Here is a 142665-nt window from a genome sequence, read left to right on the forward strand (position 1 = left end):
CTTGCTGGGAATTCCTTCAGGGAAACCTGACTTTTTGGCTCCAGATCTGGCTCTTCGGTGCATTGTCCTGGCTGGATCTGTTGGATGCTTGACTTTGCCTCCTTACTCCGGCCCACTCTGCCCCTGTGTCCTGGTCCTGGGACATGGGAGGGGCCGGGAACTGAAGGACCAGGAGAACAAGAGGATTCCTTTTCCTGAACCTGAGCCTAGGGTGAGGACTTTGTGTGTGACCAGGAGCAAGTTGCTTAAACCTCCTGTGCCTCGATTTCCCCCTTCTGCAAAGTGGGGCCAATAATTCTCATTTGTCAGCACTCTTCCTAACAAGTGCTGAATAAGGGCAAAACAGTACCCTTTCTCTGTGTATCTCTGTATGCGTATGCACTATACACGGTCATGTAATCGCCACTTCTCAATGTCTATTGGAAAGGAAGATTTGAGAGTCGGATAGAGAGGTGAGGGCCAGTCAAGCCAGCCTGGGAATTCCGGGGCCCACACGTGGGTCTTTGCTCAGCCACGTGCACCTGGGCCACGGGGGAACCCAGGGCCACCTGGGTGGTCTGCATGGACTTCTGCCTGGGGGCTGGGCACTGTCCCCTGCCCCCTTCTCAAACAACTGGCTCAGCAGTCCTGCCCTTGCTCCCACCCTTCTGGGTGGGCCAGGCTGGCTCCTGGCTGTGTGATAATCTGGGTCCCAGAAGGTCCTGGGGCCTGGGTATGTGAAGATGGAGGTCTTTCAGGCTGGGGCTGGAGGTTGGGTGGGGAGAGCAGCTGCTCTGCTTGCTTGGTGCACCCTGCAGCTCCCGGGGGCCTCAAGTCCCCATTTGAAGATGGGTGGGGCCCCTGCTCTGTGCCACCCTGACTTGGGTGCCACCTGGGTGACTTCCGTGCCACCCTGACTCACCCCTCAGGGCCGAGCTCAGGGTCAGGTGAGTGGAGACCTGTTCTGTTCTCAGAATAAATGTTACCACAATTCCAGAGAGGCCTGCCTGTGTCTTTGTTCCTGGAATGACAGTGAAGGGGACGTTGCCTGGGCCTGGGGGACTGTCCTCTGGGCTGAGAGTCGCATGAGGTAGTTGCAGCTGAGGCTGGGCCCTGCTCTCCCTCGCTACCCAGGGGGGACTTGGGGTTGCTGTCATAGGAATCACTCAGTTGTCCCTTCCCCTGGCCTTCTTCCACGTCTGTTTTGGGCACTGGGGGTGCAGGGAGACAGCCACAGTGCCTTCTGTGGGGCAGCCTACAGACTGAGGAGGGGCACAGAATGAGTGGCGAGGTGGTGTGGGAGCCTGCTGGGGGCAGTTGCGTGAAGGAGGCCAAAAAGATGGGCTTGTGGGGGCACAGATGGGGGGTGGACCAGAGTGGAGGCTGTTGGGGGGAAGATGCTGGCAGCTCAAGCCAGAAAGCCAGGGCTGGCAGTGAGGAGAAACCGGGTACGTTATGGAGATAGAATGGACAGAACTTTGTGACTGGGTTGAGGGAGGGGAACAAGAGAGAAATAACTGAATTAAGACCAATATTTCCCCCTAAGACGGAGAGAAGTATATGGTGAATGAGGTGCCCACCTTAGCTTAGTGCCTGGACCCTAGTGGGTTCTGAGGTGTAGCTACACCGCGTCTGGAGAGAAACACATGCCCGACCCCTCATCCCCTTCCTTACTGCTTCCCTCCATCCCTGCACTCTGCCTGGAGCACCATTTCCTCTCCAGGACTCAATTTTTCCATCGGTGTGAGGCTGACACCCATTGCCCGCCCACTCTGGGACGCTTGGCAAGAGATGATTAGGGGGGTGCTACGTACCAAGAGGAACCTCCCCAGATGGCAGGTGGGAGTCCAGCAGCGGGGATCGGGTCCGGGAGCAGCTCCTATCATGGGCTCCTGGTCAAATACACTCCTGCAGCCAGGGGTCTTCGGGGGTCAGGGTCGGCAGGTTGAGGGGGCCCAGCCCCCACAGAGGCTGGGTTCCAGTGTTGCCACCCACTTGCTCCAGGCACAGGCTGGATGCTCAACCCTGCTCTCCAGGGGGCGCCATTGGGCCACTGGTTTCCCCCTCCACACCGCGTGCCCTACACCATCCTGTGGGTGGCAGCCAGGTGGCGCCTTCCCTCAGGCACATCCCAGTTAACAGAGAAATCAAAAGAGCTCCTCCCTCCATCCCGGCCAAAGCGGCCCTGGAGAGGCCTGCTTGTCTGGGGTGGTTGCCAGGGTCGCTGCAGGCTAAGGGCCCTGAAGTGCAAGGGCCAGGTCCCAGCGGGGAGTCCTGGGTGTCACTGTCTTTCCTGACGCTAATAGCGAACACTCTTTATTTTTTCCTTTTTCACTCTCCTCCCCTACTGTAAAATCACATTTTCCACTTCAATTTGCCTGAGTCGCACAGTCAGCTGGTTTGAGAAAGTTTCCTGGATGGTGAGTGACCACAGGCACCCCCGTCCCTACCCGCCAAGAACAAGCTGTGGGTCAGTGGTGAAGTGATGAGCTTCAGGGGGACAGCTCTGAGGGGAGTCCTCGGGAAGTGGCCTGAGGCAATCAATGGCAGTGTGTTGGGGGCAGGGAGGAAGGGCCAGGAGGCAGGGCTCGCTACCTCCCTCCCTGCTTGCTGGTCCTTTGCTCTCACAGCCATTTTGCAGAGAAGGAACCAGGCGTAGCAGAGAGCAGGCAAGGGCCCCGACCCAGCAAATCAGTGGCCGAGTCAGGATCAGAACGAGGTTTCCTGAGAGCAGGTGGCGGTGTTACTGCAAATGATAGGAGGCAGTTGAGGTTGAGGTGAGGGGCCCCGGGCCTGGCCCCACACTGGTCAGCCACACAGCTGAGAAAGGCCTCGGTGACCCTGCCTCCCAGCGGGGTGGCTGGTCCTCCCTGCCAGGGCCCTGGGCGGCACAGCCCGCCTCCCAGGCTGATGTCACGACACCCAGACCTTCGAGGGCCCTCCGACTCCGCCTCCCGGGGGAAGGCTCCAGAGTGGGAAGGAGAGGGCAGCTGGGCTGGCCAGAGAGCTGTCCTGGGCGGGAGAGAAAGGGAGAGGCTGGGAGAGAGAGAGTCATGCTGTGAAAAACCCAGAGCGACCCCAGAGCAAGGCCCAGAGTGAGGCCGAAGAGGAGGGGGCGTGTGTCTGCAGGCTGGCCCAGGCCCCCCGCCCCAGCCTCCTGAGCCCTCCTCACAGGGGGCAGCTGCAGTGCGGGTGCCGGGCAGCTGGAAGCCAGGTAAGGACGGGCTGCTCACTCTCCTGGGCACTGGGAGAAAGGTTTGCTCAATTTCGGGGGGAGTCAGGGGCTTGGGCCACCTGGAGCTACTGCCCCCACTTGCTCCTGGTCTGGGCCCCCTGCCATCTCTCTGACAAGAGCTGGGATGGGAAGGGAGGCTGGGAATGACATGCAGGGGGTGGGGGGAAGGAGTGGCAGAGAGAGTCCTCTGCCCCTGACTCTTTGTCTCTTTAGGCCTCTCTCAGCCACTATCTCTTTCTCTCTCTCCTTGGGTAAGTCACTTAGTCTGTGCCTTAAATTTCCCATCTGTGAAATGGGAGATGAAGCCCCACCAGGCAGGGGTGTTATGGGGACCAGGTAGAATTGAGCACCAGGTATGGACAGGTAAGGGCTTCCCAGGTGGTGCTAATTATAAAGAGCTTGCTTGCCAGTACCAGAGACATAAGAGATGCGGGTTTGATCCCTGGGTCAGGAAGATCCCTGGAGGCGGGCATGGCAACCCACTCCAGTATTCTTGCTCCTCCATGGACATGTACAATCAGTTCTCTGTTCCCTGTTGTCAATTAAAAAGCAATTAGGGAGGGGGGTTCAGGATGGGGAACACGTGTACACCCGTGGCGGATTCATGTTGATGTGTGGCAAAACCAATACAGTATTGTAATTAGCCTCCAATTGAAACAAATTTATATTTTAAAAAAAGCAATTAACTTGAACAGGGATTAGTTTTTATTTTTAGGAAAAAAAAGTCTATTTTGTAGCTTTTTCCTTACATGTGGCCCTTAAATTCTACCCCCTTTCAACAACCCCTTTCCACCCCCTTAAAGCCATGAAGGCCCAGCACCACAGCTGGGCAGTCCTTGTTGAATTCTCTTCCCAGCCAAGCACCCAGGCCGAGTGCAGTCTCCAGAAAGACAGTGTGCCTGCTGTATCCTGGAGCCCCAGGGCAGGGGTCAGGGCTCAGGTGTCAGACAGTGTCATGGGCAGAGGATCAAATGCCCCAGTGCCTCTGAATGGACCTTATGAAAAATTGATGCTCATCCTCTCATCCTGGGAGGCAGGTGGGGGACCAGAGGGGCCTCATGCCAGAGCCTATGGGCTGGGGTTGACATTGATCACCACAAGTTCAGCCCCACAAGTTCTTCCTGAGCTGGCCATGGATCTGGCCCTGGGCTGTATGAGGTAATAGCTGAGCCCCACACCCTGCCCTGGATCACTCCCCTACTTTGGAAGCAGAGGTGGGTTAGACCCTGACCAGACAGCAAATGCATTTAGTCAGGGCTGTACGGAGGGAAACATCAGAGCTCTTGGCAGCCTGGGGATGGTCAGGAAAGTTTTCCTGGAGGAGGTGCCCTGAAACCTAGGTAGGAATTTGAGTTCCAGGCAGAGGGGCCAGAGTATGCAAAGGCCAAGAGGTATGAAAAGGGCTGGCATATTTCAGGAAGAGTGAGTGCTGAGGATGGCCTAAGGGCAAGGGTAGGGCAGGAAGAAAGCAGAGAGGCAAGCTTGAGAGGCACAGTCTGGGCCTTAAACGCCAAATGGAAGAGATCAGGCTCACTATCCTGAAGGCAGGGGCTGTCATGAGCAGGTCATGCCCAGTCTGACCTTCCTCTTGGGCCGGTCTCCTGCACTCCTGGGGCAGCCCTGAGCTGGGTGGTTAGAGACCAAGTCTTAGTCCTGAATTTGCCCTGCCCTGCTGTGTGACCTTTGGCAAGTCTTGGTCCTCCTCTGGGCCCCTTTGCGCATATGTCTGGGTGAACAGGGCTGCACTTGCTACTTCTCAGGAGCCCTTTGGGAATCTTTGAATAACAGCAGTGAGAGACCAGCTCAGCTGCTCTGGGCAGGGGAGCTGGTGACGGTGGCAGAGGCTCAGGTCACACAGGCTGGGCTGTGGCCAGAGGGAGAGAAGCCAGGGAGAGTTCCCCAGAGGGAGGAGGGGCTGGGGCTTTGGGAAGAGCCCAGGTGACCCCAGGCAGGCCCAGTGCTTCCACGGCTGGTCTGCTCAGAGGCTTGCTCTGGTCTCTTCCTCTGCAGAATCGTGTCTGGCCAGGCGGGCAGCAGGAGCATTTGACCAAGGACAATGGTGATTCTTCAACAGGTGAGTGCTTCCCCTCACCCCACGGGCCTTCATCCTTCTATGCCAGGAACAGCCCTAGAAAAACTCCTATCTATGCTTCAAAGTCCAGGTGTGAAACTTTTCCTGACTCTCTCAGGCCCAGTCTAGAGCTTCTCCCTCTGAGATGTCTGTTGGGGCCTCCCTTTCTCGTTGACTCACCGCACTGGTCAGAAATTATTTATATTTATCTCCAAATCCCTGGGTATTCCAGGCAGTGGAACAGCATGAGTAAAGGCCCAAATGTAGGAAAACTCTTGGGGAAAGAGAAGAGGAGGTTGGCAAGTCTCCTGAAGCCAGGCCCGGAAGGGCCTTGAGCCTGCCTGGGGAGCAGTGAGGCGGGGGCGACATGGCTGGTGCTGCAGCCCCTGGGTGACTTGCGGAAGAAGCAGAGGTGCTGCCTCTAGCTGAGTCCTCCAGCCCCTCTTCTTTCCCAGGGTCACAGTGGCCTCTGACCTTCAGCCCTTCCCCGTGACCAGCCCAAAGCTCTAATGAGCTCCTGGTCTCCAGAGCCAGGAATGTGGGCCCTGAGCCAGGTTGGCCTGGCACCAGGCCCCCGGGCTGGGGGAGGGTGTGCCCTTGGGGGCTTGGCCAGTGGCCTCATGTCCTCCAGGACCATCTGGGACCAATGGGCAGCCTCATCTGGCAGCTGCGTGTTTGAGTGTGAGTATGTGGATTTGTGTGTGAGAAGGTAGGATTGGGAGAGACAGACTTCTGTCCTGGGGCTGGAGGAGACCCCCTCTAGAGCCCCTGGGCCTGAGAATCTGTTCAAAGGACTGTCAGAGATGGCCAAGACCACCGAAAGAAGGGAAGGTCACTATCACTGAGTGTTGGCTGGGTGCCAGGAACTGAGCTGCAGGCGGAGATGGGTGAATGGGGACATTTGCAGACTCCAGAGGAAAGGCTTGGGTCACCCATAGCCCCCAAGGGCGTTTTCCCTCAGGAGATCTCTGTCTCGCTGGCCACCCTCCCCCAACCTGCCCTCAAACCCTGGCCCACCTCACCTGAACCTGGCTCTGCCCACCCCTCACACAGAAAGCACATTCCTGTTACTTCTCTGGTCCTGAGTGAGGTCCCAGCTCTGGGAGACAGCCAGCACATAGCCTTGAGCTCATCTTGGGCTTCGCTATTGATAAGTCAGTGGACTTTGAGTGCATCCTTCAGCCTTCTTGAGCCTCAGTTTCCTTATCTGTCAAAACAAGGATAAAAACCTCCTTTGCCAGCCTGACTGCTGAGAAAATGGAATGCCCCGAGGGGTTCAGTCAAAGTGCTTCTTCTTTCACCTGCCTCCCAGGTCCCCCTCCCTCCTCCTGCCACCCCTTGCCCGTCCGGAGCACTTGTCTCCTATCTCCTGGCTGACTTCTAAGGCCTCACTGTGACCACTGCCTTTGGGACCCTGCCCTGTCCTGCCCACAGTAGAGTCTGGTCACACTCCACCTTCTTCCCCTACCTTATTGGGGCCTCCTGGTGAGCCCAGAAATGGGGGACAGCCTTCATCCTGCCCCGCACTGCCTCTCAGCCCTGGTACCAGCCCTCTCAAAGATGGAGCTCTGTGCTGAATGAATGAATGATTGTGGTTACACCCTCATTTGGTTTGAAGGGCTAGGGCATAATGATAGGTAGGCCTCAAAGGGATATTTAAGAATGAAATATGATAACACTAGACAATGCTTGCTCAGTGATGGACTCAGCTCAAAAAAGATTAACTGCCACAATGACTACTACTAAAATCATATTAATAGCATTCCTGTGTATGAGGGTTTTCCATTCTTTTCTCTCTTCCACTTTATTTGGGATAAATTTTTGAGGAGACCACAGAGACTATGATGATTCTTGACCCATATGTAGAGTGTCCCATCCCAGCCTTTGTGTAGAGCCCCCATAAGTACCAGGCACCGAAAACATCTTCATAAAGATGTGTTAAGAATCCAAATCTCTTCACTAAGGAAAAAATTTTATTCATTTGCTAAGGATTCTAATTCTTTAAGTAGCATCCACATTGGTCCTACTATATGCTGGGTACTCTCCATTCTTGATTTCATTTTATTGTCATAAGGCAGTGACATAAGGATCTTTGTGCCAATATCACAGGTGAAGAAATTGAAGCCCAGACAGAGTAATTTAGACATGAGCTGGGGCAGGTCCAGATAGGATGGGGAGCCACGCTGGTGAGGGGGGCAGCACGCAGCAAGCGGGCTGCTGTGCAGGGTACAGGGGTGTGGCACAAGGAGCGGGCACAGGGCTCAGGGGAGGAGCTCAGACTTGCCCTGCTGGGTGGAGTGACATTTGTTGAGCATGAGCTCCTTCTTAGGGACCCTGTGGTAGTCTGAGCAGACCCATCATGCTGATGGCTTTGGGAGTGGTAGCGGTGGTGGGCGGGGGGAGTGTCTGGAGGTTCCTAGTGTGCCAGGAGCCACTTCCTCCAGCCACAGTCTCACTCACCCACCCAGCAAAGTGGCACTCAGCCCCTTCTCTATACCAGGCTGGGCACAAAGGATGCAGAGATAAACTGACTGCTCCCTGTCCTGGAGGAGTTTCCAGACCAAAGGGGGAGACAGCTCTGAAACACAGCAAGGGTGCCTCGTAAGCAGAACTGTGATAGCAGGAGTCCTGGGGGAGGCGGGGGTAGAGTGGGGTGGAAGGGATCTTGGGGATGGGGAGGCTTCTGTGATACGGGGTGGGTGGGGGGTGGTGGCATCAGGGAAGGCTTTGAGGCATTGTGGTAGCCCCTCACTTACAGATGGGAGACTGTGGTCTCAGGGAGAGGGAATTGCCCCAGGTTGCAAGGCTAGCTAGTGCTTGTGAGAACCCTGAGATCCGTGGTACATGTAACCTGCTTCTTTGAGGACCTCGGGGAAGGCTGCTCTGCTTAAGTAAGATATGATTTCTGGCTTGATGGTGAGGCCAGTGGAGGGACTAGATGTACTTAGCCTAGATTCATAGATCAGAGTGAAGTTTGAAGATAAATTTGTGGACTGTTGGTAACAGTTGGAGTAAGTCTTTTATTAAAATATAATGTTTTTCTTTGTTGTAACAGTTTCTGATTTAAAGTCCATCTTGTCAGATATTAGTATAGCCACCCCAGCTCTTTTTTGGTTACTATTGCTTGGATATATTTTTCTATCCTTTCGCTTTCAACCTATTTGTGTCTTTGGATCAAAAGTGAGTCTCTTATAGATATGATAGCATATCGTTGGATTATGTTTTATTTTTTTAGCCTATTATGCCAACTGCTACCTTTTAATTACAGAGTTAAATTCATTTCCATTTAGATTTACTTCTGCCATTTTGCTATTTTTCTGTATGTCATATCTTCCCCCCAACTCCTCTATGATGACTTAAAAATTTTTATTTTATTTTATTTTTTATTGAAGTATAGTTGACTTACAATATTGCATTAGTTTCAGGTGCACAGAAAAGTGCTTCAGTTACACATAGATACAGACATACACATATATTTTTTCAGGTTCTTTTCCCTTATAAGTTATTATAAAGTATTGAATACAATTCCCTGGGCTATACAGTAGGTCCTTGTTGGGTTATCTGTTTTATATATAGTAGTACATATCTACTGTATCTAATCTCAAGCTCCTATTTTGTGTTTGTCTTTTTTTCCCTACTCTACTGTTTTGGTTCCCTTCTCATTCATTTCTCTCTCTCTCTAGCAGTTACTCTGGAGTACACAGATTTTTTTCTACTGGGGTTTATAATTAACACCTTACATTTAATAACAAGCTAGTGGGGGTTAACACCAAAGTAGCTTCAGTAGTATACAAAAGCTCTGCTCCTATACAGTTTCAGCCCTCTCTCTTTATAGTGTTACTGTCAGAAATTACGTCTTTATACGCTATGAGCCCATTAACATAGATTTGTTATTTTATGCGTTTGTCTTTTAAATCACATAGGAAAAAAGCAGAGTTACAAAACAAAAATAACAATAAGGCAGGCCTTTATATTTACCTTTGTAGTTACCTTACTGGATTCTTTATTGCTTTGTATGGCTCAAGTTGCTGTCTAGTGCCATTTAATTTTAGCCTGAACGATTACTTTTGGCATTTCTTATAGAGCAGGTTTACTAGCTATAAACTCCCTCAATTTTTGTTTATCTGGGAATGTCTTAGTTTCACTTTCACTTTCTAAACAATGATTTATTTATTTATTCAGCTTGGCTGTGCTGGGTCTTCACTGCAGCGTGAGGGCTTTCTCTAGCTGCGGCAGTGGGGGGCCACTCCTCGCTGTGCTACCTGAACTCGTTGTGGGGGCTTCTCTTGCTGCAGAGCACAGGTTCCAGGCTCTTGGGCTTCAGTAGTTGCAGCACAGGAGCTCCGCAGTTGCGTCTCTAAGGCTCTGGAGTGCAGGCTCAGAACGGTGGCTCGTGGGCTTAGTTGTTCCACAGCATGTGGTATCATCCCAGACCGGGGACTGGACCAGTGTCCCCTGCACTGGCAGGTGCATTCTTATCCCCTGTAGCACCAGGAAGTTCAAGTTCTCTTTCACTTTTGAAGGATATTTTTGCCACACACAGAACTGTTGTTTGAAATGTGTGGTTTTTTTTTTTCCCTTTTTGCACTTTAAGTATATCATCCTACTGTCTTCTGGTCTCCACGGTTTCTGATGAGAAATTAGCAGCTAATCATATTGAAGATCCTTTGTATATGACGAGTCATTTCTCTCTCATTGTTTTTAAGATGCTCTTTTCGTCCTTGTCTTTTGACAGTTTGATTACAGTGTGTCTCAGTGAGGATTTTTTTGAGTTTATACTACCTGGAATTTATTGACCTTTATAGATGTGTAGATTTTCATATCTTTCATCGAGTTTGGGGAGTTTGGGGTCATTATATCCTCAAATATTCTTTCTGCCTCTCTCTCCTGTCCTTCTGGGATTCCCATTGTGCATATGTTGATCCACTTGATGGTATCTTGTAGGTTTCTTAGTATCTCCTCATTTTTCTTAATCCTTTTTTATTTTTCTGCTGCTCAGACGGGATAATCTCCAAGTATCTTCAGTTTTGCTGATTTTTCTTTTTCCCTTTTCAAATCTGCTGATGACATCTCTACTGAATTTTTCATATTAGTTACTTTTGAACTCCAGAATTCTATTTGATCCCTTTTTATAATTCCTGTTTCTTTACTGATATTCTCTACTTGGTGAGATGTTGTTCTGGTTTCCTTCAGTCCTTTGTGCATATTTAAAACTGTTGATTAAAGTCTTTGTCTATTAAGTCCAATGTCTGGGCTTCCTCAGGGAAATTTTCTATCAACTTCTTTTTTTTTTCCTGTGAATGGGCCATATTTTATTATTTCTTTGGAACTCTCATTTTTTTGTTGTTGTTGAGAACTGGACATTTTGATTATTACAATGTGATAACTCTGGAATTCAGATTCTCCGCCTCCTCAGGGTTTGCTGTTGCTGTTTGTTTGTGAACTGTTGTTTTGTTTAATGACTTTTCTGAACTATTTTTATGATGACTACGTTCTCTATTGTGTGTGGTCACTGAAGTCTCTAAACCACCAGAAGTCAAAAAAAACCAAAACTAGAAAATCTTGATCTTTACAGCTGGGCTGTGCATGTGTGTTTGGGTGTGACTTTAACACCCTGTCAGGTCATTTACAACTCGGCCTTAGCCTTTATTCCCTGTCTGCATGGAGCCTGAAGTCAATCAGAGGTGAGAGCTTATGGTCATCTCATGCTTTCTCTGAACATTTGTCCAATCCTGGGTGTGTACATGGTCTTCTAGACTCCCTAGTATATGTTTTTCAAAGCCCTTTTGCTCTGAAGCATCTCATTCTGTCTTTCTTCCTGGCATTTTGAGCTTTTTTTTGGAGCTATTGTTTGCTCCAATTGGTTTCTTTTTTCCCCTAGAAGGCAGTGGATAGTTCATTTGCCTTTGGATGTTTTTGACCCCTGCTGCACCCCTGCCCTCCGTAGCTACTTCTCCACCCTGGGGGTGTTCCTACTTGGGGAATAAAGACAAGCTTTTAGCACTGTTCCTTCAGGGAGTCCCCAGACAGTTTAAAACCACCATAATTCTTTGATGTGAAGGTCTGTTCTGCTCCCTCTGATCCCAGTAACCCCCAGCAGGGATACAGGCTGCCATCCTCAAGGTGGAGGTGGGAGAAGGATGAGTCGGTTGAAGTACCACAAAGTTCTCCTGCTGGGTTTCAGTCACCTTTCTCTTCCTCAAGTGTTCCTGTGGTGACTGTCAACTTGGCATATTTTCTAGAGTTCTAGTAAAGTTGACTGACAATTTTTGCTGGTTTTTGGTGTTTCTGAAGAGTTCTTGGCAGAGTTCTCTACTCTTTGCTGACATCGCTCGCTGATGACAATTGGCATAAGTATTTCCTGAAAGGTTTTTTCTTTTTTTGTTCTAGCTTGCTATGCATCTTTGGTTAGTTCCCTTTTACCCCTTCTGAACCAAAGTCTCCCCATATTTAAAATTGGGAGGAGGGGGGTCAGAACTGGACCATACGGTGGTATGGTGGAGGTGACAGCGGCACTGTGGGTATGTGTGAGGTGCAAAAGGAGTAAAGAAAAGAAGGTAGGGAAGGGTGGGGACCAGGGGGCACGTGGCTAAGTGGAGCCTTGGTGGCTGGGGTGGGGTGGGAAGAGGGAGGTGGAGGTGAAGCTTTCCTGGTGGAGCACTCCGCACTCCTGGGAGGCCCCGTCCTGTGTGACCAGGCAGCCAGAGACAAGGCTCGGGGAGCCAGGAACCCTGGCTCTGGGAGGGAAGCTGGTGTGACACCAGAGAGGGCCCCAGCGGCGTGAGACCTGCCTCCCAGGCCTGGAGTGCATGCAACTTGCAGGGAAGGGGCCTCCTCCCAGGCTTCAGCTCAGGAGCGGCCTGGGTACTCCGGGGTCGAGCAGCGGGTCTGGGTCAGGGAGGGCCAGCCTCTCAGTCCTCTACTGGCTCTCTTTCAGGGGGCCTCTCTCCATCAACCAGACCTATTTTACCATCTCTTCCTTCTTACCTCTGCTTCTCTGTGCTTTGCTGTCCCCTCTTCGGGAACACTCTTCCCCTTCATGTCTGCCTGAAAAATCACAACACCACAACAACATGACTTGCCTAGTTAATAATAACTAATACTCATAGAGCGTTTGCTCTAACAGGCACTGAGTTACACAGCCTGTTTCATCCTTGCAAGCACCTCCTGAGGTATTGTTAAACTGTCATTGAACTAATGAGAAAACAAAGGCGCAGAAAGGTTGAGGACCTTGCCCAAGGTCCTACAGCATTTGAATGGCCTTGCCGGCATTAAACTGGTGTTGGTTCTAGAGTCCAGCCTCTTGGTAGCCATGCTATCCTGTCTCTCCAGGGTTAAACTGTCCCTTATCTGGTGGTACCATCCTTATCTGTGTCTGGGTCTGTCCATCCCCCAGGCTGGAAGCTTTGAGGACGGTATCCCCTAAGCCTTAGTCTGAGCCTGTGAAGGTTGGTTAAATGGACAGATGGAAGGATAGAAGTCCATTCCCCAGCCCTCCCTTTGTGTCTTAGGGTCTGGTTCCTGTTTCCATGAACTCCCCTGAGTGGGCGGGCAGGGAAGGTTAGGTGTGCTTGTTCTGGGCTTAAGTTGGGGAAGGACCCCTGAGAGCAGGGTCCCTGAGGGGGCCCAGGAAGTAGCTGGGACTCACTGCAGTCAGTCAGCCATGTGCTGGATGGCAGAGCGCTGGGTCTTCAAGGCTGGAAAGGAGGTGGGGGTAGAAGGAAGGTCAGGTTCGGAGGGGCAGCTCCAGGTTCTGTGTGAGGCATCGCCGCCTCTTTCCTTGCCATCCCCCTGCTCCCCACCCTCGTTTGCTTGTCTAAAGCAGAAGCTTGGGTCTTCCAGAATTCCAGACAACGCTGAGGGCCAAAAATGAGACCTTGAAGAGTGTGTAGGAGAAAAGAGGGGGAAGATCAAGCTAAGCAGGGAGAGCGGAGAAGGCAGGTGTAGGAGAGTCGCAGGGCCTGGGCATCCCACGCCTTCTCAGTGGACGGTGGCCACTGTGGCTTGCAGTCCAGCATGGAGCGGAGCCTGTGTGCTGGCCGGGACACAGGAGCCGGACTTGATGCCCATTGCTGGGTGAGTCTGAGCCCTTAGAGGTGTCTAGCTGTCCTGGGGACCAGGGGTTGCCCTCCTGTAGGCCTCAGTGCCTCCTCTTTGAGCTGGAGGTCGCCCATTGGGTGGCCTGGGAGGGTTGGGGAGGACCAGGGACAGACTCTTCCAGGCTTTCCTCGCAGAGGCCCCTCCCCCTCCAACCTCAATACTTCTTTCCACCCTCACTCCCCAGAGGCAGTTATGGGGCCAGAAAGATCTTTGATGCCGCTCACCTTTAGTCTTAAAAAATTCACTAATTGTATTGTGTTCTATTCCAAAACATCCCCACGTTTCTTTCTGTAGAAAATACACTGATTTTCTTCAAAGCTGCAGTCAAGGTGAGGTTCCAGGGGCCTCTTTTATGCCCAGCCCTGCAGCCTGGTTCCTGGGTGCCACAGGCTGAGGTCCCAGTGAGGCCAGCCCGGAATCCCCAGTGATGGCAGGTGGTCGGGGTCCAGCCAGGGTGGGAGGGGGCAAAGCGGCCCGAGGCCCCCCTCCCATTTCCCTCCCGCAGCCGTCACCTAAGCCGCCGTTGCCATGGGCCCACGGCAGATGGCTGGGTTTAGGGTTCCCCGGCGCGCATGGGATTAGGTGAATTAGGGAGCCCGAGACGTGCTGCCACTGTAGCCGGCCGCCACCAGGTCCTCGGCGCCATGGAGCCCCCCGCCCACCCCGCCGACCCCGCAGACCCCAGCGACCCTGCAGAGGCGCGGGACAAGCAGTCGGGCAAGGGCAAGTGGGCGCTGGTGCGCAGCCTGAACCAGACGCTGAAGACATACGCGGTCCTGCCGGTGAGCTCCGGGCCGGAGTGGGGAGGACGCGCCTTTTAGAAGCCGGGCGGGCAGCAGGGTCGCAAAACCCCAGGGTGCACACAGACTTCTAGCGTGCACTTGGCCCCCTCGCTTCCCCTCTGAGCCGGGAGCTTCTGCAGCTGGAAAACGGGAGGTGCCCAGAAGGGGATTCCCTGCCTTTGCCCCGGTCCAGAGCAGGGAGCGCCTCCAGGTGCCCTGAGGCAGCTCGGTGGACATTTGTGGACTGGCTGACTGGCTGGTAGAAGGAAAGCGTGGCCTGCGAGTCCCCTCCTTCCCTGAAGGTTAGCAACAGAACACTTCCTTACTCACCCACCCCGCTGGCAAGTCAGTTGGACCATCTTTCCTGCCTGTGAAAACAGGGCTAAGACCACCAGTGTCCCAGAGTGATTTTGAGGATAAAGGAGGGGATGCCTGCGTGCTCTGGAGAAGGCAATGGCAACCCACTCCAGTACTCTTGCCTGGGAAATCCCAGGGACGGAGGAGCCTGGTGGGCTACAGTCCATGGGGTTGAGAAGAGTCGGACAGGACTGAGCGACTTCACTTTCACTTTCACTTTTCACTTTCATGCACTGCAGAAGGAAATGGCAACCCACTCCAGTGCTCTTGCCTGGAGAATCCCAGGGACGGGGGAGCCTGGTGGGCTGCCGTCTATGTGGTCACACAGAGTCGGACACGACTGAAGCGACTTAGTAGCAGCAGCAGCAGTCTGTGTGCTCTGTGTCTTCAGTCATGTCTGACTGTGTGACTCCTTGGACTGTAGCCTGCGAGGCTCCTCTGTCCATGGGATTCTTCAGGCAAGAACACTGGAGTGGGTTGCCATGCCCTTCTCCAGGGGATCTTCCCCACCCAGGGATCGAACCCTCTTCTCGGTCTCCGGCATTGCACCAGGGAATTCTTTACCTGCTGAGGCACCAGGGAAGCTCCTAAGTGGGGGGAGTAGGGGGGACATGTCCTAAAACAGACTCGTTTTCATTTCACAAACAGCGACTGAACCTCAAACCCTTCCGCAGGGGAGGGAGGAGACACAAGAGACTAAGGCCTTGCGGGGGAGTCAGCATTGATCTGATCCTGGGTTCATGCCTAGGGGAAAGGCAAGTGGACATCAAGGACAACTCCTCTTTGCATGGGTCTCTTATCTTTCCAAGCACTGACTCCTTCCATTTTAAGGCTGGGGAACACTGAGGCCCAGAGAGACAGAAAGACTTAGCCAAAGTCACACAGCATTGATGGCAGAACTGGGACCTGAATCCTGAACTCTTTACCATGTGTTTGTGGTGGATGTGGGCTAGGGTGTGAAGTGCCCTTGAGGACATTTGGGCAAATCCATCTAGGAAGCTGCTGTGTAGGGGCTGGGAGCCACTCATCCGATGGTAGAGAAGCTGTTACTTTCTCCAGTTTACACAGTTTACCCTGTTACACAGTTTACACTGTTACTTTCTCCAGTTTACACAGCCAGGCAGGGGCAAGAGTCTCACAAATGGAACTTTTGATTTGGGGAAAGCTCCCCAGTGGGGTTCTCCAGACAATGGGGTGGTAGGGTTGTAGGAATGGGGCCAGATGCAGTCACGGGCTGCCTGGAGTCCGGTTGTGGGGAGAAGCCAGTGGGGTTAGACCTGAGTCCAGTGCTCCTTTCCTCTCCTCCCGCCCCTCAAAAAAGTGTCGTGTTCTTTTATATCTTCCCTCCTCCCCTCCTTCCTTCACCCATCAGCATTTCCTGACCCACCTTGTTGTGGGATCGGGCTCTGCCCTGCAGTTGTTTGCAGTGTCATGAGTAACTGATCTGATGAGTGGCGGTGGCCAAATCACTTTCTCTCTCTGTGCCTCAGTTTCCTCATCTGTAAAATGGGGACCCTTACAATCCAGCTGCATTCTCATGTCCCAGGTACTTTCCATGGGACAGTGGGAACTGTCTTCTCAGAGGTTCTCAGGCCCCCGAGTCTTCTTGGAAGCCTCTTAGCTGCCGTTTTTGCTTCTTTCCTCAAGTTCAGGTCAAGAGAAGAGAAAATCAAGTCATTGCCCTCCTGATGACAGTCCTTGGCAAGGAGGGTTCTAAAGTCACTTCTGTTTGCTTTGGTGCCCCTAGCTGGAGCTTCCAGTTTGCATTTTGGGTCCACTAAGTGTCTCTTCCAGACCCGGGTTCAGTCCCTGGGTCGGGACGATCCCCTGGAGAAGGAAATGGCAATCCACTCCAGTACTATTGCCTGGAAAATCCCATGAACAGAGGAGCCTGGTGGGCTACAGTCCATGGGGTCGCAAAGAGTCGGACATGACTGAGCGACTTCACTATCTTATCCTATGAGTGTCTCTAGGCAGGATCCCTATTAGTGCTTCCTGTTCTGCTTACAGAACTGGGCTCAGGGCGGGGCCCTAGGGTGGGGTGTTGGGAGACAGGACTGGATTTGGAATTTGCCAGTCTTGGGCTTCATTCCTGGTTCTACCACAGAACACCTGTGTGACCTTGGGCATGGGTCTTGACCTCTTTGAGGAGGTGAAGTAGAGGTGGAATCCTCTGTCGAAGCATTGTCATGAGGTTCAATGAGTTGGTTAATTCCAGGGAAGCGTGTCAGTCACTACCTGGCCTGCTGCAGGGGTACCGAGTGTGCAGGGGTATTGGCACTGGTGCCACTGCCCACCACTGCCAGCCTCCGGGAATCAGGTAGTCTCTCCTTTTCTCTCTCTCACACACGAACTCTGTCATGTGCTCCCTCTTACACACTCACACCCATGCTCACACACACACTCTCTCACATTCTGGTTTGGTTCTGGGGAATCACAGATGGAAGACTCAGATCAGCCCCACCTTCAGGGGGCTGCAGGCTAATGAGGAGTGGGCACACACAGTGATGACCCAGCCTGGTGCAGGCTGTAAGGGGCAAGCCCAGGGGCCCTGGAGTCTGGAGGAATGCCTGGGTTCTCTTCTCAGGATGAAGTTTTCAAAAACGTAAATGCATCGTGCCAACCTCTCCTGCTTCAAAATCTTCCAATAGCTTCTTGTCCTACTTAAAGTCCAACTTCCGTCCATGGCTCACGGGGCCCTATGTGCCCGCCGCCCACATCCTCCGAGTGCCCCCTCATCTAGCATCAACCTGGGGCTCCCCTTACTAGACCCTCTGCTTTCCCTTTACTGCTCTGTCCCCAGAGTCTGGAGTGAAACTGGCCCACAGCAGGCTCTCCACAAATGTGCTCCAAATGACTGAACTACCTCTTCAGGGGGTGAGGAGGAGGAGCAAAGAGGTGGGGCAGTGAGGAGGGGTTGGGAAGAGTTGCTATTTGCTCTTGGATAAATGTCCACTCAGTGGAAAGATGAGGGTGGGGAGGTGGAACATAACAGCCTGAGCAGGGGTGTGTCCGGTGGTCCTGGGTCAGCACTTAGAGAGGGCAAGGAGTGTGGCAGGAAACATAGCTTGGATTTGGGATTAAAGCAGTCGTGAGCCTTAAACAGGGCAGTTTATGGGAAGCAACCATACAGCCTGGGCAACAGTAGACACTCAGCAAACACGAGTTCTCCTCTCCTCCCTAAGGCTCTCCAAAATCTCTTAGTTTTTCTGGGAGAAAGCTTGGGCTTGCAGCTAGCATGTTTCTAACTGTGCTGACCTCCCACGAAGGGAAGTTCATAGTGTCAGCTGGGGCTGAAAAGTAGCTGGTTCTGATGGGAACAGGAAGCTGAAACAGTGACCAAACAGTACCAAAGTTGGCTTTGGTACTCAACGAGCCCACCCCTCACTGCAGCATGTGGAAACTGAGGTTCAAAGAGGTCAGGGACTTGTCTGAGGTCCCAAGCAGGTCCCCAAACCCAGTCTCATAGCCCAGAGCTATTTCCACGGGGCCATTCCCATGGGCTGATTTCTAACTGCCGCTTGATATTTTTATTAGAATGTCCAGGTTCTTTTACCCTCTAGGGAATTTGGGAACCACCCAAAAAGAAGACTCTTATTAAGGTTAGAATAAAATTCAAACTTTTACCTCCAGGTGAATAAGAGTCTATGAGTCCTGGTTCTTGCCCACCTCTCTTATCAGGCCTTCCTTCCTGCCTCAGGGCCTTTGCCCTTGTCATTTCCTCTGCCCAGATTTCCACCCTTGCTCTTTCCTAGCCTGTCTGCTTCTCGCCCTCAGGTCTCAGGTCAGAGGTTTCCTCCACAGAGTGGCTTCCCCAGCCACTGAATCTCTGCTTGGCTGGCCTGGTCATTCTCCAGCACTGGGATCACCGTCATCACCACATTACAGCCATCCCAAGTGACCATTACTTGCTCAGTTGTTTGTTTTCTGCCTCCTTCCAACCCGAACGTACTTCCTCAGTGTTTTTCTGGCTCCTCCCAACTAGAATGTGGACTCCATGCTCACTGCTTGGTCTCCAGCATTTAGATCCATCGGTGCCTTGTACCTAGTAGGTGCTCAGTACATGCGTATTTGATGCCAGTGCTGAAAGGTGGTTCTTCTAAATCCGTTCGCTGACTCTGGGCTGTAGATGTGGCTTCCGTGCATGCTCACTGAGCATGTAGTGAGAACCAGGCCCTGTGACGGATGCTGCAAGGGATACAGATGTGACGCTCTGCCCGCCCCCAAGAGACACTATCAGGCTGTCCCCACAAGCCAGGAGACAGTGTGGCTGAGTGATGTCCGTGTGTGGTATGGGGCCCAGCAGTGTCACTGCAGGGAAGTCACAGCTGTGACTGTGAGCGTTGACCTTGGAGGTGATGGAGGCTGTTTGAATGTCTAGGGGAACACCTCCTTTAGGATGGAGGGGAAGTGGTTTGGGTGCTTCGGTGTTTCTGCCTAAACCTCAATGAGTCTACAGTACCTGTATGTGATGTAGAGCCTTGGGGAGAGGCGGGCTTTGGACAGGCCTGGGTTTGAAGCTGCTCTGCTGCGTGGTCTCAGCTGTTCTCCGCTCTGAGCCTCTGCTTATTCATCTGTACACTGGGGACAGGCACGACACTGTGTAAGTGCCCAGCCGAGGACCAGGCACCAAGCCTTCACAAGCGCTGCTTCTCTTCCCTCCTGTGGTCGACACAAGAGCCGCTGGTGGTGGGGGTGGGCACGGCACCGCTTGGAAGGCGTTCCTGATGCCCCCTCTCCACTCACCTGGGACTCTCGCACCCACAGGGCGACTACGTCTGGATGGACCTGAGATCCGGGCAGGAGTTTGATGTGCCCATCGGCGCGGTGGTGAAGCTCTGTGATTCTGGGCAGATCCAGGTGGTGGACGATGAAGGCAATGTGAGTAGCCTGTTACCATTCCGCCCCCATGCCTTGACAGGGGCACAGGCTGGCGGTGACCTGATGCAGGGACCTAGCAGGGACCGGCCTCAGGGGGGTGGAGACAGTTCCTGGGCCCCACTTCTGCCTCTCAGAGCTCCCTTCCTCCATGGAGCTTTCCCAATAGCCCCCACGAGAAGGAACCTCCCTTTTGCCCCATGATACTTGTTCTAATTTCCGTAAGTACTTTGGTCCATTCTGCCTGGTATTAGAGATGTGTGTCTGTGTGGATGTGCGAGTGTATATGGTGGGGGCAGGGAGGTGGCACTAGGCTGGGTGCTCCTCAGGTTCAGGGATGCTTTGGGGTCAGAGAGACTGGATTCAAATCCCATCCTGCCCACTTGATGCCCAAGCTATGCAACCTTGGCCAAATCTCTTTCCCTTCTGAACCTCAGTTTCCCTTTCTGTAAAATGGAGATAACAACAACTATCTCACAGGGTTATTGACTCAGAAAACGGGGAGGTACTCTGAAAACAGCCAGTCTGGTTCTGTGGGGCTACAGCATCAGATGAATTCACTGTCCACCCCAGTGCTGCCCTGGAATCAGTCTAACAGTTGAACCCTTTATCTCTTGTGACTCTGAAGGAAAGGGATACTGGAAGTGTAAATTTCAGAGGCAGTGAGAGTGGGGCCTTGGGGATGGAAGGAAAGGTCTAAAGTCAGGGTCCCGTCTTAGAGAAGATGGGTGGGTGGCTCGGAAGAAGGGATGTGTGTTCATGGGCAGGGCACGTGTGTATGTGGCGGGGGCATGTGTAAATGTGGTGTGGAGTATAAGGCTGTGGTTTGGTAGAGATGTGAGGGACCAGGGAGATTCAGTTCACCATAATTTGGGTTGTACCCAATGCTTTGGGTGGCACTGGGGACATAGAGAGAGTCCCGTCTTAGCCTCCAAGTCTGATGGAAGTGAAAGGGTGCTGTGACTTGGAGAAGAAAGCTCTGTTGGGGGTTGGGATGGGCTCTGGATCCTGGAGGCCCAGTACTGGCCATGGAAAAGTTGGGGCATCACTATTACTTATCCCTGCAGCCTCCAGAGGTACCAGCCTTGGGGTCTGCAAAGCCCTTTGACCCAAGTTCTGTCTTTAAGTCCTCACAGTGTGTGTGAAAGGCAGGGAGGACAGCCTCTGTGACCTCAGTGGGAAACTGGAGTCCAGGGAGTGACCCCAGGACCTCTCACACTAGCGAGCTAGTTAGGGATGCTGCCGCGAGGGGCCGGATCCAGGGCCTCCGGCCCTGTGTGTGTGTTTCCTCTCCTGACATCTCAGTGGCGGCTTGGGAGCTCTGGTTCTGTTAACCACACTTTTGTCCCCTGGGCTTTAGAAGCAGAGTGCCTGCAGTGTCATCCCAGAGGCTCCAGTTCCAGGGCCCTCTAGGAAGCCCCTGTGAGGCAGCAGGTGCGGAAGGGGGGCCCGGGTTTGGCTGGCAGCACAGATAGGTCCAGGAACCAGCCTGGAACCCCAGGGGTGGGGCCCAGGGACTCTGCCTGCAGGCTTGAGTTTCACCTGGGTCATGTTGCATGTCAGATGGTGTCCCGTATCTGTGTCATCAGATCCCAGGGACCCACTCCCACTCGCCCCCACAGAGGCCCTGAGAATGGGGGCTGCAGAGTGGGGAGGAATGAGACTGACCGGCTGGGAACAGGATGGGGCCTGCGTTTGCTTCAGTGGCGCTGGGCCCCGGGGGTGGGGCTGCGGTTTCTGGCCTCTTCTTTCACCACCTTTTCCCACTCCCATTCCCTCCCTGATCCACCTCCAAGCTATCATCTTTGACCTGTCTGTCTGCCACAGAATCCCCCAACCTGAGGCCAGGTGAGTCACATCTGGTTCCCTGGAGCACAGCGAAGCTCTCCCCAGAGAATTTTCTCTATGAAGATGTGCTGAATGAATGAGAGGCCATGGTTCCCATCTTCACGGAAGTGCTAATACTCTGCTTTTGTCCCGGCCATTCTTATTGCCGGACATACCCCTTCTTCCCCTCCTCTGCAGAGCACACGGTCCCTGTCTCTCTGAATTCATTGCCAGGTCAGCTCTTTCCCAAATGTGTCCCCAGGCCTTTCTGTTTCTCACTGGTATGCCTTCAGGGCCAGGCCTCAGTTTCTGTCCTGGTTACACTTTGGTCTGTGTGGTAGGTGTCTGTGGACATTGACCTGAGTGGTGCTGACATCGGCTGGGAGACTCTCCATGCAGGAAAGGAGTGGGGAGAGGCTCAGCTCTGCCATTTAACTGAGCAGAGCACTTTACCTCTCTAGTGTACAGCCTCACTGTAAAACAGGGCCAGTAATTCCATGATTCAATGTTAAGAGGAACAAATGAGAATATACATCTCTTTTGCAACAAAAACTAGAAGGCGTTAGAGTGATAATACCCAGGACTGCTTGATCAGTTACCAGGTACTAGGGCTTTTTAGACCTGGCAGGAGTGAAACAAAAGTTGACCATTGTCGTATCTATTAACCCTCCCAACATCTCTAAGAAAAGGGGATTGTTATTCTCATCCCCATTTCATAGATGAGGTCACAGAGGTTCAGGGAGCCAACTGACATGCACAGGGCTACGGGTCTTGAGGAGGCTGAGCTACCCCTTAACTCTGGGCTGAAGTGTCCTGCGGAGGAATTATGGAAACAGAGGCTGGGGTCGAGTGGGGAAGGCAGACAGCCTGCCTGGCAGCCTCTCCCCTCTGGCCCATGCTAGGGCCTAGGACCAAGTAGGGAAAGGGAATTTTCCAACTGGATCAACTTTTATCAAGAAATGGGGTGGAAGAGAGGAATGTTCCACCCGGGATTGGAAAGTCTAGGAGGGTTCTCTGATCTCACCATCCAGCCCATTCACGTCAGGGCTGTGTGAGGGCCTGACCTGGAATGCAATGCCCCTGGCCCAGCAAGTGCCTTGAAATGCCAGGGAAACTGGAGTCATTGGCAGTGGCTAGCCTGTCCCTGAGCTCTTTGAGGGCCTTGGTCTTCTGATCCTGTTTTCTCATGTGAAGTAAGGGAGCTGGAATAGGGGACTTGTGGGGTCTCTCCATGACTAGGACTTGGCTTTTAATTCAGAATTGGTTCCTAGGAGTCAGAAGTCAGCCATCTGTTCATCAGGGATTCTCTGCCCTGTCTTTGTGCCTGGCCCCTTTTTGAAGCACTGTGAACCAGGCTATAGCAAACATGGAACCTAACCACCCAGGCTTGGGGAAAATTGAGGGGTCAGGGCCAGAACTGTGTTCACACAATGGTAACCCAGCGTGACCACTGCCTTGCAGTGGGAGACCCGGGGTGCGTGGGGGCCTAGAGGAGGCCCTGACCCAGCCGTGGGAACCCTGACTCCTGCCTGGTCCTCAGGCTCCTATGGTTCTGGCATTTGGGAATAGGGAGAGGGAGCCAGAGGTCTTTGGAGGTTTGACTCGGGTTGTAGCCATACCACAGAGACAGGAGCGATTCCCATTTCTCTGAGAGGTGAGGACTGTGAGTAGAGGGTGCTGGAGGCCTCCGAGGGGAGGTGAGGATTCCAACAGTCAGAGGAAACCAGGGCTTTGCAAGCTCTGTGAACAAGCCGAGACGATTGCCCAGATGTGCAACCATCTGCCACTCCGTGGCAGCAGGCAGTGCAGTAGTATTGCACTATCTGAGTAACTTTTTGTACTACTGTTTACTGGAGTTTGGATTTGAAGTCAAGTCTAACTCCAGTTATTACACTTTTCACTCCATCCTATAAACTGACTGGAGAGACTAATCCCTTTTATGACGGCCACAAGGTAGGGCCAAAGTCCCAGCCATACCCACCCACCTCTAAGGTCTGCAAAGAGAATTCCCTAAGAGGAGGAAGAGCACTTCATGGAGGTTAACGGTGGGTGGTATCACTTTTACTCGTGGGAGTCAACCTGTTAGAACCGATAGTGTTTGGCCGTAGGAGAGGACGAGGCCCTTACGGGGTCGCAGAGATCCGGGGTTCCCGTCCCTCCTGGGACCCTTCCCTGGCAGAGTGCAGCCTGTGTCCCAGGAGAACGAGCTGACGTTAGCTACCGTGCATCTCTGCAGGAACACTGGATCTCCCCGCAGAACGCCACGCACATCAAGCCCATGCACCCCACGTCGGTCCACGGCGTGGAGGACATGATCCGCTTGGGGGACCTCAATGAAGCCGGCATCCTGCGCAACCTGCTCATTAGATACCGAGACCATCTCATCTACGTGAGTCTTGCCACACCAGCCAGCCGCCCCGCCCACCTTCCGTCCCTCCACTTGTAGCCCCGCCCCACCCCGCCTCCGCAGCTGGCCTGCGGGGATCAGGGAGTCAGCCCTTGCCCACAGCCGCTCTGTCTGTGGCTTATCTTCTCTTTTGGTCTGGATGGCACCCTCCTCCAGTGTTCTCGCCTGGGGAATCCCATGGACAGAGGAGCCTGGCAGGCTACAGTCCATGGGGTCACAAAGAATCTGACACGACTGAGCGACTAACACTTTCTTGGGTGGTCTGTGATTGCAGAATGGGAATTTTTTCCCACAGGTTCTTGTGCCTCTGTAGGGAGACTGCTGAAACTGCTAGGAGACCAGACCAGTCAGGGGAGGGCAACAGGCGTGGTGCTTTGCCCAAGGATGGGGGATCTGTGGCTTTCCCTGGGTTTACGGTGGGATCAGGACCTGCCATGGGTCTTCCAAGGTCAAGAGGAGGATGGGTTGGAGGTCTGTATCCTCAGGAAGGGGGTGGAGGATGAAACATGCTTCTGAATCCCCCAAAACCTTGATACTAGAACCTGTCATACACACATGCCACGCTTTCTCACCTTGAAACTCATGAGGACAAATAAAGAGCATCTCACTCAGCCAGGACTGAGTTGATCCCAAGAGGTGAGCTTAGAGACCATCAGGACAGGATGGTCCCCTTGAGACCATTAGTCTAGAGAGCCTCACACTTTTTGGCCTCAGGAGCCCCTTATGCTCTTAAATATTATTGAGGGCCTCAGAGAGCTTTTGTTTATGTATGTTGTATCTATTGATATTTACTATATTACAAATTATAACCAGGACATTTAATATTATTAATTCATTAAAAAATAACCACAAAAATCCATTACAGAATATCATAGCACATTTTAAAGAAAATACATTTGTCAGTATAAAAAAAATAATGAGAAGAGTGGCACTGATTTACAGTTTTTCAAATTCAAATATCTTTAGTATCTGACTTAATATTATGGTGGGCCAAAAAGTTTGTTTGCTTCTGTAACATCTTACATATAACCCAAGTGAATTTTTTTGCCAGTTCAATTAGAAGACAACCTGATTTTCTTCCACACCTCCACACTGATTTGATATTGTTTTGGCTGAAGTGTATGAAGAAAATCTGGCCTCACAGATATGCTGGCAGAAAAGACAAGGCTTTATGGACTTCCTGAAAGGATCCTGGGGATCCTCCAGGATCTCAGCCTTCTCTGAGAACGGCTGATCTAGCCCCATAGTCCCATTTTACAGAGAGGGAAACTGAGGCTTCACAAGGCTGAGTTGTAGAGCTGTGCGCTGGGGTCACTGCCTGTCTCTGGCCTGAGCAGCTCAGGGGCAAAGGAAGCCGTGGATGTACAACAAAGAAAGAGCTGGAGGGAACTCGCTGAGGCAGGTCCCCAGGCTGGTCATGCTCAGGGGAGGTGGGGTGATAAGTGCAGAGCTGGTCACACAGGGTCTGTGAAAGTGAGGCCTCACTCCCAGTTCCCTTCCTGAATGCCAGGAGAGATGGCATTCAGGAAGGAGCACTGCATGATCAGAAGACCCGAGGCAGGACCGTGCCAGGCGAGTGAGTTGTCAGGACTGTGAATGGGAGACAGGGCCGGGAGAGTCTGAGGGAGCCTGAGGAAGCACAACAAGGAGTTCTCAGGGCCCCCCAAAGCCCTGGCATTGTGGCACCTCAGCAGCTGGGGAGGCCCCCTCCCCACTCTGGGTCCTTCTGCAGCCTTGGGCTCTCAAGCTGTGCTCTGGCCCTGGACGTGTGTCGATTGTGTAGGCAGAGACAGCAGCTTTCTCAGGGAGCCCTTTAGTAGTGACAAAGCCCCTTTTACTCCTTCCCTCATCCAGAGGGCAGGACATGATGACACCTCCAGACATGAGCAGCGTCACCTAGACAGTGGGGTGGGGCTAGGACTTGAGCCCAGGCCAGAGAAACCCCACGGGACTACTGGTGTCAACACCCCAATTCTTGGCAGTTCCCTGCCCCCTCCTCTCCTTGGATAGCAGGTGGACACAGGAGAGGCCTGGGGCTGTCTGTGGCCACTAGCCCAGGCCTGGGTGGAGGGTGATGCTTGGGTCTGGAGGTGAGCAGGAGCCTGTCCCCCTGCCTGCCCAGGGAGGCCGCTGCAGAGCTCGCATCCTGACGCAGTCTCCTGTCGAGGGGAACTTCACAGGAAGGAGCTGAGTGGGGGCTGTCTCCACCAGGGACCCTGCAGACCATGTCTGAGGATAACTCTGAGGCATGTAGTTGGTTATTGTGCACACAGTTTAGTGGTTGATTCAAAGAACAAAGGCAAAAACAGGATTCAAAAGGGAGAAGAGAGAAAAAAATTTTAGACAGTCTGGCATAAGTAAATCTTTTTTTTGGATGTGCCATCCAGCCTGTGAGATCTTAATTCCCCCACTGGGGGTTGAACCTGCACTCCCTGCATTGGAAGCACAGAGTCTTAACCACTGGAGTGCCCAAAAGTTCAGGAAGTTCAGTTTCCCCAGATCAGTGGCTGGTTTGTTAAGTTCTAAGAGTAGACTAATTAGCTGGCTTCCCTGGTGGCTCAGATGGTAAAGAGTCTGCCTGCAATGCAGGAGCCCCAGGTTGGATCCCTGGGTTGGGAAGATCCCTTGGAGAAGGGAATGGCAACCCACTCCAGTGTTCTTGCGTGGAGAATTGCATGGACAGAGGAACCTGGTGGGCTACAGTTCATGGGGTCACAGAGAGTTGGACATGACTGAGCGACTAATATTCTTCTGTGTGTGATTAGCAGGCAGTCAGGAGAGAAATCAGCCTGGACGTTATGGCCTTACCTAGGTTGACTATGGGATCAAATAAAAGAATTCCAGAGATTTATGGATTCTCCAGAAAACCGTGAGGTCTGTGCCATTTGCCTCATTAGAAGTTTTGCTAGTAACCATTCTGACTGATTTTAGGGTGAGGGATAGGAAGTGGTGGGGAGGGCATGAGGATGGAGCCCAGAAGAGGTGTCTAAGCTCTTTTTCCCATTCAGAGACTCACAGTCAGAAATCCAGCCACAGCACCTGGAAGGTGCCCAGCTTGCATAGTCTGTGGACCTAAGATTCAGGATGTCTGCTGGTGCAGGGTCCTGCGCTCCAGAGCTGCAGGGCTCAAGGAGGTTTCCTTGACTTGCTGACTCTATGCTTCTGTGACTGAGTGGATGAAGTAGGATTAGACCAGGGCTTTGAAGAAGCAGCTGGGCTATTGTCCCACCCAGAAACCATACCTGTCCCTAACCATGGCAACCCTGGTCACTTCATGGCTTAGGTTACCCTGGGTACAGCCCTACGCACCCGGGATTTCCTCAGATTACCACGGCCACTCATAGCCTTGGGCCTGGAGGATGCTTTGTCCCTGACTGTCTGCTTAGGGCTTGCCTGCTCCAGCTGGTCTGCCCCCCAGGAGCCTGAGGGACAGCACCCCAGGGCCGTAAGTTAGCCCCAGGCACCCTAAGTGAGGCAGAGCCCTCAGAGGACCCCTAGCAACCTCTCAACTGAAGGAGAAAATTTTGAGCAGACACCACTGAGACAAACATTCAAGTCTAAGGTCCTTTCACGATATCCTGAGAATGTGAACTGGAATCCCTTTGACCAAGATGCAGTGGAAATGGTTAGTATTGTTAATTTCAAGTGTGAGACAATTTGCAGAGTAATTTACAGTAGGATTGTGAGTTCAGACTATGGCAGCATTGGTTCCATCAAGAATCAGTAACTTCTGAAGAAGGGGTTATATGCATGTTTTTCATGATTCTGCATTTGATCACTATACCAAATACTCAGAATACATCAGATATACCAAAAGACTCAGTGTGCTTCTGTTGAGTCAGACAAGTACTTAGTATTGGGTTAGTAAACTTTTTTGTGAGATTGAGATGTTGGTTGCTTATAGCATTGATACTATATGATGAGTGAGGTTTAGAGCAGTTTTCTCTTAATCTCTACTGTGTATGTCTGAGAAATATGGCAGAAATGAATCTTTTTGTTTCAGTGTAATTTTAGCGCCCAGGTGGTGGTAGTGGTAAAGAACCCGCCTGCCAATGCAGGAGACCTAAGAGATATGGGTTCGATATCTTAGCACACAGATAGGGCAGCATTTTTAATCTCTAGAAGAATGCTACCATGAATAATGTTTATTGAGTCTTCAACTTACGCTGCTGCTGCTGCTAAGTCACTTCAGTCATGTCCAACTCTGTGCAACCCCATAGACGTCAGCCCACCAGGCTCCCCCGTCCCTGGGATTCTCCAGGCAAGAACATTGGAATGGGTTGCCATTTCCTTCTCCAATGCATGAAAGTGAAAAGTGAAAGCAAAGTTGCTCAGTCGTGTCCAACTCTTAGCGACCCCATGGACTGCAGCCTACCAGGCTCCTCCATCCATGGGATTTTCCAGGCAAGAGTACTGGAGTGGGGTGCCATTGCCTTCTTCGTCAATTTATGCTAGGCACTGTTATAAGTATTTAACATGAATTAACTGATTTAATCCTCATAGTACCCCTTATGTGGGCTACCCTGGTGGCTCAGTGGTAAAGAACCCACATGCCAATGTAGGAGATATAAGTTTGATTCCTGGGTTGGAAAGATCCCCTAGAGAAGGAAATGGCAACCCACTCCAGTGTTTTTGCATGGGAAATCCCATGGACAGAGGAGCCTGGTAGGCTACAGTCCATGGGGTCTCAGTGAGTCAGACATGACTTAGGGACTAAAGAGCAAGCAGCAACCTCTCATTGGGTGGGCCCAGAGGCCAGGGGTCATTGCCAGGTCTTTCAGGGAACAGGTTGCAGGGCTGATGCTGAGCAGGGACTGGAGCTCCAGTCTCGGAGCTGGGAGACTGGGATCCAGGTTTTGGCAGGCGGCCTTTGGAGAATCCCTCCCCATTTCTGGTCTCTGTCACCCTTTTGGTGCAATGGGATGGGTAGCTCTCTGACACTGGTATAGTATGTGTACCTTGGTCTCCATGGCCTGCTAAGCGGAAGGCCCCAGGGATAGCAGGCCCAGGGGTTTCCCAGAGGAGGAGGTGGATTCCTACCATATCTCCTGGGGTGTGTCTCTGACCCAAGGGAGGCTCCTTGATCTCCACCTGGAACTTGGGGCCCCCAGGGACCTGTGTGCTCTGTCCTTGACTCAGGAATAATCCTTATCTCTTCCCTACCCCAGCCCATGGTCCTGCAGGGTGGGCTTTATCACTGGAGACTTAACAAAATGCCAGTGTTGGGGAGTGGACATTAACCCTCTGTTTACCATGAACCCTTGGAGAGACAGGGTCAGAGGGGCTCAGAGAGCAGTGCCCAGAGCCTAAGGGGGTGGACACGTGCTGAGGTGCAGAGAGAGGCCTGAGTCTCGTTGTCAGCAGCGGCAAAGCCCCTCACTTTTTCTGCCTCCCCTACCACCAGCCCCACAGTCTTGCAGGTGAATCCGTGGGCTTTGGTTGAGTCCAGGTGAGGAGGTGAGAGCTGGGGCTCTGGTGCCAGGGTCCCTCCATTATCCCATTCCCCACTTATCTGCTGTGTGACCTTGGCAAGTCCCGCTCCTTCTTGCAGGCTCAGAGGAACATCATAACTACGACTCACAGGGGCCTCCTGACCCAGATTCCCAGTGGTGGACAGATTGTAGGGGGCATGGTAAAAGCTGGGAGTCCAGAGGGGAGGTGCCTGGCCAGGAACATGGCCATGTCCACAGAGAGAAGTGGGTTGTTAGGAAGGAGGGGAGACTCCCCCAGCATCCCGCCCTGGTGAAGGATGGTGGTGAAGGGCAGTGGTGGCACTGTTGGCTGAGCTGGGAGGCAGAGCAGGAGCAGGGTTGGAGGGGAGAGTGGGCTGTGGTCTGGGCAGGCTGGCGGACATCAAGTGGGGATGTCCGGGAGGCAGAGGACTGAGGGGCCTAGTGCTCGGGAGGGTCCTCTGGGCTGTGGGCAGAGGAGAGGGCCACGGAAGGGTAATGGGGAGAAAGGGTCCAGGCCCAGCCCCGGGAAGGCTCCTCGTGTGTCTCAGTGCACCCTTGCCCTCTCTGGCACTGCCCCTCTGTGCTTGGTCACCGAGCCTCTCCTCAGGGCCACCTCGATCTGGCTCTGATTCCCCCGTTGACCGGTTCATTGGGTTTGAAATAGCGCATCTGCCTCCAGCCTCTGTAACTGCTGTTTATCCTCCCCAGCTGTCAGGGTGACCTTTCCCTAGCAATCTTCCCAAATGTCCTGTCCTTTCACGCCTCTGTGCTTGATTCCCAATGAGAGCCCTCTGCCCGCCTGCACCCTCTTGTGAGCCTGGGATGAGTTCCCTTGGCCCCAGGCTCTCCCTCCCTGGCAGTCGGGTGTGGTTCTCAGCCTTCCCTTGTGCCTCAGGGAAGGCACACAGGCCTCAGATCACATGGCAATCAAGGGCCAAGTGGTTGAGAGCCATACCTGCTGTTAAGGAAATACTCAAAGGAAGGTGCTTGTGGACAGCCAACTCTGCACCAGGCACCTGTCCAAAGGTTTGCCCTTTGGTCTTTACAGCAGCCTTGCGAGACGGGTGTTAACCATACCCTTTTTACAGATGAACAGACAGACTTAGAGAAGTAGAGATTTGCCACAGGGATTTTTTTTTTCTAAGTTAGATTTTTTAAAATATAAATTTATTTATTTTAATTGGAGGCTAATTACTTTACAATATTGTAGTGGTTTTGCTATACATTGACATGAATCCACCACGGGTGTACATGTGTTCCCCATCCTGAACCCCCCCGCCCACCTCCCTCCCCATCCCATCTCTGGGTCATCCCAGTGCACCAGCCCTGAGCGCCCTGTCTCATGCACCGAACCTGGACTGGCGGTTCATTTCATATATGATATTATACATGTTTCAACACCATTCTCCCAAATCATCCCACCCTTGCCCTCTCCCATAGAGTCCAAAAGACTGCTCTATACATCTGTGTCTGTTTCGCTGTCTCATATATAGGGTTATTGTTACCATCATTTTAAATTCACAGGGATGTTTCTGTGGCTCTCTCTCCCACCTGGGGACCATAATCTAGCTGATTCCCACTGCTTGGCTGGGCTGAGCTGTGGAGGACAGTGGCCGAGGCCCCCTGGGGCTAGAGGTTGACAGGTCCTGCTCTGGGGAGTCAGCCCAATGGACTCACCTGGGCTGTGTTGGGTGTTGCTGGTGGAGCAGATCCTTATCACCCCATTCCCACTGACGAGTTCTCTTTTGTCCCTACTTTCCAACCTCAGACCAACTGTGGAGGGCGGGTGAGTAGCACAGAGCAGGTTCCCGCTCTCCGGTGGGGTTGGCCTGGCAGCTCCCCTCCAGCCTCCTTCCCCATCCCGCCCTGTCTCTGCTGCTCAGGCTCTGGCACATGGTCAGGCGGTCGGCCTGGTGAGGCTCAGCTGCTTCTGGCATGGGCTACTCAGAGGAAGAGCCAGGATGGGGAGAGGAGGGTCCTCTGGGGCTCAGAAGGGCGGTGTCTGGTAGGAAGCCTGGGTCTGGGGCGCTCAGGCCAGGGCCGCTTTGCATGGCACAGCTGGGCCTGTGGTGGGCACTGGCCTGGTATGCGGTGCTGGCAGCAGCGCTTTCCCTGCATGGCCACCTAGGGCCTGAGGCTGCCAGGATGTGGCTGCGGCTCTGGTGTGATGCCCGTGGCCCCAGGTGGGAGGGGATGGATGGGGCTGATCCCTCCCCTGCATACTCACAGCTTTCTTCAGCCCATCTGGGCTCAGATGTCAATAGACCCATCACCAATGATAGGCTGGGTGTGACCTTCTACAGTTGGAGTGGGGAGCGGTGGGGGGCGGAGAAGGAGAAGTAACCCTCGAGAGCCTCACTGTGGCCTGGAGGCAGGAGGACCAGGCCTTGTTGTCCCCTGTGTGGCGGGGTCTGGGTCCGCAGCAGGAAATTTTGCACCCAGGTGCACTAACCAAGGAGCTCAAGGAGGGAAACCCCCCGGAAGGCTCTCTGAGGTGTGTCTGGCCCCTGTGCCCACACCACCCAGGGTGGCTGCACCCAGACTGCAGGGGCAGTGCTGCAGAGACGGGGGCCCACCCAGCCCCTTTAGCTCTTGATGGCTTCGTTCCACTCCCTTCTCACCTACCCATCTCCTCCGCTCTGGAAAGGTCCAGTTTGTGAATTTTACTCCCATAGTTTGAGGTGCAGGGTTTGGAGGCAAAGGTGGGAGTCAGCCTTTGAGGATTACCTGCAGGGTGCTATGAATTTTAAAGTCCACTATCTTCTTTAATCTTCACAGACAGTTATATTATACCCATTTTACAGATAAAGATAAGGAAATTGAGGCTTCGAGACCCTCCTTCCCTCCCCCGCCCCCTGCTTCCTCCTTTCATTAAATGTTTCTAAGCACCTACTCTGAGCCGGCCCAATGCTAACCTGAAGCCCGCTGCCTACACACCCCCCACTGCCCACCTCATAGGGAGGTAGGATTCCAGCACCAAAGCCAGTGCTCTGACTTCCAGAGGGATAGAGTAGGGCAGAGCCTGAGAGCTTTCTAGAATCAGAGCCCCCCTACATAGGAAGGGATGAGCTCTCTGTTCCTTGTTGCCCACAGACCTACACGGGCTCCATCCTGGTGGCTGTGAACCCCTACCAGCTGCTCTCTATCTACTCGCCAGAACACATCCGCCAGTATACCAACAAGAAGATTGGGGAGATGCCCCCCCACATCTTTGCCATTGCTGACAATTGCTACTTCAATATGAAGCGCAACAGCCGTGACCAGTGCTGCATTATCAGGTGGGCACCCAGCACCAGCATGGAGCACCAGGCTTAGCCCCTAGAACTCCTGCTCTATGCTCTTGCTAATGCCTCATAATATAGAGAATCACCTCCCCTTTCCCAGGCCTTATATCTCTATTAATGTCACCAGAGCTCATGTTAGCTTTCGATGCCAACCTTACTGCTGGCTCCTGTTAAGTTATGGTCAGTTGCAATCTCAGGTTCCCATTCTATCTTGGGCAGAGGATAAAAGGACAAAGCATTGACATGCTTACTTAATTGACAGAGCATTGACAAAGTTAATGCCATTCTGTGTGGCAGTATAACTGGAGGGGAAGGAAAGTTAACTGAGCTCCTTTTACCTTCCCCAGGTTTGAAAAGTCCTTGAAAATAAAGTGTTTGTCACTTAGTCATGTCTGACTCTTTGCGACTCCATGGACTGTAGCCCACCAGGCCCCTCTGTCCATGGAATTCTCCAGGCAAGAATACTGGAGTGGGTCACCATGCCCTCCTCCTGGGGATCTTCCCAACCCAGGGATTGAACCCAGGTCTCCTGCAATGTAGGCAGATTCTTTACCATCTGAACTACCAGGGAAGCCCCGAAAGGTCCTTAGTTTCAGCCCATTTTACTGATGAGGAGCTGACTGGAGTGGGACAGCAGCTGTAACAGGTCCCGCCTCTGCCTGTGTCTCCTCTGCAGTGGGGAGTCGGGGGCGGGGAAGACAGAGAGCACGAAGCTGATCCTGCAGTTCCTGGCGGCCATCAGTGGGCAGCACTCGTGGATTGAGCAGCAGGTGCTGGAAGCAACTCCCATCTTGGAAGGTAAGACTGGGGCACTCAGGGAGGAGCAGGGTGGCTGTGGGGCGGGGGGGGAGTTGACCATGACTATGACCCATGACCCGTGACCCTCTCCTACCCTTGCAGCGTTTGGGAATGCTAAGACCATCCGCAACGACAACTCAAGCCGCTTCGGGAAGTACATTGACATCCACTTCAACAAGCGGGGCGCCATCGAGGGCGCCAGGATCGAGCAGTACCTGCTGGAGAAGTCACGAGTCTGTCGCCAGGTGGGCCTGAGCCCCTGCACAGGAACCCCTGACTCGGGATGCGGAGTGTGGGGTGCACTTTGCATAGTCTTGCTTGTCCCTGTGTTCCTGCTTGCTTGCCTCAGGGCCTGGGATCCCATCAGGAAACCCACCCATGGGGCCTTTTTCATGAGACACTTGTTAAAACAGTGAACTGTTTATAGTCTGATTGTCTGCTGCCCAGTGGCCCTGTGCTGCCCTCCCGTCCCCCAACACCTTGTGCCCACGTTTTCAGGCCCCAGATGAAAGGAATTACCACGTGTTCTACTGCATGCTGGAAGGCATGAATGAGGAGCAGAAGAAGAAGCTGGGCCTGGGCCAGGCCACAGACTATAACTACTTGGCCATGGTGAGGCCCAGGTGGGCACCCGGGGAGGGGGACACCTGTCCCAGCCCCTCCCCAGCTCCAGGCCTGGTGGGTGGGAACTTTGCTGTGGGCTTTCTTTCATCCTCTGATGGGCACCAGCCCACCGTAAAGCATGTTCCCCATATGGGCACACACTTGCTCCCCCACCCATCTAGATGAATTCTCGCTGCAGATACTAGTAATAACGCTTCAGCTGTGTCTGACTCATTGTGACCCCATGGACTGTAGCCCTCCAGGCTCCTCTGTTCATGGGATTCTCCAAGCAAGAATACTGAAGTGGGTTGGCATGCCCTCCTCTAGGGGATCTTCCTGGCCCAGGGATCGAACCTGTGTCTCTTATACCTCTTACCTTGGCAGCAGGCCCTTTACCACTAGCGTCACCTGGGAAGCCTGCCACAGACACACACATTCCTAAATGTGTAGGTGTCCTGGACCCAGGGACTCATAGACACGTATGTGCCCACGTGTATGCACACTAGGCCCTGCCTGCACACATGTGCTGTGGTATTTTAGTCTTTGAGGTCGTGGAGACTGTGACCTCTGCCAGGGCTCCCCCAGGATTGTGGAGCACAGGCTGCTGTGGCTTCAGCCTTGGGTGCTAACTGGTTGCTGGGCCCTGGTGCCAGCCTCTTGCTGGGGTCTGGCCACCAAGGATAAGGGGGCCAGAGGCCTTTGCTGCCACTCAGTGCCAGTGAGGGGCCATGCACATAGCAGGCTGGCCTGGGGGGCACTGGCTTCCTTTGCCCTGGGAGGAGCCCATGCCTGGTTGTTTAGACCCAAGCTTGGCCAGCCGCGTGGACACAAATATGGGCTATAGCACATGAGAGATATGGGACAACAAAGTTGTGTGTGTGTGTGTTGCAGGTGTGACAGGCCTTCCTGGACACTTCCTTTAGCTGGCTGGCACACTTGGACACACACACACACACGTCTCATAGGCACACACAGTGGGGCAGACCCCTTGACACCCTGCCTGTTGACAGTCACCACCCCCCCTTCCACCCCAGGCTGCACCTGGTGAGGGGTTCAAGTCCCTGAGAGTGTGTGTCCACAGGGGGTAAGGGGCATGGTAAAACCTGGGTGCTGTGACTGCAGGGCAGGGTGGCAGTGGCAGGCCTGGCATCAGTGACCTGGCTCCTCTCACTCTTGGGAAGAAGGGGCGTCCAGGCTCCCCTGATGCAGGGATGTGTTCTTGAGAAGCCCAGCTAGGAGCTTTCTAGATTTTCTGGAGGAGTCCTAGGTGAGGTCAGTGCCCAGAAACCCAGGCTGGCCCAGCCCAGGCACTGCCTCTCTGGGGTAACCTATGGTCTCTGTGACACCCTCCTGCTCCCCGCTTTCCAACTTCCTCCCCCCAGGGTAACTGCGTAACCTGTGAGGGCCGCGAGGACAGCCAGGAATATGCCAACATCCGCTCGGCCATGAAGGTGCTCATGTTCACTGACACAGAGAACTGGGAGATCTCGAAGCTTCTAGCTGCCGTCCTGCACCTGGGCAACCTGCAGTATGAGGGTGAGGGACCCAGCGGCCATCTCTAGGGAGGAGGGAAGACTGGCGAAGGAAATGCGCTCTCTTGTCCAGCACTCCCAGGGCACTGACAGTGTGCCGGGCTGGGAGGTGGTGCCAGGTCCACTCTGCTCTTGCTCTGGTGTCCAGCATGGTTCCTGGACCAGGCAAGAGCCCTAGGAAAGCTTGCTCAGTGAATGAATGAATGATCCCAGATCTAAGGCACTCACAGTCTAATGAGTCTTGAAAGACAGAGACATGGAGAATGGGTGCACTGAGCAGAAACAAGAGCTGTGCAAAGGTCCTAGGCCTGACAGAGTAGGGGATATCTGGGGAAGGGCAGATGGTGTCATGCCCAGAGCAAGGCAAGTTCACCAGGCCTGTGTCAGGAGTCCCTGCTTACTCTGGGCGTCTGGAGTAGGGGTCATGGGAGGTGGCATGGGGCATGATTGCCAGGGTCTGCTTACTTGGATGTCAGGCAGGGGGCCAGATGCTGGGCATTCCTGCTTCTTGCCCTCATGGTGCCCATGGCTCATGGAGACAACACTCGTCTACAGCTATTAGCCCAGAAAAGCATTTAATCATGGTGCTGGTGCTCTCCGTAGACAGGGCAGTCCCCCTGAACGTGGGCAGAGCTACCCCGTTGCCCTAGGCTGTTCCCCACCCCACCTCCCTTGCCTGACGCTGTGCCTCGTGCTGCTGACAGACCGCACGTTTGAAAACCTGGATGCCTGCGAGGTCCTCTTCTCGCCATCCCTGGCCACGGCCGCATCCTTGCTGGAGGTCAGTGAGAGCCTGCTGTTCTTTCTCTCAGAGGGACGGTGTTGACTTCTGGCTCAGGGAGCTGGGGCCCTCTGCTTGGAGAATCCTGGGAGTTCAGCACTGAGAACCAACCAGCTGTGGGCAGGATCTGTGCTGGCACCGGGCCCCAGAGGAGGAGTGGAGACCTAGTACAGCTGCCCCTGGAGAGGGTGGGGGTCTGGGGGCCCTGAGCGGGTCAGTCAGTCTTTTAGTAAATATATACTCACCTCTGCCTTGAGTTGGAAAACTGGGATGAATAAAGTCAGAGTCTGAGCCAGTGGAGCCAGCCCTGGAGGGACAGGTGACATCCTGGGGGTGGGAAGGGGCTGGAGGAGAGAGGCATTTGGGTGGTTTTGATGACTGGGGAGGATTGGGCTGTGGGCTGTGGAGGGCTTTCCCAGTGGAGGGAGCAGGCTGGGCCAGGCCTGACTGGAAAGCGGGAGGGGTTCTAGGTGTGGCCGAGGGAGGGGCGGGCTGGCAGGGGGCTGCGTGAGCGCCTGGATGTTGCCCCACCAGGTGAACCCCCCAGACCTGATGAACTGCCTGACTAGCCGTACCCTCATCACTCGCGGGGAGACAGTGTCCACTCCGCTCAGCAAGGAGCAGGCGCTGGACGTGCGAGACGCCTTCGTCAAGGTGGAGTGGCCGCCTGCTCTCCTTGCCCCATGAGAGGCTGGGTTGTTGATGGGCAGGAGCCGAGGAGCCCACAGAGCTGGAGGGATGTCAGCCTTGACCCTGCTCTGCCCTTGGGTCCAGCTCCAGCCACTGGCTCTCTGGGGCCTGGACAAGAGTGTGCCTTCCTCCTGAGCCCGATTCGTCCATCCCACAAGGGGCTGGGACTTGTGTTCTTCAAGGGCCGGAACAGCTCTGGTGACCTGAGGCCTTCCAACCCTGGCCTGCTTCATGCTGAATCATATTTGCTGGCCATTCAGTCTGCTGTGCTATTCCCAGCCCTGTGGATACCCTCTCTGGTCTCTCCTTCTAAAGAAGACCCCACAGAGGGAATGGGCCAGGTGGGGAGGCCCCCCAGTCCTGCCATTTTGTCATCCATTGAGCTCTTGCCCTGTGCCAGGCCCTGTGCTGGGCTCTGGGACCCTGGAGACAGTCAGAGTTGTGGAGGAGACATGGTTGGAGGGGTGGGAGCCGAAACTTCCTGGGGAGGGAAGGGGAGGTTTCTTGGTGGAGCTGATATCTCCATAGAGCTTTGTAAAACAAGCAGACGTTTTTCAGGCAGGAGAGGGTGCTCCAGGCAGAGGGAACAGCTGGAATAAAGATGTGGGGGTTTCCTGCAGCAGGAAGGGGCTAGAGTGAGGCCTCCGAGGCCCAGGGAATGTGTCCGGCCAGTCTCCCTGGGAAGCTGTGGCTTATGCAGCCGCATCTCCCTTCAGGGCATCTACGGGCGGCTCTTCGTGTGGATTGTGGACAAGATCAATGCAGCCATTTATAAGCCCCCTTCCCAGGAAGTGAAGAACTCTCGCCGGTCCATCGGTCTCCTGGACATTTTTGGGTTCGAGAACTTTGCAGTGAACAGGTACCACATGGGGCTGTGTCTTATGGAAATTTTCTTCTAAAAGTGTGGACTTACAGATCACATCTCTCCTTTTAAACTACATTTAGCTAGACCCAAGCACACTCTTCCAGGCTGTTGAAAAATGTGACTCTAGACACAGAATCCTGGGGGCCCTTCCCCTTCCTCCCCATCCCCTCCAGTCCTTGGGCCAGCAGAGGCCAGTGTGGTGGTGGGGCAAAGGCTCTTACCCATTGTGACACTCTATTCCCCATTGCCCATTGGTCCATTTCCAAGTTGCAAAATGCCTCAAAGCAAGTGAGGCTGAGACTGAGCAATGTTTGAGATGGGGGTCTTGGCCATGCTTGATGTCCCACCCTTCTTGGGGGCCCATGTGAAGTGCAGATGGATGGAGCAGGCCCAGGAGAATGCTGGGGCTAGAGGCAGCTGGCCTTGCCCCACTTTTTAGCTATGTTACCCCTGGTGAGTCACTTCAATTCCTATAATGTTGAGGTGTCTCAAAGCCCTCTCTCTACCCAGAACACACGAAGTGTCAGTCACCAGGGAGAATGCTGAGTTGGTGGCTCAGAGATGTCACCCTCAAGGCCTTGCTTGCCAGATCTCATGAGCCCCCTTCCCATATCTGCTGATGCTTTGAATCTTTGAGGCCCACCTCCCCAGTGCCTTGGCTCTTCCTCTTCTGGGTGCTCTGCCAGGGGTGTGGTGCCCATTGGCCAGCCCTTTCCCAGGGCCTGGTAATCCATCCTTAACTCTCCTCTGACTCACTCAGTGACCTTGGGTGAGTCCTGTGCCCTTGCTGGGCCTTCATGCCCTCTTCTGTCATGGAGGAGGTTGGAGACTGAAAATCCCACGGGCACACTGAACATGAGGCTGGGGTCACCCCTGAGTGCCAAGGCAGGGCCTGAACACCCCTCCCCCTCCCCTGCTGCCCCCCTGTCCCCTGCCCCGTCCCTGCAGCTTTGAGCAGCTCTGCATCAACTTTGCCAATGAGCACCTGCAGCAGTTCTTCGTGCGGCATGTGTTCAAGCTGGAGCAGGAGGAGTATGACCTGGAGAGCATTGACTGGCTGCACATTGAGTTCACAGACAACCAGGACGCCCTGGACATGATCGCCAACAAACCCATGAACATCATCTCCCTCATTGATGAGGAGAGCAAGTTCCCCAAGGTGGGCCTGGGGCAGGGCAGGGCAGGGCAGACAAGACTCCTTCCCTCCATTCAATGAAGATCCAAGTATGCCACTGGCACAGAATAGGTGCTTCAGGCACAGAATATGTCTTGGAGTTGGGGAGGGGCTACTTGCATGATTTTAATCTTGGGAAAAAGATTTCCTATACTGGGATGTACTTTCAAGATTTTGTAATTCCAATTTACTCACTTCACAGATGGGGAAACGGAGGCCCAGAGAGCTTCTGTGTTGGGATATAAATAAAGGGAGGGAGGCTCTTGGGAAAGACAGAAGGGGGGTGAAAAGACAGAGGGCAGGAGAGGCAATAGGGCCTGGTGGAGAGTGGGGTGGGGAGGAGAGGGAGAGCTTGATGGGTGCTCCTCGGTTCCCACAGGGCACGGACACCACCATGTTGCATAAGCTCAACTCCCAGCACAAGCTCAACTCGAACTACATTCCCCCCAAGAACAATCACGAGACCCAGTTTGGGATCAACCACTTTGCAGGCATCGTTTACTATGAGAGTCAAGGTATAGGAGGGCCCCCCGGGGCTGGCTGTCTCTCTTTGCCTGTGTTCCCTCCCTTCCTTCCCCTTCTCCAGCCCAGGACAGACACACCAGAGTGCTGAAATACGAAGAGGGAAGGGATGTTAGAAAACGTTGGGTTCAGTGCTGTTTTTTTTCAGAGTTTATAAAATTTTGTTAAAATATATGTAATATAAAATTAACCATTTTAACAATTTTTAGGTTTGCCATTCGGTAGCATTAACTACACTCACGATATTGTGCAATTGTCACCACTCTCCAGAGTCTATCCATCACCCCAAACAGGGGCTCTGTATGCATGAAACAGTAACTCTGCATCCTCCCCTCAGCCCCAGTCCCTGATAACCTCTACTCTACTCTCTGCCTCTACGTATCTAACTATTCAAGTACCTCATATAAGCGAAACATACAGTATTCATCCTTCTGTGTCTGGCTTATTTCACTTAGCGTAATACCCTCAAGGTTCATCCATGTTGTAGCATGTGTCAGAATTTGGTCCTTTTTATGACAATAATATTCTGTTGCACATACATATACATATACACACACATACACAGCACCGTTTATTTATCCATTCATCTGTTGATGGACAGTTGGATTGTTTCCGCCTTTTGGCTGCTATGGATAGTGCTGTTGTGAACATGGCATTGCTGTTCAGTCGCCAAAGTGTGTCCAGCTCTTTGCGACCCCGTGGACTGCAGCACGCCAGTCTTCACCGTCCTCCACTATCTCCCAGAGTTTGCTCAGATTCATATCCATTGAGTCAGTGATGCCATCCAACCATCTCACCCTCTGCTGCCCTCTTCTCCTTTTGCCTTCAATCTTCCCCTGCATCAGAGTTTTTTCCAGTGAGTCGACTCTTTGCATCAGGTGGCCAAAGTATTGGTGATTCAGCTTCAACGTCAGTCCTTCCAGTGAATATTCAGGGTTGATCTCCTTGCAGTCCAAGTGATCATGGGTGTACAGTATCTTCTTTAGCCCTGGTTTCAGTTCTTTGTATGGGCTCAACACTCCTTTGCACATAAGGGGAAAGTGAGGCTCAGAAGGAGCAGTTAACTGTTTGCAGATCCCACAGCCTGCTGGGTGCAAAGCCAGATCTAGAACCAGCACAGTTAGCCACCAAAAGTCTTTGAGCAACAAGACCGAGTTTGGTCTTTGAAGGACTTGCATCTTCTTTTCTCCTGGGAGATATAATTGGGCTCCTTTTAAAGCTAAAAGTGAGGAAGAAGGTCAGAACATAGTTAAGTTTTTCCCTTGGGAATTCTTACATGGTCTGTCAAAAGCCTGCAGACTGCCCTTGCCAACTCCACCCCTCCCACCCTGGTGCAAAGAGCTGACCTTGAGTGGGCATCAGCTGTGGGATGTGTCTGTCCTACTGCCCTCAGTCCTGAAGGGTCCCTCCCACAGCCAAAGTCAGTGAAATTCTCAACAAGCAAAGAGCCACCGGTTTCACACTTCCTTGTTGAATTGGTCCAGAAGGCAGAGAGTGAGCCACGCAGTAGTTATGGGATCAGAGGGCTGTCAGCCTTCCTTAAAATAGCAGGTGTGAGATCTGACACTCCTATTAGAAAGTAGGAAGCCAACGTTAAGTTTGACGGCCTGTTGGGTAAGCAAATGGATCTGCTGTTTAGAGTAAAAGAGGGTGTTTTCAGTTCAGGTCAACTAACAGTCATTGGCCAGGCTTCATACTTCATACTGTTGCTGGGGATATGAAAATGAGAATTGAGTGAACTCCACTCACTTATAAAATTATAGACTATTATTAGATCTGGAGGGAACACAAGACTCATCTGCTTTTATGGATTTGGAAACTGAGGCCCCGAGAGGGAAATGACTTGCCTAAGGTCACTAATCATTTCTGAGCTACTTTTAACAATTCTGTCGGCATTTTCTGTTCATAGAACACTGTTTTAGTTAAGCATTTTATTTAAAACATGAGTGGTTTAGGTGATCCAAAAAGAAGCAAGAGTTCATGGATACATCATGCTCATTCAAAAGATAAGAAACAGAAGGGCCAGAACTGGACTCTCTAGGGCCCCATAGTGAGTCTGTCATAGAGCTTTAATTTGCTGTTGTTCAGTCACTAAGTCACGTCCAACTCTTTGCGACCCCATGGACTGCAGCACGCCGGCCTCCCCTGACCTCTACTATCTCCTGGAGTTTGCTCGGATTCATGTCTATTGAGTCAGGGATGCTATCTAACCATCTCATCCTCTGCCACCACTTCTCCTGCCTTCAATCTTTCCCAGCATCAAGGTCTTTTCCAATGAGTCTGCTCTTCGCATCAGGTGGCCAAAGTATTGGAGCTTCAGCATTAGTCCTTTCAATGAATATTCAGGGTTGATTTTCCCTAGAATTGACTGATTTGATCTCCTTGCAGTCCAGAGGACTCTAAAGAGTCTTCTCCAGCCCCATAATTCAAAAGCATCAATTCTTTGGTGCTCAGCCTTCTTTATGCTTTAATTAGGGCCCTACAATTCCATCCTAGCTTCAGAGCCCCACCTCCGGTACTGAGTGCAGCTCGCCCATCCCCAGATGTCAGGTGGGCAGCCCACACTGGGTCTCTGTGCTGTCCACTAGCCAGGGCAGTCTGAGTCTGGGGGAAAGGGTGCTGCTTCTCTGCAGGGTTCCTCCTCCTCAGGCACCCCATCTTCTGCCCCAGCCTATCAAGGACCCCATTAACCAGCTCCTAAATCCTCAGGCCTGGGAATGGCAGCCCTCTTTGGAGTCTGTGTGGTGCAGGGAGCCTCCCTGGACTGGTGCCTGGGCTCCTGGACTCAGCTCTTAACTCCGCCCCCAGTTTGCTGTGGGTGTTAGACAGTTTGCTTAGCTTCTCTGCACATTGATTTTTTTCCTTGTCTGGGTTGGGGAAGATAATCTCCACCTGTCCCACATATACAGGGGAAGTTGTGAGCATTACAGCTGTGAGGGCAATATCCAAAATCAAGGTACGTTTACTATTCCTTTACTATTAGCTGGTACCAGACGAACTTGCATTCTCTCCTAGAGGACCCACTTAAGGAAAGTTTTTGACACCTTTGTTACCAATCTGGGTCCTTGGACTCTTTAATCCATAGAAATTGATAAGAAGCCAGGCAAGAAGTTCAGGCAAGGCTTTACTAAAGTTTGTGCTGCAGCATGAGGGAGTGAGGGAGCTCGAACAAGAAACACGTGCCCTTGCTGGCTCCCTGAGTGGGGCAGACTGGTTCCTTGAGGTGAGGGTGGGGGCGGATTGGTGAGATGGGTCGGGCTGGAGGGGTGGCTGGCGTGGCCTGCTCACACTCTTGGTGCTGTTTGCTCCCAGCAGAAGCAGAAATGGTAGTTGGTTTGTAGCCTTTTTGTATCTTACTGTTCATAACTGCCCAAGCTGCACATGCGCTGCGGTTATTTTTTAGTCTCGTAGCTTCTTTGTTTCTGTTGCTCAGGGAGAGCTTTGTCCAGGTGCAAGCCCTCCAGTAAAGGATCCCATGCCCCAGTGCCCCAGCCTATCTCGTGTTTGTTCAAAAGACTAAAGCTAGCATTTCAGACATTGGGGTGGTTCAGTGGAAAAGGTAGCCCCACTCCCTCCCGGGGACTGAGACATCCTCCCTTCTCATTGCCCAGGCCTGGAAGAGGGGGGCAGCGTGTGGCTGGGGAGACTGAGTTCTAGCTCTGGCTCTGCCCCTTGCTTTCTCTGTGACCTTGGGCAAGCAGCTGTCCTCTCTTGGCCCCAGAGTCCCCCACTGTAAAGTGGATGTGGTTGAACTAGGGGGATTTTGAGGGTCTTTGTGGACAAGGCATGGTGGTTTTGGGAAGGGGGTGAGTCTTGTTGGGGGGAGGCCACTGGAGTTACAGTGTGTGACCTCTCTGTGGTACTGCCCAGGCTTCCTGGAGAAGAACCGGGACACCCTGCATGGAGACATCATCCAGCTGGTGCACTCCTCCAGGAACAAGTTCATCAAGCAGATCTTCCAGGCTGACGTCGCCATGGTAACGTGGGGGTGTGGCTTTCATTGGGCAGGCAGGGCCCCCCTGTGTCTAGGCATCCCCTTGTCTAGTGGCTTCAGCTGAGCTCCTCTGGCCACACAGTGGGGGCAGTGCTTTGCTGTGGTTCCAGGCTGGGGGGCCTCCAAGATCCTCCTATCTGGTCCTCTTGTACTAAATTAGGGGGTGCAGGTGGGGTGCAAGGCCCAGAGAAGGATCACATGAGATGTGGCAGAGCAGAGCCTGATCAGGACTCAGTTTTGGGGTCCCCTCTCCGACCCTCTAGCCACCAACGGAATGTGGGTGAAGGGGGAACGTCTACCCTTGAGGATGTGGATGGGTGTAGGGGTGTTGAGAGAAACGGGCACAAAAGCCTATTTTCACCAGCCCTGGCCCCCACATGGGGTCCCTGGAATGGTAGTCTGGTGGACTACCTGCTGGATTGTAAGCTCTTTTGTTCTCTAATTTCCTCCTGTCCCACGGCCTGGAGAGCGCAGGAGGGACTCGCCGGAGGGCAGAGCCGTGGCCCTCTCCGTGCCTGTCCAGCTGCCTGTGTTGCCCCACCCCCAGAAGCCCTGCTGCCCCAAGGTTCGTCCCCTCTCCCCGGTGGGTTTTGCCCTCTCGTTTTCTGACCCCCCACGTTCTGCTTGCCCCCCACCCCGTCTCGCCGCCACCGTGCGCTGCGGTTCCTGTTGTAGTTTCTCTGTGGTTATTCATCGGGCACTCTCCGCCACTCAGCAGCTTCTGTGAAGGTAAAAGACCCCAGTCGGGGACGGAGGATGGCGTGAGAGGCCTCAGTGGCCCTTGGGACTGGGCTGTGTCCTTGGCCCCCATGGCACTGAGGCTTGGGGAAAGGGCCGTTGTTGTTGTTGTTTGGTTTTCATTTATTTTTGTGGAGTGTGTGTTTTTGTGGAGTGGTTTGTGGAGTGGTTTGACCTTTGTTTACTGAGTTGTGTGGACTGCAGGCATCTCAGTTTCTTAAAGGAGGAAACTGAGTCCTAGAGAAAGAGATGAGACTTGCCCAGTGAACCGGGGCCCAGGCTGGGACCCAAAACCTTGTCTACCAAGTTCTCTGCTCCCTTGAGTCTCTGGAGGTATCAAGGCCTGCTCTTCCCATCAGGCCCTGCAAAGGGGTTCTACATCCGAGACTCAGTCAGAGCCTCTGATTAACCTTGTGAAGCAGGAGGGGCAGGTGGTGGTTTCCGCATTTTGCAGACGGGGACTGAAGCTCAGAGGTGGTGTGTGGTTCACTCCAAGTTACAGCATCTGAGGGAGCCGGGACTGGACGCCACCCCCTACCCTGGTCCTCCGAAGGTCCTGGACAGCATTCTTGGTGTGTCCTGACAACCAGCTCCAGGCTGTGTGTAACTCCCAAGGTGCTTTGGGCTCCAGAGATGCGGGGTGACCTTAGCAGCAGCATAGCTCTGACCTCTTCTCTACCTTTGATTTCCTCTCTGCTTAGCTCTGACATCCTTTCACTTTCAGTCTTAATGCTGAATCCCCCTTCCTTCCTGAGTGTCTGGCATCCCCCTCCTGCCTTGTGCCTGGCAGAGTCCTGGCACAATTCACAAAGCCACAGCTGCAGAGCAGGGCCCGTGGCATGTCATGTCTGGACAGAGGTTCTCTGCCATGGGTTGGCTCCAGGCCAACACTGTGCCCAGCTGGCTGATGGGAGGAGCATAGGGCCACTGCACCTGAGGGTGCAGGTGCCTGAAGCCCAGCACCGGTAGTCCCCACCCCGAAGCCCACACACTGCAGGTCGCAGAGTTAGTGAGATAGGAATGACTCTGGGTTCTTTCAGTCTTTCCTCTTGTAGGCCCAGCTGCCCTGCCAAGCTCATGCATTCCTGGGCAGTCTTCAAAGTCCACTGAACCCACTTGTCCTCCTACCTCTCTTTCCAAGCCCCTGGAGGCTGTGGGGACCTCCCTGTGAAGTTTCCTGTTCTGAGTCTCCTTCCCCTGGACTCTGGGAACCTACTTGCAGAGGAACCATGGAGAGGTTCCAGCATAAGACTGGGACTGGGGCGGGGGTGGGGGGAGGTCTTGGGGGTGGGCAGCATCCAGAAATGCCCACCCCCAAGGGAGTTTTTGGAGCACAGGATTAGAACATGGCAGGGATCAATTTGATAACAATCACTTTTGCTCTTCTGGGCCAGCCTGTGAGCTACACACACATATTTCTCATCTCATTCATTCCCTGTGACTCCCTCATGAGTGATTACTATTGTCCCTGCTTTACAGAGAGGCCAAGGTACTTGTTTGAGGTCACACAGCTGGTGACACACAGGGATTTGATCCAGGTTTGGTGGCTCAGATGGTAAAGAATCCATCTGCCAATGTGTGAGATGTGGGTTTCATCCATGGTTCAGGAAGATCCCCTGGAGGAGAAAATGGCAACCCACTCTAGTATTCTTGCCTTGGAAACCCCATGGACAGAGGATCCTGGCAGGCTACTGTCTATGGGATCATGAAGAGCTGGACACAACTGAGCGACTGACACTTTCACTTTTCTATCTCAGGGAGGGGCCAGGACTTGGCCAAGGTCATGGACAAGTGAAGGCTAAAGTGAGGCTTTCGAGTTCCTGCTCCTTTTCACTGTAGCATGCTGTCTGTGAGAGTGTTGTCTTAAGAAAATGCTTTGTTTCTGTTGGAAAAATGATAGCTCTGTTAAAAGCACAAGGAGATTGGCTTGGTGAAGTGTGGATGCTGAGTCAAATTTTATTGGATGACGGTATACTGATTGCTGTGCTCTCCTTAGGGTGGAGGTCCACATCCTTTCAGTGATAAAACCTATGTCCCGTGCAGGTCCCCAGTGCCTGGATTCTGCCTTTTGATTCTTGTGTCTGGATCTTGGGGTGCCCTGGGAAGCCCCACCCCAATCATTACTGCTGGAGGGGAGCAGTAAGCCAAAAGCATGGTGTTTCTTCCAGGGCATGGAGCCCCTAACCCCCAGTCAAGGCACATGTCCCCGCCGAGCTGAGTCCACAGGAAACTTATTCATTTTTCATGCAGGAGGCATCTCCTGCCACTGACCTCCCAGCTCCAATCACATTACATTCAGGTACCTGCCTCTCACATCCCCTCCATGGAATCATTTAACACAGACCTTTGGATTTCTCACTTCTGCCTTTACCCCATCCCTAAATATCTGCACATTATCCCAGAAAACAACAAATGTTGGAAAAGATGACCTTTCCCCTCAATGAAATAAAACCAAATCAGAAACCAGGTGGCCACAAAAGTGGGCTCATAGCCCCCACCTACTCCTTCCTTCCATCAGAAATACCTGTTGAGTGCCCATCATATGCCAGATATTGTCCTGTGTCCTGGGGACACAGTAGTGAACAAAACTGAAATCCTCTGTCGTCATGGGACTTACCCTCTAGCAGAAGGGGGATGTAGTTAATAAGCAAATAAGTGAATTATCATAAGTCAGATGGTGATATATGAGATGGGAAAAATGGAGGGAGGCGAGCCAGTGGTGGGGTTTTGCAGTTGTGAAGAGGGATCAGGAAAGGCCTTACGGAGAGGCTGGTGAGGAGGTGAGGAAGCCAACCACGTGCATTCTGGAGGAAAAGCAGCGCAGGGAGGGAACAGCAACTGCAAAGCCCCAAAGTGCTTTATAAGCCCCCAACCTGCCTGGTGCATCGTAGGAAGAGCACAGAGTCAGGAGTGGCTGGAAGGGAGGGAGTGAGGTGGTGGAGGGGCTGGAGATAACTGGGACCCGATCCTGTGGGACAGTGCTGGTTCTTACAAAGGACCTTGGTATTCATGCTGAGTGAACTGGGGAGCCATTGAGGGTTTTGAGTCAGTTGGGAGAGGGGAGACATGACTGGATTGCTGTTTGAACAGCCTCATTCAGGCTGCTGTGTTGATAGTGGGGTAGAGGTCAGTGTTGGGGGCAGAAACAGGGAGACCAGTTTGGAGGTTATTGCAACAGCAGGAGAGCCATGCAGGCAGCCTGGATCAGGCTGACGGTGGAGGAAGTGGTTAAGGGCGTCAGATTCTGGACCCATTTTGGAGGTAAAGTCAATCAGTTTTGCTGCATATTGGATATGAGAAAGGAGGGGTTGGGGATGGCCCCTAGACCTGTGGCCTGAGCAGCTGGACAGTTTCTAGGAACCCTTGAATGTGAGCAACCAGTTCAGCACCACTTCAGTTCAGCAAATTGTTGCTGACTGTTGTTGTGTCAGGCCCTGGGGCATGGTAGTAAGCAAGGCAAACCCACCTGTCCTCTCGGGGGCTCATAGCTCAGCGGGAAAGACAGAGAGGAGTGCTTCCAGTGTGCTGATCACAAACAGAGAAGGATGTGCCCTATGTGTGTGTGTGTGTGTTGTTTGTGCGTGTTGTACATGTGCTCATGCTTTGTGTGTTGTGTATATGTGTCGTGTGTGCCTGTGTAGGTGTGGTGTGTGCGGTGTTTATCTGTGGTATGTATGTGTGTGTCTGTGTGTACTGTTTCTGTGTGTATATGTGTGTACATTTGTGTGTATGTGTCTATATATATGTACTGTGTGTGCTATGTGTCTGTTGTGTTTGCACTCCGTGTGTGCACACACATGTGCTTGTGGCAAGGCCTCTAATGTAGGCTGGGTACAGCCCCACTTGGACAGCTTCCCCCCGACTTGTGGGGGTCACCTGGTGCTGCTGCTGGGTTAGGTGCTAGGGCAGATGTGGAGTCGCAGACTTGACATTCACCCAACCCCTGTGCAAAATAGTCTCCAGCTTCTCTTGGGAGAATCCTAATTCTAGATAACACTATAGTGGAAAACATAGCAAATTTCAGAATAACAAGGAGTTGCTACTTCTTGACAAGTTTCATTTCAGTCCCGGGGCATCTGACCTCACTCTAGCATGGGTTAAGTTCCTCTCCCTCACCCAACACACCTCACCCAACACACCTCACCCATTGATATCTGCATCCCCAGTGTTTGGTGCTACAGGATATCAGATACAATAACTCATTTAAAGGAGAAAACCTTAAAATCACAATCAAATTCACTTATTAAAAAATTCTCATCCAAAGAAATTGCCAGGAAAACAGTAACGTCGAGGTGCTTTGGAATCGAATCTGGTCTCTACGTCCAGTTTCTGGGTCTGAGTGTTCTGCTGTTTGTCTGCTGCCTGCTTGTTGCTCAGGTTCTCCCCTAGGACCCCACCTCATCTCACAGTGTTCTGAGAGGGGGACCCCTAAGGGCAGGAAGTGCGGGGGGTCGCGGGCTAGTTCCTGCAGATAGCGGCTGGTGGAGCACGGGGCCCTTTGGCCTTGGTGCTGGACGGCGGCCAAAGGCCAGCTGTGCGCCTTCTTAGGAGGCTTATGTGTGTCTGCCCCGCCCGCCTGCTGCTGACCTGTTAATCCAACAGGCAGGGCAGAGGGTGTGGGCAGCGCCCCCGCCTTGCTGGGTGGCTGTTGACTCATGGGCTTCCTAATGGTGGAAAATCAGGATATCCCCAAGTACAACTGCTTCCCCCTCATGCTGAAGATCAGTCCAGGAGCTGGGTTTCTGTGTAAGATATCATTATCCTGGAGCAGCAGTGTCTACACAGACCAAGGCCTGAGCAGGTGCGCAGTGCTGTGGGCAGGCTGTGACCTGGCACCAGCTTGATACATGGCACTATCCCATCTCGGAAACTGAGGCCCAGTGCTGCTTAGTGACCTGCCTAGAATCACAGGGCTCAGAGGTGGTGAGCTAGAGCTTGAAGTTAGGTCTGTCTAGCCTGCCTCTAGAGGTGACCCCATTGTCCAGAGATCTGGCCACTCGTTTATACAGCAAAGGGAGGAGAGAGACTAGAGAGGGGCTGCATGTGTCTTGCCCGGAGTCATTCAGTGCCCAGAGTGGGACCCCAGGGCTCCTCACTCTCTGATCAGTGCTCCTGGACTCAGAATCAGGGAGGCTTCCCAGATCGGGGTGTATTTGGGGGGGGTCTAAGTTCCAGCCCAGACCAGGTGGTCATAGGAAAACCTACATGTCCAGCCAGCCTGCTTCCCTGGGAGGCTCTCTCTCAGGCCCTGACTGCTGACCTCCTCTCCTGCTTCCCTTCTGGAGGGCTGGAGGGGCGAGGGTCAGCCCCTCCCATCGCTGTGGTCCGTCCCCCCAGGGCGCCGAGACCAGGAAGCGCTCGCCCACACTCAGCAGCCAGTTTAAGCGGTCGCTGGAGCTGCTGATGCGGACGCTGGGTGCCTGCCAGCCCTTCTTCGTGCGCTGCATCAAGCCCAGTGAGTTCAAGAAGCCCATGGTGAGCAGCCCTGGCAGGGACGGGGGGGTGGGGGTAGACAGCTGGGATGGGAGGTGGAAGGGGCCAGGTCAAGGGAGCAGGGTGGACTGGGCTGTGGGAGACTTTGTCCCCTGATGCGAATGGCAGGGCCCCTGAGGGGCTTACAGAACAAACTTCCTCTTTACCGGAGACAGCCCAGTTCCCTGAAAAGAGCCTGGACTCTGTTCAGTCCAGTTCAGTTCAGTCGCTCAGCTGTGTCTGACTCTTTGCAATCCCATGAATCGCAGCATGCCAGGCCTCCCTGTCCATCACCAATTCCCAGAGTTCACTCAGACCCACGTCCATCGAGTCAGTGATGCCATCCAGCCATCTCATCCTCTGTCGTCCCCTTCTCCTCCTGCCCCCAATCCCTCCCAGCACCAGAGTCTTTTTCAATGAGTCAACTCTTCGCATGAGGTGAAACGCTGATTCAAATCCTGACTCCACTACCTTCCCACAGGGTGACTGTAGAGGAGTCACTTCTTTCTCTCATACCTCAGATACCTCTTAGATGGAAATAGGATTGCTTGTACCCACCTCCTGGGAGTATTCTGTTCAATGATGCATGCAAACTGCCTGGCACCTAGGAAGGGACTCAGTAAATGGTTCTTGCTGTGGTCCCAACTTTGAAAGTCCCCTCTCCTTTGCTTCTGCCAATGATTACCTCCTCCTGGAAGCCTTCCTGAATTTCTCTGACTAGTTGGGAATATTTTCATTTCTGACTTTTCTGAATAACGTCTGTTGAGCCCTTTCTGTGTGCCCAGAACAGAACCGATTAGATTGTCTCTCCACAGCGTCATTCAACTTTCTCAACAGCCAGTGAGGGAGGGACCTTTATGGCCCAGTATTTGAGATTTGGTGGGCTTCCTTGGTGGTTCATACAGTAAAGAATCCACCTGCAATGTGGGAGACCTGGGTTTGATCTGGGTTGGGAAGATCCCCTAAAGGAGGGCATAGCAACCTACTCCAGTATGCTTGCCTAGAGAATCCCCATGGACCGAGGAGCCTGGTGGGCTACAGTCAGTCCATGGGGTTGCAAAGAGTTGGACACGACTGAGTGACTAAGCACGCATTTGAGATGTGGGACGGGAAGCTCGAGGAGGTTGGGGACTACAGGTTCAGAGCCAGGAGCCTGGACTGCCCCTTACTAGGAGCGCTCTCCTTCCACAACTCTGGGAGGTGTTGTTTACCACTAGACACTTCCCAGAGATAGGAGGGGAGGCCCAGGGGAAGTTGGGGTCTGCGAGGGACGGAAGGCAGGAGGCCAGCGCTGGGCCAGGGAAAGTGCCTGTACGGAGAGGAAACAGGTGGCGGAAGTCAGCTTTCCGCCTGCTGGCCCTGTCCCCTGCCTGGAAACATTCCCCAGAGTGGGCTGGCCAGTCCCTCTAGGGCTCAGGATCCGGTCGGTCTTCAGGGGTGTGAGAATCAGAGGGCTCCAGTGAGCTGCTCTCTAAGGTAGGAGGTCCAGGGGATTGAGGCCAGGGCCTTATAGTTGGGTACCATCTTTCCTGCTCTCAGATTCCTCCTGAAACTTCTTTGGGCCCAGACCTCAGCGTCTCTGTCCTGGACCTGGCTACAAGACCTCCTCCCTGAGTCTCCTGCCTCCCAACCCCTCACTCCCATTCCCCTCCCCACTGCAGGGAGAGACATGGGTCTCGAACACAAATCTGACCCAGTCACATCCCCCCATGTGACTGGAGAGGCCTTTCCCAGCCTCTCCACCAACCCAGCGTCCATCACAAAAATGACTTTGTGCCTCTGCACGTGCTTGCTGCTCCAGCACTATCTCCTGTCATGCTTGTTGTTCAGGTGCTCAGCTGTGTCTGACTCTTTGTGACCCTGGACTGTAGCATGCCAGGCTTCCCTGCCTTTCACCATCTCCTGGAGCTTGCTCAGATTCATGTCCATTGAGTCAGTGATGTCATCCAACCATCCTGTCCTCTGTTGTCCCCTTCTCCTCCTGCCTTCAGTCTTTCCCAACATCAGGGTCTTTTCCAGTGAGTTGGCTGTTTGCATCAGGTGGCCAAAGTATTGGAGCTTCAGCTTCAGCACCAGTCCTTCCAGTGAATATTCAGGGTTGATTTCCTTTAGGATGGACTGGTTTGATCTCCTTGCTGTCCAAGGGACTCTCAAGAGATTTATCCAGCACCACAGTTCAAAAGCATCAATTCTTTGGTGCTCAACCTTCTTTATGGTTCAACTCTCACACCTGTACATGACTATTGGAAAAACCATAGCTTCAACTACGTGGACCTTTGTCAGCAATTAGAACAAAGCTAATCTTCTCTTCCATGAAGCCCCCCAATATGTCCCAGTTAAGCTGTCTCTCCTCTGTGCTTTCAATGCACTCAGCTCATCCTGAGTGAGGGTCTCGTTCTGTGCTGCTCAATGGGTTTGGACTGCAGATCCGGGTCTGGTCCCGCCTTTGCTCCTCATGCTCTGTGTGACTTTGGCCTCTCAGGGCCTCTGTCTGGGGCCGGGAAAACACAGAGTAAGGCTGGTCTCCCAGCGGGAGCCTTCAGCACTGACGCCCTTGGCTCCTTGCCCGACAGCTGTTCGACCGGCACCTGTGTGTGCGCCAGCTGCGGTACTCGGGCATGATGGAGACCATCCGCATCCGCCGAGCCGGCTACCCCATCCGCTACAGCTTCGTGGAGTTTGTGGAGCGGTACCGAGTGCTGCTGCCTGGCGTGAAGCCGGCCTACAAGCAGGTACGCAGGCTGGGGGCAGAGGTGGTTGGGAGGGAGGGTACCAGCCCTGGGCTCGGCAAAAGTCCCAGTTTTCTTACTGGAACACTGTGCTGGGCACAACATCAGCTTGGCCACCTCAGGTGTGGCTGAGAAAACTGGGGTCAGGCAGTGGAGGGCACCTGAGAGCTTCCATTGCCATGCTCTCCTGGCATGGACTTCACGCGTGTGCTGAGCGGGCCCTGGCTGTAGGCGAGGGTTTTACAGTCATCAGAGGGAGCTAAGGAGAAGAGTGAGGGTCAGAGAAGGCGGGACCCGGCTGGAGCCACACAGAGTCAGGGGCAGAGCTGGAGCAAGATCTCTGTCCCCCAGCCTTCGGAGGGATACCAGGTGGCCTGTCCCACTGGTGGGACCACCCAAGCTCTTGTGCACCCCTCCCCCCGCCTGCCCCCACCCAGGACGACCTTCGGGGGACATGTCAGCGCATGGCTGAAGCTGTGCTAGGCACCCATGATGACTGGCAGATGGGCAAAACCAAGATTTTTCTGAAGGTGAGCATGGCCTCGGACTCTGTCTGCCTTGGGGGAGCTGTCAACTCCGTGGGGTGCGGGGCAGGGGAACAGGTCTTGGGGTCCCTATAGAGGAGTTGCAGCCCAGAATGGGGTCAGGGCTGGGCCTCTGTGCTCCTCCAGCCCTGAGCAGGTGTGGGGTCTGGCCTCCTGGGTGGTGGAGGGGCAGTTGGTATTTGAGGGCCTCTCTGACCCCTAGCCTGCGGGTGGGGTCATGAGGAACCAAAGGCCAGGGGTGGCCTCACCAGGGAGGCCTGGATTTAGTCTGGACCCTGTGGTGGTCTGCCCTGGGAATTTGGGCAGCTCACTGGCCTTTTCTTGGGTCTCATTTTCCCATCTGTACAGTTGGATGTGCTTGTGGTGGGGTACCCTTGAGTGTATCTTTGGTCCTTTCCTCTGGTTTCCTGCCAGGCATGGTTCATGCTGGGCTGTGGTTGGCTGTGTGCCACCCACCTTGCTCTCTAGTGTCCCTGGACCTGTCCCCCTGCCCCCTAAACTGGCACCTAGGGCTCTCTGGCTCCCATCACAGCCTGGCAGGACTCTGGGGGCTGGCAGCTGGGAGGGGGCAGGGCTGGGAGCAGGAAGCTGGGCCGGGAGAGCTTGCTGGAGATGGCGGAGGTGGGACAGCTACCGCAGGGACAGGGTGAACCCTGGCTTCCCCATTTCCACTTCTGCTCTTCTAGATTTCCGGCTGTCCCGGGTGATGGCTCAGAGCTCCTTCCTCTGGCACAGGGTGGGGCCCAGGCAGCCCAGGACAGCCGGGGAGAGGGAAGGGGGAGCCAGCTCTCAGCTGGAGAGAGTCCTGAGGTCTAGTCTGATGCCTCTGTGGCTGAGGGGCCTGGGCCAGTGTCTTCACCTCCCTGAACCCTCGTTTCCTGCCTCTGCATCTCACAAGTGCTGTCTGGAAAGCATTGCTCTGTGTGCTAGGCCCCAGTGGAAGTGGGTGCTTCTTGTCCATCATCTCATTTAGTCATCATAGCAGCCCATGAGGTAGAATTATTATGCCCGTTTCAGAGGTGCAGCATGTAGAAGCAAGGTGCCCCAGGTCAGGCACTGCCCTGGAGCAGAGATCAGGGCTTCCAGCTTGTAGTCCTGATGCTCAGCTCACGTGATTAAGGGAGGGAAAGCTTATAGCATGATGACATCTAGTGCCAGCGATGTCTGAGGGCTGTCATCGTCCCCGTCCTCCACATCCTCACCTCTCTGGGCTCTTCAGAAGTAGGCAGTGGTTTCCAGACCCCAAATCTACTTCTCATTCATTCACTTACTCATTCAGAAAGCCTTGGCTGAGCCCCCATCTGTGCCAGGCCCGGTCCCCAAGTGATGTGACCTGGATATCTTGATAGGTGTGACTCAGTTTCAGTTTCAGTTCAGTTGCTCAGTCGTGTCTGACTCTGTGACCCTATGAACCGCAGCACGCCAGGCCTCCCTGTCCATCACCATCTCCCGGAGTTCACTCAGACTCACGTCCATCGAGTCTGTGATGCCATCCAGCCATCTCATCCTCGGTCGTCCCCTTCTCCTCCTGCCCCCAATCCCTCCCAGCATCAGACTCTTTTCCAATGAGTCAACTCTTCTCATGAGGTGGCCAAAATACTGGAGTTTCAGCTTTAGCATCATTCCTTCCAAAGAAATCCCAGGGCTGATCTCCTTCAGAATGGACTGGTTGGATCTCATGGCAGTCCAAGGGACTCTCAAGAGTCTTCTCCAACACCACAGTTCAAAAGTATCAATTCTTTGGCGCTCAGCCTTCTTCACAGTCCAACTCTCACATCCATACATGACCACAGGAAAAACCATAGCCTTGACTAGACAGACCTTAGTCGGCAAAGTAATGTCTCTGCTTTGGAATATACTATCTAGGTTGGTCATAACTTTTCTTCCAAGGAGTAAGCGTCTTTGAATTTCATGGCTGCAATCACCATCTGCAGTGATTTTGGAGCCCCCCAAAATAGTCTGACACTGTTTCCACTGTTTCCCCATCTATTTCCCATGAAGTGATGGGACCGGATGCCATGATTTTTGTTTTCTGAATGTTGAGCTTTAAGCCAACTTTTTCACTCTCCTCTTTCACTTTCATCAAGAGGCTTTTTAGTTCCTCTTCACTTTCTGCCATAAGGGTGGTGTCATCTGCATATCTGAGGTTATTGATATTTCTTCCGGCAATCTTGATTCCAGCTTGTGCTTCTTCCAGCCCAGCGTTTCTCATGATGTACTCTGCATATAAGTTAAATAAGCAGGGTGACAATATACAGCCTTGATGTACTCCTTTTCCTATTTGGAACCAGTCTGTTGTTCCATGTCCAGTTCTAACTGTTGCTTCCTGACCTGCATACAGATTTCTCAAGAGGCAGGTCAGGTGGTCTGGTATTCCCATCTCTTTCAGAATTTTCCACAGTTTATTGTGATCCACACAGTCAAAGATGTGATTGTCTGATGGATTATCTGATATTCTGAGTCTGAATCCCCTTCCAGACTCAGCCTCCCTGGGGCAGGGCCCAGGTTTGCCTAGTTTACTGCAGCCCCACCCAGCACCAAGCACAGGGTGGGCAGCTGGAGATATTTGATTCATGTATTGAATGAACCATGATGTTTTGTCCAACCGGAGTGAGGGTTGGGGGTTTGGGGATGAGAAGGAGAGGGTTGGAGAAGAGGGCAAGGGCTGATGGTGGAGAGCCCAGGTTTCAGGGAAGAAGACCTGAGTTGACTCTGGGAAGCATGGGTTATTACTGTAAGATCCCTTCTTGAGGGGGCATCAGAGAGGGTGTGATAGAGGCCAGGAGACTGTTTCTAAGATCCAGGAGAGAAACGATGGTGGCCTGGCCCAGGTCAGTGGCTGATATGACAGAAACACCTAGAATAGCCAGGTCTCAGGGTAGAGATGGCCACTGGGATGGAGTCAGTGTGTGTGCGTGTTGGGCCCCTCCTGCTCCATGTGTCCCACCCAGGCCTCTGGGAACCAGCCATGACAGTACCTGTCTGTACTTGGGGTTGAGGGAGGCTGCCCCATGGTGCCAGAGCAAAGCTGGAAGCCCTTAGGGCCCAGCCGAGCCCTAGGTGAAGGAAGAGGGGCCCAGCTGGGGCAGCCTCTGCTCTGGGACTGGAGGGGTTGGTGGGGGGCTCTGCTCAGGAGGCTCTGCCCTTCAGGACCACCATGACATGCTGCTGGAGGTGGAGCGGGACAAGGCCATCACCGACAGAGTCATCCTCCTCCAGAAAGTCATCCGGGGCTTCAAAGACAGGTTTGTGTCTGGATGGGCTCTGCCTCTGCCGACGTGTGTGTGCATGCATGCACCTGTGCGCATGTGCTTGGCTCACTGCGGTTCCTCCCGTGTGGACACTGCAGATAAACACCCATGTGCATACACAGAAACATGCACACATGTGCAAAGCATACACACAGGATCACGTGAACATGGATGAACACTAAGACACACAGACCCATCTCTATTCCGCATGCCCAGTAATACATGCCTGTGCACATGGGCTTGTGAGACACACATGTGGATGCTATGAGGTTTGTAAATTGCACAGTGTGTCCTGTATTCCACGTAAAATACATGTAAATTACAAAGTGTGTCCTGTATTCCGTGTAAAATACATGTAAATTACAAAGTGTGTCCTGTATTCCGCGTGAGGGGCATGTGTACAGTTGTATCACCTCCCAGTTGGGTGGGGCTGACTCCGGAGTGTGATTCAGGCTCCACAAAAACCGCACTTCCTGCCCCTTTTTTAGTTCATCTGGCCACTCCCCTTCTCTTCCCATCTGCCCACCTGTCCAGCCATCCTTGGTCCACCCATTCACCTGTTTGTCTGTCCTTTCCCATGGCTGTGCCCTCGTTTGTTTGAGCATCCAGGCATTGGCTCACGGACTCACCCACATTGAGGTAGCCATCCTTCACTCCTCCTCTTATTTCTATGTTCAGGAGACACCTGCTGTTTGATATGTCCTTCATGAGGTCAAGGATGACTGTCAGCCTGTAGCAGTGGCCTAGTGTGCGCAGGGGAACAGCGTGGTGCTCAGTCAGAAGACCAGGGCTCTAGCCCCAACCACACTGCATCACAGTTTCCTCGCATGTAAAATGAGGGAGTTAGACAGTCAGTAATAAATGACGTTTACAGTGTTCCAGGACTTCCCTGGTGGCTCAGATGGTCAAGCGTCTGCCTACAATGAGGGAGACCTGGGTTCAGTCCCTGGGTTGGGAAGATCTCCTGGAGAAGGAAATGGCAACCTACTCCAGTATTCTTGCCTGGAAAATCCCATGGATGGAGGAGGCTTGTAGGCTACAGTCCAGGGAGTCACAAAGAGTCGGATATGACTGAGCAACTTCACTTTCACTTTCATAGTGTTCCAAGTGTTTAATCCTTATCTTATTTACTATTTGTTGTTTAGTCACTAAGTCGTGTCCAGCTCTTTGTGACCCCATGGACTGTAGCCCACCAGACTCCTCTGTCCTTGGGATTTTCTAGGCACGAATGCTGGAGTGGGTTGCCATTTCCTTTTCCTGGGGGTCTTCCTGATCCAGGGATTGAACCCGGGTCTCCTATGTGGCAGGCAGATTCTTGACCATCTGAGCCACCAGGGAAGTCCTACATTTATTCATGAATAACCTTCTGAATGCCTACCTTATTGAGTTTATGTGACAAGTCTGAGGCAGGCAGGACAGGTATTATTCTGTCCATTTTACAGATGAGGAAACTGAGGCACAAAGAGGGTATATGCCTTTGCCTAAGGTCGTGGAGCCAAGGAGACACAGAGCTGGGGCTCAGCCCTGCTTTCCTGATTCGAAACCCCACCCAGACCCCTATAGACATCCTTCTGCATCACGCTGCTGTTTCAGGTCCAACTTCCTGAAGCTGAAGAATGCCGCCACACTGATCCAGAGGCACTGGCGGGGCCACAACTGCAGGAGGAACTATGGGCTGGTGAGCCTCCTGAGGGAGCTGCTTGGTGACCCGCGAGGCCTTTGAACCTGGTTCCGTTGTCATAGCAACAGGACTTACCTGTTTGCGGGGCCTGGCTGGCCTCCCGCCCCCGCCCCCGCCCCCACCAGCCACTACCATTCCTCCAGCCCAAAGTCCAAATCTGCTTCTTGTGATTCTCCCCTGCTAGTCAGCAATGTTTCTGCTTTTCTTCTGGAGTGTCCTGGTGGGTTGTGAGGCTCAGGTTATTGAACACCTTACAGAGGGCCAGGAATGGGTGTGTTGGGAAGGAACTGGGCTGCAGCCTGGACTTGGGGCTGGAGAGGCAGGCAGGAAGGAGGCCGGCTCCTGGTCTGCGGATGGTGTCCCTGGTGGGGAGACCCACCTCGGGGGAAGCCAAGCCCACTCCCTGGGGAACTCTGGTTTGAGTGGAACCAGCTGTGCCTTCAGGGCTTGTGGGTTGGCGAGTGGAGCCAGGGCAGTGACCTCCATGGACAGGGCTGGTCTGGCATCAGGGCCATGGTTCTGAGCTGGTGGCTGTCCTTGCAGATGCGGCTGGGCTTCCTGCGGCTGCAGGCCCTGCACCGCTCCCGGAAGCTGCACCAGCAGTACTGCCTGGCCCGCCGGCGCATCATCGGGTTCCAGGCCCGCTGCCGGGCCTACCTGGTACGCAAGGCTTGCCGCCACCGCCTCTGGGCCGTGATCACCGTGCAGGCCTACGCCCGGGGCATGATCGCCCGCAGGCTGCACCGGCGCCTCAGGGCCGAGGTGAGGGGCCCAGTCCACGAGAACCCCTGGCTCTAGGTCCTCTGAGGGGTGCCGCTCCACCTCAGGCAGACAAATCATCCCGAATGTGGCCTGAGCCTGTTGGGAGAGATGGCGGGGGTGGGGGGTGATAAAGGGCTCTCCCTCTGAAGGATGCACAAGACTAGACCCCCATTTCCCTCCTCCCAGCCTGGGGTAGGGCAGGGGCCCCAGTCCCTCTTGTGAGTCTTTGGGAGGCCAAGGTGAACCTGCTTTGGCTTTGGGATCAAAGGTGCTCAACCCACTGTGGGACCTGGAGGGTTTCTCGCCTGCCTCAGTTTCCCTCTGCCAAATTATTTGGCAAAGTCATCCCCAGTCCTGGAACTCAAAGGGGGTGGGGTGGCGTCAAGCTGGCAGGGAGCACTGTGACAGCCACACACATGGTACGGTGCCCATCCTGCTGCCCACCTCCCCCAGTACCTGCGGCGGCTGGAGGCTGAGAAAATGCGGCTGGCGGAGGAGGAGAAGCTCCGGAAGGAGATGAGTGCCAAGAAGGCCAAGGAGGAGGCCGAACGCAAACATCAGGTGAGCTGGGGATGAGTCAGCTCCTTGCACTTCCATTCACTGGTTCAGTGGCTTTCAGCCAAACCATCTGCTCATCCTCTGTCCACGTGACCTTCCTTCATCTGCGCGCTGGGTGCCTGTTCTGTGCCAGGTTAGAAGGTTGTGGGTCCGTGCCCTCAGCTGGGAGATTTTGTTGTTCAGTCTCCAAGTCATGTCTGACTCTTCACGATCCCATGCACTGCAGCATGCCAGGCTTCTCTCGCAATTGGCCAAGTTCATGTCCATTGAATTGATGATGCCATCCAACCGTCTCATCCTCTGTTGCCTTCTTCTCCTGCCTTCAGTCTTTACCATCCTCAGGGTCTTTTCCAGTGAATCAGCTGTTCCTATCAGGTAGCCAAAGTATTGGGACTTCAGCTTTAGCATCAGTCCTTCCCATGAATATTCAGGGTTGATTTCCTTTAGGATTAACTGGTTTGATCAACTTGCAGTCCAAGGAAGAGCCTTCTCCAGCACCATATCAATTTGTTGGCACTCTGCCTTCTTTATTGTCCAGCTCTCACATCTGTACGTGACTACTGAAAAGACTATAGTCTTGACTCTACGGACCTTAGTTGGAAAAGTGATGTCTTTGCTTTTTAACACACTGTCTAGGTTTGTCATAGCTTTCTTGCCAAGAAGCAATCGTCTTCTAATTTCATAGCTGCAGTCACCATCTGCAGTGATTTTACAGCCCAAGAAGAGGAAATCTGTCACTGTCTCCACCTTTTCCCCTTCTATTTGCCATGAAGTAATCGGACCAGATGCCATGCAATTAGTTTTTTTTAATATTGAGTTTTAAGCTGACTTTTTAAACTCTCTTCCTTTACCCTCATCAAGAGTATCTTTAGTTCCTCTTCACTTTCTGCCATTAGAATGGTATCATCCACGTGTCTGAGGTTGTTGACATTTCTCCTGGCAGTCTTGATTCCAGCTTGTAACTCATCTAGCTTTGCATTTTGCGTGATGTGCTCTGCGTATAAATAAACAGGGTGACAATAAACAGCTTTGCCATACTCCTTTCTCAATCCTGAACCAGTCAGTTATTCTATACAGGGTCTAACTCTTGCTTCTTGACCTGTATACAGGTTTTTCAGGAGACAGGTAAGATGGTCTGGTATTCCCATCTCTTCAAGAGTTTTCCACAGTTTGTTATGATCCACACAGTCGACGGCTTTAGTGTAGTCAATGATCTGGAATTCCCTTGATTTCTCTATGATCCAGCAAATGTTGGCAATTTGATCTCTGGTTCATCTGCCTTTTCTAAATCCAGCTTGAACATCTGGACATTCTCGGTTCACATAATGCTGAAGCCTAGCTTGGAGGATTTTGAACATAAGCTTACCAGCATGGGAGATGAGTGAAATTGTCTGGGGGTTTGAACGTTATTTAGTACTGCCCTTCTTGGGAACTGGGATGAGGATTGACCTTTTCTAGTCCTGTGGCCACTGCTGAGTTTTCCAAATTTACTGGCATATTAAGTGCAGCACTTTTAAGAGAATCATCTTTTAGGATTTTAAATAGCTCTGCTGGAATTCCATCACTTCCACTAGCTTTATTGGCAGCAGTGCTTCCTAAGGCCCACCTGACTTCACACTCCAGAATATCTGGCTCTGAGTGAGAGACAATACCATCGTGGTTATCTGGGTTGTTAAGATCTTTTCTGTACAGTTCTGTGTATTCTTTCCACCTCTTCTTGATCTCTTCTGTTTCTACTGGGTCTCTACCATTTCTGTCCTTTATTGTGCCAATCTTGGATGAAATTTTCCTTTGCTATTTCCAAGTTTCTTAGAGATATCTTTAGTCTTACCCCTTCTGTTGTTGCCTCTGTTTCTTTGCATTGTTCGTTGCAGAAGGCCTTCTTGTCTCTCCTTGCTGGTCTCTGGAGCTCTGCATTTAGCTGGGTGTACCTTTCCCTTTCTCCCTTGCTTTTTGTTTCTCTTCTTTCCTCAGCTATTTGTAAGCCTCCTTAGACAACCGCTTTGCCTTCCTGCATCTCTTTTTCTTTGGAATGATTTTGTGTTTTGCCTCCTGTACAGTATTACAGACCTCTGTCCATAGTTCTTTAAGCACTTTATTTACTAGATCTAATTCCTTGAATCTATTCATCACCTCCATTGTATATTCATAGGGGATTTGATTTAAGTCATACCTAACTGGCCTAGTGGTATTCCCCACTTTCTTTAGTGTAGGAAAGAAAGTTAAGGTCCTCATTTTGCTATGAGGAGCTGATGATCTGAGCCACAGTCATCTCCAGATATTGTTTTGCTGACTGTATAGAGTTTCTCCATCTTCAGCTACAAAGAATATAATCAATCTGATTTCAGCGTTGATATTTGGTGATATCCATGTGCAAAGTCGTCTCCTGTATTGTTGAAAAAGGGTGTTTGCTATGACTAGTGCATTCTCCTGAAAGAATTCTGTTAGCATTTGCCCTGCTTCATTTTGTACTCCAAGGCCAAACTTGCCTGTTATCACAGTATCTCTTGACTTCAACTTTTGCATTCCAATCACCTATCATGAATAGGACATCATTTCTTGGTGTTAGTTCTAGGAGGTCTTCTAGATCTTCATGGAACTGATCAACTATGGCTTCTTTGGCACTGGTGTTTGGAGTATAGACTTGGATTACTGTGATGGCAAATGGTTTGCCTTGGAAACAAACCGAGATATTTCTGTCATTTTTAAGGTTGCACCCAAGTACTGCGTTTCGGACTCTTGTTAATTATGAAGGCTACTCCATTTCTTCTATGGGATTCTTGCCCACTGTATAGATACAATGGTCATCTGAATTAAATTCACCCATTCCCATCCATTTGACTTCACCGATTCCTAAGATGTTGATGTTTACTCTTGCCATCTCTTTCTTGACCATGTCCAGTTTACAGATTTATGGACCTGACATTCCAGGTTCCTGGTCAGTATTGCTCGTTACATAGCATTGGACTTTACTTTCGTCACCAGACACACCCAGGGCTGAGCATCGTCTCTGCGTTGGCCCAGCTGCTTCACTCTTTCTGGAGCTTTTAGCAGTTGTCCTCTGTTCTTCCTCAGGAGCATATCGGACCTTCTGACCTGGGAGGCTCATCTTTCGGTGTCATATCTTTTTGCTTTTTTATACGGTTCATGAGGTTCTCACAGCTAGTATACTGGAGTGGTCTGCCATTCCCCCTCCATCATGTTTTGTCAGAACTCTCTGCTTTGACCTGTCTGTCTTGGGTGGCTCATAGCATCATTGAGTTACACAAGCCCCTTTGCCACGACAAGGCTATGATCTATGAAGTGCCTGTTCTGGGCTGGGTCAGAAGGCTGTGGGTCCAGGCCCTCAGCTGGGAGATAACTCTGGATAAAAAGTTGCAGAGTCATATCCCTGACCAGGGATTGAACTTGGACCCTCAACAGTGAAAACACTGAGTCCTAACCATTGCACTGGCAGGGAATTCCCAAATACACGCTTGATTTTGAAGACTTGGTTGAGAGAAAAAAAAAAACAACAACAAGGGAATATAAAATAGCTGAGATATTTTAAATATTAATTACATGCAGAGATAATACTGTTACCGAAAGGTATGTGTCCGGGGGTCTGGCTGCTCGCCGCTCAAAAGCCCAATAAGCAGGCCAGATTAGTGGAGAGGAAAGTTTGCTTTATTTCAGATGCTGGCAGCTGCAGGGGAGGGTGGCAGACATCTGTCCAAAGGCTGGCTCCCACCCCACCTTCCCTGAACAAGCAGGGGGTGAGAGCATTTATAGACAGAGTTAGGGGGAGGTTACATGCAGAAACAGCACAGTCATCTCTAACAGGCATCTTCAACTGGTCATCAGTGGTCTGACCAGCATCATCTGGGTTGTTTTAGGTATAGTTAATCTTCAGTTCTGGGGTGCACTTGTTCCCATTTCTTTGCAGTCAGTTCTCAGAATTGTGGAGGCTCATGTCCAGGGTACAGTCTGGTCATTATGTAGTTAACTTCTCCACTTGGTGTTCTGGTATCTATAAGATAGCTCACAGGATACTGCTCAGAATATTATCTATAGCCCTTGAGAAAGAGCTAAAGGTCCTTGACTGTGCTTCAAGATGACACTGTTGTTACTAATCTCCTTAGACTGTTTTCCTTTGTTTCAGCATTTCTCATTTCTCTGATTAAACTTATTCTTTGACTAAAGTTTTCCACGGGTGAAAGGTATGGTAGAGGTGGGGCAGGGATCAGAGAGTCCTGCTCTGTTTCAATACTTTGGAAATATTGGGTTAAATGAAGTACATTATTAAAATTGATCTATTTTTTAAAAGAACTATTTTAAATGTAGCCACTGTATATTGTTGTCATTTAGTCACCAAGTTGTGTCTGACTTTGCGACCCAGGGTGGATTGCATTATATTTCTATTGTACAGCACTGGTCTGTAGCCTCTGCCCAGTGGCTCTGGGATTTCTGGGTCGGTGTGGTCCCTTTTGGCTGGGGAAGCCTGAGTGGGCTTCCTGGAGGAGGTGGTCCCAGCTGAGCCCTGAGGGCTGGTGGCATTTCTGTCTGGACTTGGTGTGGCATCTGTCTTCACTGGGCTGTGAGAACTGAGAGTGCATGGCCCCGGGTGGCCCACAGGGCGCTTGCTCTCTGACGCAGCATCACCCCCGCCTCTCAGGAGCGCCTGGCCCAGCTGGCCCGCGAGGATGCAGAGCGGGAGCTGAAGGAGAAGGAGGAGGCTCGGAGGAAGAAGGAACTCCTGGAGCAGATGGAGAGGGCCCGCCACGAGCCCGTCAATCACTCGGACATGGTGGACAAGATGTTTGGCTTCCTGGGGACTTCGGGCGGCCTGCCAGGCCAGGAGGGTCAGGCGCCTAGTGGCTTCGAGGTACCAGGGTGGAGAAGAACTGGGACAGGCCCTAGTGTGGTGGCCTTCCCTCCCCTTGTGCCACTTTGTGTTAAAGTCCACCTGGTCCCCTCTGAGCGGAAGGCAGCTGTGCTGATCTGGGACAGGGACCGCAGGTCCCAGGCCCTGTCCAGCCACCAGCCTGCAATGTGACCTTGGGCCAGCCACTGTCCCCCTCAAAGGCTATTCACAAACTTTTATTCGTTTGTGTGTTGAGGACCTACCATGCGCTGGGCTCTGTCTTGGGAATGAACTGGATGGACAGACCCGTATGCTCCTGGAGGAAGAGCTGGCCCTTCAGGGACGGGCGGGGGGCCCCTAGCTCAGCCCCAGGTCTGCCCACATGGCAGGGAACTGGTCTCCTCCCTCCAGGACCTGGAGCGCGGGAGGAGGGAGATGGTGGAAGAGGACCTGGACGCAGCGCTGCCCCTGCCCGACGAGGACGAGGAAGATCTCTCTGAGTATAAATTCGCCAAGTTCGCTGCCACTTACTTCCAGGGCACGACCACGCATACCTACACCCGGCGGCCACTCAAGCAGCCACTGCTATACCACGACGACGAGGGTGATCAGCTGGTGAGGGCTGGGACCATCTGTGCTGGCAGCATGGGTGTGGAGGGGCAGGGGCCCTGGTGTGCAGGGACCAGGGCTGACTTCACCCGGCGCCCAGCCTGGGGCAGGTCACAGGGCAAGGCCTGGAGAACAGCAAGAGACACTCAGCTCAGTGGTCCTCCTCTGGTTGAGGGTGGGTTGGGGTTCTCTAGCCTCTCTGTGGGTCATTTTGATGGCTTTGGTAACATCCTGTGCTCGGGCTTTCTGAGTGGCATGGCTCTGCCTCCCAGGCGGCCCTGGCAGTCTGGATCACCATCCTCCGGTTCATGGGGGACCTCCCAGAGCCCAGGTACCACACGGCCATGAGTGATGGCAGCGAGAAGATTCCCGTGATGACCAAGATTTACGAGACCCTGGGCAAGAAGACCTACAAGAGGGAGCTGCAGGCCCTGCAGGGCGAGGGTGAGGTGAGTCCCGGGTGCCCGGTGGCTACTGTCCCACCCAGGCCATCCCCAGCCTTAAGGTCTTCAGCAGAAGGACATACAAAAACTGCCCCTGCCTCCCCCCCGACCCTTGCCCTGCTCTGTCTACTCCTGAGAATGAATGTGTGAGCGTCGTATAGACTGTAGAGTGCTGACCACTGTTGAGGCCACGTGGCAGGGGCAGATCTTGAAACAGGCTTTGCAGTCAGAGACAGCTTCCATTTGGACTTGTTAGAGGGTGGTTTGTGGGTTACTGTACTTCTCAGAGTCTGTTTTCCCATCTGCCACTTGACTGATGGTGGGTTGGAGCGGCAAGGTAAGGTATATGTTGTAAATGTTAGTGTGGGCTTGAGCTAATTCTGGCTACACTGTCAAGTGCTCTTGTCATTATTGATGGCCCAGTCACTTGACCTTGACCCTTGTTTGTCCTGCAGGCCCAGCTCCCTGATGGGCAAAAGAAGAGCAGTGTGAGGCACAAGCTGGTGCACTTGACCTTGAAAAAGAAGTCCAAACTGACAGAGGAGGTGAGAGCAGACCCTGCACAGCCTTGGTGGCCTAGACTGGGCTTGGGACCTACAAGGACATGAATGGATCCTGCCTGTTCTCAGGGGACCAGGGTGGCTGGCAGGACAGTGTTAGGTGTGATCAGGCAGACGGGATGCAAGGAAGAGGGTGCTATGCTCAGTCTGGGGCCGGTCAGGGGGGCTTCCCGGAAGAGGGGTCATATAGGAGCTGGGCAGGGCTGGAGAGGCCCTCCCCAGATGGTGGGAGGGAAGACCTTTCTTGCCAGGGCATGGACTCACTGCCTCTGATCCAGGGACTTTTTAACTGATGAAAACATTTCTGTGGGTTAAGAGTATCCTTGGGGCATTAGCACTATTAGTTTGTTTGAATTAATTCATTTATGTTTTGTGTTTTCTGAGCACTGTCCTGGCCCCTTGCTCCAGGACTGTCCAGGCTGTGAAGGCCGACAGACATGAAGGCATTCATGGTACAGAGGGACTGGCTCCTCCAAGCCTCTGCTTTTCTGCACACTGGTCCCTCTGCTTAAAATTTTGCCTTCCTCTTCTGTGCTTTGGGGTCACCTCCTCCAGGAAGCCTTTCCCAAGACAGGCTCAGGCTGCTCCTCTGGGACTTCTTGAGCCTGCCTTGCCTTTGTCTTCCTCTTGTTCCCCATCAGACCCTCCAGTCTGGTCTGATAGCTTCGTAGCCTCAGATTTGAATCCCAGCTCTGCTCGATAGCCAAGGCACCCAGAGAAGAAAAACGCCTGCTAGTGGGTTCCTAGGATGATGGCTTGAGATGCTGACTGTGGGTGCTCAGCGGACACGAGGCCCTCTGGAGCCCTTCCTGTCTGCAGGGGCATGCTCCCACCATTCACCCTCTCACCTGCTCCATGTCTCTGGGCACAGGGTGGGGCTGGTGCTGTGGGCTGTGTGGAACCTGAGAAGAGAAGTCCATTTGAAAGAACCCAGGCCGGAGGCTGTTGGCATGGGGCCAGGGTACTAATGATGGGTGATGGTGGTGCTTGGAAGGCGGGTAGACTCTGGCTGTCGGAGTGGTGTGCGGCCCATCTTAGAGAGCTAGGGATCCCATCAGGGGTCAGAGGAGCAGCCCCTACCCTGCCTGGGGGGACCTCCCTGCAGGGAGCACTGTCAGGGAGATTGCAGAGGAGCCTTGTCCTCATAAGGGGGTGGCACCAGGCCAGCGCCCCCCGGCTGTGTGGGCCAGGCGTCGACCCAGCGTCTGTCCTGCACAGGGCCAGTGGTATGATGGTACTGAGGAGCCAGCTCTCTGGCCACTCCCAGAGTTCTGCTTTCCCGGGGAGTGGGCAGACTCAGGCACGCGGGAGAGCCTGCTTGAGCCTCCGCCCTCCCTTGTGTCCCAGGTGACCAAGAGGCTGCACGACGGCGAGTCCACAGTGCAGGGCAACAGCATGCTGGAGGACCGGCCCACCTCCAACCTGGAGAAGCTGCACTTCGTCATTGGCAACGGCATCCTGCGGCCAGCACTGCGGTCAGTGCCTGAGGGCCGGGGCTCAGGGAGGGGGCAGCTGGCAGGGGGAGCCATCCCGCTCTTGCAGCCCACAAGGCTTTGGGTGGCAGAATCGTGGCTCCGTCACTTTCAGTTCAGTTCAGTCGCTCTGACTGAGTCGTGTCTGACTCTTTGCAACCTCATAAACCACAGCACGCCAGGCCTCCCTCCCCGAGTCCACCCAAACCCATGTCCATTGTGTCGGTGATGCCATCCAACCATCTCATTCTCTGTCGTCCCCTTCTCCTCCTGCCCTCAATCTTTCCCAGCCTCACAGTCTTTTCAAATGAGTCAGCTCTCTGCATCAGGTGGCCAAAGTATTGGAGCTTCAGCTTCAACATCAGTCCCTCCAATGAACAGCCAGGAGTAATCTCCTTTAGGATGGACTGATTGGATCTCCTTGCAGTCCAATTTAGCAACTGATTAAGCCAAGCAGGCCTGGGTTTAGCTCTGCTGGTAGCTGGTTGTGTAGTCTTGGTAGAGTGATTTTATCTTTGCAAGCTTCAGTTTCTTCCTCTGTTAAGATGGAATGATAATAGTACCTACCTTGTAGGCTTGTGGGCAGATAAAACTATGGAAAGTGTGACCTAGGACCTCCATAGTGGGCACTCAGTAGATGGTAGCTGTTGGCTATTAGCATTATCTGATGTGTAACCCATCCCTGCCGGCACCTTCAGTGCACCCCGCCCAGGCCTGTACTCAGGGTTACTGTGGTCAGAAGGCATCCAGCACATGCCCCCCTTCCCCACCCAGGCCAAGGAGAGGCCTTTGTTGGGTCCCTGGGGTGTTGCGGAGGAGCTGGGATGGTCTGTGACTTTTCAGGAGCAATTAAGGAATCAACTCAGCTGCATCAGTTGCTTGAAAACACGGTTTTTCTGAGAACTCCATCTGCACAGATGTCTGGTTAGGAGAGCCGACCACGAACTCATGTGTGTTGGCTGGGAGAATAGCAGGATGGGGTGGGTGGGGCAGTCAAGCATCATTTTACCAATAGGAGACAGGAGGTCCAGAGAAGGGAAGAGGTTTGCCCAGGGGTCACTGGCCTCTCTTTCATTGCTCCTTGAGGCCAGTTACTACCTTGCTCACCAGATGTAGCACTTGGGGCTGTCAGCCCCTGGGGAGAAAAGGTAATTGCTCTAGGTATGTTTAAGGGTCAAGAATTTACCTCCTAATTAATCTCATCATCAGACCTTAAGTGGTGCTTCTAAATAACACAGTGCCAGGAGCCATGGACTGAGTCAGAAGCCTAGGTGCAGACTCTCTGAGGGTCCCTGACTAATCCCTCCCTTCTCTCGACCTCCATATCCCTGCTCAGAAAGTGAACAGGGTCAGGGCTTCCAGCTACTGGTCTGTGACAAGATGGGGAAAATAAGGATGTTTCTAAGTTTGATTTATTTAAAACATGGTTCTTTGTTCTGAGGTTTTGCCCTTCCTACTTTTTGGATATTAAAATTACCTTTGTTTTATAGAATGATTGTGATATAGATAGTGGGCAGGTGCTGTGTATTTGGTGTGTTTTAAATGTCCTTATTCGTCATTATAAGTTGATGACAATTAAATTATAAGCTATTCAACTTAGTAAGTTAGCAACTTCCAGAATTTATTTTGAAGTTGTATTGGTCTGTGAGCTCTCAAAATTGGGGAGCCACTGAATTAGAAACCTGCCCTTCTAAGAGAGAAGAAAAGCAGTGAGTGCCCCCTGGTGGTTACTGCACCACGGTGGGGCCAGCCTTTGGCCCTGAATGGATAGGCAGCATCTTAAGGTTTAGCTAGGCTGGCATCTTTGGGGGTTTACTATGCTGGGCATCGTGCCAGGGGCTGTATAAGCCTTGGCTCATTTTACTTCACAACAATCTTATAAGGAGGGTGCTATCACTTCCCTTTAAAATGAAATCAACACAAAACAAAAAACTACCTTCATTGTTTTATCTGACTACAAAAGTAATGCGTGTGTGCTCACTTGCTCAGTCATGTCCGACTCTTTGCGACCCCATGGACTGCCAGTCCGCGAGGCTCCTCTGCCCATGGAATTTTCCAGGCAAGAATACTGGAGTGGGTTGCCATTTCCTCCTTCAGGGGATCTTCCTGACCCAGGGATCAAAAGTAATACATGGCCACTTAAATATTCAAACATAAGGAAACATATCAAGAGAACATCAAAGTCCCTACTCATTTCCTCCCCCAGAGAAACTCCCCAGATGTTTTTCCCGTTTCCTGCTCTGCCAGTTTCCATTAGTGGAAGTTGTACCTGCTGCTGAGACTGTGGGTGGGGCTCAGAGGTGAACTCACCTGCCCAGGCCATGCAGCTTGGTGAGGGGTGAGGGGGGGGATGGAGCCTGTGCTTCCCATCAGAGTGGTCATTACTGACCATGGCCCCGTGCCCAGAGCAGGGTGTGCACCACCCTGTGGATCGGAGGCCCTGGGCTCTGGATTGGAGTCAGGTATGAACGTGCTTCATGTCCGATGAGTCTGTCTCCTCCAAAGCCAGACCCTCCCCAGAGCCCTGGGCTCAGCCTTCCCCACCTGGTCCCACTGACCTCCCTCCTCCTGGGTCATCCCTTTCAGGTGGGGGAGCAGGCATCTCATCTGCTGCTGGGATGGAGGGTAGGCTTTCCCTCTGAGACAGTCTGGCTCCCTCCCTTGTGTCCCACTCTGCTTAGGGATGAGATCTACTGCCAGGTCAGCAAGCAGCTCACTCACAACCCCTCCAAGAGCAGCTATGCCCGGGGCTGGATCCTCGTGTCCCTCTGCGTGGGCTGCTTCGCCCCCTCTGAGAAGTTCGTTAAGGTAGGGGAGGCTTTTGGCCTCCAGGGATGGGAAGGGGAACTGGGCTCGGTCTCTGGTGTCAAGGAGCAGAGCACGGAGAAGCACCTCAGAGGGCAGAGGGGCTTGGCAGTGAGGTCCTGCCCAGGTCATCTCCTCCCAGACCTCCCGGCCTCTGCGGGGCCCATCTTCCTGGCCCTCCTCCTAGGCACCCACCACTTCACTTCTGACTCGCCTGGCCCCACTTGATTTATGCAGACGCTGAGTTTGACAGCAGTATCTCCGGGACCTTCCACATGCTGGTCTGAAGCACTTCAGTTCATCTGAGGCGCTTTTGGGACCCTGGGTGCCAGGCTCTGGGTGCTGGGGACACAGAGGCAGAGCAGCTGACAGCCGGATCAGCCCAGCTGGTCAGCACTATGAGGCGTGGAGGGGTCAGGGAGGTGGACCCTGGAGGAAGAGGAGCAGTTAAGCTGGGTGCAGGGCAGGGCTGGTGTGTGGGGTGAGGCCAGAGGCATGGCTAAGACTAGAAAGGCCTGGATTGTCGCAGCCTTTTTGTCAGTGTGAGGCACGTGGACTTGATCTAGAGGGCAGTGGGGAGCCCTGGGAAGCTGAGGAGGGGCGTGGATGGAGGTGTCCCCAGAAGCAGGTTGTGGGTGGAGGAACCAGAGGCAGGAGACCTGGGAAAGTTGCTCTGATGGTCCAGGTGTTACTGACCTGGGTCCATGAACCTTTTAATCAATAGAAGTTGATAAGAGGCCAGACGTGAAATTCAGGCAAGGCTTTACTGAGGCTGGTGCTGCGGTACAAGGGAGCAAGAACAAGAAACGGGTGCCGCTGCTTGCTCCCTGGCTCCTTAAATGAGGTGAGGGTGGGGACGGATTGGTGGGGCAGATCAGGGGTTGTCTGCCCACCCCCTTGGTGGTGGTGCTGTGTGCAGGGCTCATGGAAAAGTCCCTGCCTCTGCTCGCAGCAGCTCAGAAATGGCAGTTGGTTTCTGGCTTTTTTGGTATCTTATTGTTCATAATTGCTCCCACTGCACCTGTGCAGTTATTTTCAGTCCCTTTTGGTTTCTTTGTATTTTGTTGCTCAAGGAAATATTTGTGTAGGTGCAAGCACTCTGGCGAAGGGTCCCAGGTCCCAGCCTATCAGCCTGTCTCACAGGTGGGGAGGCCAAGGGAGGCTGGAGTGGGGTCCCCTGAGCTGGTCCTCTGTCCGTAGTACCTGCGGAACTTCATCCATGGGGGACCCCCTGGCTACGCCCCATACTGTGAGGAGCGACTCAGGAGGACCTTTGTCAACGGGACACGAACACAGCCGCCCAGCTGGCTGGAGCTGCAGGTGCGGCCCCCGGGCGTGTGTGCTTGTGTGTGTGCGCGCTTGTGTCACCATACACTCCAGTGCCCTGGAAACATTCCCTGCTTTGGGATTCTGTGGTCTTTCAAGCACGCACCCTCAAGTTCTGGAGTCTCAAGCCCCTGGAACAGGAAAGCCCCCAGTGGGCAATGACTCCATCTGCTGGCTTTATAGTCAACGTGACTTGGTGGGTGTTCCTCTGTGTCTCAATGGCTTCACCTGTGACCAGGGACAGGCAATGTGCTGTGGGATGTTTAGGTCTGAGGGCTCCATCTCCAGAGGGAGCTGGGAGCCCAGAGGGAGTGAGATGTTCTGAAGTGAAAGGATTCCCACAAACTCTCCTGGGTCACTTTCAGGCCACCAAGTCCAAGAAGCCCATCATGTTGCCTGTGACGTTCATGGACGGGACCACCAAGACGCTGCTGACGGACTCGGCGACCACGGCCAAGGAGCTCTGCAATGCGCTGGCTGACAAGATCTCGCTCAAGGATCGCTTCGGGTTCTCCCTCTACATCGCCCTGTTTGATAAGGTGAGGCCAGCCCGGAAGCCCCCTCCTCCTGGCACCGCCAGGGCCGCCCACCAGCTCCCACCCCAGTGCCACCACCTACCGGCTCGAGCGCCCTTGCACGGTTACTTCCAGGGCCTCAGTTACCTCCTCCGTAAACCAGTGGGAACCCTGGTCCTGCCCCAGCTCCTTAGGGTCATGGAGGGATCCTAAGCACCTAAAGAGAAACCCAACCACACAACGGAGATTGAAGCCCAGGGCTCGCTGCACGCATAGGTGCCCAGGTGGATCCAACCCTCTGCTGATGACAGAGAAAGAGCATGGTGGAGAGAGAGCCACTGGCTCTGAGGTCCAGTTTTCCTGTTTGCAAATAGACTTATGATTCCTTATCAGGAACGGTAGTTTCTTTGCACTTGTTTTGGACCACCTAGACCTAGACTGTATGCCTCTCGGGGCACATATGGGCCTGGAGCCTTCTCTGCTGAGCCCGGCCTTGTTGTTGGTTCGTCGCTAAGTCGTGACTGACTCTGTGCGACCCCGTGGACTATGACCCACCAGGCTTCTCTGTCCATGGGATTTGCCAAGGCAAGAATACTAGAGTGGGTTGCATTTCCTTTTCTGGGGAATCTGCCATTTCCTTCTCCAGGGGATCTTCCTGACCCAGGGATCGAACCTGCATCTCTTGTGTCTCCTGCATTGGCAGATGGATTCTTTACCACTGAGCTACCAGAGAAGCTGAGCTGGGTCTGGATGTGGGTAACTTTTGCCCGCACACCCAGGATCACCACAGGCCGCAGAGATGCCTCCACCCCCCATCCTAGCAGGTCCAGTGATGGCAACATGTTTTCTGATGCCATTTCTCTCACCAACAGACACTTCTGTGTCTTCAGTGACTATGTGCCCATCAGAGTTTCACAAAAAGCTTCCATTAGGAAATAGGAATCTCTTGGTTGCTGTGCCAGCTCAGTGCCCGTGGTGGGATCCAGGGGTTCCCCTCTGCTGGTCTGCCTCCTGGGTGACCTGGGCAGACCGCTCCTTGCCCTGAGCCTTGGTTTTCCATCTGAACCAGAACAGCTGGCGCAGTTGATGGCTCCTTGCAGTCCTTCCCTGCCTGCTCACCCTTCCGCTGGGTGACCTCTAACCCTCTGCCTGCAGGTGTCCTCCCTGGGCAGTGGCAGCGACCACGTCATGGACGCTATCTCCCAGTGTGAACAGTACGCCAAGGAGCAGGGTGCCCAGGAGCGCAACGCCCCGTGGAGGCTCTTCTTCCGCAAGGAGGTCTTCACGCCCTGGCACAACCCCTCAGAAGACAATGTGGCCACTAACCTCATCTACCAGCAGGTGGTGCGAGGGGTCAAGTTTGGGGAGTACAGGTGTGAGAAGGTGAGTGAGAGCTAATTTTCTGGCTGAGCTTGCTTGCTTCTTAGTTGCCTGTTTGCTGAGTTTGGCTGAGCGTTGCTATCCCTGGCTCACCATCAGCGAGTGGGAAGGTTAGCCACACGGAGGCAGGGTGTCGTCTAGGCTCCTCTTAGATTTAACACCAGCCCCGTAGGCTGGGAAAGATGGAAGGCAGGAGGAGAAGGGGGCGACAGAGGATGAGATGGCTGGATGGCATCACGAACTCAATGGACGTGAGTCTGAGCAAACTCAGGGAGATAGTGACGGGCAGGGAAGCCTGGCAGGCTACAGTCCACAGGGTCAGACATGACTGAAGTGACTGAGCATGGCACACTGGAGCGAGGGCTTTGAAGAATAGCCTGAATCCTGCCTGTGGGAGGTGTTCCTGCCCTGCTCTAGTGACTGCGTGGCGCAGAGTACATGCTTCACAACGTGCTGTATTGTTCTTTTTTAAAAAATCTCTACCAAATCATTTTATTTACTTATTTATTTATATTGGAGTATATTTGATTTACAATATTGTGTTAGATTCAGGTTTACAGCAAAGTGATTTAGTTATACATGAACATATATTTATTCTTCTCTGGATTCTTTTCCCATATAGCTTATTAGAGAGTATTGATAGAATTCCCTGTGCTATATAGTAGATCCTTATTAATTATCTATTTTATTAATACACATAGTAGTGTATATATGTTAATCCCAACCTCCAAATTTATCCCACACTCTTTTCCTCTTTGGTAACCCAAAATTTATTTTTGGAGTCAGCATGTCTTTTTCTGTTTTGTAAATAAGTTCATTTGTATAATTTTTCTTAGATTCCACATATAAGAGATATCATATGATATGTGTCTTTCATTGACTTACTTTACTTGGTATGATAATCTCTGGGTCCATCCATGTTGCTGCAAATGGCATTATTTCATTCTTTTTAATGGTTGAATAATCTATTGTGGGGCTTTCCAGATGGCTCAGTGGTAAAGAATCCACCTGCCAAGCAGGAGACGTGTGTTCGATCCCTGGTTTGGGAAGATCCCCTGAAGAAAGAAATGGCAATCCACTGCAGTATTCTTGCCTGGGAAATCCCATGGACAGAGGATCCTGGTGGGCTATAGTCCATGGGGTTGCAAGAGTTGGACACAACTTAGCAACTAAACAGCAATATTCTTTTGTGTATATAAATATGCATGACATATTCTTGGGCTTCTCTGGTGGCTCAGATGGTAAAGAATCTGCCTGCAGTGTGGGAGACCTGAGTTCGATCCCTGGGTTGGGAAGATCCCCTGGAAAAGGGAATGGCTACCCACTCCAGTATTCTTGCCTGAAGAATTCCATGGACAGAGGAGCCTGGCTGGCTACAGTCCATGGGGTTGTAGAGAGTCAGACATGACTGAGCGACTAACGCTTTCACGACATATTCTTTATCCATTTCTCTGTTGATGAACATTTAGGTTGCTTGGCATGTCTTGGCTATTATAAACAGCGCTGCAGTGAACACTGGGGCACATATATCTTTTCAAAGTATGGGTTTCTCTGGATATATGCCCAGGAGTGAGAATGTCAGATCACATGGTAGTTCTATTTTTAGTTTTTAAAAGACCTGTCATGCTGTTTCCATAGTGTGCTGTGCTTAGTTGTTCAACAGCCATGCCAAATTTACATTCCCATCAGCAGGGTAGGAGGGTTCCCTTTTCTCCATATCCTTGCCAGCATTTATTACTTGTAGACTTTTTGAATATGGCCTTTCTGATTGGGTGTGAGGTAATACTTCACTGTAGTTTTGATTTGTGTTTCTCTGATATAATTAGTGATACTGACCATCTTTCATGTGCTTTTTGACCATCTGTATGTCTTTGGAGAAATGTCTATTTAGATCGTCTGCCCATTTTTTGATTAGGTTGTTTGTTTGCTGCTGAGTTGCATGAGTTGTTTGTACATATTAGAGATTAATTCCTTATTGGTTGCATTGTTTGCAAATATTTTCTCCCATTCTGTTATCTTTTTGTTTTGTGGGTGATTTCCTTTGCTGTGCAAAAGCATTTGAGTTTCCTACGTGTTTCTTTTTGTTTTTATTTTCACTACTCTAGGAGATGGATTGGAAAAAATATTGCTGCAATTTATGTCACAGAATGTTCTGCCTATCTTTTCCTCCAAGAGTTTTATAGTATCCAGTCTTACATCTAGGTCTTTAATCCATTTTGGGCTGATATTTGTGTATGGTGTTAGAGAGTGTTCTAATTTCATTCTTTTACATGGAGCTGTCCAGCTTTCCCAGCACCATTTATTGAAGAGACTGTCTTTTCTCCATTGTGTAGTTTTGCCTCCTTTGTCATACATTAATTGATCAGAGGTGCCTGGGTCTATTTCTGGACTTTCTATCATGTTCCATTGATCTATATTTCTACTTGTGTGCCAGTGCCATACTGTTTTGACTGTAGCTGTGTAGTAAATAGTCTGAAGTCAGAGAGCCTGATTCCTCCAGCTCCGTTTTTCTTTTTTCTCAAGATTGCTTTGGCTATTCAGGTTCTTTTGTGTCTCTATACAGATTTTAAAGGTTTTTATTTTAGTTCTGTGAAAAATGCCATTGGTGATTTGAGAGGGATTGCATTGAATCCATAGATTGCCTTGGACAGTATAGACACTTTGACAATATTGATTCTTCTAATCTAAGAACATGGTATATCTTTCCATCTGTTTTTGTCACCTTCAGTTTCTTTCATCAACATCTTACAGTTTTCAGAGTACAGGGTTTTTGCCTCCTTACATAGGTCTATTTCTAGGTATTTTATTGTTTTAGATGTGATGGTAAATGGGATTGTTTCCTTAATTTCTCTTTCTGATTTTTGTTGTTAGTGTATAGAAATGCAAGATATTTCTTCATATTAATTTTGTAGCCTGAAACTTTACCAAGTTCATTCATGAGCTCTAGTAGTTTTCTGGTAGCATCTTTAGGATTTTCCATGTACAGTAGGTCCCCTACATTTGAACGAGTTTTGTTCTGAGAGTGCATTCATGAGTCTAATTTGTTTATGTCTGACAGGTATCCAACTAACACAATCAGCTATATGGTAGTGTACTATATAGTCTTATAGTACTTTTCACACAAATAACACATAATAGACAACAAAATAAAACATTTCTAATCTTGCATGTAGTACCTTCAAAGTACAGTACAACAGCTGGCATAGAGAGGCTGGCATTGAGTAAACAGGCAAGAAGGAGGGAGAGGAGGTGGGAGATGGTAGAGCTGAAGGATCACCAGCACCAGGAGATGGAGGGCAAGCTGCAATCTCACTCATGTCTGACACTGACGGCACAGGTTCTGGCTCCTTGCTGGATTCAATTCTATCTACCCTCTTGAAAAAATGATCCAGTGATGTCTGGGTAGAAGCTCTTTTTTTCTCATCATCATGACACAGTAGCCCTGGATGGCATTCTAAACAGCAGCTGCAAGCTTTGTGCACTGTTCTGTGCTTAGGTTTTGTGCCTCAAAACTGATAGTGCCTCCTCAAATCCAGAAGATCTTGCCGTTCCCTGTGTCATGAATCTGTTTGGTTACTTCTTCCTCTTGTCTCTGTCCTTTGTCTGGGCCTCCAGTTCCATCAGGTCTTCATTAGTAAACTCCTTGTGTTGCATAGCAAGGAGTTCAACAAAGTCATCCTCTTGCAAATCTAGCTTGAAATAAAGATAATGTGCTACTGTACGCTACACAGTACTGTGCAGTAAAGTACACAGATGCACAGCCACTCGGAGAGGGTGCACACACGTGACAATGTATGCCAGATGCATGAACTGACTTATGTGCCTGGACATGCAAACACGTGTACACCTTTGAAAGTTCACAACCTGAAGGTTCGTATGTAGGGGACTTACTGTGTAGTATCATACCATATGCAGACAGTGACTATTTTACTTCTTTTTCAGTTTGGATTCCTTTTATTTCTGTTTCTTCTCTGATTGACATGGCTGCAACTTCCAAAACTACATTGAATAAAAGGGGCAAGAGTGGACATCCTTCTCTTGTTTTTGGTCTTAAAGGAAATACTTTCAGTTTTTCACCATGGTGAAGGATGTTAGATGTGGTTTTGTCATATATGGTCTTTGTTATGTTGAATTAGTTTCTCTCTATGCCCACTTTCTGGAGAGTTTTGATCACATATGGCTGTTGAATTCTGTCAAAAGCTTTTCCTGCTTGTATGAGGTTGACCGTATTGTTTTTATTCCTCAGTTTTCTGCATGTATTAGGTTGATCATATTGATTTGCCAATATTGAAGAATTTTTGCATCCCTGGGATAAATCTCACTTGATCATGGTTCATGAGCCTTTTACTGTAGTGTTCAATTTGGTTTGCTTGTATTTTGTTGAGGGTTTTTGTGTCTGTGTTCATCAGTGATTTTCTTCTTCTTGGTGATATCTTTGTCTGGTTTTGGTATCAGGGTGATGGTGGCCTCATAGAATGAGTTTGGGAGTGTTGTTTCCTCTGCAATTTTTTGAAACAGTTTCAGAAATATAGATGTCAGTCCTTCTCTAAATATTTGATAGAATTAGTCTGTGAAGGCATCTGGTCCTGGATTTTTTTGTTTGTTTGAAGTTTTTAAATCACAGTTTCAACGTCAGTACTTGTGATTGGTCTGTTTGTATTTTCTATTTCTTCTAGGTTCAGTTCTGGAAGATTGTACATCTCTAAGAATTTGTCCACTTCCTCTAGACTGTCCATTTTATTGGCATATAGTTGCTTGTAGTAGTCTCAAAATCCTTTGTATTTCACTGGTATTGTAATTTCTGCTTTTTTCATTTCCAATTTTATTGATTTGCCCCCTCTCCCTTTTTTTCTTGATGAGTCTGGTTAAAGGTTTATCAGTCTTATCTTTTTGAAGAAGCAGCTTTTAGTTTCATTAATCTTTGGGATTATTTTCTTCGTCTCTGTTTCATTTATTTCTACTGTGATATTTATGATTTTCTTCCTTCCACTAACTTTGGGCTCTGTTCTTCTTTCTCTAGTTGCTTTTGATGTAATGTTAGATTGTTTATTTGAGATTTTTCTTCTTATGTGATGTAAGATTATATTGTATGAACTTCCCTTTTGAACAGTTTTGCTGCATTCCACAGGTTTTGGATTATCATGTTTTTGTTTTCATTTGTCTCTAGGAAATTTTTGATTTCCCCTTTGATTTCTCCATTGATTATTTAGTAGCCTATTGTTTATCCTCCATGTGTCTGTGGTTTTTTTTTTTTTTTACATTTTTTTTTCTTGTTGCTGATTTCTAATTTCTTAGTTTTATGGTCAGAAAAGATGCTTGATGTGATTTCACTTTTTATTTATTAAGGCTAGCTTTATGGCCCAGCATGTGATCTACTCTGGAAAAGAATGTGCATTTGCTGCTTTTGGGTGAAATGCTTTATAAATATCCGTTAAAGAAGAGGAGCTAAAAAGCCTCTTGATGAAAGTAAAAGAGGAGAGTGAAAAAGTTGGCTTAAAGCTCAACATTCAGAAAACGAAGATCATGGCATCCAGTCCCATCACTTCATGGGAAATAGATGGGGAAAGAGTAGAAACAGTGTCAGACTTTATTTTTTTGGGCTCCAAAATCACTGCAGATGGTGAGTGCAGCCATGAAATTAAAAGGTGCTTACTCCTTGGAAAGAAAGGTATGACCAACCTATACAGCATATTCAAAAGCAGAGACATTACTTTGCCGACTAAGGTCCGTCTAGTCAAGGCTATGGTTTTTCCTGTGGTCATGTATGGATGTGAGAGTTGGACTGTGAAGAAGGCTGAGTGCCAAAGAATTGATACTTTTGAGCTGTGGTGTTGGAGAAGACTCTTGAGAGTCCCTTGGACTGCAAGGAGATCCAACCAGTCCATTCTGAAGGAGATCAACTCTGGGATTTCTTTGGAAGGAATGATGCTAAAGCTGAAACTCCAGTACTTTGGCCACCTGATGCAAAGAGTTGACTCATTGGAAAAGACTATGATGCTGGGAGGGATTGGGGGCAGGAGGAGAAGGGGACGACTGAGGATGAGATGGCTGGATGGCATCACGGACTCGATGGACACGAGTCTGAGTGAACTCTGGGAGATGGTGATGGACAGGGAGGCCTGGCGTGCTGCGATTCATGGGGTCACAAAGAGTCGGACACGACTGAGCGAGAACTGAACTGAACACCTGGTCTAATGTGTCATTTAAGACCTGTGTTTCTTTATTGATTTGCTGTCTGGATGATCTGTCCATTGACGTAAATGGGGTGTTAAGGTCCTCCACTATTAGTGTGTCACTGTCAATACATTCTTTCATGGCTGTTAGCATTTGCCCTATATACTGAGGTGCCCCTATGTTGGGTGCATATATATTTATAGTAGTTTTTTCTTGGATTGACTCCTTGGTCATTATGTAGTGTCCTCCTTTGTCTTTTATAACAGTCTTTATTTTAAAGCCTATTTTGTCTAACAGGAGTGTTACTACTCCAGCTTTCTTTTGATGCCTATTTGCATGGAATGTGTGTTTTCATCCCCTCACTTTCAGTCTGTGTATGTCCCTACATCTGAAGTGGGTTTCTCGTAGACAGAGTATACATGGGTCTTGGTTTTGTATTCATTCAGGTAGTGTATGTCTTTTGGTTGTAGCATTTGATTCATTTTCATTTAAGGTAATTACCAATATGTATGCTCTTATTGGGAGAAGGCAAAGGCACCCCACTCTAGTACTCTTGCCTGGAAAATCCCATGGATGGAGGAGCCTGGTAGGCTGCAGTCCATGGGGTCACTAAGAGTCAGACACAACTGAGTGACTTCCCTTTCACTTTTCACTTTCATGTATTGGGGAAGGAAATGGCAACCCACTCCAGTGTTCCTGCCTGGAGAATCCCAGGGACGGGGGAGCCTGGTGGGCTGCCGTCTATGGGGACACACAGAGTCGGACACGACTGAAGCGACTTAGCAGCAGCAGCATGCTTCCCAGGTGGCGATAGTGGTAAAGAACCTGTCTGCCAGTGCAGGAGATGTAAGAGACACTGGCTCAGTCTCTGGGTTGGGAAGATCCCCTGGAGGAGAGCATGGCAACCCATTCCAGTATTCTTGCCTGAAGAATCCCATGGGCAGAGGAGCTTGGCAGGCTACAGCCCATAGTGTCGCAAAGAGTTGGACACAACTGAAGTGACTTAGCACTCACTTACGCATGTTCTTACTGCCATTTTGTTAACTGTTTTGGGATTGTTTTTGTAATTCTTGCTTCTTCTCTTCCTTTTTTGTTCTCTCCTCTTGTGATTTGATGACTATATTTAGTGTTGTGTTTGGATTCCTTTTTCTTTTTTTTTGTGTATCTATTGTAGATTTTTGGTTTGTGGTTACCATGAAGTTTCAATATAGCAGTCTACATGTATCCATGATTGTTTTAAGTTGCTGGTCGCTTCATTTCAAATGCATTTCTAATATCCTGCATTTGCACCCTCTTCTCACAATTGCTGGGCTTGATACCATCTTTGTGTGTAAATGATTTCCTACATTTACTGTATGTTTGCTTTTACCAGTGAGCTTTCCCAGTCATTATTTTCTTGTTTCTAGTTGTAGACTTTTCTGTCTAGAGAAGTTTCTTTAGCATTTGTTGCAAAGTTAGTCTGGTGGTGCTGAATTCTCCTAGCTTCTACTTGTCTGTAAAGCTTTTGATTTCTCCATTGAATCTGAATGAGAGCCTTGTTGGGTATTCTTGTTTGTAGGTTTTTCCATTTCATCACTTTAAATATATTTTGCCTCTCCTTTCTGGCCTGAAGAGTTTCTGCTGAAAAATCAGCTAATAACATTATGGGTATTCCTAAGCTGCTTTTCCCTTGTTGCTTTTAATATTTTCTTTTTGTCTTCAGTTTTTGTCAGTATATTAATATGTATCAGCATGTTCTCCCTTGAATTTATCCTGTATGGGAGTTTTTGCTTCCTGGACTTGGGTGGCTGTTTCCTTTCCTGTGTTTGGGAAGTTTCCACCTGTTATCTCTCCAAATATATTCTCAGCCCTTTCTCTCCCTTTTCTTCTGTGACCTGTATAACGTGAATGTTAGTGTGTTTAATGTTTTCTTAGAGGTCTCTTAAACTGTCCTCATTTCATTTTTTTCCTTTATTCTTTCTGTTCTATGGCAGTGATTTTCACCTTTGTGTCTCCTGGCTCACTTATCCTTTCTTCTGCTTCATTCTATCTTTCCTCCTAGTGTATTTTTCATTTCAGTTATTGTTCACCTCTAATTTTCTTTAAATTTTCTAGCCCTTTGTTAAACATTTATTTCATCTTCTCCATCTGTGCCTTCATTCTTTTTCTGAGATCTTTGATCATCTTTACCATCATTACTCTGAATTTTTTTTCAGGTAGGTTGTCTGTCCCCCCTTCACTTAGTTGTTCTTCTGAGTTTATCCTGTTCCTTCATCTGGAACATAGTCTTCTGCTGTCTCAACTTGTCTTTCTGTGTTTGCAGTCCCACAGGCTGCAAGATTATAGTTCCTCTTGCTTTTGGTGTCTGCCCTCTGGTGGACAGGGCTAGTCTAAGAGGCTTGTGCAGGCCTCCTGGTGTGAAGGACTGGTGCCTGTTCACTGGTGGCCAGAGCTGGATCTTGTCCCTCTGGTGGGCAAGGCTGTGTCTAAGGGTGTATTTAAGAGATGGCTGTGGGCTCAGGAAGACTTTAAGCTGCTGTCTGCTGACGGAATGAGGCTGTGTTCCTGTCCTTTTGGTTGTTCGGCCTGGTGCATCGCAGCATTGGCGCCTTCGGCTGTTGAGTGGGGCCACATCTTGATGTCAAAATGGTGGCCTCCAGGACAACTCTATGGCAAAGAATACCCAGTCCCTCCCCTACAAGTGTACTTGTCCTCACAGTGAGCCATGGTTGTCCTCGCTACCTCCCCAGGAGACCCTCCAAGACCTGCAGGCTCCTATGGAGCTGCTACTTTGCCCTGGGTCCACATGCATGTGAAACCTTGTTTGCACCCTCTGAGACTGGAGTCTCTGTTTCTCCCAGTCCTGTAAAATTCCTGCAATTAAGCCCAGGTGGCCTTCAAAGCCTAATGCTCTGGGGGCTCCTCCTCCCTTGGTCAGACCCCCACGCTGGGGAGCCTGACATGAGACTCAGAGCTCTCTCTCCTGTGGAAAAGCTTCTGCAATGTAATTATTTTCCAGTTTGTGGTTGCCCACCCAGGATATATGGGATTGGATTTTACGGGGAATGCACCCTTCCTACTGTCTCACTGTGGCTTCTTTGTCTTTGGAAGTAGAGTATCTTTTCTGGCAGGTTCCTGTCCTTTTTTGCTGATGACTCTCCAGCAGTTAGCAGTGGTTTTGGCATTTTCATGAGAGAAGGTGAACTGTGGCCCTTTCGGTCTACCGTCTTATTCTGTGCATCCTGCTGCATTGTTCTGAATTACTCTAGAAACTTCTCTAAAGGAGTAAGAGATCCACCCATTTAGACCAGAGTTTGCAAACATGTATCCTTTTATCTCTGAGGACAGGATCGATGTGGGTGCTTTGTTTTTGATGGTTTTGTGACATTTATGGTTCTGCTGGGTGATTAGATGGAGGAATGAGGATGGAAATGAAGGGAAGTGCTGGCGGCAGCGGCAGCAATGGTGGAGGTAGTGATGGTGTAGGTCATGGTGGTGGTAAGGCTGGTGGTGGGGATAATAATGGTGGTTTTGGTGTTGGTGAACTGATAAGTGAGTGAGTGAAGTCGCTCAGTTGTGTCAGACTCTTTGCGACCTCATGGACTATAGCCTACCGGCTCCTCCATCCATGGGATTTTCCAGGCAAAGGTACTGGAGTGGGTTGCCATTTCCTTCTCCATGGTGAACTGATATTCAAGTAGAATTTATTAGTATAGCCATATCAGTTGCTAAAATTTTGAAATACTTTAAGCTGGTTGGAAAACTACTGTCTTCAAGGTGCCCAAGAGTCTTTCTCTATCGCTTCTGCTTCCAGAGCCCAAGGGAGCCCCGGGCAGGCATCTCTGGGGCTGCCATGCACCAGGCTTAGGCAGAAAAGGGGCAAATGCTTAGTGCCCACCTGGCACTCCGCAGCCTCTGCTGTATAGCCCAGTGGTTGCTCAGTACCTTGACTATCCCCAGGTAGTGTCGTGGTAGTGATGGAGGTAGTCACGGTGATACATCCACCTACTTCTGACAGTCTCATACCCAGGCCTCCTATTCTCAAGGGCAGGCCCTTCTCACCAGGCTGAGAATGTAGTGGCTGACCCAGTACCGATGGGCTGGCTGGCCCCTCTGGGTCAGCTCATGTGCCCTTGGGCATAGTCCAGCTCTGTGCTGGTGCTGAGAGGGGGATCCAGGAGCAGGCAAGGGGGACCCTGCGCTTGGGTTGCTCGTGGTTCCAGCAAGCAGACGGGATCTCCTGGTGAGTCAGGCAGAGCACAGAGTCCCCAAGGCTGGGTCTGAAAGTACAGGAGGCTTGGTGGCCTGGAACAGCTTCCCAGAGCTTGTTTTGATGAGCTCTCCACCTCCCTAGGAGGATGACCTGGCTGAACTGGCCTCCCAGCAGTACTTCGTGGACTATGGCTCCGAGATGATCCTGGAGCGCCTGCTGAACCTCGTGCCCACCTACATCCCTGACCGCGAGATCACGCCCCTGAGGACGCTGGAGAAGTGGGCCCAGCTGGCCATTGCAGCCCACAAGAAGGTCAGAGGGCTGGGGTTTTGAAGGAAGGGCTTTATGGTGACCTGGATGAGGGGTAGGGACCTGAGAAATCAAAGGGGTCACAGCTCTTACCCGACATCTGTCTGGGGGGGACAAGACGGCACCTTGACTTCCTGGCTCCCAGTGGCCTTTCTCCACTGTGCACATGGGTTCACTGGTGTTTTGTGCCCTCTACTCTGGGCTGGACACCAGGGACACAGATGGATGAAATCCAGTCCTGCGCTCTTACTGGCCCTGCGGGTCAGGAGGGTGGTTGCACATTAGAGAAGCTTCTAGGAGGTGCACCTCCTTTCTCCCCGGAAGAGCTCTGGCCCAACTTCCTGCCTGGGGAATTTGAGGTACAGGCCTTCCTCTGCCTCTTATTTGAGGCCCCAGGCCCATAACCAGCCCTGAGTAGCTCTGTTCTAAACTAACAGACCCACCCCAAGTAGGGGAGGGGGGGCCTGTTGGGGTGGGGGGACTCTGGCTGTTGGAGGGGACCCATACGCCACCCCCCAATCTCCAGTCCCTGGTTGTATAAGACCAGAATCATCTTTGCACACAAGCTGTCAAGGGCTCCAAGATCAGTGTGTCTCATCCCCTTTCCCATGCGGCCTCTTTCCTAACCCAGGAGCTCCATGTATCTCCCCCTGAGCTCTGCCTTCCCTGGTGAGCTGCCCACAGGTCTCCACCTGTATCACCTGTACCTGAATGCTCCCGGCACCCCCTCTGCTTCTAGGCTTGGCTCACCGCCAAGCACCTTCCTGTCCTCAGTGCTCCCAGAAGAGATGCATGTTCTCGCCCCGTGCCGCCCCGCCCCCCCCCCCCCCCCCGCCTCTCTCTCTGACATCGGCAACCTCCTCTTCCTCACCCCTCACTCTTGGTCAGCTGCTGAAGACCCCAGCAGCTCCAGCCTCCATCCTCACCTCGGCTCTTCTGCCTTCCCCAGGTCCTCGGTGTCCACCACCAAGGTGCATGTGACACGTGGCCTGTTCTGGGTTGGGTGCCACTGTTCATGAATTCCTTTCGTTTGGGGTGCTTGTGATATGTTGGGCACCGCAGCAGACCCTGGAGACTCAGCTGTGGGCAAAACAGGTGTGCTCTCTGCCCTCCCAGAGCCCATGACTGAGCTCACTGGGTCTCTGCTGGATGGTAGTGCCCTGGCCTGCGTGGCCCAGAGCCCTGGGCCAGACCCCTCGTATGGTGGATAGATGTGAATTAGTGTGATTATTAGGGTCAGAGGGGTAAACATATTTTATTTTGAGATAATTTCAAGCTTATGAGAAAGTTGCAGGTTAAAATAAATTAGACCTGCTGTGTACAGTATACACATCACCCAGATTCACCAGTTGTTAACACTGTCCCACTTCTGCTGTGACTTTCCCAGCACACATACCCATTATTTTTTCTGAGCTATTGGAGATTAGCTCAGATTTGAGGCACTGAGCCCCTTGTTCCTGAATACTCACAACTCCTGGTTTTTCTTTTCTTTTTTCTTATTTGGTTGCATCAGGTCTTAGTTGCAGCGTGCGGGATCTTGGTTACGTCATGTGGGTCTTGCCTTGCAGCGCATGGACTGTGGTTGTGGTGCATGGGCTCCAAAGCACACAGGCTCAGCAGTCGTGGCTTGTAGGGTTAGTTGCTCAGCGGCATGTGGGATCTTAGTTTCCTGACCAGGGATCGAACCTAAATCCCCTGCATTGCAAGGTGTATTCTTAACCGCTGGACCACCTGGGAAGTCCTGTCACAGCTCCTGGGATGGCACCACATCTGGGCCCTCTTAGTGCATGCAAATGCAACCGCTTAGGTGTTGACACACATGTGTCTTTATCCGTGCTTGTATTTATAGGTGATAAAAACCGTAAGTTCATTCTGATCACTTCAGTCCTACTTCAGTCCCACCAAGTTCTTGTTAAAATGCAGCAGGATATTTTCAGACAATAAAACATTGGTGCGTTCATTTCTTGCGGAAGTGTTGGATTGTCCCCCAGCTGCTTGCCCCCTTCAGGCTCCAACCATTCTCCACGCTGCTGTCTTCCTAACTCTCAGGTTCACCTGTCAGTTTCCACTAAATGCCCAGCCTCACAGTGTTGGGTGGCCTCACCCACAGTTCCGTATGACCTGGCTCCTGCCCACCTGTTTCCCACTCCCTCTTCTTGGTCATGTCTGGCACCGCTCCCCCACCCTTAGCCACTCATGTTCTTGTTCCCCAAACACCTCTCCTGCCTGCTGTCCTTGTGTCTCAAGGGCTCACTGCTTTTGGTGGAATCGGAGGAAGACAGAGTGATGCGGTAGCTGTGGGCTGGTGGGGTGAGGTGAGGCCGTGGTGCATACAAGGACATAGTGGTCCAGGGCCCACTTCTGGCTTTGGGGACAGGGACAGAGCTTGTGCCATGTCTTTTCTCCCCTGTCCTTGTCTATGCACCTCCAGGGGATTTATGCCCAGAGGAGAACTGATGCTCAGAAGGTCAAAGAGGATGTGGTCAACTATGCCCGCTTCAAGTGGCCCTTGCTCTTCTCCAGGTTTTATGAAGCCTACAAGTTCTCAGGTAACCCCAGCCCTCCTGCCTCCCGTCCCTCCCTCTAGGGCTCCAGCTCACAGCCAGGGGAGGGGAGTGGCCGGGGCCAGACTCCCCGGTCAGCCAGCCTTCTCGTGTGGCCACTTGGTCCCCAGGTCTGTGTGCTGAGTGGGTCCTCCCTCTCTGCAGTCCAGTAGGGCTCTGTGGCACTTAGTAGGTGCTCAGCCACACACTGGGTGGAACAACTGAGTATTGTGATCATTAAAACACCTACTGTGTACAGAATAGGGTGGCTGACCCCATGAAGTTGAGAGTGGATGCAGCCTTCACAGACCCACACGGGCCATTTGCTTAGTCATCCTTGGGCATCAGCATCGGGCACCTGCTCCATACCAGGCCCTGTGCTGGCGCTGGCTTTGCAGAACCACAAATATCAGGTTGGAGGGAACCCTTGGGGCTCAGTTAGTGTGACCCTCCCCCCTCCATATCCTACCACACTGCTCTCAGGGCCTTGTCCCAAGTCACACAGACCCACGGTAGGGACAGTGTGCAAACCCAGTTCCTTAATCCAGCACTCTCTTCCCACCGCACCTGGGGTTTTGGCTTGTGGGGAAGTTGTGTTCTCTAAGTCTCAGTTTCCCCATCTGTAAAATGGACATCAGTATACCCCACGCTGGCCATTTCCATGGTGGTTATGAGGACTGGGAAGGGCTGGGCCTGGGACTGGGCTGGCGCCCTCTCAGTGCCCCTGTCTCTGCCCCAGGCCCCAACCTCCCCAAGAACGATGTCATTGTGGCGGTCAACTGGACAGGTGTCTACTTCGTGGATGAGCAGGAGCAGGTGCTTCTGGAGCTGTCCTTCCCCGAGATCATGGCTGTGTCCAGCAGTAGGTCAGTTTAGCCCCTCACACCCCGCTTTAGTGCAGGGCAGGGACTTGTCCGGAGCTGCACAAAGGCCAGTGGCAGGGGTGGGACTCAAACGCGGGGTCCTGATTCAACACTTTCTGAAGTGAAGCGGGCAGATGGAGACACAGTCAGACAGAGCGGGAACGAGAGGGCCCCGAGGTCTTTCCTGCAGGTCATGGGGGCCTTGGAGGGAAGCCCCCGCCTCACAGAGGACATCACCAAGATGCAGAGACATGCAGTGGCCTGTTCTGCTCGCACGTGATTGAGAGCATGTGCTGTGCCCTGCAGACCCCAGGCACCTTCCTCCCAATAGGGTGGGGGGTGGGTCTTTATGGCACATTCCTGGTTGTGCTGAGATGGACTTGGGTGGTTAGAACAGTCAGGGATGGTCGAGCATGTGCAAAAAGAGCTGGCCTGACATCTGGGGGCCTGAGTAGGCCTCACCTCCATGTCCTCATCTCTCAAATGGAGGTCTTAACTTTCCTGCAATAACAGAGTAACAGTGGTGAGGAATAAATGCCACAGTTGATGGGAGTCTTTGTAAACAGAGAAGCACGGTGCGTATGGGAGCAGCGTTGGGAGTGGGTCCTGCAATGGGCTCGTCCATGCAGTGCCTCACCCCCATCCGGGGCTTGTAGGAGTGTCTCCGAGCTGTGTCTCTGACTGAGCACCTGGGATGCAGTGGTACCAAGATAATCCTTGTTCTCTTGTAGCTGCAGTTGAGAGGGGAGATGGACATCAAATAAGCCATTTTTCAAGTAGGGACCAGTGTGCTGAGGTCTGTGGGAGGGCTTCCTGGAGGAAATGGTATCTAGGCTGAGCCCTAAAGGGTGAGTAGGAATTAGACAACAAAAGGGAAGTGAACTCCCCAGGCAGGCCTCCCCAGACCATGCATGACTCTGGCCCAGCCGTGGCTGACTCAGGCTGAGCTGTGGCTCCCGGGGCCCTTTGTCACCCTGGCCGGGCCAGCCTCTCTCTGGCCACGCCACTCCTGACTGGGCTGGCCTTGGTCTCCTTCAGGGAGTGCCGTGTCTTGCTCTCGCTGGGCTGCTCTGACCTGGGCTATGCTGGACTGACCCCGACGGGGCCCTGTTCTCCGTGTTGGTCCTGCAGGGGAGCGAAGCTGGCGGCTCCCAGCTTCACGTTGGCCACCATCAAGGGGGATGAGTACACCTTCACCTCCAGCAATGCTGAGGACATCCGTGACCTGGTGGTCACCTTCCTGGAGGGGCTCCGCAAGAGGTCTAAGTATGTAGTGGCCCTGCAGGACAACCCCAACCCTGGTGAGTGGCTCCTGGCACCAGCTGCTGGTTCCCAGGTCAGGGTGTTAGGTAGATCGCATGCCCTGGCCTTGGCCTGATGTTCAAGATCTCGAGTGCCTGTTACTCTGCCTTCCCCAGACACCTGCTGTGCCAAATGGACCAACAGCTCACCTCTTGATCTGTGCCCTGTGGGAAACCTTCCTCCCCCTGATCCTAAATACTTATCACCTGCCACCTTCTCCACATGAGATCAGGGGTTCCTCCTCAGCGTTTCCAAAATACCATCTTCAAGTGATGACAGCATTAGCAACTATAAACTGTGTATCTCTGGCCGATAGGCTTTTGAGGTTCTGGGCAGAGCTCGAGAAAGAGAAGAACCCCAGCCCTGCCGTCGCGGGGAGGGGGTGGGAGGAGACCGTGACAGTCCCTGTGACAGAGCAGTGACCCGGGAAGCTCAGAGGCTATGGGAACCTGGGTAGGGGGGTGGCCCCCATGCAGCCTGGGGTTCAGGAAGGACGTTTGTGTGAGCAGAATGCTTGGGGCAGAGAGGGTCACAGAGCAGAGGCTGGAGAGCACAGGTTGGAGGCTGGGAACTGCAGATAGATCGGTTTGGCTGAAATGGGGAGGGAAGGTGGAAGGGGCAAGAAGGTGGAGCCAGAGGAAGTCAGGAAGACAGTCGCTAGCAATAGGCCTTGTGAGCCTGTCGAGGAATTTCTTTTAGGACAGTGAGGAGCCACGGAAGGCTTTCGACCAATGACTGTGTCTGTGCGGGGGGGTTGTTCCAGTGGGGAGGAGCGGCTTATAGATCATCAACCCATATAAAGGTGTTCCAACCCACCTCTGACCTCTCTGCCCCTCCTCCGATACCCGTGCGGCCCCGCCCACCTCTGCCTTCCAGCTGGCGAGGAGTCTGGCTTCCTCAGCTTCGCCAAGGGGGACCTCCTCATCCTGGACCACGACACCGGCGAACAGGTGATGAACTCGGGCTGGGCCAGCGGCATCAACGAGAGGACCAAGCAGCGTGGGGACTTCCCCACTGACTGCGTTTATGTCATGCCTACTGTCACTATGCCACCGAGGGAGATTGTGGTATGTGGCCTGGCTGGGGGGTGGTAGACGGATGGGAGGCTCCTCTGGTCCCTCCTTGTCTTATTCCCACATCGTAAAATAAGAGTGGGGGATTACTGTAGATTCATGCTGTGCAGCTTCTGTGAAGATGATCCAGGGGTCTCATGGGACCACAAACTTAAGAGTTGGGGCAACTATTAAACTGGTACCAGGTGGAGAAGAGCCTAGAAACTGCTTCAGATGAGGACCAGCCCTGGCTGGGGGATCAGAGGAGAGTGTCCTAGGGGATGGGAGGATGGGGATGGGGCTTGCACTGTCTAAAAAGGCAGTGAGGTCAGAGCTGGGAAGGCAGGCCCTGGCTCCTCTGGAATCCCCTCCTCCCATCCCCTCAGTGAACACTGAGGACTTGGAACCCAGCTTTCCAGGTGGTTCCTGAGCCACTTCTCTCACGGTGTCCCCTGCCTTGTCTAGGCTTTCTGATGACCCCACCTCGTTCAGACAGGGCACTGATGGAAGGTTCTTAAGCCCAGCATGATGGAGGCAGTGGTAATGTCAGAGGTTCCCCAGAAGGAAAGGGTCTCCCGGGTCAGACAGGCCCAGGGCCCACCCCCATGAAGGCAGCCTACCCCAGCCCCAGTCAAGAAGGCTCTGGGCTTTACCATGTTGATCCAGGGCCCCTAGTTGGAGAGCTGACTTCAGCTCCTGTCTCTTGGTCTCTAGGCCCTGGTCACCATGACCCCTGACCAGAGGCAGGACGTTATCCGACTCCTGCAGCTGCGAACGGCAGAGCCCGAGGTGCGCGCCAAGCCCTACACGCTGGAGGAGTTTTCCTACGACTACTTCAGGTGATGGGGAAAGGGAGACAGGCGAGGAACTACAGGCCTCTGCTACTCTCTGGCCTGTGTAGTGGGGTCACTTTGTGGAGCCCCCATCTGTGAGAAGGGCCCGGGTCAGAGGGAGCCAGAGGGCAGTTTCAGTCCATCGAGGTGACCCTTCTCATGTCGTGTCATCTTATCCTTCCTTCCTTTAAGATCCTGTGACTGTGCCGCCCTAGGTGGAGTCCTGGGCACTTAGGACGTGAGCCTGTTCTTGCCTCATGGACTCACGGTCCTGGTGGGGAGGCAGGTGTGAAACCAGGCAGCTGTTGGCTTGTGTGCCCGGTGTTGTGATGGAGATGCTGGGTAGGGGTGGAGATGGAGAGGAGGCTTCCTGGGGGAAGTGGTGTCTGGGCTGCCGGGTGGAGAAGTGCCATGGGCAAGGCATGCCATGGCCTGAGCAGAGGGAGCAGAGAGAAGCCAGGGCGAGCAGCCTGGGGAGGCAGGCAGGGCTGGCCGGGGCCAGCCTTAGTGTATCCATTTGTCAGCTGAGAAAGTAAGGCTGGGGCAGAGCTGGTGACTCATCCCAGGTCACAGGGGACAGCAGGGAAGCGCAGGGCCGGTTCCCTATGCTCAGCCTCCTGCACGGGGCGGGATGGGGCTGGAGTTATAACCTGGCCGTCAGTGCCGACTGTCTGTGCTCCTCAGGCCCCCACCCAAGCACACACTGAGCCGTGTCATGGTGTCCAAGGCCCGTGGCAAGGACAGGCTGTGGAGCCACACGCGGGAGCCGCTCAAGCAGGCCCTGCTCAAGAAGATCCTGGGCAGCGAGGAGCTCTCGCAGGAAGCCTGCATGGCCTTCATTGATATCCGCATCCACAGGGGGTTGGGAGTGACATGGAGGGCAGGCAGGGGCCACAGGGAGGGGCCCCCTAGAGGAAGGTGGGACCAGGCTGAGCCTCTAGGGTTTTTGTCACCTACTTCCTTCCAAGGAGCCCTGTTGGGGCCTGGGCAGACATGGGGGGATGCTGACGGGGTGACTCCCTTACCAGGGTGTCATTTGGTTGACAGATTTAAACTGTGCCATGTGCTGGGCCAGGCATGGAGACACAGGGGTGAGCAGACTCTGGCCTCATGGTGCCCGTAATTGAGAGGGGAGACATGCCGGTCAGGGTCAGTGCTGTGATGGGGCCCGACAGCACAGTGGCCTGACCTGGCCTTGGAGAGCAGGGAGGGCTTCCTGGAGGAAATGACATCTAGGCTGGAGACCCGCCTGGGCCCATCCAAGGGAAGATGGGTGAAGAATGTTCCTGACAGAGGGAGAAGCATGCATAAAGGCCCTGAGAAAACAGAGCCTGGCTGTTTCCTGGGCACAGATTAACTCAGCACAGCTAGAGCGCAGAGTTCAAGAAGGGAATTCAAAGGCCTGGGCCGATGGATGAAAGGTTCCCCAGGGTTGTTAAGAAGCTCGGATTGTGTCCTGCGGCCAAGGGGAGTGGTACAGTTGGATCTGGGATTTGGAAAGTTGGTTCTGGTTGCTCTAAGGATTCTTGTTGTGAGGCTGGGGCCTGGAGCAGGGTGGCCAGAGGAGCTGGGGAAGGAGGGTGGGCAGCGGGCATGCAGAGCAGTGTTGGCACACTATGCCCATCTCCTGGGTGAGCAGCCTGAGGCCAGGGCCACAGGGTCAGGGAGGGGCAGACCCTGTTGGAGAGAGTGGCCGCCTGCCTCCCGGGCCAGTGCTCCCTGATTGGCCACGGCCTTCCTTGACGGCTCCCCACCTGTGCTCAAGTACATGGGAGACTACCCGTCCAAGAGGATGCGCTCCGTCAATGAGCTCACCGACCAGATCTTCGAGGGAGCCCTGAAGGCTGAGCCCCTCAAGGACGAGGTGTATGTGCAGATCCTGAAGCAGCTGACTGACAACCACATCAGGTTAGCCGGGGTGGTGGGAGGGTGAGGGGCAGGCCCCCACCCCTGGGGCTAACAGCTGAAGGTAAGACAGGGAGCTCACTCCCTGCCGAGGCAGCAGCAGCTCTGCCTGGGAGCCATCGTCCTTCACTTGGAGCAGGAAGGTGTCCTCGGGGCTCTCCCTCAAGATCCATGGAGGAGGGTCAAGAACCAAAGGTGGTGGCTGTGCCCTCGGAGTCTATCCTCCCGCAAGTTGAACAGCCCCAGCTGCTCCTAATTTCCCGCTGCCCACTGCCTGGACGCCCTCCTCTGGACACCTGTCTCCAGCCCAGGTGCCACTGTCTGCCTGCGGGTGCCTCTCCTGAGCAGTTGTCCCATCCCTCACTCAGGCTGAGCAGGCTGTCTGTTAGAAGCTCCGGCTATAAATTCTCATGGGCTGGGGGTGTTGGACCGTGGAGGGTGTCACCTCCTCCCTGATGGCCCAGACCGTGGCAGGAGGGGGAGTCATGCACATGCTCATCTCAGAGCCAGAGGCAAGCCCCACCCTCTCCCCTTACTCCTAGGCCTCCAACTCCCTCCCCAGCCTTGTCACTCTCTCCATCTCTTACACAAATCCACCACTGGACCACAAGTCAGATCTTTTCACACAGCTAAACTTTTGTACATGCCACAGCCAAGAAAACCTTTCATATCCTCTGCATATTAGAATTTGCCTCATCCTTCAAAGCCTGGATCAGATGCCACCTCCTTCTGGATGCCCTCCAAGCTTCCCTTTTCCCAAGCCCAAGGAGCTCAGAGGAGTGCCTGAGGGAGCTCTGGGGCTGGTCTAACTCAGTGCTACTCAAGTAATCATGCTCATTGTGCTCAGCTGCTCAGTTGTGTCTGACTTTGCAACCCCCTGAACCATAGCCCGCCAGGCTCCTCTGTCCATGGAATTCTCCAGGCAAGAATACTGGAGTGGGTTGCCATTTTCTTCCTTCAGGAGATCTTCCTGACCCAGGGATCGAACCTCTGTCTCCTGCTTCAAGTAACAGATGAGTTAAAAAGCTCCTGCTAGAATAAACCACATACTGCTTCCTTCATAGGAAAGTCTTGCTTAAAAAAAAACAAAAACAAAAAGTTAACTGAACCAGAGTGCTTGGTTACATACTGATTTTCATTTTGGTACAAGCACTTTACCTCCGAGTGACAAGGAAGTGTGTGGCCTGGGGTAGGTTGGTCGACCCCACTTTGAGTAGCACTATTTGGATCTGTCGAGTGGGTGGGTCCATGTTGGTCTCAGAGAGGGGTGGGGGTGAGGGCAGGAATGTGCTTCCCTGGTGAGGAGCCCTGCTGGACACCAAGCCTCTTCCCGCAGGTACAGTGAGGAGCGGGGCTGGGAGCTGCTCTGGTTGTGCACAGGGCTCTTCCCACCCAGCAACATCCTCCTGCCCCACGTGCAGCGCTTCCTGCAGTCCCGCAAGCACTGCCCACTCGCCATCGACTGCCTGCAGCGACTCCAGAAAGCCCTGAGGTACGGCCGTCTGCAAGGGACAGGGGGCAGCAGGCAGTGTGGGCACTGGGATGCGCTTCTGGCCACATGGGCTAGGGAGACGAGTCCCTTGGTGATGCTGAGGTCATGACCTCACCATCAGTGGTTGGGACTCATCTTTCGGGTCCCACAGTGCCCCGTAGACAAAGGTTGCAGTGCCTAGTACCATTCTGGACAGCTTGAGAGTCTGGTTGCTCAGAAAGCTATTTTCTGTCAAGTCTGTTGGGGAGGCAGACACCTGGGTTGCACTGCATACTCTGTGAAGCTCACTTGCACCCTTTGCTTCGTTCGGTCCCCTCCGCATCCCTATTGGTGGGCACCATTATCATCTCGTTTTACAGATGAGGAACAAAAGGCTTGAGTTTGTGACTGTCGCCTGGTAGGAAGTGGTGGACAGGGATTAGGACTGGGGTTTGCCTGACTCCGAAGTTCCCTCTGTTCTCTGCTTCCCACGGCTGCCTCCTGACTTGGCCCCTCCCCCCCACCTGGTTTTCAGAAATGGGTCCCGGAAGTACCCCCCGCACCTGGTGGAGGTGGAAGCCATCCAGCACAAAACCACCCAGATTTTCCACAAGGTCTACTTTCCTGATGACACTGACGAGGTAAGGGGCTCTGGCTTCGTTGTCTGTGGGGGCCCCTAAAGGACCTGGCTCCCTTGGGGACATGGGGCGGCCCTGATGCCTCTACCCTACCACCCCTATCTTTGCCCCCATTCTCGTGGCCTTCAGTGGAGTTGGGGCCATAGACTCCTTGGGTTAGGAGCCCTTGGCTTCCTGGTCTAGCCTCCCATTAACTGGATCAGCTTCCTTGACAAGGTCATCCCTCGTCTTGCAGAAACGTGCTTTCTCCCTCCGAGGTGAGCTCTGTCTTTCTCCCTCCGAGTTGAGCTGTGTTGATGTCACCTCCCCGGTGCTCATTCTGTTCCTGGGCACAGGCCTGCCTGCTCCACAGCCCCAGACCTCCCCTGTTATCCTAAGTCCACTCTCCTGCAGACCCCTTCCCTCCTTTTCACTTGACTTGTGAGTCCCCTCTACCTTGGTCCCCTGGGCAGAGGTCTTTATTTGTCGTCTTGTCACACCCATTTGGTCAGGCTGACTTCTGATCTGTACCCCCTTCCCCATCCCAGCACAGCATCTCATTCAGATAAACAAGGCCAACATTGAAACTTTTGGTTTGAAAAGCAGCTTAAAAACTTGTCTAGAGACTAGAGACTCAGAAATACTATTATAGGATTCTAGACACAAGGACAGAAAATCTTGCTAAAATCCTCTCCTGTCCCTGGTGGAAGGTTACATGGAACATCCTCCCCGACCCCCAAACCGCCCTCCTCCTTCTAAACCTCCCCGGACTTGCCTATCCCTCTCAGCCCGTCTGGGCGGCTTCCCCCTCGTGACGCTCACCTTTCTGGAGTTTGTTTTCTCCCTCCTTCAGTCTCTCTTCTTCCACCGCCTGCCCCCCGCCGCCCCCGTCTCTTCTGCGCTTCCTTGGCCTCCACCGACACTCATGCTTGTACAGCCACACTCAGGACCCTGGAGGCCAAGGCTTGGAACTGCCTGGGGGGTTGGGAAGGGCACTATCTGGGAAGATCCAGACAGAAGGTGCTCTTACTTGTTTTTAAAATTTATTTTTAATGGAAGTACAGTTCATGTACAATATTATGAGTGTCAGCTGTACAACACAGTGATTCACCGTTTTAAAGATGATTTTATTATTTTGGCTGTGCTCGGTCTTGGTTGCTGCGCAGACTTGTCTCTAGTTGCAGCGAGCGGGGGTTGCTCCTTGTTGCGGTGCAGAGTATTCTCACGGTGGTGGCTTCTCTTGGTGCGGAGCACAGGCTCTCGGGACACAGCCTTCGGCATTTGTGGTTCCTGGGCTCTAGAGCACAGGCTCACTAGCTGTGGCTCACAGGCTTTGTTGCTCTGAGGCATGTGGGATCTTCCTGGATCAGGGTTTGAACCCGTGCCTTCTGCATTGGCAGGCAGATTCTTTACCATTGAGCTACCAGGGGAGCCCATGAATCACAGTTTTTCAAGGTTGTATTCCATTTGAAGTTATTATAAAATATTGGCTATATTCCCTGTGTTGTACAGTATATCCTTGTAGCTTGTTTATTATATACACAGTAGTTTGTATACCTAAGCATTGTGCTGCGCTCTGGGGAAGCCCCCCTCAGAAGGAGGGTGTCTTGAATGGGAAGGGGCTCTATCTGAGGCCCAGCCATTAGGGGTGCAAGAGGCCCTGTCAGGGCCAAGCAATTGCCTTTCCGCACCAGGCCTTCGAGGTGGAGTCTAGCACCAAGGCCAAGGACTTCTGCCAGAACATCGCTGGCCGGCTGCTCCTCAAGTCCTCCGAGGGATTCAGCCTCTTTGTCAAAATTGCAGATAAGGTGGGTCATGGGTGGTCATTGGTGGCTAATCTACCTGCTGTTGGGCTGTCTACTGGGAAATTTGCTGGGCCTCTGGGAGCTTATGGAACAGTGCGGGTAGGGAGAGAGACAGAAGGAAGGACAGGGCGAGAGAGGAAGAGGCACTCTTGCACACGGCCTCTGATTCTGCCTCCTCCTTACATCCCTGCAGTGGCCCCTTCCATGCAGCTGCTGTCCCTATATCTCTCTCCTCTGAGCCACTGCACAGCCTGGCTACAGCTCTCTTGGGAGCCACATGGCACTCTGTGTTCTGGACACACTAGGCTCCTCACCTTGCCCCCCGACACATGTACTTTCCAGATTTGATTTGACTGGTCCCTCAGCTGCCAGGCTGTCAGTTCACCTCTGAAAAAGCCCTTGAAGAGAGAGGGTGACTATCCCCACTAATAGATCACAAGTCCCTGGGCTCAGAAAGGTTAAGTAACTTATCCCAGATCACACAGCAGGGACTCAGATCCAGGTAGGTGTGGCTCTGAAGCACAGGGCCCTGCCTCCACCCCTCATTGACTCCCATGGACATAAATATGGGGGGACAAAGGTCCAGCTTTAAAGCCCTTCCCTTGGGGGCTTTCCTGACCCTTGCACAGGTCAGGCGCTTCCTCGTGTTGCTCACCCAAAGTTCTGTGTGAATTCATGTCTGTCTCCTCACTAGTCTGACCCCTCACTAGTCTGACCCTGTACCGGACACTGTGACCCGAAGTGATTGAGTGAGGTCCCGGACCTGGGTAGGAGGGACTTAGAGTCTGTGGGTGGCTCAGGAAATGGATGCCAGAGAACGTCGAAAGCAGGGACTGGGCCCCCATCTCAGCCTTTTTTCCCCAGGGTCCTAGGGCAGTGATCAGTGACTCTTTGCTGAATGAGTGGAGTCACTGTCACTGGCCAGACACTCAGCAGGCAAAACTGGGGCAAGATGGGGCTGATCCACAGACACCCACCCTGGCTGCAAGCAGGAATCTTTCTGGAGAAGGGGTTGTCGGGGAGGCCTTGGGTGGGAAAATCAGAGGACTCAGTATTGCTCAAATTAAAATGAGTGGACTAGAACAACCGTGTCCCTAGGTTATCAGCGTGCCTGAGAATGACTTCTTCTTCGACTTTGTACGACACCTGACGGACTGGATAAAGAAAGCCCGGCCTGTCAGGGATGGTAATGTGCGGCTGAGTCCTGGGATTGTCTGAGGTCAGGGGCTGGCAGGTGCTGGCTGAGTGCCACACCTGAGGCCCATGTGGGTGGGGCCCCAGGCTGGGGCTTCCTCTAGGGCTGGTGCTGGGCAGGACAGCCCTCTGTGCTGGCATCTTCTGGGTGACCGCCTGCCCTCTGCTGCAGGAGTCGTGCCCTCGCTGACCTACCAAGTGTTCTTCATGAAGAAGCTGTGGACCACCACCGTGCCGGGGAAGGACCCCATGGCCGACTCCATCTTCCACTATTACCAGGTGAGCTGCCCGGGAGCTCTGGGCTGTCTTGTGCTGCCGCCTTGAGTGCTGACTGTGGGAGCAGAGGCCTGCTGAGTAGACCTCAAGGTGGCTGGGTAGCTCCTGCTCTGCAGCGTGTCTTCAGGGCGTCCTCGGTTCCCTACTCCTCAGAGAGTGGATAAGACAGTTGTTAAGTTTCCAGGAGCCCGTGGGCAGCATTAGAGGCTTCATCTTTGCTTTCGGTCAGCTCATCTTCAGCAACTGTGGTTCTGGGTCTGAAAGGTGGGGAAGGGGCTGGTGCTGCTGAGGAAGCCTGTGGGTCTCAAGGGAACACAGTGGGAGGCGGCCAGTCAGAGAGGCTTTTTCCCAAGAAAGGGCTGGCCTGGTGGGGGTGCTGGAGTTATGGAATAGTCTCAGGCACCCCAGCTGGTCCCTCTGAGTGTCTTCATCTTTGAAATGGAGCTGCTTGCCTCACTGGACTGTCATGAGGGTAAATGAGATGATATTCACCCCGGCTCTGATTTAAAACTGTAAAGCGCTGCATCTGTGCAGCATAAGGCTGTTTCCTTGTCCTGTGCCTCCCTGCCTTGGGGAGCAGGTGGACCCAGCCTCATGGTGGGGGTGTTTAAGGGGAGAAGCTTGCTTCCTCCAGGTGCCTCCATGCCTGTGACCTTCTCTGTCTCTGGCAGGAGTTGCCCAAGTACCTCCGAGGCTACCACAAGTGCACGCGGGAAGAGGTGCTGCAGCTGGGGGCGCTCATCTATAGGGTCAAGTTTGAGGAGGACAAGTCCTACTTCCCCAGTATCCCCAAGCTGCTCCGGGAGCTGGTGCCCCAGGACCTCATCCGGCAGGTCTCGCCTGATGACTGGAAGCGGGTGAGCACAGAGGGAGACAGTGGGAACAGGCCGCCCCGCTTCCGAATGGGTCTCTGGACACCCCAGGGTCAAGAGGGCAGATGCTGAACAGTAGCCCAGGGAAGTATCTCTTGTGACCCCTGTAAATTCAGCTGGTCACTTCGCAGCAATTTGTCTGGTCCTGGTTACTAAGGTGACCTGGTTTTCCTTGATACTGTTTGGTCTGCTTGCTTTGGGGAGGGAAGCACTGTCAGGAGTCTATTAACTGGTATTAGTGGGAGACTGCCTGGCCCTCCATGGCTCCTGAGAGCTGCTGACAGTGCAGAGGGGGACAGGACTGGCAGGGGAGAGGACTCTGACCCACCCTCCCTCTGCAGTCCATCGTTGCCTATTTCAACAAGCACGCGGGGAAGTCCAAGGAGGAGGCCAAGCTGGCCTTCCTGAAGCTCATCTTCAAGTGGCCCACCTTTGGCTCAGCCTTCTTTGAGGTGAAGGTATGCTGTGGGTGGGTGATTCTCAGAGAGGGGGAGGGGAACCACATGTTACCAGGACTCCTCCCCATGACCCGGGGAGACTACAATGGTCTCTGCCACCTGCCTGGCACTGAAAGGAGGAAATGACCCTCAGCTTTGTCCCGGCTAGGTGTCTCAGCTAAGTACCGGGCCCTGGGCTCAGTCTAGGACACTGAGGAGCCAGCACCTCGGCTGGCAGGGCAGGCAGATGTGGACAAAGGTCAGAGTAATAGAGGATGACCTGTGCTGTATGGCAGTGGGGAGCCCTCATGGAGGTGGCAGGCCTGGGAGGCCCAACCACACTGTGAAGGCTGAGAAGGCTTCCTGGGAGAGGCAACACCTGAGTTTTCCAGGGAGACCCGGGGGCAGAGTTCTTGGCAGACAGTCTGGCCTGAGCAAAGACCCCCAAGTGTGAGAGCTCAGGCACGGGCAGGAAGTGCAAGTGGGTGAGTGTGGATGGGCATGAGGTGTGAGGCGAGCAGACTGTGGTGAGAGGCAGGTAGGTTTCCTCCTGCAGGTGGTGCCCAGCCCTGGAGGGTTTTGAACAGGGTTGATGAGACCAGAGGCAGGAGAATGGAGAAGAGACTGGCGCGAGGGGATGGGCATGAGGTGTGAGGGGACAGGTCAGAATGGAGAGGAGTGTGGCCACACTACACACCTGGGATGGGGGCCCTTTGACACAGCTTAGCTGTGCAAGAAAGAGAGGTAGGCAAGTGCATCTGGAGGCAAGTGTAGGGTTCAAGGAGGTCTTTTAAAGATGAGAGACTTTAGAGCTGAGAGAGAGAGACCTCAGGGACTCCCAGAGAAGAGGACAGAAGGGATGAAACTCTTGCCAGTTGCTGGGGACCCAGGAAAGGATTCAGGGTAGCGCTGAGGACCCAAAAGAGGCAGAAACTTGAGGCTGTGGCAGGAGAGGCAGACTTAAGCCCAGCTGGGGGCAGTTTTATTTCTCCCCAGATGTACAAAACATTTCCTGCTCTGGGTTCCCCATCTGATTTTTTTTTTTTTTTTTTTGACTAGCAAACTACAGAGCCAAACTTTCCTGAGATCCTCTTAATTGCCATCAACAAGTATGGGGTCAGCCTCATTGATCCCAGAACCAAGGTGAGCAGTGACAGGGAAGAGCAGGTAAGGGGGGCTTTTCTGTCTGTACTTCTAACACAGGACACCAGAACCAAACTTCAAGACACTCTGTCAGCTACCAATATCCTCACTTCATCTACCCTCCCGGCCACATGTCTTGAGAGGCTGTCCATGATTGCTGTGTCTACTTCCTTACCTCTCATCTCTCCATCAAAAGTGCTCTCTGAGTTACTAACGAAGTCCTCACTATGAAATCCATTCAACTCTTTAGTGCTTGGTCTTCCAGCATCATCAGACACTACCAACCCCTTCCCCCCTCCAGAATGCTCTCTGCCCACAATTGGTCAGGTGGCAGGCTGTGCTGGGGTAACTGATGCTCAGACGTGAGGGCTGAGCAGGTCCTACCACTGACACAGGAGAGCGCGAAGGGGGCAATGACCAGCATCTTCTGCTTGGACCCACGGGCCACTCACCTGGTCTTCCTCGCCTCTCCCTGGGTCTCCCTCTCAGGTCTCCCTCACACTTCCCTGGGCTGCTTCTCCACCCAGCGCATACACTGTGTTCCGCAAAGCTGTGTCTTCCTGTCTCCCTCCTTCAACTCCACTGGATCATCTCATCTGGGACTACAGTTTCAGTGTCCTCATCCTCTTAAAATCTCCAGTTCCAGCCCCACTCATGTGATAACCTCCTGGGCTTCCCTGGTTGTCCCACTAGCTGGTCCCAGCCAAGGCCTGCCTCCCACAGCAGCTCCACGGCACAGCTGGCCTCTACCCCCTTGCTCCTTGCCTTGTCTGAGGGCCTGAGGTCCTTTGTGTGGGTGAGGGGAGTGAGGTCAGATGGCCCAGATGTGCAGCCTCAGATTCTCTCTGCTCCCCCAGGACATCCTGACCACTCACCCCTTCACCAAGATCTCCAACTGGAGCAGCGGCAACACCTACTTCCACATCACCATTGGGAACCTGGTGCGGGGGAGCAAGCTCCTCTGTGAGACGTCACTGGTGAGAGCTGGGTGCTCCCCAGGCCTGCCTGCCCTCCATCCTCCCAGTCCCTGCAACAAACAGGAGTGTGCTGTCTGGTCTGCAGTCAGGATCAAGGGTCAGGTTGGGGTTAAGGCCAGGTCAGATTAGGTCTGGAGAATGGGTTTATTAATCTAGAGATGAGAAACAGACCATCCACTCAGTAACTATGTCCCAGTGCCTTTAATATTTAGAGATCGAACCTTTGGCCACTGAGGTCAACAGCAGAGCTGTTAGCAATGAGGCCTCATGGACTGAGCTCAGCTGGCATAGCCTTCAGAAATCCCTACCTGTGGCAGTGACCATAATCATAACATTTACTGCTGTAGAATTAATTGTACTCTACATTCTATTTGAGGCAACAATAGTCCTAACACTTATCATCATCTGATGAGGTAATCAAACAGAACACCCTAATGCAGGCCTGTATGTTTTATTCTATACACTTAGTAGGAGCTCGCTCACTATACCCAAAATGTTACAGGCTCCCTAAATTTCTTAACGCTTCAGTACTGAACTCAAGCAATATCTGATTCTTGATCTAATGTCTTCACATGACTAGCATGCATTTATGGTAAAAATATCATGTAACATGACTTTTTCAAATTTTTAAAGGATAGTAGTTATCCATTGGTCTTTAGGAACCAAAAAATTGGTGCAACTACAAATAAAAGTAATAAATTTTCCTTTCACGTGAGTTACATTATTTATATTAATACCAATTATAACAAATATCAACCAATAAGAGTGATAGTATCCATTATCTCATATGGTTTTATTAGTAGTATAATCCCAATAATAATAATCTCTTGGCCTGAATGAATGACCATCTCAAACTGATACTGAATCACTATCCAAACTCGCAAATTATCACTCAGCTTCTAGACTATTTTTCAATAATATTCATACCAGTAGCATTGTTTGTTACACGATCCATCATAGAATTCTCAATATGATACCTATACTCAGATCCTAATGTCAGTGGATTCCTCAAATATTTACTCCTTTCATCGCAATACTAATTCTTGTTACTGCTAATAACCTTTACAGCTTTTCCTTGGATGTGAGGGGGTTGGAATGATCTGTCCTGCCTATTGGGTGATGATACAGATGAACAGATGCATGTACAGTTGCTCTACACGCAATTCGATCTAACCGTATTGGAGCTACCAGATTTGTCATAGCAATAGCATGATTTCTGATAACTCAAATGCATGAGATCTTCAACAAGTCTTTATGCTCCAACTAAATCACTCGAATCTACCCCTACTAGGACTGATACTAGCTGCAGCTGGAAAATCCGCCCAACTTGGCCTCCACCCAGGACTGTAGTCCTTCAGCATCAGGAGGCCCTACCCCTGTCTCAGCCCTGCTCCACTCAAGCACAGTAGTGGTAGCAGGTATTTTCTTACTCATCCACTTGTATCCTTTAACAGAAGATAATAAATTTATTCAAACAGTAACTGTTTATGGCAATATGCACTCTTACCCAGAATGTTAAAAAAATATTGCTGCTTTTTCCACTTCAAGCCAACTAGGCCTATAATAGTAACAACTGGCATTAATCAACCCTCCCTAGCATTTCTCCTTATCTGCACATATGCTTTCTTTAAAGTCATATTATTGATATGCTCCCATAAAATATCCATAAAAATAGGAGGCCTGTTTAAAGCAATACTCTACCACAACTGCCTTTACCACTGGCCTAGCACTAACAGAAATGCCTTTCCTTGCTGAATTTAAAGATCTGATAATCCAAACTGCTAACATGTCAATACCAGCGCCTGATCCTGCTAGGTCTAATTGCCACATCCCTCACAGCTGTCTACAGCACTCATCTTATCATCTTTGCTCTACTAGGACAACCTCGCTTTTCCACCCTAACTTGAATTAATGGAAATAATCCTCTCCTAGTCAGTTCCATCAAACGTCTATTAATTAGGAGCTGGTTTTATTTTCAACAATACCCCCTCAACAATCCCTCAAATAACCTTACCTTATTACTTAAAACCAACTTCCCTCGCCATAACCATTCTAGGTTTTACCTTAGCGCTTGAAATTAATAATAACACACAGAATTTAAAATTTACTCTTCAAATATATTCAGACTTTCCAATCTCTTAGGGTATTTTCCCTAAGAGGGAAAGTATTATTATACACTGTTTATCACCCTACTTAAATCTGTCAACAAACCAGAAATCAGCCTGTTGATTAGAAAATATTTTACCAAAAACTACTTCCCTTATTCAGATAAAAATCTCTACATTAGTATCAGACCAAAAGGATCTAATCAGGGTATATTTCCTCATTCCTCATCACCCTCTTCCTAAACACAATTCTGTCTGATTACCACGAGTAGTCTCTGTAATAACCACAACACCAATATGCAATGATCAGCCAGTAATAATCACTAATCAAGTACCACAGCTATGTAGTGTTTCAGTCCCCATAGCCTCTTCACTAAAAAAACCCAGAATCACCTGCATCATGAATTACCCAATCTCCCAAACCATTAAGCTTAAAACATAACCGACACTTTCTCATCTTTTAAAACATAAAATACCACTGAAAACTCTGTTATTAAATCTGAAAAAAATGCTCCTAATACAGTCTTATTGGAGATCCAAACTTCAGGATACTGCTCAGAAGCCATAGCTGTTGTACAACCAAACACCACTAATGCTGTGCTTAGTTGCTCTGTCATGTCTGACTCTTTGCAACACCATCGACTGTAGCCTGCCAAGTTCTTCTGTCCATGGGGATTCTCCAGGCAAGAATACCGGAGTTGGTTGCCATGCCCTTCCCTCTAGGGGATCTTCCCAATCCAGGGACTGAACCTAGGTCTCCTGCATTACAGGTGGATTCTTTGCTGTCTGAGCCACCAGGGACACCCAAACACCACTAACATCTCCCCTAAATAAATCCAAAGCCATGACAAACCTAGACAGTGTATTAAAAAGCAAAGACATCACTTTGCTGGCAAAAGTCCGTATAAAAAGTATTCAAGCAGCTGAGAGACTGGAAAAGACCCTGATTCTGGGAAAGACTGAGGGCAGGAGGAGAAGAGGGAAACAGATGATGAGATGGTTGGATGGCATCACTTATTCAATGGACATGAATTTGGGCAACCTCCAGGAGATGGTTAGGGACAGGGAGGCCTGGCATGCTGCAGTCCATGGGGTTACAAACAGTCAGACATGACTTGGTGACTGAACAAGAACCACAAATAAATCCAAACACTATTAATCCCCCCCAAAATCCATGAAAATTAACACAATTCCAACATTACCACCCACATTCAACTCAAACCCACCATGAAGGTTTTGAAGAAAAAACCCCACAAAACTAATTACAAAAATAGTACTTAAAATACAATGTATGGTGTCATTATTCTTACATGGAATCTAAACATGGCCATTGACATGAAAAATCATTATTATTCAACTACAAGAGCACTAATGACCAACACTGAAAAATCATGCCCATTAATACAAATTATTAACAATGCATTCACTGATCTTCCAGCTCCATCAAACATTTCATCATAATGAAATTTTGGTTCCTAAAAGGTATTTGTTTAGTTTTACAAATCTTAACAGGTTTGTTTCTAGCAATGCACTATGTATTAGACGATAACCGCCTTCTCATTAGTTACACATATCTGCTGAGATGTAAATTACAGATGAATTGTTCAATACATACATGCAAACAGAGCTTCTATATTCTTTATCTGCCTATTTATCCCTATAGGATGCAGTCTGTATAATGGATTCTACAGTCTTCTAGAAACATGAAAACATTGGAGTTATCCTGTTATTTACAGTTATAACCACAACATTTATAGGTTTTATACTACCCTGAGGACAAATATCATTTTGGGGGGGCAACAGTTATTTCCAATCTTCTCTCAGCAATCTCATATGTCAGTATAAACCTTGCTCAATGGATCTGAGGCAGTTTTTCAGTAGATAAAGCAACTCTTACACAATTCTTTCCACTTGATTCTTCCATTTATCATTGCAGCAGTAGCTGCTGTCCATCTACTAATGTTTCATGAAACAGGAGCTAATAATCCCACAGAAATCATCTGATATAGGCAAAATCCCATTTCATTCCTACTATACAATTAAAGACATCCTAGGTGTCTTTTTTACTAGTTCTAGAATTAGTATTAGTCCTATTTTCACCTGATTTATTAGGAGATCCCAACAATTATACCTTGGTAAATCCTCTCAATACACAACCACACATTTAACCAGAGTGGTGTTTTCTACTTGCATATCCTATGAACAACTCATCAATCCCTAATTAACTAGAAGTACTAGCCCTAATCTTTTCAGTCCTAGTCCTAATAGCATTCTTCACACATCCAAACAATGAAGTATGACATTCCAACCTCTTATCCATTGTTTATTCTTAGTAGGGATTTGAGCAACCCACAAACTAGTGCCTTAATGTGGGATCACAGTAACTTAGAACCCTAGCTATCTGGCTGGATGAATTCATACCTTCAGCTGTGTGGCTGAGCCCAGAGTGGGGCAGATTTGCCTTTGTCCAGGTTTCTGTCCCCTGCAGCTTCCTGGGAGCTGTGTTCTGGGTAAGAGTGGGTGGCTGTGTCCTCCTCGGTGCTCTGTTTTACCTTCTTGCTGCTCTTTCCAGGGCTACAAGATGGATGACCTCCTGACTTCTTATATTAGCCAGATGCTTACGGCCATGAGCAAACAGCGGGGCTCCAGGAGTGGCAAGTGAACAGTGGGAAGGTTGCTCTGGCCCTGTGCCTACTCTCAAGGAAGCAGCTGGCTCAGGACCATCAGCTACCTCTGCATCCAGGGGAAGACCTTGGCTATCCAGGCAGGGAGGCTGAACCAGCTGGCCACCACTGACTGCACCAATGTGGCCTCTGACCCTTCTTCCAATAAGGTGACCTTGCCGGGGTACAGAACCCCCTCCATCCAGCCTGAAGCACCTGGTTGGTTCTAGTCCTAGCTTGCTGTGACAATCCCAGTTGTAAAAGCCTGTGCTCCTCGGATGTCATTCTTAACTCATACTAGCCCTACCATGTGACCTCTTTGAGGTCACAGCCCAGAAATGTAACCAAGAGGATGACCTAGTTCTCTATGCTGGGAACAACCAAACAGATTATCCTGAAACCCAAGGAACTGGCTTAATACCCCTAAGTCCAGGAGCCTCAGCTGGGATGAGGGAGACAGACTGCTTCTAAATATTACAGTGTGAGTGCTGAGCTGCTGTAAACCTCCCCTGATGATCTCAGGCATAAAGCCTGTGTTATCTTCTGGTCTGGTAGTGTCTTTGCTGGGGGAAGTGGGAGGGGGCAGTGTGTGGGGCCAGCAACAGGGCCCTGTGGGGTAGTGGCTTATATAACTCTCTCTGTGGTCTGCGTGTGCAGGATCAAGCTGTCTGGGTTTGGGGGTTAGGGTGCCTGAGCCCATAGTGTGTTAAAAGGGGCTTCAAGGGACAGGCTGGGCCTGGGGTAGGTTGAGGGGAAATGCCGGATGTCAGCCTGGGAGGTGGAGACCTAACTGTGGTTGGCTGGAGATCCAGAGTGGGGACCAGCTTCTGGGCCTTACCTAGGGCCAATGGATCCAGAGTGGCCCTTGTATCCTGCCAGAAATGTCTCCTTGGTCCATCAAGAAACCTCCAAGAACCCCAGAAACCATGCTGCCTTGGGTTAATCCTTATGTCCAGTGGGTGTCTGTAAAATATTACTTTGTGACTAGGATGGAACAATCAAGTTTGGATGTGACCTGGGCAGGTCTAGGGGTGAGGGCTTCAGATGGGGAAGGTGTGATGTGGGGGTGGGGCATCCCTTTGGGCTGTGGCTGGGATAAGAGCCTGGAGAAGTGATGGGGGAGAATCCTCTTGCCACTAGCATGTTAGTGATCTGTCCTCTAGACCCCTGATATCCAGCCTTGCCATGGCCAGCCCAGCTCGTTTGCCCTCAAACACTGAAGGGTCTGGGGTCGCCTGCGTGTAGGTGGCAAACCACTCCACAGGAAGTGCTGTTACTCTTCTCTCCAGATGCCTGTGTGGGAGGTGGAGGGGCTGTTGTTGAAATGGAGGCCCCAAACCAGACAGCTCTGCTTTCTATGATGACAGTGCGGCCGTCCAAGGCAGCCCTCCCCCACCGATGTTTACAGGATTCCACCGTCAGCCCAGGATAAACCAGAGCCACAGGGAAGGTACTGTGGTGTCTGCCTCTGCCCATCACCGCATACATGGGAACATGAGGCCCGGAGAAGGAGCATGAATAGGTGATGGTCACACTGGTGGAATGCGACTTGCTGTTTCTAACACTGGGGTTTCAGTTCTAGTTTCCCTTGATAGCCAAAGGCCACCGGGTTATGCCCATCACCCCAATGGGGAATCAGCCAGTGACCAGCTATGAGGAAGCACCCCAGGGACACTGTATGACAGGATATGTGTGTGGGATGAGATCTTTGCCCCTGGCTCATGTCCCACACTCCTTCTCCTTCTCTGGATGGTGTCATTTTGGCACTCATCCCCTAGTCTTTGTCAGTCTGAGTGGCCATGGAGGGGTACAAAGAGTGTATCAATTACCTTCTGAGTTCCTGAGAAGTTGCCTTTATTTACATGCTGATGTTCACCACACCCACTGCTTTAGCGGGGAATATTGTGAAGGGTTGGGATGAGACAAATCCTGTCTCACCTGGAGAGCAACCAGCTCCACCTCCAGGATCACATGATTTTCCCTTTGCTCATCACTTGGAGATGGAAGGCGACACCAGAAATGGTTTTCCTGAGAGCCTCCCTGGCTCTTCTGCACTTCTTTCTTGACCTCTCTCTACCGTCAGTTCACCCTGGGCCCAGAGAGGAAGAAGAAGGAGGAGGAGGCAAGTTGTGGCGAATTCTTCTTTGAAGACAGCCCAAAGGAGAAGAGCATTCTGGATGTGGTAGAAACCATCACAAAAGAGGATTATTGGGAGGAGTCAATGGGGGGTGGTGGCGTTCAGGTTATGTTTCAGGAGGAGGGTCTTCCATGGAGGGAACTGTTAGTTCATTTGCCTTCATGGTAGGCAATGCAGTTTGCAGTTTGGAGGGTGGCCTCTCTGCTGGCCTCTGAAGTGGGTGCTTGGACGGGTTCAGAGACCAGCTATGTGGCCACAGGTTGTCTAACATCATCCTTGGGATGCATGGTTGCTTTAGTGGTTTCCTTGAGAGCCTCTGGTATAATGGATTTAGAGCCTGGATGTTCCCTTTTGCCTTTGGTTAAATCTAGCGAGTTTCTTCAACTCTCAAAACTTCTTCGTGGAGACTTCTTACACTTAGAGTGTCTGTGGGATAGAAAACAACACAGTTTCCTCCAAAGTCATTTCTCCAACCTTTGCTGGTCACATGGCAAAATCCTAGTCATCTTTAAAATGTCAGCCCCTCTCTTACCATTTCAGATCCTTTCGCCTATTTCTCTCCCTACCCAGGCTTTGGGAAGACTTTGCTATGGTCCTCCATTCATCAAGGTGCTGGAGTTTAAGTCTATTGTCTGAGGTTCTAACTCTATGGGAGCTGTCAGAAGGCAGAGATCAATATGTGCTTAAAGTTTGTGCATTTCATAACCACTCCTTCCAAAGCAGTTTGAATAGAAAAATGAAAACATTCCCCATTAAAATGGGAGCTTTTTAAGGACAGAGACTCTGTCTTGCTTGTCACCCCTTATACAGTGCTCAGGAGTATCTGTCACACAGTAATTGCTCAAAATACAGCTTTTTTTCTAACTGAATGATAGAAAAAATAGACAGTGGAGACTTTTTATAGTAATGCAGCTAGGAAACAGATTCTTATGAAAGACAAATTAAAAACTGGATAATGTACAAAACAAAGGACACATCTTAAATTAATCTAGGGATTTACTATATAATGAGGAACAGTGGAACTGAAATCTAGGAGAGAGTGAAAATCCTAAAAAGCAAGCCCAGAATTCAGTTACTTTTGCCCTGAGTGTAATTTCAGTCTTGAGAAACAGGTGCACGCATGAGTTTCATTTTTTTGTCAACCTCACAGGCAAAAAGGATTTTTATTGCATTTGAATTTATAATTCAATTTCATGGCATCCAATATCTATGATATTAGGCTTTCTTTTTTTTGATATTAGATTTTCAAATGCATGAATGCGTTGTTTCTCCATTTATCTGGGTCTTCTTTTTCTCACTAAACTTTTGTAGTTTTCAGTGACCAATCATCTATCTTCTTTGCAAGGGCTTACAGTATCTTCCTAAAATTTCTATTTATGTTTTTATGCTGTTTTAAATGATGCTATTTCAATTTTTAAAGTTTACAACTTTTAACTGATAATATATCAACGTACGGTTGATTTTTTTGTACACTGACCTTGTGTCCTGAGGTATTGCTTAAGTTTCTGGTTCTAGTAGGTTTAGGGCAATATAGAATTTTTTAATGTAAATAATCATATCAGGAGTTTTATTTCTTCCCTTATGCCTGCTGTTTATCTTACTAAACTGGCTAGGATCTCTAGTACAATGCCAAACAGAAATGGCAGATATCCTTGCCTTATTTCTGACCTTAGAGGGAAAATACTGTTTCATTGTTAAAAATGATATTGGCTGGAGGTTTTTGAATAAATCTCTCTCATTAGATTGAGGAAGTTTCATTCTAGCCCTAGCTTACTCAGAGCTTTGATCATAAATAGTTGTTAAATTTTGTCAGTTATGTTTTTGTTAATATAGTAGATTAATTTGATTAATTTTCAAATGACATATTCATCTTGTACTGCTGGTATAATTCTCACTTGCTCCAGATGTTTTACCCTCTTTTATACTGATGGATTCAATCTGTTAATGTTTTGTCCAGGATTTTTATGTCTAAGTTCATGAAAGACACTGATCTATAAATTTAGTTCTTATACTATCTTTGTTAGGTATCTTTTATGTAAGATTATTGCTGGCCTCAAAGAATCAGTTAGGAAATGTTCCTTTGCCTTCTTTTTCTGAGTTGGTATAAAATTGGTATTATTTTTAAACATTTGATTAACCAGTGAAACTTGTTGGGTCTGGACTTTTCTTTGGGCTAAGTTTTTGATACACAGATTTGATTCTTATAGACAGTGGGTTATTACAAATTTTTATTTTTACTTCTCTCAGTTCTGGTAAGTTGTACATTTCAAGGAATTTGTTTACTTCATTTAAATTGTCAAATTTAATGGCTTAAAATGTCTATAATTTTCCTTTATATTTTTAGGATTTGGAGATAGTCCCTCTTTCATTAATCATTCACCCATACAGGCAGTCAAATTTTCTCCCTCATTCATTTTACTAAGAATCAATCAAATTTTATTTCTTTCCTAAGAACTAGCTTTTCACTTTTAAAACATTTCTCTATTGTTTTGGAGACTCAGACATAGAAAGCAGACTTGTGGACACAGTGGTGGAAGAGGGTGGTGTGGCAAATGGAGAGTAGCATGTAAACATATGTATTAAATAGACCGCTGGTAGGAATTTTCTGTGTGATACAGGGAGCTCAAACTGTGACAACCTAGAGGAGTGGGATGGGGTGCGATGGGGTGGGAGGGAGTTTCAAGAGGGAGAGGACATATGTATACCTATGGCTGATTCATGTTGATGTATGGCAGAAACCAACACAATATTGTAAAGCAATTATCCTCCGATTAAAAATAAATTAAAAAAATTCTCTATTGTTTTATCTTTTCTATTTCATTGCTCCTATTTTTATTATGTCCTTCCTTTCACTTGGAGAAAAATTTACTTTTAAAGATTGTTTCAATATTGATTAAGTGTCTACCTTAACAATCTACCTTCTAACATTTAAAGTTGCAAATTTCCCTCTAAGTTAGACTTCAAACTGTACCCCACAAATTTTGCTGTTGTATATGCATTATCCTTTAAAAATATTTTCCAATTTCCCTTGTGACTAACTCCTTGATTAATGAAATGTTGAAATACATTAATTTTCAGTATTTAGGATTATCTAGATATTTGTTTGTAATTTAATTTCTTTTGTGGTCACAGAATAGTGTGTGACTTTGATCTTTTGAAATTTACTGATGACACAGTTAACATATTTTTATTTTTGGCACCCATAACTAATTACTGTAATCTCAGTAATTTTTACTACTTTTGTTTTTTAATCTTCATATAAGTGATCCATATATTACCTTTATTATATATGTACATTTTCCAGTGAGATTTTTACTTTTGCATGCTCTCTTATCAATTAGTGCTATTTCTTTTCAGTTTAAAGAACTCCCTTTAACATTTCTTACAAAACTGGCATAGTGGTGATGAAACTTGCCTAACTTTTGTTTATCTGGGAAATTCTTGATCTCTCCCCTTCAACTCTTGCTGGGTAGATAATTCTTGGTTGGACATTTTTTTTCTTTTCAGGACTTTGAATATATCATGCCTGTCCTTTCTGTCCTGTATATTTTCTGCTTAAAATATTTGCTGATAGATTTTTGGGATTTCCCTTGTGTATAACAAGCTGATTTTTGCTCACTCCTTTTAGGATTTCTCTTTATCTTTACCTTTTTAAAAAAAGACTATTTAGTAAAATCATATATACACACACATACATACATACACAAACACGTTTCTGTACCCTGACCCTTAGACTCATAATGAGTATGAATGTGGAAGTTTAATATTTTTTAATGGATACATTGTATTTCATCAACTAAGAGAATGCTCATACTGTACTATGGTTGAATGTTTGGATTATTTCCTCTTTTTAAAAAATTAATTGGAGAATAACTGCTTTACAATGTTGTATTGGTTTCTACCATACAACCACACAAATCAGTCATAATTACGTCTCCCCTCCCTCCCCTCCCCTTACCATTTTAACTGTAATGTGTCTTGGTGTGTGTCTTTTTGCGTTCATCTTATTTGGAACTTTCTGGGCTTCTTGGATCTGGATATCTGCTTTCTTCCCCATATTAGAAAAGTGTTCATCTGCTTTTTCTTCTTTTAATTTTTCTGTCTCTTTCTCTCTCTCTCCTCCTTCTAGAAGCCCTATAATGTAAATACTGTTACACTTGATGCAGTCTCCAATGTCTCATCACGTATCTTCCCTTTTTAAAATTCTTTTTTCATTTTGCTGCTCTGTCTGGGTGAGTTACATTTTTTTTGTCTTCCAGCTCACAGATGCATTCTTCTTCCTCATCCATTCTGCTGTTTAACCCTTCTAATGTATTTTTCAGTTCAGTTATAACTACTGTTTGGTACTTTCTTATACTTTTTATCTTTCTGATGAAGTTTGTACTGTTCTTCCATCTTTCCCCCCAAGATCAGTGATCACATTTATGACCATTAATTTTAACTCTTTAGCAGGTAGATTGCTTACCCCTATTTCATTTAGTTCCTTTTCTGAGGTTTGGTCTTGTTCTTTTGTTTGGAACGTATTTCTCTGTCCCCTCATTTTGCTTAATTCTGTGTCCAGGTATGAGGTAAATCGGCAGTCTCTTCTAGATTTGTTTTATGGCTTGCTGTGTGGTCTATTTTGGCAAATATGCCATGTACATTAGAAAATGTTGGTATTCTGCAGTTGAATATAATATTTTCTGTCAATTAGAAAACTGATAGAAAATAGAAAAATTATAATATTTTCTGTCAAGTTCTCTGAAAGTATTCAGATATCCTTTCTGATTTTATTTTTTGTGCATTGTTGTTTCAGGTGATGGGAAAAGAATCTTAAAATCTCTGAGTGTGACTTCTTTCAGTTTCTTTTTTAATGTGTTTTGATGCCTGGCTCTTAAGTATATAATCTACAGTGTCTTCCTGATATAGCAACTGTTTATCATTATGAAATCTTTATTTCTAGTAATGTTCCATGTTTTGAATTTTTCAGATATTATTTCTTAAGCTTATTTTTACATGGCATATTATTTTCCATCCTTTTGGTTTTACTTTATTTGTGTTTTTATATTTTAAGTATTTCTTTTGTAGACAGCATATGTTTGGGTCCTCCTTTCTTCTGTCCAGTCTGACATTCCGTACTCCTGGTTTTGAGAATTTGGTTCATTTATATTTATGTAATTAATAAAATGGTTGAATTTATGACATGTTTCAACTTATTTTCTATTTGTTTTGTGTATTGTTTTGTTTCCTTTGTTCTTTTTCTCCTCAATCCATCTGTTACAAGAGATATTCTCCTGCTGGCTTTGAAGAAGTAAGATGCTATGTTGTGAGAAAGCCTTATAACTGGGAACTGAAGGTAGTCTCTAGGCTCTTAGAGCAAAACTCTTTCAAGAATGATTTAGAAAACATGGATGGCTTTATACTTGTAAAGAACTAAATTCTGCCAATGACCAGTGAACTTGGAAGAGGACTCTGTGTCTCAGATGAGATTACAGTCCAGGCCAACATCTTGATGTTATCCTATTGAGACCTTATGCAGAGGACCCAACAAAACAATGCCTGGACTCCTGGCCCACATAAACTGTAAGATGATAGATTTGTGTTGTTTTGAGCTGCTAGGTTTCTGTTAATTTGTTACACAGCAATTAAAAACTAACCATATAGTAATAGAATATATCCAAAAAGAAGCATAAAAATTAAATAGGATAAAGGACTTCCCTGGTGGTCCAGTGGCTAAGACTCCCCACTCCCAATGCAGGGGGTCCAGGTTCACTCCCTGGGCAGGGAACTAGATCTGACATGCCACAACTAAGAATTTGCAAGGCATAACTAAAGATCACATGTGCTACAGGAATGACCCAGTGCAGTCAAAAGAAAAAAAATTAAAAAAATTAATAGGTTAAAAATAAAAATAAATGGTCTGGATAACAGGAATCCCAGAAAGAGAGTAGTGGGAGAAAATTATTTGAAAAAATACAGACAGAACATTTATTTTCTTACTGATCTAAGAAATTTAGCGAACCTTAAGCAGGTAAATACACTCACATACACTAAGGTAAACCATAATTCAGAACTGTGAGAAAAATCAGCTTCTGTTGTTTAAGGCACCCAGTCCTTGGTACTTCATTTTGGAAGCCCTAGTTTACTAATAAACTACTAAAAATCACAAGGCAACTGGAACACAGCTTTCAGTCATCTTAATAGCCAGCAGAGTGATCTTTTTAAAATCCATAAAACAGAGTCACTGGAGATCACTCTATATCTTAAGAAATTTGAGTCATTTTGGTTAAAACATTCAACTTTATAGTAGGAAAGACCACTGCTCTTCAAAGTTCTGAATTTATCTCTTCATGGTCTCTATGGAGCCATTCCTACAACTCTAAGTAATGTATGTGTTGAACACTGACAGCTGGTACACAGCATCTCAAGATCTTTACCACTGTCCATAAGAAGTTAAATTAATTCATGATTTTGTGACTGTACCAACTTTACTTAAGGCTTCAAGAGCTATGGGAGGAAACTGTATTATGAACTGCCTCCTAACTGGTTTTCTCTCTGACCAAACCAGTAACTCACTATGTGACTATCTCCACAATCTCCTAAATAATAAACTCTAGCTTCCCTTCCCTTACTGGACCTATCTCACTCAGTCCTGAGTTATTTTGCTGAATAATACGTTATTATGCTATTCTATCCTTTTACCCAGAAGTTTAAGCATATTGCTCCCTTGTTTGAAACTCATTTGTCATTTCCTGATTGTTTATATGCAGAGCCTAGACTCTAGTCCAGAATTCCAGGATCTCAGCAATTTTCTCCAACTTCCAACGTAATCACAACTGGAGCCACAAAAAGCACATTCAGCCCCGATGAGCGTGGCAGCTTCCCTGTCCTGGTCCTGGATGCCTGAACCAAAGATGTCAACTTCTATACCTTTGCCTGCTTCCTCACTGGTTCTCTGTGGGCCAGAGCTCTGTTCTTTTGAGCTGCCCTCCACAGAGAGCTTCCAGTCTTTCTCAGAGTGCCTGACACAAAGTGGGTGCTCAATAATAATTGTCATGAAGGAATACATGAACAAGAGAGCAAATAAACAACCACATTAAAAATCTTCCAAGGAGTCTCACTGCTTAAGAGAAGAAAGTCCACAATGAATCTGGATATTAAGGGCCCCTTAGTATCTGTGCCCAGCCTATTTTCCCAGCTTCTCACTGGTTCCCACCCCCCGATTTTTAGACTCCTTCAATTCTTGTCAGGAACATTAAAGGCAGGCCCTGCCTCCTGGAGGCAATGTGTAGGGATGAAGAGATGGGAGGGTGCTAGGCCTCTGACTTTACCTTGTGTAACTGGTGATACCTTGGAGGATTTTTTCACTTTGGCTTTCTCGCAACCTAGAAGGAAGCAGAGTGTTCATGAGCCTCACAGACCTCTTTCAAAGCGACAATAAGAACAGGCAGTGGACAGGAAAGAACATTACCCAGTCAAATGCTACCTTAGACAGAGGGTTTGTAGCATCCTCCCTTAAACGATAACTCAAATGAAATGATGGGCATGATGAGGTCTAAGGAACCATGGTCCCTTCTAGCTAAAATTCTTCTACCAGATGTCCCCTCCCCCACCCTGAACCTTGTAATCTTGTAGCATTTTCCCTCAAGAGTTCTCAAATGTCATTTTTTTTTTGACAGATAAAAAGACTACGGTTTTGAAAGGGGCAGTGATTTTCCCACAGTCACCCAGCAACTAAAGGAAAAGCCAGGACTAAAACCCAGGCTTCCTGGAGTGTGAGCTTGCCCTTTACACAGCACCTTGCTATGTCCCGTCTTGTGGAAGGAGGGGAAGGTGGAGGCACTTGTTCTGAACAATCTTCAACCCCTCTCCTCTCCCAGGTGATCCACACGGGATCTGTATTAACAGGCTTTGATTAAGCTTTAGTGAGAATCCTAATTCTTAGAATATGATCTTGTGTTGAGGAGGAAGAAGGGGTGTGAGGGCCTGCAGGCAGCATGAGAAGAAATGGGAGGTTAGGATGATAAAACCCTGTCTCCCTGAGGATTTGCCACGTGGGGTTACAGGAAGAAAGCAACTGTTTTTCTTAAATTTCTGTACAACCATTTATATTTTTGGAAAAAACATTTAAAGTTACAAATAAATGCTTACCAAATAGAATAAAATATGGCAACAATGAAAACTGCAGAAATAATATCCAAGAAAATCCACATGAACATATAGAAATCTGGTGTCTGCAAAACAGAAAACACAGTTATAGGAGTTTGCAGCTGGAAGGCATTGCAGCTTATGTGGGTCAAGTCCCTTGCTTGAACCAGGGATGGAGCAGGGGCAGAGCAGGGGGAGGAACCATGATTGCCCGAGTTGGTGTCAAACACAGAGGGTACCTGCTGCTATCCTAACAATCCCCTCTTACATGTGCCAAGGGCTCTACAAGGGCTCAAACACTCCACACACTTCGTCTCCCTGGACCCTTGACTGAAGTCTGAGGGAGTCCCAGAGATGTCACATAGCAAGTCTATTCTGGACCCAGGACCAGTGCTCTCTGTGTTCATGCCATCTAAATCTACCTAAGCATCAGATTTTAGTAATACAGGTTCCTGGGCCTCATTAGAGACTCAGGAATTAGAATTTCTGCTCTCCAGAAACAAGTAATCAGTCTGTGAACCAGAATTTAGGAATCATTCCCCTAAATCACTGTACTTCAAAGAAGCATGTTGAAAGTACAATTCTTAACCAAGACTAACATGCCTACTTCTTGAGTCTCCTTGCATAAATCACCCATTTCACAAAGCTCCATCTTCTAGCTTCACTTACATGAGCTTCTACATTCCCTGGTTTGATCCTCCTTTTCTGCCTTCATTATTTCACCTCCAGTACTGCTTGATGGTACTGGCTCTGACATGATTTTTTTTTTCTTATTCCATTTTCCACCCAATCACAAGGTCTTTTCTTGGACTGATTAGTAATGATAATATTAACAACAATAACACAAATGACTGTGATAATGATGAGCACAACTAACATTAATGAAGATTTATAGGAGCTAAGGAAGTGTTATAAGCATGTTAAGGGTATTTGCACAGCAATCCTTCGAATAGATCTAGTAGGCAGGTACAGTAGAAGCTTTTAACCAAATTCCTCTAATCTAAGGCTCCTAATGCCCTATGGTGGGGAAGAAAATGGCAACCCACTCCAGTATTCTTTCCTAGAGAATCCTGTGGACAGAGGAGCCTGGTGGGCTGCTGTCCATAGGGTCACACAGAGTCGGACACGACTGAGGCAACTTAGCGGCAGCAGCAGTGCCCTATGGGAACCTGAGCAATGCCTTGGCCTGTTCTAGGATGCCCACTGGGTGTGCTGTACGGTCACTAAGAATCAGTTGTTCTTGCTGTCCATATGGCTTTGCAACAACTGGACTTGTTATGATTGTGCAATATAATTACACATTACTCAGATCTGTAAAAATTGAGTAAAAAAATGGCATTTTTAAAGGAAACTAAGTCAATGCTTAGAAATACTTGATGATGAAAGGAAAGGTTATTAAAAAATAAACTGCAGGATTTCCCTGGTGGTGCAGTAAGAATTTGGCTGCCAATGCAGGAGATGCAGAAAATGTGGGTTCAATCCCTGGGTTGAGAAGACCTTCTGGAGGAGGAAATGGCAACCCACTCCAGTAATCTTGTCTGGAGAATCCCATGGACAGAGGAGCCTGGCCGGCTACAGTTCACAGGGTCGCACGACTGGGGAACTGAGCACACACACATGCCAGTGCAGGGGACAAGCATTCAATCCTCGCTCTGGGAAGATTTCACATACTGAAGGACAACTAAAGACCATGCACCCCAACTACTGAGTGCATGCTTTAGGGCCCACAAGCCGTAATGACTGAGCCTGCATGCCACAGCTCCTGAAGCCCACACACTCCAGGGCCCGAGAACTGCAGATACTGAGCCTGTGTGCCCTAGATGCTGTGCTCCACAACAAGAAAAGCCACTGAAGTGAAAAGCCTTCTTTCTCACTGCAGTGAAGTGTGGCCCTTGCTTGCTGCAACTAGACAAAGCCCTTGCAAAGCAATGAAGACCCAGCATAGCAAACGCACCCCCACTCAACAACAACAACAACAAAAAACCAAAAAAACCAGCAAATGAGTTAGGTATGAGTGAAACAGTAAGAGACTAGGGGTTGTGGGATTATTATAAAAATCTGGGTGGATTCCTCATTCTCCCAATGACTTTAAGAATTGGACATGACTTAGTGTCTGAATAACAACCAAAGGAAACAAAACTTAGAAATTATACTTGGTTCATTTTGGAGTATATTTAAGCAAGGGAATACATAATTCAATCAGCTGAAATTCCCTCAAAGGAAAGACCTTGAGTCTTTGTCGAAAGGTGAATAAGTATTTTTAAATGTATGAGTTATGTATGTGGTTGGTTGTTTATAAAAACGACCACAATATTTATCACCAAATGCAGGCCTGTATGGAATATGACTTTGTTGCTCCTCTCCATCAAGAAGTAAAGTGTGTCTCTCCTCTGCCCCCTCCTTAAATCTGGACTTGACCATGTGATCATCTTTGGCCAGTGGAACATTAGCAAACATCACACTTGGGGGATCTTTGAAAAGGCATGTGCATTGGGGCTTGACCTCTCTTGTTGCTGAGAACCCAATGCCACCAGGTGAACATGAGCAAGTTGGCTTCACTGAGGATGAGTGACTAAATGAAGAGACCTCAGTCACCCCAGTAGAATCCTAGACATATGGGTGAGGCCATCCCAGATCACCTAGCCCAGTCAAAGTGGCTGGGACCAGAGAAAGCACTCAACCATCATAATGGACGTGACAAACATTTGTCAGTTTTAAGCCACTAAGTATTAGATATGTTTTTTCAACATAGTAAAATGTTAACAGACCACATATCATTTATTTCACAATTTCTCACCTAAAATTTTTGAGTTAACAGACTGCTAAGCAGACAGGATTATATTGGATAAAAATTGCTTCTACTGTAGTACTTTTAATCCCCAGTTTACAAATAACAAACTGAAGCCTAGACAAGTTAACTAACATTTCCAAGTTCACACAGTAAGGGGTTGGGCCAAGATCTGAGTCAGCATATTCTAACCCAGAGTGTGGGTTGCTTAGGCAGGCCCAGGGATACTGACCTTACCTTCCTGAACAAACTGACCTTGAGTCCTTTAAAAAAGCCCAGGCCAGGTATAGAAACAAGCTTTTGACTTAACATCCTTTACACTCTCTGAATTTTGAATCACATGAGTTTATTATCAATTCAAATATTAAACTGAAAAGTTTTACTTAATAAAGTTTTATTTAATATACCCAAAGGGACAACTTTCAGACATTATTGGTTTAGAGGGATAGGCTTATGGGGGGGGTATATTGATTTCCAATTTATGTATTTTAGAATGATTGAATTTTATATACTGAACAAGTTTAACCAATTTTTAAAAGCAAAAATGCTAGAAAAATGTATAATATATACATGATGGAGGATATTACCGAGACAGACAAGTAGAGAGGCTTCACCTATGCCAAGGGACCTGTCATCCAAGGTTTCCTTGAGGGTAATCTGAAGAATGCTGCCCAAGGCTCCAAGGAAGGAGTAAGCAGTTCGACAATTCCACCACAGGGCCTCAATGCAGTGCTGGCTCTATGAGATTGTGCCCATGGCCCTGATCACCTCATACCTCCTCCTGACCCCGATCAAGTCAGAAACAAGGACCAGTGAGGCTAGGGGTATGGAGAAAGCAACCCAAAATATGTAAGCTTCTCACTTAGATTTCTCTGACTAAAACTTTGATATTCAAGGCAGTTTAGAGTTTGGGTTATTACTCTGGACAAGACACTTGATGTTGAATTGAAGCTTTCTGGTGATTAAAAAGAACTTTAAAAATTATCTAAGAGTGAACTATAGAGAAACTATGGAATCTGAGTGAGATCTTATTCAGGGACAAGAAAAGACTGAGGTCACAGAGCAGTTTCCTGCTGTAGGCTATTGTGTCTGACTCAGTCATCCCATTCTACCTCTACACTGATAAGAAAAATTAGCTCTGTATCAGTTAACTGGTTAGCTGGGGATCCCTTCATAGATAATAAGTGATGGGATTTATCCGGAAATGTAACCCAGATGTTCAGGCCCCCATGCCTCTAACCATAAGCAGTAGCTGGATACACAGTCTCCTTTTCAAAAGCATTTTTGCTCAGGATACACAGTTTCCACTTGGTTTCTCTTCCACACCTCATGTCACTGTCATCGTTGCTGTAACTTCAGGAAGGTGGGGCTGCAGTAACAAAACTCTGGAATCTGACCTTATTCTGAATATTGCATTCATGTGATGATGTCAAGGATCTTAATTTCAAGTTTCAGATTCCCCATGGTGATACTCCTAGTGGGTTGAATTCAACTCCAGAGCACTGCATTACATTATGCATGAAAGGCACACGGTGAGGATTCAATAAACAGTGATTATTATACCATTAATAATAATTTCTCCCTGAAAAATCACAGAAGGTGCTGGGTGAGGGAAGGGGGAATGCCACATCTTCAATGCCACATAAGTCTCTGCTCTTAAGTAGCTCATCTAGAGACTACACAGTGTGTTAGGTAGGGGTGGGGAGGGGGACAGAGGCTCCTATTGCACCAGACTTGGAAGAACAATCTGGACAACCAGCTCACCATGAAGTAGTAAGGGTGATTGATCTCCTTCAGGACCTGAATGTTGTCTGTTGTCACTGAGTGAATACTGTAACACCAGGCCAGTGAGAAGAGCCAAGGTTCATTGACGAGGTATATGTTGATGGTGATGTTAGCTGCTTTATATTCTCTGGGAAGAAAAAGAACCCACAGGAGATTTCGACTTAATCTCACTCTCACATCTAAAAGGGGAACAGCCACCGTGTCATGAAAGGTTGTTGCTTAAATCACCGGAAACACCTGGTCATGTGACAACTTATGATATGACACACTGAATTAGCTCATGTTGCAATGAGGATAAAGCTGTAGACTTAATACCTTTACTCCTGTACCAACAGTAGTATTTTATTCTTTTTTTATTTTTAAAATTTTTATTGAAATGTAGTTGATTTACAATGTTGTGTCAGTTTCAGGTTTATAGCAAAGCGATTCAATTTTACATATATACCTCTATCTAAATCTGCATCTATTCTTTTTTAGAAACTTCTTCATTGTAGATTATTTTAAGATGTTGACTAGTTTCCTGTGCTACACTCTAGGTCCTTGTTGGTTATCTATTTTATTTATAGTAGTGTGTTTATTTTAATCCCAAACTCCTAATTTATCCCTCTCCCTTTTCCTTTGGTAACCATAAGCTTGTTTTCTATGTCGACAGTAATAGTAGTATTTTAGTAAACTACATGCCCTAAGACAAAAAAGGGGGAAAGGGAGGGAGACAAGGAGGAAAAAGGAAAGCCCTGCCAGAATTTGTCGACTTCAATTCATGGTGTAAATATTCCTCCAATTTTTCTCCCATAAGCTGCTATGTGCCAGCTGCAGTACACTATCAAGTAGCAAATGTACTTACTTCCATCAGTGCGCTTACCACCCTTTACTCCATTTATCTGCTTTCCTATCAGTCTTCTTCACCTGACTGTAGCCAATTAAAAGCAAAGACTTTGTGTTACTCGTCTCTGCATATCCAGTACCTGCTTCATAAGTAGTTAACTAAAGAAATAAAGAAATGAATGTTGATCTGGTAAATATTTATACTTCAAATATAAAGAATTTTTTAAAGCACTTAGTAGGGGAAATGGAACCCAAATTTCCCCATGCACTAAATGCCAGTAGGTATTTGTGCACTGTCTAAAGAGGCAAGGAGATCCAACCAGTCCATTCTAAAGGAGATCAGTCCTGGGTGTTCACTGGTAGGACTGATGCTAAAGCTGAAACTCCAGTACTTTGGCGACCTCATGCGAAGAGCTGACTCATTTGAAAAGCCCCTGATGCTGGGAAAGATTGAGGGCAGGAGGAGAAGGGGACGACAGAGGATGAGATGGCTGGATGGCATCACTGACACGATGGATGTGAGTTTGAGTGAACTCCGGGAGTTGGTGATGGACAGGGAGGCCTGGCGTGCTGCACTTCATGGGGTCTCAAAGAGTCGGACACGACTGGGCAACTGAACTGAACTGAAAGAGAGAATCACTCTACTTAATATTAAATCTTACTATATAGCTACAGTAATCAAGATAGTGTGGTATTAGGGAAGGAACAGACATATGGAACCGTGGGACACAATTTTAAACCCAGAAATAGACCCATAAGAATATGTCAAAATGATTTTGACAAAGGTGTAAAAGCAATTCAGTGGGATAAGAGTTTTTCAACAAATGGTACTAGAGCAATAGGACAGGCATACATAGGCAGAAAACCCAGAAAACCTCAACTTACATCGCATACTTCATATAAAAATTGACTAGATGGATCACAGACAAATACATAATGTAAAACTACAAAACTTTCAGGAAAAATTGAGACCTATGGGCTAGACAGAGAACTCTCAGACTTGACAGTAAAAGCATGATACATAATTGAGAAAACTGATGTTAGACCTAATAAAAAATTTAGAACTTTTGTTCTGTGGAAGAATCTTAAGGAGATGCTACAGACCAGAAATAGACTGGGACTAAGTATTTACAAACAGGACATCCAACAAAGGATTATATCTATCCACGTTTTGTCAGAACACTGCACCATGACCTGTCCATCTTGGGTGGCCCTATACGGATGGCATGGCTCATAGTTTCATTGAGTTAGACAAGGATGTGATCCATGTGTTCAGTTTGGTTAGTTTTCTGTAACTGTGGAGGTTTTCATGGTGGTTTTCATCCGGTCTGCCCTCTGATGGATAAAGATAAGAGGTTTGTGGAAGCTTCCTGATAGAAGGGACTGGCTGAGGGGAATCTGGGTCTTGCTTTGATGGGTTGGGCCATGCTCAGTAAATCCTTAATCCAATTTTCTACTGATGGGTGGGGCTGTGTTTTCTCTCAGTAGTTTGGCCTGAGGTCAAACTACGGTAAGGGTAATGGCAACCTCTTTTAAAAGGGCTTATGCCAGCATGCATGGCTCCCAGGACTATTGTATTTAGTGACCCTGAGCCCGTGGCAAACCCACGCCTCTGCTGGAGACTCCTGGACACTCACAGGCAGGTCTGGTTCAGTTTTTTGTGGGGTCACTGTTCCTTTCTCCTGGGTCCTGGTGTGCACAAGGTTTTGTTTGTGTCCTCCAAGAGTCTGTCCTCCAAGTCCTGTGGGAGTTCTTCAATCAAATCCCACTGGCCTTCAAAGTCATATTCCCTGGGAATTCTCAGTACCTTTGTTGGATCCCCAGGTTGGGAAATCTGTTGTGAGCTCTAGAACTTTTGCAACAGTACGAGAACGTCTTTGGTATAATTGTTCTCCAGTTTATGGGTTACCTGCTTGGTGGCTCTGAAGTGGGGCTAATGGCGATGTCCTCCAAGAGGACTTATGCCACATGCCACGTCTCCCAGGTCTGCTGCAGCCAGAGCCTCTGTGCCTGTGGCAGGCCACTGCTGACCCATGCCTTTGCAGGAGACACTAACACTCAAAGGCAGGTCTGGCTCAGTCTCTTCTGGGGTCCCTGGGTCCTGATACACACAAGGTTTTGCTTGAGCCCTCTGAGCATCTCTGGTGGGTATGGGGTTTGATTCTAAACATGATTTTTCCCCTCCAACCATCTTGTTGGGGTTTCTTATTTCTTATGGGGTATCTTTTTTTGGTGGGATCCAACATTCTCCTGTTGATGGTTGTTCAGTGGTTTTGCAATTTTGGAGTTTTTGCAGAAGATGAGTGTACATCCTTCTACTCAAACTTAAGGCATTAGAAACTTACTCCCCACTGGGTCAATACTGGCATATTGGGAAGAGGACTTATTCATCTATTCATCTAGACTTTCAAACTACTGCACAATTGCACTCATTTCACATGCTAGCAAAGTAAGGCTCAAAATTCTTCAAGCAAGGCTTCAACAGTATATGAACTGAGAACTTACAGATGTTCAAGCTGGATTTAGAAAAGGCAGAGGAATCAGAGATCAAATTACCAACATCCATTGGATCACAGAAAAAGCAATGGAGTTCCAGAAAACCATCTATTTTTGCTTTATTGACTACACCAAAGCTTTTGACTGTGTGGATCACAACAAACTGTGGAAAATTCTTCAAGAGATGGGAATATCAGACTATCTGACCTGCCTCCTGAGAAATCTGTATGCAGGTCAAGAAGCAACAGCAAGAACTGGACATGGAACAATGCACTGGTTCTGAGTTGGGAAAGGAGTACATCAAGGCTGTATATTGTCACCCTGCTTATTTAACATATATGCAGAGTGCATCATGCAAAATGCTGGGCTGTGTGAAGCACAGGCTGGAATCAAGATTGCTGGGAGAAATATCAGTAACATCAGATATACAGATGACACCATCTTTATGGCAGAAAGAGAAGTGGAACTTAAGAACCTTTTGATGAAAGTGAAAGAGAAGAGTGAAAAAGCTGGCTTAAAACTCAACATTCAAAAAACAAAGATCATGGCATCCTGTCCCATCACTTCATGGCAAATAGATGGGAAAACAGTGGAAACAGTGACAGACTATTTTCTTGGGTTCCAAAGACACTGCAGGTGGTGACAGCAGTCGTGAAATTAAAAGACGCTCGTTCCTTGGAAGAAAAGCTATGACCAACCTAGACAGCATATTAAAAAGCAGAGACATTACTTTGCCAACTTGGCCCATATAGTGAAAGCTATGGCTTTTCCAGGTTTTTACATAGCTTCATAGCTTATGTATGGATGTTAGAGTTGGACCATAGAGAAAGCTGAGTGTAGAAGAATTGATGCTTTTGAGTTGTGGTGCTGTAGAAGACTCTTGAGAGTCCTTTGGACTGCAAAGAGGTCAAACCAGTCAATCCTGAAGGAAATCAGTACTGAATATTCATTGGAAGGGCTGATGCTGAAGCTGGAGCTCCAATACTTGGGCTACCTGATGGGAAGAACCGACTCATTAGAAAAGACCCTGATGGTGGGAAAGATTGAAAGCAGGAGGAGAAGGGGACAACAAGGATGTGATGGTTGGACAGCATCAATAACTCGTGTCCCCCGAGTTTGAGCTAGCTCCAGGAGTTGGTGATGGACAGCATGGAGTGCTGCAGTCCTTGGGGCGCAAAGAGTTGGACATGACTGCACCACTGAACTGAACTGACTGATAGAAGTAACTCTAAAAATTCAGCAATAAAAATCAAGCCATTCAGTTAGAAATAATAAGAAAAGACATTTTACTGAAGAGGATAAACCATAGCTTTCACTATATGGGCCAAGTTGGCAAAGTAATGTCTCTGCTTTTTAATATGCTGTCTAGGTTGGTCATAGCTTTTCTTCCAAGGAGCAAGTGTCTTTTAATTTCATGACTGCTGTCATCATCTGCAGTGACTTTGGAACCCAAGAAAATAGTCTGTCACTGTTTCCATTGTTTTCCCATCTATTTGCCAAGGCAACTAAGAACATAATAAGATCTTCAGTATCATTACCTGTCAGAGAATGAAAATTAAAACCACAGTGTGATATCACTACACACTTATCAGAATGGCTACAGTAAAAAATGACAATGCCATAAACTGCAAGGATGTAGAGCCCTGGGTCATCATACATTGCTGGTGGGATGTAAAACAGTACAGGCCCTCTGAAAATGTTTGGAAGTTTCTTATAAAACTAAATAAAACTTACAAACTTTCTTAGAAAACTTTGAAAACTACCATACTCCAGCAATTGCAGTTTTAGCCATTAGTCTCATAGAAGTAACAACATATTCACAGCAGGCAATTCTGTGAAGATGGCAGAAAAAGAAGCACCAGGAACCTGATCCCATCCTGGACAATAACATTGGCAAAATCTAATGTAACTATTAATATTTTGGTACTATGGCATCTATTGTAGTCTTACAACTTTCAGGGAAGTTTTAGATGGTAAGCTATAGCTAAGATTAGTCAGTTCAGCAACTATAACAGTAGCAGTTACCATTTCCAGACTCCCAGCTCCATGACAGGCAGCTGTGCCCACGTTCCTAGAGCAGCTTAGATCCACCCTATGACACACTATATAATCAAAGTTCCAAAAGCCAAAGGCAAATAAAGAATCTTGAAGCATTTGTCTCGTAGGAGATTCACAGGCACAGGAGGAAATTAAGATAGTCCCAGGTAAACAAAAGGTGAAGGAGTTCATGGGCACTAGATCAGCCCTGCAGGAAAAACTCAAGAGCGTCCTCCAAGGCGAAATAAAGTAAAGAGACAGTAGTTTAAAGTCTAAGGGAGACAAAAAGATATCAATAAAAGTAAACATAAGGGCAACTATAAAAGATAGTATTATTGTAACAATGGTGTGTAACTATAGTCTTTATTTTATACATAATTTAGCAAAAGATCTATAGGAAAAAACCAGAATTATTAGTCTAAAAGCTAATAATTGTATAACTTTATCAACTTCACATGTTGTCTTTTACATAGTTTGAGAAACTTGCATTTAGAGGAATTATTAGTTTATTTTTGAGGCACACAGTATATAAAAATGAAATTTTCTGACATCAAAAAGTGAAAATGGAAGGACTGGAGTTATAAAGAAGAGTTATTGCATGTTACTGAATTTAAGCTTGTATAAATTCAACCACAGTGTCATAACTTTAGGATGGTAAGTGTCATTCCCATGGTAACACACAAAAATTAGGTATAAAAAGATAAAAAAGGAAACGAGAAAAGGATTTAAGCATTTCACTACGAAAAACAACTAAACACAAAAGAAAACTGTAAGGAAGAAAATAAGGGAAAAATTATAAGGTATATGCTGTTGCTGCTGCTAAGTTGCTTCAGTCGTGTCCGACTCTGTGCGACCCACCAGGCTCCCCCATTCCTGGGATTCTCCAGGCAAGAACACTGGAGTGGGTTGCCATTTCCTTCTCTAATGCATGAAAGTGAAAAGTGAAAGTGAAGTTGCTCAGTTGTGTCCGACTCTTCGCCACCCCATGGACTGTAGCCTACCAGGCTCCTCCGTCCATGGAATTTTCCAGGCAAAAGTACTGGAGTGGGTTGCCATTGCCTTCTCCAATAAGGTATATAGAAACAGCAAATTAAAATAACAGATGATAGAAACAATATTTACAAAAATGACAGCAGTAACAACAATAATCTTTGTCCTTTTCAGTAATTTAAAAAATGTAAATAGATTAAACTCTCCAATCAGAGATTGTCAGAATGCATAAAAACATATGACCCATGTTTATGCTGTCCACAAGAGACTCATTTAAGATCCAAATGCATGGACAGATTGCAAGCGAAAGGACAGAAAAGTTATTCCATGCAAATAGTAACTAAAAAGAGCATGGGTGGCTATATTAACATCAGATAAAACAGGGACTGTGTAAAAAAAGTTTACATGTGACAAAGGAGGATATTATATATTAATACAAGTTTCAACATAGCAAGAAGATATATTAATTATAAACATTTATGTGCCTAATGATAGACCAGTAAAATTTACAAAGTAAACACTGACAAAATTGAAGCTGTATAATAACAACTGGAGATTTTAATATCTCATTCTCAATGATAAATGGAACAATTAGACAGAAAATAAGCAGGGAAACAGAGGACTTAACACAAGAAACTATATCTGAGACAGAACACTCAGTCCAATAAGAACATACACATTCTTCTCAAGTGCATGTGTGACAACTCTCACTTTAGATATATTATGTCACAAATTATATCCAATCGAACACAATGAAGTCAGAAGTCTAACAAAAGGAAAATTGGAAAATTCACATATTTGTGGGACTTAAGTCTAAGGGAGACAAAAAAACCTCAATAAAAGTAAATATAAGGGCAAGTATAAAAGATAGTATTATTACACTTTCAAGTAACTAAAGGATAAAGAAAGAAATCACAAGGGAAATGAAAAAAATATATGGAGATGAATGAAAATGAAAACACAAAAACTCATGGGATGCACCAAAGGTGATGCTAAGGGGGAAATGCATAGCTATAAATTCTTACATTAAAAAAAATAAGAGGATTATTGCATCTATGTTCATCAATAATGTGGGCCTGTAATTTTCGTTTTTGTGATATCTCTGCTTTTGGTATCAGAATGACAGTGGCCTCACACAATGAATTCAGAAGTGTTCATTCCAAATAATATCATCAATGTCACAGAAGAACATAGAGGCAAAAATCCTCAACAAAATATGAGCAAACCAAATCCAACAATATATTTAAAAGCTCATATACCATGATCAAGTGGGATCTATCCCAAGACTGCAAGGAGTTTTCAGTATTATCAAATTGATCAATGTGAAACACCACATTAACAAACTGAAGAATAAAACCCATATAATCATTTCAATAGATGTAGAAAAACCTTTTGATGAATTTCAATATCCATTTATGATTAAAAACTCTACAGAAAGTGGGCAAACAGGGAACATTCAGCATAATAAAGGCCATATATATGACAAAATCACAGCTAAGATCATACTCAGAGTTAAAAAGCTGAAAGCACTTCATCTAAGATCAGATTAGGAACAAGACAAGAAGGCGCACTCTTATCACTTTTAATTCAACATAGTTTTGGAAGTCCTAGCCACAGAAACCACAGAAGAAAAGAAATAAAATGAATTCAAATAGGAAAAGAAGAAGTAAAACTGTCTCTGTAGATGACATGATAAAATAGAAAATCCTAAAGACACTACCAGAAAACTACTGCTGCTGCTGCTAAGTCGCTTCAGTTGTGTCCGACTCTGTGCGACCCCATAGACAGCAGCCCACCAGGCTCGCCTGTCCCTGGGATTCTCCAAGCAAGAACACTGGAGTGGATTGCCATTTCCTTCTCCAATGCATGAAAGTAAAGAGTGAAAGTGAAGTCGCTCAGTCATGTCCGACTGAGCGACTTCACTTTCACTCTTTATAGTGACCCCACGGACTAAAGCCTACCAGGCTCCTCTGTCCATGGGATTTTCCAGGCAAGAGTACTGGAGTGGGGTGCCATTGTCTTCTCCTGGGTGGCCTCCATAGGCTGTCTTAAAATTCTGCTTTGAAAATAATATTTACGCTCAAGTTCAAACATCTAGTTCTGCCTATTTGTTCATGACTTCTCAAGCATTTAGAGCATCTGCTTTAGAAAATAAAAATCCAAGAAGGCGAGAATGGCATCTCTTGCTCAGCGTGCCTTGCTGTTGCATAACATATAGGTAGATTCCTCCTAAGCATGATTTAAGATGACTGAGGAGAAAATTCATATGAATCAAGTTGTTATTACTAACAAGTACCTATCTCTCTTATCAGTGAATTCAGTGAAGTTGCAAAATGCAAAATTAATGTGTATAAACCTATTGGACTTCTATACTATAACAATAAAATATCAGAAAGAGAAATTAAGGAAACAACCCCATTTGCCATTACATCAAAAACAATAAAATACCTAGGAATCAACCTACCTAAGGAGGCAAAAGACCTGTACTCTGAAAACTGTAAGATTTTGATAAAAGAAATGAAAGATGATGAAAAATAGATGGAAAGGTAAACTGTGTTCTTGGAATAGAAGAAATATTGTGAACAAATTATTGACCAGAGATGTATTAATAAGTTTTTTGTTACCCAAATGTTATTGACTGGAGATGTATCAATATTTGTTTACATAACAAGTTGCCAGCCATAGGTTTTGGCTTCGACAAAAATTCCCTGGTCAGTAATGTGTATGGAAACACAAAAGACCCCAAATAACTAAAACAACCTTGAGAAAGAAGAAAGGGGCTGGAGGAATCATAGTCTCTGACTTCAAGCTATACTTAAAAGCTATGCAAACAAAACAGTATAGTGCTGGCACAGAAATAGAAACGTAGATAAATGGAACTGGGATGGAAAGAACAAAAATAAACCCATACACTTATGGTCAATTAGCTTACAACAAAGGAGGCAAGACTATACAAGGGAGAAAAGGTAGTCTTTTCAAAAAGCGGTGCTGGAAAAACTAGACAGCTATATGCAAAAGAATGAAATTAGAACAGTCTCTAACACCATACACAAAAATAAACTCAAAACGGATTAAAGACCTAAATGTAAGACCAGCTATTATAAAAGTCTTAAAGGAATACATAGGTAGAACACTGTGATATAAATCACAATAAGATCTTTTTTGATCCATCTCCTGGAGTAATGAATAGAAACAAATGGGACCTAATTAAAACTTAAAAGCTTTTGCACAGCAAAGGAAACCATAAACAAAATGAAAGGACAACCCACAGAATGGGTGAAAATATTTGCAAATGAAGTGACTGACAAGGGGTTAAACTCCAAAATATACAAACAACCCATGCAGCTCAATAGCAAAAAAACAAACAATTCAATGAAAAAATAGGTAGCAGATCTAAATAGACATTTCTCCAAAGAAGACATACAGGTGGCCAAAAAGCACATGAAAAGATGCTCAACACCACTAATTATTAGAGTATGCAAATGGAAAATACAATGAGGCATCATTTCATACCAGTCAGAATGACCATCATTAAAAAAAATGTATAAATAATAAATGCTGGAGAAGATATGGAGAAAAGGGAACCCTTCTGCCCTCTCAGTGGGAATGTAAATTGGTATAACTGCTAGGGACAACAGTATTGAGATTCCTTGAAAAACAAAAGTAGTTACTATATGCTCCAGCAATCCCATTTGGGTATATACACAAAGAAAAGTCTAATTGAAAAGATGCATGTACCCCAATGGTCAGAACAGCACTATTAACAATAGCCAACACGTGGAGGCAACCTATATGTCCACTGACAGATGAAGATATGGTGTGCATGTGTGCATGTGTGCACACACACAATGGAATATTACTCAGCTATAAAAAGAATGAAATAATGCCATTTGCAGCACAGGGATGAACCTATTAAGTGAAGTAAGCCAGACGGCAAAAGGCAAATATCATGATATCACTTATATGGGATCTGAGAAAATGATACAAATATTTTTTTTTTACAAAACAGAAATAGATTCTCAGACATAAAAAAAACAAACTTATAGTTCCCTAAGGGGAAATATAGGAAGGGATAAATTAAGAGTTAAATTAAAGGATAAATTAAGGTATAAATTAAAATATAAACAATATCAAATACAAAATAAACAAAGAACTTATGTATAGCACAGGAAACTACATTTAATAACTTGAAACTCTCGTACTTTGGCCACCTCATGAGAAGAGTTGACTCATTGGAAAAGACCCTGATGCTGGGAGGGGTTGGGGGCAGGAGGAAAAGGGGATGACAGAGGATGAGATGGCTGGATGGCATCACCAACTCGATGGACATGAGTTTGAGTGAACTCTGAGAGTTGGTGATGGACAGGGAGGCCTGGTGTGCTGTGATTCATGGGGTCGCAAAGAATCGGACACGACTGAGCGACTGGACTGAACTGAACAAACTATAATGGAAAAGAATTGGAAAAATTAAATATATATATGAATTAATTTGTTGTACACCTGAAACTAACACAACATTGTAAACCAATCATATTTCAATTAAAAAAATTAAAAAAGAAACATTAGAGTACTAGGGATATAAGGTGCAATATGATAAATATAATTAATGCTGCTGTATGTTATATGTGAAAGTTATTGAGTAAAAAACTTCTATTTCTCCAGTTATGCATCTATATGAGATGATGGATGTTCACTGAACTTGTGATAATCATTTAATGATATCTGTAAATAAAGCATTATGCTGTGCACCTTAAACTTACAGTGCTATACGTATATTTGAAAAAAAGTGGAAGAAAAATTTCAAAACCAAGAAAGATTTCATATCAACAACATATCTTTACAACTTAGGAAACTAGAAAAAGAAGAACAAGGTGATCCAACATAGTAAAAGGAAGAAAATAATAAAGATTAGCACAAACAAAAACAGAACAGAAAACCAACAAAGAAACCAAAAGTTAGTTCTCTGAAAATATCAACAAAATTAGTAAATTTTTAGCTAGAGATACTAACCAGTCTGTTGTTCCATGTCCAGTTCTAACTGTTGCTTCCTGACATGCATATAGGTTTCTCAAGAGGGAGGTCAGGTGGTCTGGTATTCCCATCTCTTTCAGAATTTTCCAGTTTATTGTGATCCACACAGTCAAAGGCTTTGGGATAGTCAATAAAGCAGAAATAGATGTTTTTCTAGAACTCTCTTGCTTTTTCGATGATCCAGCAGATGTTGGCAGTTTGATCTCTGGTTCCTCTGCCTTTTCTAAAACCAGCTTGAACATCTGGAATTTCATGGTTCACGTACTGCTGAAGCCTGGCTTGCATAATTTTGAGTATTACTTTACTAGCGTGTGAGATGAGTGCAATTGGGCAGCAGTTTGAGCATTCTTTGGCTTTGCCTTTCTTTGGGATTGGAATGAAAACTGACCTTTTCCAGTCCTGTGGCCACTGCTGAGTTTTCCAAATTTGCTGGCATATTGAGTGCAGCACTTTCACACCACCTTCCAGGATTTGAAATAGCTCAACTGGAATTCCATCACCTCCACTAGTTAGAACTGGACATGGAACAACAGACTGGTTCCAAATAGGAAAAGGAGTACGTCAAGGCTGTATATTGTTACCCTGCTTATTTAACTTATATGCAGAGCACATCATGAGAAACGCTGGGCTGGAGGAAGCACAAGCTGGAATCAAGATTGCCAGGAGAAATATCAATAACCTCAGATATGCAGATGACACTACCCTAATGGCAGAAAATGAAGAGGAACTAAAAAGCCTCTTGATGAAACTGAAAGAGGAGAGTGAAAAAATTGACTTAAAGCTCAACATTCAGAAAACTATAATCATGACATCTGGTTCTATCGCTTCATGGCAGATAGATGGGGAAACAGTGGAAACAGTGTCAGACTTTATTTTTCTGGGCTCCAAAATCACTGCAGATGGTGTCTGCAGCCATGAAATTAAAAAAACCCTTACTCCTTGGAAGAAAAGTTATGACCAACCTAGATAACATATTGAAAAGCAGAGCTATTACTTTGCCAACAAAGGTCTGTCTAGTCAAGGCTATGGTTTTTCCAGTGGTCATGTATGGATAGGAGAGTTGGACTGTGAAGAAAGCTGAGCACTGAAAAATTGATGCTTTTGAACTGTGGTGTTGGAGAAGACTCTTGAGAGTCCCTTGGACTCTAAGGAGATCCAACCAGTCCATCCCAAAGGAGACCAGTCCTGGGTGTTCTTTGGAAGGACTTATGCTGAAGCTGAAAGTCCAATACTTCGGCCACCTCATGTGAAGAGTTGACTCACTGGAAAAGACCCTGATGCTGGGAGGGATTGAGGGCAGGAGGAGAAGGGGACGACAGAGGATGAGATGGCTGGATAGCATCACCGACTCGATGGAAGTGAGTTTGAGTGAACTCCGGAAGTTGGTGATGGACAGGGAGGCTTGGCGTGCTGTGATTCATGGGGTTGCAAAGAGTCGGACACGACTGAGTGACTGAACTGAACTGAACTGAACTAATAGACCCAAATTACTGAAGTCAGAAATGAAATTGAGGATACTATTACAAGATTTATAGAATTAAAAGGATTATAAAGGATATGAGCAATATGAGCAATTGTATCCCAATAAATTTGGTAGCCTAAGTGAAATGGAAAAATTCCTAGAAGCAAGAAACCTACCACAACTGTATCACGAAGAATTAGAAAATGTGAATAGATCTACAATCAATAAGGAGATTGAATTATTAACTAAAACTCTTCCAATAAAGAAAAGCCCTGGATCCAATGACTTCACTGGTGAATTCCATCAAACATTTCAAGAAGAACTAATACGAACCCATTATGGTGACATTAGAAAACCAGGAATCAATAGGATGTGTTAATGTGAAGAAACTGGAGCATTTGTGTCCTTCTGTTTTTAGAGTTGTGAAAAATAGTATGGTGGTGTCTCAAAAAATTAAAATTAGAATTACCATATAATTCAGCAATTCCACTTCCTAGTATATACCCAAAAGAAATGAAAGCAGGTCTTGAAGAGGTACTTGTACCCCCATTTTCATAGCAGCTTTATTCACAATAACTGAAATGTGAAAGCAACCCAAGTGTCCATCTATTGACAAAAGGCTAAGCAAATAGTGGCATATACATACAATGAATTATTATTCAGTTAAAAAGGAATATATTCTTCAGTGGATGAATTCAACATGGATGAACCTTGAGGACTTCATCTAAAAAGAAATAAACCAGTCAAAAAAAGACAAATACTACATCATTTCACTTATATGAATCAAAATCATAAAGATATAAAGTAAAATGGTGGTTTCCAGAGTCTGGAGGCAGAGTATGATGGGAGCTCATTGTTTAATGAGAACAGAATTTGAGTTTACAAGATGAAAAGTGTTAAGTAGGTGGATGGTGGTGACTGCTGAAAAATGTAATGAATGCATATTAAAGTCACAAAGTTGTGTATTTAAAAATTATCGCAAAAGTAAATTTTAAGTGTATTTTAACGTAATTAAAAGTTTTTAAAGAGAGGGAAGGGCTCCCCTGGTGGCTCAGAGGTAAAGAATCTACCTGGCAAACCCAAAACATGGCTTTGATGCCTGGTTTGGGAAGATCCCACGTGCCATGGAGCAACTAAGCTTGTGTGCCACAACTACTGAGCTTGTGCTCTAGAGTCTGGGAGTTGCAACTACTGAGCCCATGTGCCACAACTACTGAAGTCCACAGCCCTAGAGTCCATGCTCTGCAATAACAGAAGCCACCTCAATGAGAAGCCTGCACACTGCAACTACAGAGCAGCCCCCACTCACTGCAACTAGAGAAAAGCCTGTGCAGCAACAAAGACCCAGCACAGCCAAAAATAAAAAACACAGAGAGGAAAGTCTTAATAAGCTATTAACTCTTAGTTTAAAAGTTGTGTTCACATGAAAACCTATACATAAACATTCACATTTATTAAAAATAGCTCATAAATTGATGAAACAATCAGATATCCTTCAGTTGGTGAATAATTAGTTTAGTGCATTCATACAATGGAATGCTATTTAGCAATGAAAAAGAACCAGCTGCTGACACATGAAACAGTCTTTATGAATCTCAAAAGGAATTACACTGAGTGGAAAAAAGCCAGTCACAACAGGTTGCACACTCTATGATTCTTCTATATATTTTTCTTAAAATGACAAAATTACAGAAGTGCAGAAGAGATTATTCATTGAGGAAGTTAGGGTTTGAGGTGAGTTGGATATCCAAGGAAGGGGAATGTGGTTATCAAAGGGCAACAAAAGGAATACTTCTGGTGATTAAACAAGCCTATATCTTGGTTGTGATGTTGGATCCACAAACACGCATATGATAAAACTGCACATAGATCTGTATATATTAATACAAAAAAACACAAAAATGAATATAAGTTTGGGAAATTTGAATAAGATTGATGGATTGCATTAATTTCAATATCTTGGTTTTGATATCATACCAAAATTTTGCAAGTTTTACCACTGGAGTAAACTGGGTAAAAGGTACAGGACTATTTTCTATTATTCCTTACATGTTAACATGCAACCATCTCAAAATAAAAAGTTTAATCTGAAACTAGACTATTTTAAAAAATATAATAAAATATATTCTGGGGGTTAAAAATAAAGTATTATTAAATATCATTTATAAGAACAATAGCACAAATGGCAGAAGGTAGTAAATGGAATTATGTTTTCCTAAGGACTTAATAATATGGAGTTCATGATCTGAGCCATAGTCAGCTTCTGGTCTTGTTTTTGTTGACTGTATAGAGCTTCTCCATCTTTAGATGCAAAGAATATAATCAATCTGATTTCGGTGTTGACCATCTGGTGATGTCCATGTGTAGAGTCTTCTCTTGTGTTGTTGGAAGAGGGTGTTTGCTATGACCAGTGCATTTTCTTGGCAAAACTCTATTAGTCTTTTCCCTGCTTCATTCTGCATTCCAAGGCCAAATTTGCTTGTTACTCCAGGTGTTTCTTGACTTCCTACTTTTGCATTCCAGTCCCCTGTAATGAAAAGGACATCTTTTTTGGGTGTTAGTTCTAAAAGGTCTTGTAGGTCTTCATAGAACCATTCAACTTCAGCTTCTTCAGTGTTACTGGTTGGGGCATAGACTTGGATTACTGTGATATTGAATGGTTTGCCTTGGAAATGAACAGAGATCACTCTGTCATTTTTGAGATTGCATCCAAGTACTGCATTTTGGACTCTTTTTGTTGACCATGATGGCTACTCCATTTCTTCTGAGGGATTCCTGCCCACAGTAGCCATGAAATTAAAAGACACTTACTCTTTGGAAGAAAAATTATGACCAGCCTAGATAGCCTATTCAAAAGCAGAGACATTGCCGACTAAGGTCCATCTAGTCAAGGCTATGTATGGATGTGAGAGTTGGACTGTGAAGAAGGCTGAGTGCCGAAGAATTGATGCTTTTGAACTGTGGTGTTGGAGAAGACTCTTGAGAGTCCCTTGGACTGCAAGGAGATCCAACAAGTTCATTCTGAAGGAGATCAACCCTGGGATTTCTTTGGAAGGAATGATGCTGAAGCTGAAACTCCAGTACTTTGGCCACCTCATGCGAAGAGTTGACTCACTGGAAAAGACTCTGATGCTGGGAGGGATTGGGGGCAGGAGGAGAAGGGGACGACAGAGGATGAGATGGCTGGATGGCATCATCGACTTGATGGAGGTGAGTCTGAGTGAACTCCGGGAGTTGGTGATGGACAGGGAGGCCTGGCATGCTATGATTCATGGGGTCACAAAGAGTCGGACACAACTGAGTGACTGAACTGAACTGAACTGAAGGACTATAATATTCTGTACTCTATACTGTGGAATAATATTAATTCAAGTAGAGTGTAATTAATTGGCAATACCTTTTATTGGTATCCAGGTGAATACAACAGAGTAGTTCAAGGCCTGAAATACAGAAAAGTAACTAGGGGAATTTTTACTAGCCCGGGGAGATTTTGGATATATATCTATAATTATATCTACATCTATAGTCATAAATATAGCTACATCTATATCTCCAAGGAAACTTTGTCTCTGAAGCATTTAGAATTATTTAAAAAAAATTACTTTTAACAGAAAGGGTATAGGGATTAATGTAAGCAGTGATTAATACATTTGAAAGAGTTATTTTATTCCCAGGTACTTTTAATTCTGAAAATGTATTTCTAATTACAATATTTATAAATTTGATGTTTAATAATTTTTGTTTACACTATAAGAGATCTTGATATTGGATCACAAAGCCATTTATAAGGTACTGGAATCTATCTGGTAGTGGCAGAGGATATCAACAACTTTTTGAGTTTTGACTTTTCAAATACTTACATAATTTAAAAAGAAAAACACCAAGAATACACAAAAGTGGGTTAAATGATGAGAGATTGGAGGACAGGAGGAGGGGCTAAAAACTATGTTCCAGGAACAGAGTCTACTCTTAAACGTTTTTTGGCAGATAGGGAGGGACGGGTAAGAAGAGGAAAATAGGGAATTTCACATAGTCACACACAGAAATTCTTGAGATGGGAGGAGAAATCCCAGTAGCTTGGGTGGGATGCAGATTTTGTGCAAGAAAGGCAACACACACCAAGAGAGGTGTGGTTAAACACTTACTTCAACCCGTCGTAGAACAAGTTCTTGTAGTCAACATTTATTCTAGTGATCTTTTCTTTTGTAAGTCTTTCGATGGTGAATAACTGGCCAATGTGCTGAAAACCAGGAGCTTTGCTCCTGACGTAATTCCTCTCAGAACCTGGTAGCCAAATAATCTGCAAGGAGAAACAGTAAGTCTTTCAGTGGATAATCAGCTGTCTAGGTACAAACAGCCTCATGCAGAATGGGAGAAGTCTCATTCCAGCATGAGTAACAGTTTATAGGGAGCAGAGATTCTAGCCCTTGATGAAAGAGTCAACCTGGCCTAATATTGTCTAGTGAACTCTTGTAATGGGGCTTTCACCAGCGTTGTTCTGGAGCTGAGTTTTCCCAGTTAACATCGTGGGGCCAAGGGTTCACTGTCACTACACTAGCTAAAGTGGATGAGTAGGTGGTAGGTGTGGAGGAGGGGTCGGAATCATAACCATCTCCTCTGGCTGATGATACAAATCATCTTTGAGAAGAGTAATTTCCTGTCAATAGGAAACGCTATTATGACTCATCTGTGGAAAGAGTTCTATTTGCAAAATGACAGATATTTGTTTCATTCATGGCATTCTTCCATATTCTGAGAATTAAAGATATGTGGAATGACTGGCTGCCAAAATACAGAGCTTTCTGGAAAACATGATGAATAAATTTTCTGCTGAAATAAGAACTTTCTATATCATAAATGAAAGCTGGTATTGAAACTCTTAGCGTTCCCTTTCTCTAAGGCCCTTTTTCTAAGAGACGTATGTTGATGATGGTGCAAGTCACATCATATAGCTATTACACACATTCCCTTTCAACACAGTGGTGACATTTGGTTTGGAATAGCAAACAGCCTCAATGTTTTCCCTACTGATACAAATTTAACTGGCTCATTCATAGACTGTCACATGTATTGGGTTGACCAAAAATTTTGTTCTTTTCTTTTTTTTCCTGTAAGATGGCTTGAGCAGCACTTACTTGTCTTTAACTTCATTTGAGACAATTTTATTAGATTGTAATGTGACAGCTGAAATATTAGTGTGCATTAAAAAAACATCAAAATTGGAGAATTTTAGTGTAGCCATTTCAATATTGAAGAAGAAAGAAAAACGTCACATTTTTGACATATTATGCTTTAGTTTTTCAAGAAAAGTAAAAACACAACTGAAATGCAAAAAAAGATTTGTGCAGTGTATGGAGAAGGTGCTGTTAATGATGGAACATGTCAAAAGTGGTTTGTGAAGTTTCATGCTGGAGATTTCTCGCTGGATGATGCTCCATGGTCATAAAGACCAGGTGAAGCTGACAGTGATCAAACTGAGGTATTAACTGAGAACAATCAATGTTATACCACATGGGAATAGCCAACATACTCAAAATATCCAAATCAAGTGTTGAAAATCATTTGCACCACTGTGGTTATGTTAATTGCTTTGATGTTTGGGTTCCACATAAATTAAGGAAAAAAAACCTTCTTGAAGGTATTTTTGCAAGCGATTCTCTACTGAAACATAATGAAAATGTTCTGTTTTTAAAACATGTTGTGACACGTGATGAAAACTGGATACTGTACAATAATGTGGAATTGAAGATGCCATGGGGCAAGCAAAATGAATTACCACTAAGCACACCAAAGGCCAGTCTTCATCCAAAGAAGGTGATGATGTGTATGGTGGGATTGGGAGGGGGCAGGGGGGTTCTCTATTATGAGCTCCTTCCCAGAAAACCAAATGATTAATTCTGCAAGTACTGCTCCCAATTAGACCAACTGAAAGCAGCACTCAACAACAAGCAACCAGAATTAGTCAAAAGAAAATGAATAATCTTTCATCAGAATAATGCAAAATTGCATGTTTCTTTGATGACCAGGCAAAAACTGTTACAGCTTAGCTGGGAAGTTCTGATTCATCTGCTGTATTCACCAGACATTGCATCTTTGGATTTCCATTTATTTTGGTATTTACAAAATTCTGTTAATGGAGAAGGCAATGGCACCCTACTCCAGTATTCTTGCCTGGAAAATCCCATGGACAGAGGAGCCTGGAAGGCTGCAGTCCATGGGGTCGCTGAGGGTTGGACAAGACTGAGCGACTTCACTTTCACTTTCCACTTTCATGCATTGGAGAAGGAAATGGCAACCCGCTCCAGCGTTCTTGCCTGGAGAATCCCAGGGACAGGGGAGCCTGGTGGGCTGCCATCTATGGGGTCGAACAGAGTCCGACACGACTGAAGTGACTTAGCAGCAGAAGCAGCTTAATGGAAAAAATTTCATTTCCCTGGAAAGCTGTAAATGGTACCTGGAACAGTTCTGCCCCAAAAGATAAGAAATTTTTGGAAGATTAAATTATGAAGTTGCTTGAAAAGTGGCAAAAGATAAGGCCTCCCAGGTGGCGCAGTGGTAAAGAAACCGCCTGACAATGCAGGAGATGCAAGAGACATGGGTTCGATCTCTTGGTTGGGAAGATCCCTTGGAGTAGGAAATGGCAACCCACTCTAGCACTCTTGCCTGGAAAATTCCATGGAGAGAAGAACCCAGCAGGTCATAGTCCAATCGGACACGACTGAGCACGCACCTTTACCTCTTTTTTAGTGAAACAAAACAGTGGATATGTTGTTCAATAAACCTCTTGGTAAAAATAAAATGTGTCTTTTATTTATACTTAAAAACTGAAGGAATTTTTGGCCAACCCAGTAGCTATATAAGCAGCCAACTCCATTTTCTACAGGGAGTAGAACCATTCCAGGGAAGATTACAAGGTAGTTCAGGTTCAAATGCTACGCTACCCACTTCCCAACCTCTACCATAAATACCATAAAGACGTACCAGATGCTGCTCAATCTTAGAGTCAAGGATCACGCTTACTACAAGGCGGATATACGATGATCTGGAAGGATGTGAATGTGGAGGAGTGTAAAGATCAAATATCACCTTTTTTTTGGCCTTCCGTGCAATTTCCAATAATTCACTTAGTTTTGGAATCTTCTGATTTCTTGCTCTTTCCCTATCAGCCTCTGATAGAGGTTTCATACCGAAAAATGGTTTGATCTAAAAATAAGTATATCAGAGAAAACATTAGCTCCTATCAAAAGTATTTTCCAATTCTCATGCTTTTAGCCGCACACCAAGCCCTACCTTCATGTTGGTCCACTACTATTCAACCCACCAAGTCTTCTGAAATACTGGTCCAGAGATAAGAGTAGCCAAGAAGAGAAATGAAATGTAATCTCCATAGGTAGTGACGGTATTTCAGTGACTTATTCTGTAACAGAATTTGTTGTATTTGAACTGAAGGACCTTCCTATTTTCCTCCTGAGCTTCCTTTTCAACCTTTTTTTAAACTCAAGGTAATATAATTCAGTTTTAGTTTCACTGGTTTCCCACATTTTCTCTCACTGTTCTAGTTATGTGTAGTGTGAAAAAAAGGACTTCAGTTTCAAGCTGAATTGGACTCAGTGTGTTTAGCCGTGTCTGACTTGTTGCAACTCCATGGACTGTAACACAGTCCTCCAGGCTCTTCTGTCCTTTGGATTTTCCTGGCAAAAATATTGGAGTGGGTTGCCATTTCCTCCTTCAAGGGATCTTTCTTGCCATACTAACCTGTTAAAATCCTTTCTTCTATTTGCAAAGCTTAGTTCAAATGCTACCTCCTTCATGAAGACTTCCTTAAGTAATTCTGAACAAAAGAGACTGGTGGCATTAAACTCCAATGGTTCATTTTTCAGTTCAGTTCAGTCTCTCAGTCATGTCCAACTCTTTGAGACCCCGTGGACTGCAGCACACCAGGCTTCCCTGTTCATCACCAACTTGTGGAGCTTGCTCAAATTCATACCCATCGCTGACTCTGTCATTCAACCATCTCATACTCTGTCATCCCCTTCCTCTCCTGCCTTCAATCTTGGTCAGCGTCAGGGTCTTTTTCAATGAGTCAGTTCTTCTCATCAGGTGGCCTAAGTTTTGGAGTTTTAGCTTCAGCATCAGTCCTTCCAATGAATATTCAGGACTGATCTCCTTTAGGATGGACTGGTTGGAACTCCTTGCAGCCCAAGGGACTCAAGAGTTTTCTCCAACACCACAGTTCAAAAGCATCAATTCTTCAGTGCTCAGCTTTCTTTATAGTCCAATACTCACATCCATGCATGACTACTGGAAAAACCATAGCCTTGACTAGATGGACCTTTGTTGGCAAAGTAGTGTCTCTGCTTTTTAATATGCTGTCTAGGTTGGTCATAACTTTTCTTCCAAGGAGTAAGTGTCTTTTAATTTCATGGCTGCAGTCACCATCTGGAGTGATTTTGGAGCCCCCCAAAATAAAGTCTCTCACTGTTTCCATTGGTTCCCCATCTATTTGCCATGAAGTGATGGGGCTGGATGCCATGATCTTATTTTGTTGAATGTTGAGTCTTAAGTCAACTTTTTCACTCTCCTCTTTCACTTTCAACAAGAGGCTCTTTAGTTCCTCTTTGCTTTCTGCGAAGGGTGGTGTCATCTGTGTATCTGAGGTTATTTATATTTCTCCTGGCAATCTTGATTTCAGCTTGGGCTTCATCCAGTCTGGCATTTCGCATGATGTACTCTGCATATACGTTATATAAACAGGGTGACAATACACAACCTTGACATACTCCTTTCCTGATCTGGAACGAGTCCGTTTCCCCATGTCTGGTACTAACTGTTGTTTCCTGACCTGCATACAGATTTCTCAGGAAGCAGGTAAGGTGGTCTGGTATTCCCATCTCTTGAAGAATTTTCCAGTTTGTTGTGAGCCACACAGTCAAAAGCTTTGGCATAATCAATAAAGCAGAAGTAGATGCTTTTCTGGAACTCTCTTGCTTTCTTGATGATCCATGGATGTTGGCAATTTGATCTCTGGTTCCTCTGACTTTTCTAAATCCAGCTTGAACATGTGGAAGTTCATGGCTCATGTACTGTTGAAGCCTGGCTTGGAGAATTTTGAGCATTACTTTGCTAGCCTTTTGAGATGAATGCAATTGTGTGGTAGTTTGAGCATTCTTTGGCATTGCCTTTCTTTGGGATTGGAATGAAAACTGACCTTTTCCAGTCCTGTGGCCACTGCT

The 142665-nt window shown here is 48.7% G+C and overlaps 1 protein-coding gene across 3 annotated transcripts; it reads left to right on the forward strand.

The window, feature by feature from the left end:
- The first annotated feature begins 19294 nt into the window (after nt 1-19294).
- MYO7A (myosin VIIA) lies at nt 19295-106173 on the forward strand. Of its 3 annotated transcripts, none has more exons than XM_068988940.1 (47): nt 19295-19405; nt 23466-23618; nt 32183-32367; nt 33050-33171; nt 33274-33416; nt 33670-33783; nt 35157-35310; nt 36011-36087; nt 36622-36741; nt 37494-37636; nt 38591-38801; nt 39196-39331; nt 43209-43315; nt 49408-49545; nt 52116-52274; nt 52709-52801; nt 55967-56061; nt 57661-57745; nt 58292-58510; nt 58964-59071; nt 63723-63932; nt 64323-64526; nt 64793-64969; nt 65419-65508; nt 66871-66998; nt 69677-69803; nt 71001-71120; nt 71492-71665; nt 72797-73024; nt 83529-83699; nt 86128-86245; nt 86979-87105; nt 88141-88403; nt 89281-89471; nt 90171-90295; nt 90974-91131; nt 92044-92197; nt 93531-93686; nt 94201-94306; nt 95977-96090; nt 97186-97273; nt 97454-97560; nt 98229-98414; nt 98771-98887; nt 99926-100009; nt 100867-100986; nt 105664-106173. In XM_068988940.1, the coding sequence occupies exons 1-47, from the start codon at nt 19307-19309 to the stop codon at nt 105751-105753; spliced, it is 6594 nt and encodes a 2197-aa protein (XP_068845041.1). In that variant the 5' UTR covers nt 19295-19306; the 3' UTR covers nt 105754-106173. The 3 variants fall into 3 exon arrangements, with proteins under 3 accessions (XP_068845041.1, XP_068845042.1, XP_068845043.1); XM_068988941.1 differs by having other exon boundaries at nt 88234-88403; XM_068988942.1 differs by having other exon boundaries at nt 88234-88403; nt 98771-98881.
- The last annotated feature ends 36492 nt before the right edge of the window (nt 106174-142665 follow it).

Source organism: Capricornis sumatraensis, chromosome 16 (assembly GCF_032405125.1).
Source record: "Capricornis sumatraensis isolate serow.1 chromosome 16, serow.2, whole genome shotgun sequence".
Taxonomy (NCBI): domain Eukaryota; kingdom Metazoa; phylum Chordata; class Mammalia; order Artiodactyla; family Bovidae; genus Capricornis; species Capricornis sumatraensis.

What these genes read in the sequence shown, in the direction of transcription:
- MYO7A (XM_068988940.1), top strand. Translation starts at nt 19,307, where the DNA reads ATGGACCTGAGATCCGGGCAGGAGTTTGATGTGCCCATCGGCGCGGTG. An exon ending in ACTATAACTACTTGGCCATG is followed by an intron (nt 33,784 to 35,156) that starts GTGAGGCCCAGG and finishes TCCTCCCCCCAG; the next exon opens with GGTAACTGCGTAACCTGTGA. An exon ending in GGGAGTACAGGTGTGAGAAG is followed by an intron (nt 73,025 to 83,528) that starts GTGAGTGAGAGC and finishes CCACCTCCCTAG; the next exon opens with GAGGATGACCTGGCTGAACT.